The sequence below is a fragment of the Cinclus cinclus genome, chromosome 3, assembly GCF_963662255.1.
Source record: "Cinclus cinclus chromosome 3, bCinCin1.1, whole genome shotgun sequence".
Classification (NCBI taxonomy): domain Eukaryota; kingdom Metazoa; phylum Chordata; class Aves; order Passeriformes; family Cinclidae; genus Cinclus; species Cinclus cinclus.
In genome coordinates this window covers 34617882-34747406 of record NC_085048.1, presented here as the reverse complement: position 1 = coordinate 34747406, position 129525 = coordinate 34617882, and the positions used below count along the sequence as shown (strand labels likewise).

The 129525-nt window shown below is 39.8% G+C and overlaps 3 protein-coding genes across 9 annotated transcripts in view; 2 read left to right on the top strand and 1 right to left on the bottom strand.

The window, feature by feature from the left end:
* Positions 1-3219, top strand: part of SYNCRIP (synaptotagmin binding cytoplasmic RNA interacting protein) — a 24643-nt gene extending 21424 nt beyond the window's left edge. For 3 of the 4 annotated variants that reach the window (XM_062489860.1, XM_062489858.1, XM_062489854.1), the window contains exon 11: positions 157-3219. In XM_062489860.1, coding sequence (XP_062345844.1) covers positions 157-198 — 42 coding nt within the window. In that variant the 3' untranslated portion in view covers positions 199-3219. The remainder of the gene's footprint in view (positions 1-156) is intronic. The other variant, XM_062489859.1, reaches the window with a different exon arrangement.
* Positions 3220-17756: 14537 nt separating this feature from the next.
* On the top strand, positions 17757-62794 carry SNX14 (sorting nexin 14). Of its 4 annotated transcripts, none has more exons than XM_062489849.1 (29): positions 17757-17896; positions 17981-18101; positions 18922-18998; positions 19111-19189; positions 25821-25864; positions 30451-30538; positions 34052-34136; positions 36395-36551; positions 36831-36906; positions 37747-37791; positions 37878-37958; positions 38104-38218; positions 38597-38752; positions 39041-39165; positions 40221-40279; positions 43734-43760; positions 47470-47602; positions 48218-48419; positions 49334-49417; positions 49543-49643; positions 49918-50029; positions 51787-51827; positions 51994-52113; positions 56365-56488; positions 57004-57168; positions 58221-58316; positions 58921-59012; positions 59167-59223; positions 62587-62794. In XM_062489849.1, exons 1-29 carry the CDS (start codon positions 17757-17759, stop codon positions 62623-62625), a joined length of 2841 nt encoding a protein of 946 aa, XP_062345833.1. In that variant the 3' UTR covers positions 62626-62794. The 4 variants fall into 4 exon arrangements, with proteins under 4 accessions (XP_062345833.1, XP_062345835.1, XP_062345836.1 ...); XM_062489852.1 differs by having other exon boundaries at positions 17769-17896; positions 18925-18998; XM_062489851.1 differs by lacking the exon at positions 43734-43760.
* A 2361-nt stretch (positions 62795-65155) lies between these two features.
* On the bottom strand, positions 65156-89699 carry NT5E (5'-nucleotidase ecto). The gene is made up of 9 exons (XM_062488653.1): positions 89376-89699; positions 84713-84935; positions 79145-79333; positions 74496-74693; positions 72845-72996; positions 69624-69732; positions 68627-68776; positions 66928-67128; positions 65156-65344 (listed from the first exon to the last, which is right to left on the bottom strand). The coding sequence occupies exons 1-9, from the start codon at positions 89697-89699 to the stop codon at positions 65187-65189; spliced, it is 1704 nt and encodes a 567-aa protein (XP_062344637.1). The 3' UTR covers positions 65156-65186.
* Positions 89700-129525: the final 39826 nt, after the last annotated feature.

Below are 129525 nucleotides of genomic sequence, written 5' to 3'. Positions count from 1 at the left end.
CAAAATTTCAAAGTTAGTGGCCATCAGAAGGCAAAATGTTCTTGTCTAGTAGTTTTATTTAAAAATAATTCATTTTGCTAAGATTTTATGTTAACAAATGTACAGACCAGAGTTTAAAATGATTTATCTAATTGATTCCTTTTGTTACCTGGCTAGCAGGGAAAAGGGGTCGAGGCCGGTCCTGACCTGTTACAATGAAGACTGACTTGCTATGTGGGATTACACCAGAAGCTTGCAGTGGAGTAATGGTAAGGATATCAAGCAACCTTAAGTATCTCAGCTGTATAGGAGCATATTCTGTTGCAAAAGACCTTCCTGCGAAGATCATGGATTCAAATATGGGACATTTGAACTAATACTTGGACTTTGAAATGGATTTCTTTAACAGTTTTCTCTGCAGTGCAAGTTATTAAACTAAAGCTACTCTATTTCCCCAACGTGTTCAACAAAATCCTTAACGTCTAGCATGGTATCTTAATAAAGAATAAAGTTGTCCTTTAAAAAATCTGCTTTAAGTAGATTTTTCCCCCGAGTTTTCTTAGTTAAGGATTCCAAAAGTGGTATTCACAAATTCTTGCATTCAAATTTTTATTGCAGTGGTATAGATGAATACCATCATTGGTATCCTTAAATTTTATTTCTGCTCATGAAGGTTAATCATGATTGTCTATTTAGTAATCACTTATGAATTGTGTTCAGATACAGCAGTTTCAGGTGTAATCATCAGAGCTGGTTAGTCAGGCATTCCAGATAGTGGTTCTTTTCAGAACCTTTTTTAAAGGGTTGGTTAACTACCTCAGTAGCAGAGGATTGAACTATACCCTGTCTGTACTGTACATAGAAAATCTTTGTAGATAAAAGCAAGGCTTGTTTAATATGATATGAGGGTAAGATTATAATATACCAAATGTAACATTCTTAGTTGCCTTTAGTTCCAGAGGCTTTGTAAGACTTCCTCATGACCATCATAACAGGCCTTGCTTTTGTCGTATTTTGTGGCTGAAAAAGCAGCCTTGCTTCTTCAGATATTGTAGTTATTTGGATGTATAATAGTTTAGCAAGATGTTACTTTTGTAAGACATCAGATGTTCAAAAAAAGTGCATCAGCAACTTGTACTAAATACTGCAGTGTCCCTTTATAAAAGGTCAGACTAAAACTGACAACTGTACAGTGAAGCCTGACATTTGGATATTTTGAAGTTTTTCATAAATCATAGAATAGTATATGGCTGTAGTTTAGCTTTTTAGGTAAAAGGTATGTTTTCATTAGTGCATTTCTTATTGCTGATCACTGTAAAAACATGTGGATCAGCTTTCCATTTCTCTTATGCAGATCATGATAACCTGTAGAGTAGAGTAGAGTACAATCATTTGTGCTATGTTTTTAATTTTCTAAAGCACCTTGATGACAGTGAGTGTTCAGTGGTGAAGCATCCTCTATTGAACCACCCTTAAAAAAGACAAAATAAAAACAGAACCTTGCCAAGTCCAGTTTCATATAAGTAAAAGATAAAATTATGACTTACTTTGGACTTGGCAGAAAGAGTTCCCTTAACCCCCTTCACAAAGGGATACTGCAGTTATACTACATACCCATAGGCACCACAATGAAAATTGAAGCTTATACCTAATTAAGGTTTTATACACACCAGTTCCCCCAGTAAATGCAAATTTTAACAAAATTAGACATGTCATATGTTGAAAATGCTCATGGCAAACAATCATTTTGCATTCCTGCAAATAAAATTGTTTTATACTGTAAGCTGGAGGCGAGTGTAACTTATTTTTGTAATAAAGTTTTTATTTTTTTTATGTGTCATTAATATAAATGTGTGTTAGTACAGAGATCTTCTGGTTAAAAACTTAGAATCGCACACATTTCAGTATGTTTACTTGTATTTACATAATTTTTAGAATAGTGGTTGCCAATAGCCTGTATGTTTTCACATTAATTGATTTTTTTTTTTTTGTTATCTTAATAAACCATTTTAGTATGTTGTATGTCAATTACTGGGATAGCTGGGACATAAAGTGTAATTAAAAATTGTCAAGTATTCATTGGAATATGTAAATGTGCCTTGCCAGTTTTGAACTTTAAGACAAAGTAAGTGAACAATAGTGAAATGAGTACTCAATGCCTAAAAGACATTTGCCACTAGTTTCATATACTGCCCTTGCTAAAGAAAAGAATTTTCTTCCTCAGATTCAAGTGTAAAACTTAACAGTTGCATTAGCTTCTGAATTTTCAAATCTACTTAAAGAAATTAGGCTTATGGAAAGTGGGTTTTTTAATTGTAGCCTTAAGTATAATTTTGAATTTCAATGTAATCCTTGGTGCTGGCATTCCCAGTGCCAAGGAGTGTAAATGCTCCCTTCCAAGAGGTTGCCATGCCTACTGGCTCTTCTACTGTCATACGGTTTTATAAGGAACACTGTCAAGATGTGGAAACCAATTTTTAACTTGCTATGAAATGAAACACTGGGGGCTGTAGGAGAGGGAAAGTCCTCAGATTTCTTAATCTTGAAATCTCTCCATTGCTGAAAAACTTGAAACACTTGTTGGATCACAAGTGCTAGTGACTAGTTTTTAGTCTGGAAATGTGTTGCGGGGGTAATAGGTTTATGGAATTGTAACAGTGGATGGAAGTGCATAAAAACATTGCAACTAAGGAACTATGTGTGTTGAAATTGTGGATTAAATCCCTAATTTCAGCTCTGATAAAAGCATGGGGGATGACTATTTAAAGGGAAAAAAAAAGGCAAAATTGACAGGAAAGTTTTTAATGGAATGCAAGCAATGGTGAGTGAGCAAAATACCAAGATCCTGACAGTGTTCCCTCTAATTATGAACTCAAGCCATTATAACTTTTGCGATTAAATATGATTTGCACTGTTCTGATAGTGGTGCAGTTTTTTAGAAAAATTATCAGAAAGCTAAATTGCATGTGGTGATTAATATTGTGAAAAAAAAAACTAAAATCAAAAAAAGTTATTTTACAAAGCTTTAAATTTGATTGTTTAAAGAAAAACCATTAAGTGAAAATACTGGTGAGAATGGGCAAGAGCATATATACAACATCATTTTGGTTGCACTTGGGTGTTGGTAAACTTGAAATGTTCTACAGCAATAACGCATCTCTTAGGGGGTGCTTTGGTGACAGATGAACATATGACACAGTTCTTTTTGGCATGCTGAAGGCTAGTTTTGATTTAATATAGTGTGCTGCCTCTGTTTATTCTCGTAGGAGGCTTTCTTTACTGAAACACCTGCAAAGGTGCATAAGTAGTATAGTTCCACATTGGTTTGTAATGTGTTTCTAAATTCAAAGTCTAGTTGAATTTATTAAGAAACCGGAAACTGCTGCTGCTGCTTAACACTTCTGGTTTATAAACACTCCAATACACAGCTTTTTAAATTATAATCTTGTTTTAATACTCATTTTTGTTTGAAAGGTTTCCTATAGGACATGCAACTGTACTTTTTTTTTCTTTCCAGTTTTTAAAGAGGAGATACTGTTATGACCCAGAACTTAAGTTTGTGTTTTTACTGTTGGAGGAAGGCTGTTATTACAATAAGATACTAAGATCAGTTTCTGAATTTCTGCGTTGTGCAACTCTTATGTAAATACTGTCTTTAAAATCTAAAATAAGGAATATTAATTCTGTTCTTTTTGGGGGTGAGGGATATGACATAGTCTAAAATAAATGTAGTGTCCTCTAAAGGCAGGATTCCCAACTTAAGGATAGAAATGTTACATATGGCTGCAACTTTTTTATTCCCTTGTGCCTTTGATTATTCTTCAGAGGCTTAACTTTCCTGTTCAGCCTAACAATTATTTTAGTGCTTCCATATGCCAATGAGGGGAGGCATGTTTTTTTGTTTGGTTTTTTTTTTGGTTTGGTTTTTTGTTTGGTTTTTTTTTTTTTTTTGAGAAATAAAAGGCAACATGGATATAAACACACAGAACGTTTTCACAAAAGAGTGTGTTTAAATTGATACACTGCACAACACTAAGACTGTTATTCCCTCCCATTAGAGAGGTATTAGTGGAAAATATTGATTGTTTAAAATGGAGTAGCAAGTTTTGAAGTAGGCAATGAAGCGGTGAACTTGGTAAGACAATTTTCAGACAACTGAAAATGGGTAAAGTGCAAACTTGAGTCTATGTTCATGCCCTGAAGCTTATGATTCCTGACTTTATGACTATATGGACTTCATGGATGTAGAAGTCTGTCTTTATGGAGTGTCTTCCTGAATTAACTCCAGCACCAGCACATGACATCTCTTGTCTGGGCCTAGCTAGTTGAATTAGTTGGACATAGGAAACACCAGGTTGTACTTTGCCATTAACTCTGTCAGATGAATGGGATGTGGCAACAGGAGGGGAAGTTGAGGTGAAGATTCCTTGATCCTTAATACAGGTAGTGGAGGAAGGACTACGTTACTGTCACTTTACAGCCATTTATTACAAATAAACAATGCTTCCTAGAAGCTCTGATGTTAAATCTTTTCAGGAGCCTGATTTTCACAGTTACCTGGTCATAGTTTGCCAAGTGTATATTCACTTACATTAAAAAAAAAAAATCCATGGGATTAAAGAGTGACTGCTTTGATGCCCATTTGTCTTGATTGTTTCAAAAGAGAGATTTGTTGGAAAGTGCCACCAGGACTAACTTGTTAGTTGACTGGCAATTTGAGAGGGGTGATTGTCTCATGTAATTATACCTTTTTCTTGCCAGTATATAACTGGTTACTAATTTTTCCACAAAATACCTATTTTTAAATGGCCAACTCCTGAGCAGATGCTGCATAGCTGAGCTCATCTGGATACATTGGGCTGTGTGATTTACTTAAAGCTATCTTCACGAAAGCTTCTTTAGATGGTCAGACTTCCAGGTACCTGATAAAAGGTAGCATAACATAATAGGTACTTAAATGCAGATTGAATATTTAAAGTTTGAATCGTGAAATACAGTACATGAAGTTTGGTGTCCACTCTAAAGCCAACACTTTCATTCAGTCATTTAGGTAAAACTTGGAGTGTCTAAAAAAAATCTAATTCCCCATAGTATGAGAATTATACGTTTGGCTGATTATTGGTGGCAGTTCCCTGTAGACCGTTAGTGTGACAGTTTAGTTGCGTTGGTCACTAACATGTAGAGAAGACATGGAATCCTACTTCTTGTTTTTGCACTAAGGAACTTAAGAAATGCACTTAGTTAATGCTGCACAACCAGTAGAATACTCTGTGTCATTTGATTGCACAGAAGATAATGGTAAGTAAAAATAGACTTTCTAGTACTTAAAATGACTTGCAGCACCTAAAATCCAACTTTGGTTGACTGATTCCTTATCTGCAGTGATTAACCCAGGTTGTGCATTTTAACTCTTAGTGTGTCCATGTCAGTGCCAAGTTAATGTTGAGTGTAATCTAATACTGTTTAGTGTTAAAAACTTAAGATCTAAAAATGTCTTATATGCTTCACAGATAATTCAGTATCTATTTTTACACTAATGGTTAGTAATCATAGTAGTTTAAGTGATTGTACATGAACACAAGTCAGCTATTGAAAGCCAGGAATGGAATGTATCAGATACTGAGTTCCTGGTTCCAAGTGTTGTGCTTTCAGTGTTGTTCTGTTATCTAAAATAACAGTTTTCAGATTTTTTTTCTTTAGTAGGATAAGGAATATACGTAATTCTGTCACTCATAATGGTTATTTTAAAATAACTACTAACTTCTGTTATTAAATGTAATGAATTTGGGTTTAAAAAGCTTCCTCCTTGGGAATTTTGACAGAGATAAATTTATAGATGTCCCATTTGTAAGTCAGAGCTTTTCTTAAGTAGCAATGTCAGCATACTTTAGAATGAAGCTGTTTTACAAAACACTGGTGAGAGCTAGCATAAAATAATTATGAGTAATCTTTTCATTATGCAGATGTGCATTACAATTTAAAGGTGATTATAACATTACAGTATCTGAGATGACAGATAAAAATACGTAGTTCCTGCATCTGGAAAGCCAGAGTGGCTTTTAAAGGACTGTTCCTGTTTCAGATTGTGGTCAAAGGCTTCCTTTGGATATTGCAATTAAATGTTTTTTCTTCTAGTGCAAATAGTTGTGTTGATAAGCCAACCTGTTTCCAATCCACAATTTTCAACAGAATTTGAGGTTTGTATGTGTGCTTAAGTTGATTCTTCTAGCAGAAGACAAACATTCAGTGAAAATCACTGATGTGTCTTTTACCAGGAAGTGACCAGTGTGTAACTGCTTTAAACTAGGCTAGTGAAGATGTCCTGTATTTCTGTTATCTACAGTTACAGAAGTGTGAGCATTTACACTTGCTTTTGAATTAGTGAGATGCTTAAAAGCTGCTTTGAAGAAAACCGGTATAGATGTTGTTAAAATCTGTCAGAATTTGCAGATGAAGAAATTAGATGTGGGTTTCATGCTAACAAAAGGCTAGGCCTGCATATAAAGGGACAGGTGGTCATAACTTATCTCACTGGAAGACATGATGGCTTCAAGCATTAGCAGTGCCTTTCTCTACTAGTTTCTTGTAATATTAACACAACTCTCAGGAAAAAATCCCAACTCATTATGGGATTAACTCCAGTGAGATTGATCTTCCAGTTAAGAAGGATTTGTAAGATCTTAAATACATGGATTTTAGTATGGTGTTTGCAGTTTGGGTTTGCATAGAAGTGACCTTACAGTGGGAATGGTGTAATAAATGGCAGTTTGCATTTTTGCTTAGTGTTGGATTAACTTGATGTTTTTGTTTTAAACTATTCAGGTGGCCATGTTTCTATCCAAGAAAACGATCTTAATATTCATATATTCTGAACTGATCAGTAAGTCTTGGATCCTAGTACTTAATTTGAGCTAGCTGGTCATAGGTTTCTACTAGCAAGTAAAGAGTTTTGTTTTCTTAATGGCATTAAAAAAAACATTATATATATGTATTACCTATTATAAACATTCACTCTTTATTGCCTCAAGTGTAAGATTTCTAAATAGTACTGCTTTCATTGAGTAATGAGTGGAGTATACAGATGAATAGTGAAAAAACATTGCTAAATAAGCTTTTTGGCAAATGAAGCCTGCCAGTATGTAATGCAGTTTGAAAGGTGTACCTGCCATGCCAGTACAGATGGCATTGAGATATAACAAGTAGTGGTCATATTCCAACAAGATGTGCACAAACTACCTTCAGTGATGGCCTGTTCTAAAGCAGATTATGTGGTATTGAAGTGTGCTAAAATGCTTCTGTAGTTTTACTGTGGAGCTAGTAAAGAACAGCTATGATCATAACTAGTACAGCTGCAGGTAAATGATGATCAACTCCAGTTTTTGTAGTCTCAGGAAGAACAAGAGACAGTCATACTTACTGTGTATTGCAAGTTTCTAAATCCTTGTGAAGCAACCCTTTTCTTCTTTAACGCATGGAGATAAAAACATGCAAGATTCAAATTCCTAATGCAGTTAAATATAGAATAACTTAGCAGTTCTGGTTTTAAGTTGGGATGGCTGTAGTTAGAGCTCAGTAATCAAGGCATGTATTTTAGAATCAAGATAATTTTTTTACTCTGACTGAACCTGTTTAACAGCAGGGCCAATCTTACAATACCTGCAGTTAGCAAAAATGCATCTACTGATGTGGGGTGGGTTCCAACCAACCCACAGGAACAAAAACACAAACACCACCCCCCCCCCCCCCCCGCCCATACCCGTATCCTCTGACCCTGAAAGATGTTTAGGAAGAGGTCAATATTCACCGCTTTGTAAGGGCAGTGCAATCTAAATAGGTCATAGGTGTTGAATTCTTAGATATGGGGCAAGCGAGATTAATGTGATAATCTTGGAACTTCTGCCTTCCCACCACATGCTAAAAATAATGTCAGGAGACCTTAGGTTTCGCAAATACCTAAAATTGTGGTTAATGTTCACATTAAGAAAGAGCAGACATGTCTTGACTCAGACATCTGGAAGGGTTAAAAGGCGTCTGTGAAAATAAAAATTTGCGGCGTCTTTTGTAAATACCTCTGTTTCTTCTCAAGCAATGTTGGCAACCAGGGAGTTCTTGTTCCTCCTCAGAGGAATACCAAAGGATTTGTCTTGTATTTAACAGGTTGGTCTAGGACCGATCACATCACAAATACTCCCCATTTTGGAAAGCTCTTACCAAAGCATATTATTTGCTCCCTGGGAAAAGGGAAAAAAATGAAACAGTTTGAAAAAGAAGCCATCTCCCTGTGGGCAAAAGACAGCCATCAAATCTGCCTGAACTACACTGCTGGCAAGTTTCTAATCTAGGATTAAAAAAAAAAAAATTAGGGAAATAACTTGGCAAACCACAACATACAACATCTTCATTTAGCTATGTTTCAGCTTTATAGAATCTTCCCTGCCTCTAACCTGTCTGTCCTTTTCCTGTGAAAGGTAGGTGCACTCTTTAGCCAGGCATCATCTAGCAGCCACAGCATAATGAGAGGGGAATGTCAGGTGATGGATCTTAGCCAGATGGAAACACCAGGTCAAAAGCAGGCAGGGCCCTTGGATTATGTGTCAGAAGGTAAGAATATCCTGTCCTGGCTGTTACAATCATCAGGGCCACTTTATCTTGGTACATATTTCAGAAGAAAATTATATCTCTGTAAGGGAGGAGGTTTTAAACACAGCAAAATTAAAAATTTGTGGGGAAAAAAGCCTCTGTTTCTATGCCTAATGCTGCTGTTTCAGGTATCTTGTTCAGAGAAGTGAGTGATGGCCTAGAGCCGGTATTTGTAAAATTGCTGTTTGGAAGTGATGAACTAATGGTCTTGTCTAGAGGGAAGTAAGAGTGAGCCTTGAATATCTGATACACATATTCCAAAGGCAGGCCTTTTCTTTCTCCACGTAGGTAAGGAGTTCTTCCATCTCCTTTTTAATGGTGTATCATACTTGCCACTCACTGCTCTTAATAATCCCTTAGAGGCTAAAAGCAGAGTAGTTGTGAGAAACTTTTTATAAGGCCTGATGATGCCTCATAATTGTGTGATGCTTGAGGAAATGCCAAGTGCCTAGCAAAGTCTGCATTTAAAATCTTTATTGGAATGTCTCAATGCAGGGCACAAAGTGAGAACAGGTGTTAAACTTGTAAAGTGGGGGTGAATCAATGCCAATTCAGCAGCCTCTGTGAGTGTTCAAGCTCAGGATGGACCCAAAGAGCTCCTAAGTACACCAGTGGCTTGTACTGAATTGCATTTGTTCTTGAAAAGTGTGATACAAGGTCAGCATCCTGCGAGGGAGAAGTGGCTGATCATTTCTTGGGACTTTGAATTCATTAACGACCTGGTAGTGCAAGGAACCCAAGTAGGAGTATTCTACACTGAAGGTGGTTGCTGCTCAGAAATGAAAGTGCTTAAAATTAACAGCATGTGCTTGGAAGCATACCTCTGGCACCCCAAGAGATGAAGGCTCAAGAACCAGTATGAAAGTTGTTGAACTTGTTTGAAGATGTTCTGTTTCCTAGGCTACATGTCTTAGTTCAAGAAATTATGCTTCCTTAAGGAACAAAAGAAATTTTTTTCTAAAGCTAAGGCCTCTATCAGATCAGAAGGTAGGAGGAGGCTGAAGAAGGAATGTAGTAAGGTAGAATACGCTTGGAAGTTGTTTCCCAGCACAGTCTCTACTTCCCGAGTTAAAAGAGGATACATCTTTGTATGTTGTTCATTAGTGCTGAGAACATACAGGATTTGTTTTCACAGACAGCTTTTGGTCAGGAAAAGTCACTTCCTCTGGAGGCATGAGCATGGTGACTAGCATCTCTGAAGACGGGGGAAAGGGAAATGTACCTGAAGGTAGAAGTAGTGTGAAATGAGGAACTTACGGACATGGGTGCATAGTCTGAGTTCTTGGTGAAACTCAGGTGAGCAGCTTTGAACTAAGACACCTTGGGCTAAATGTACTAAATTCATGTCTTCTCACTATCAAGGCTGCCTTTGCAGATAATACTTTATTTTAGTTTGGTTGGTGCTTTCTGTGTTCTTTTTGCCCTTGGGCTTTGGGGAAGGAGAGCGAGTCATTACTGCATAGGTAGCTTGACTTCTCCAGACCTAATAGCTGAAGGGGAAAATGGAGAGGGGAGCACACAGCTGGGCAGTGGTCCAGGAACACACCAGATACATGGGCTTTCCAGAATCTGAGACTGGCTGACACTCCTAAGTTCCTTGACCATAATCTATCCCAGAAACACACTGGATGTAAGACAAAACATCACTCTATAGTTACAGCTTAGTAATGTACAGTTTACAGTTTAATGTACAGTTTCCCACATCTAAACTGAATTGGAGAATGGAGAATTTTCTACTCATCCTCAATATGTGGTCTGCTAGGAATGTGGATGATATTAGAGAATCCCTTATCTATTTTAATTATCATCTGAAACAAAACCTACTTCAGGAAAAAGAAACCTTCCATCTTGCATCTGAACTGCAGTGACCCTGAATTGAGGTTTATCTACAGCATCCAAGTTCTTTGTGTTGCATTAGGAGCTATGTTTAAACATCTGTTGAAATCCCAAAGACCTCAGTCTTCATTTGCAATTTCTGGAATGGTAGAGGTAAAAATACTACAAAATCGACCTACAGAGAACATCCAAACCTGAGATTGGACTGGAAGATTCACAGTGTCTTAAGGGGAAGAAAGTGTTAAGTATGTGTCTGTGAAAGAGGGAAAACCTACTGCCTGGTGTTTTAAGCTTCTTTTGTGATTCTTTTGTACAAAGATAAGCCAGGTAGCTTATATAGTAACAAGTAATTCAGTCACAAGTCAACTTAGTGAGTTTCAGAAAAATACTGAGTGGTAATAATTCCCTATGTAACAGCAGACCTTACTAGCTTTAATCCTTTCTTAGCTACAATGCTAGTTACTTAAATAAAACAGAAAATAAAAACAAAACAAAACTTCAGTGGAGTTTTGTAGTACTCACCAAAGTCTTCCAAATAGTCCTTGCTTGATTTCAGTTTGTACCTTTTCCTAGTCTGCTGGTAGACCCACAGAGGGACCATCTGCTTCTGCAGAAGCACTATTAATGCCAGTGCTAGAAGGGAAGTGCTGTGTAATAATACATTGCTTTCTTTTTTCTATCAGATATACCAGCAATTTGGATGGAAAATAAAGTTTGGGATACCTCCAGGAACTTGGGCACCTGGTTCAATAGATAGCATTGATCAGTTGTGAGCTGTAAGGGTCGATCAGTTATGAGTGTAAGGAAGCCCACTCTTGCAGAGAGCATGGTACTTGAGATCCACTTCTCAAACTCTCATTAAAACCATAATATTCCTCTTGCAGTGGAGCTCTGCCATGGAGCTATATGTTCCAGTTATACCACAAAATGTCTAAGACATGGGCAAGCTGCCCATGTGCTCCAAAAAGCTGTTTTCAAAAAGCCTTGAGACTCATCTGTACATATGAGGAGGAACAGCCCTCTGTCCAGGTGCTCTTGTAGTATCACCTTGTGCATTCTGCCAGTTTGCACAGAATCAGATTTTGATTTTTTTTTTTTTTTGCTTTTGTAATACATTCAATATTCTTGCTATGGAAATACACTATTTATGTTATGTTCTCTTTAACCATTCTGTAAATTCTTCAGTTTTTCCCGGACGTCATGTTAAAGGAAGAAAATGTCAGATTGATTCCATATATCCTCAGCCAACAAATGGTAAACAAAACAGTATCCTGGTTATACAACTGGTTCTGTAACAGTTCCTATGAAGTGTCTGATGAAAAATTCAAGCACAAATAACTTCTACAAGGTGACAATTAATGTTGTTTAACTTTTAACCTATGCTGCTTTTACATATTTCATGTTGTCAGAGAAACTGGTTGCTTGAACTAAAAATATCTCTCTGGAATTCTGACCTGACAGAAACACTCCAGGCATTTACTGCGGTGTCCCCAGAAGCTAAAAGCAATGGGCTTCAGGATACCAGTCACCAGTCACCAAAAGAAGCCTGATTTCGCAGATCTCATCACTGGGTCTGGGTTATATGGTCATGTTAAGTATCCACAGAAAGCTTTCTTGGATACAAGCTGCCTTACAACAGCAAGCTGTAGTTAGTCTTCTTTTCTACTTTTAACAACTTCGTCCTGTTGATTATAATTTTCTGAGTACATGAAGGCTTTAGGTTGGGATTTTTTTCCCACTGTTTTAAGGTGGAAAAAATGAATGCATCAGAAATGAGAGTTGTATCCAAATGAGGAAGAAGGATCATAAATCTTCATTGGCAAAAATGTTAAAATATTCTTGAGGCAGGGCAAAAATAATTCAATTATTTGAGAAGGCACTAGGTCTAATAAAAATAATTTTGAATGCTGTTTTGTTAACAGTTTTGTTCCTCATGTTGTAGACTGTCCCTACTCACTGCTACACAACAGAGGAGCTAATAAAATTGGAAAAGGAAAGGGAGAACAACAAAGGTGATAAAAGGCATAAAAGTGTTCTTATGTGTAAGACAGGTCACTGAAGCAGGAATCTTAATTTTGGAAAAGATGGTTTTCTCAGGTGACCAAAGAATTTGGTAAAATAATAAGTAACAATCGTGCTGAGTAGGGAATGATTTTTCACCATGTCTAGTAAACACATGAATGTTTGGAGAGCTTTCTTTTCACTCACACAAGCGCAAGTGGTGGAACTCCTTGCATGATTTTTATGGATGTTAAAGTTTCACATTCTTTAAAACCAACTTGAAACTTAGGGAAGAAATTCTTTCTCAGGATATCCCCAAGATTATGAATCAGAGTAAAAGAATGTTCCAGGAACTTATTATTGTATTCTTGCCATGCTTTTACAGCTTTTTCCTAGGTATGTATCTTGATGACCATCATCAACAGGATGCTCACCCAGCTGAACTTCTGCTGATCCAGCGCAATTGTTCCATGAGTCCCATGTGTATCCATGATGAAAAAACTTAACTAGCTCTAATTCTTCAGGTCTACCATAGTTCTGAGGCATAGGTGCTGCAACAGTTTGTAATGATTTAACAGAAACACGTAATCTAACAGGATTATCTTGACACTTTTTAATTCAGCTAAAAACAATGGATCCTGGCTCAAGTTCATCCTTGAACTCCCTACTTCAAAATTTTTCCCACTGACCAAGGCTGGTCAACAGAATTCCCTTCAGGACTTGACATAGTTATTTTCACAGTTTGTACCAGGGCAAGGCTTTCTTTATGCCCACAGTAAATCAACAGATTAATTTTGATATCCACCGAGTTCTTATATATGTGCTCTGGCATTGTTTTAACTGTTTGCATGAGTACAGCTTCTTAGTTCTTTCATAAGCTTTTTCTTACAAATTCTTAATGTCCATCTTGACATTCCCTCATTCCTCCCTGATCAACCTGTGTTTTTCAAAGGAATTAGGTTTTCCAGATCTTTCCTTTGCACATTCAACCAGTTGGCCAACCTCACTTAATACTTAGGGTACGCATCCAAAAACCTTGTTGTTTCTTGCTCAGGCGAATCAAGATAAAATTTCTATGGAGTACAGCTTTACCAAGTGTTTCCACAAATCATACTATTAATTTAACATTTTTTCCAGTGTCTCTTGTATACGTTTAAGTTCTCCTCTTGTTTTGTGCATATTCCTGCAGGCCTCTATTTCTCTACTGTGTTGTAGTCGACTTCTACACCTTACTGCTATACTTTCTTTTTTTTAATGCCCCGTAAATAGTAATTTATGAGCAAACAAATTATTTTCATCTCTAATATCTAAATTCTCTCCAGTGTCTTGTCTGTGAAAGATTTTCTTTAGAAAATTCCTTTTCATGTTAACAAGTTGAAGAAAAGCTCTGCACACCAATCTGTTTCTGAAACTTTTTACTTTCTCTTTGAGAGTTACAAGTTCTTCAAGGCAAAACTGACTCTGGTACATTGCCTGTTTTTTTTGTTTTGTTTTTTTTTTTTTTTTCCTTCCTCCCAAGTAGACCTAGTCCCAGTGAAATTCTAACACACTCTGTGCTCCTCAGCACCCCTCTGGTTTGCAGAGCATTGTTCCTGTTGGGAATACTAAACTGACCCTCTGGAAACTGCACTTGAAGTGGGTCCTTTTACTTGAAATTCTGTATTGGATCAGTCTCCTTGTCTTTTCTTTTTTGGCCTGCAAGTCTTTATTCTGCCTGGTATTTTTAGTCCTAAACACAGCCTAGTAGGTATTTTCAGGTTTTCTAACCGAACTGTATTTTACAGTCTCTTTTTAAAAAAAAGATGAGTTTTGAGTGGTGTGTTACAACACCGAATTGAAACTTCTTAGCCTTTCCCCTTTATTTCAATTGCTTTCTAAATCTGGTTCTAAACAAACAACACAACTTGCAAGTCTCTTGTCATTCCCTGCAAGTGTGGAGACCAGTGATCTTTTACAAAGTATTTCCCACATCTTTTCTTAAACCACTTCTCCCTCCCACCTGCCATTTCGCTCCGTACTGCAGCAGCTGAATTCTCCCATTGCGCTAGAAGAAAACTTGTGAGGGATTTTATCCAGGAACCCAAAGCCCTTGTTGCTATATTGAAGCAGGTGCTTCTGGGCCCAGGTTATTACTTTGTCATCCACTTTACTTTAATCTGGTCAGAGTGAGGGTCAGCATGTGATCCAGGAAGCAAATGCAAGACCCTACAACTACAGGCAGCACACATTTCCATACAGCTGGCAAGCGTGGCTTGGTGTGGGTAGTACAGGGATATGATTCCCAAATGCCATATATCTAGACTATGAACAGTTTATTAACTCATTTACAGACAAATTAATATAAATATTTATAACAATAAATTTTGCTTATCAAAGTGCTAATAATTATTCTACCCAAACCAGAAATGTGCAATAAATGGTCAGCCGTCACTCCCCTGTAGTTTCAGTGTTCCTCTAAAGGCCAAAAAGTACTACTAAAGCAGAGTTTTCACCTTACATTTGTTTCATACACCTGGATCATCAGGTGGAAACCAGTAGCTGTTGGTGGATGCCCTTTAAGTTTTGAATTTGAAAAAATGCAAAGAGCCTACTGATGCTTGCCTTTCTTGATATCTGACTGGCCAATTTCAGTTTCACTTCTTTATTTAGGCTTAGCTATTTGCTGAATATAAAAATCTCTAGAGTTCTCTGCTAAATGGCTTTAGTTAGAGATTAATATGAAACCTATCTAAGCTTCTTGGAAAGGGCCCACAAAATGAACAGGGACTTGTGAAGAATAATTATGAAGGAAAGTTAATTCCTTGTTGAGTAAATATGAAGGATTAGATGTTGTAAGTTAGCCTTGGCAATTCTAGCCTTGAAAGAGAGGACTGTGTAAGGCCTTGAAAAGAGCAAAAACAGACTTGCAGAGTAAATTAAATGCAATTAACTGGTGAGAATCTGTTTATTACAGTTTACTGTCTGGCTTATTTTAAAAAGGCATTTTTTAAGGTTAAAAAAGTGCACTTTGGTAAATACAATCTCAGCCTAATAACTGATGTTAGTTAGCCAAGAAATTGTAGTTTTATATTTCAAGTTGTTGAAATCTGCTCTAATATACTTCTTAGATGCTAGATTAGGCAAGCTTCTCCTGCCATCAGAAAAACAGGCTTAAACTCTAAACCAGGGAGAACTAGCTCCACAAGATGACTTGTACGATCAGTGAAAAATCCTTTTACGTTTTTAACTCTAAAATAAAAATCTATCTTTCCAGAATAACCCAGTCCTGGCCACATTACTTCAGAGGCCATCTTCAGATGCATGTTTTTCCCTGGTGCTTCTCCCTTCAGCTGACCACAGAATCTTCCTAAGAATTTATGTGAAGAAAGAAAAATTTGTTGTTTCCAGGGAATGGATATAAAGTTCTTATTTTTCAAAGAATTTTGAAAAAGCTTGATGTTGTCAGCAGTTCCCTTTTGTTCTTCTATGGTTTTGTTTTGTCGAAAAACAAATGTCTGCTGAGTCTTTCAGTGCACCACAACAATCTAGGGGCCGGGCCGCAAGTGACAGAGGGTGATGGGCAATGCCAACACTTCTGTCTCCAGCAGAGAGGGATGGGGTAAAGCAGTTTGTTGTGTCTGCTCAGCAGATGGACAGTCTGTGAACTGAAGGAAGCTGCACAGTTCATAAGATAATGAGGTACAATTAGTACCAGATGTGAATGTGGCAATTTTACAGTAAGCAAGCACAATCCTGATCAATAATGCAATATAAAGAAACTTTACCTGAAGGACACAATGCAAATGGAAGCAGAAGTTTGACTTAAGCTTCTGCTGGTTTCCGGTGTGAGTCACTTCCTGTGTTACAGACACATGATGCTGTGGCATCTTCATGAAATATTGTGAGAATTATAGATTTTTAGAAGTTATTCGTTATTAAAAGCATTGCAAGACAAGTGACCAAAAATCACTAATGGCAAAGCTGAGGATCAAGTAAGCTGATAGCAAAAAAAAAAAAATGCATCTTAGGAAAATTATTTCCTCTGAATATTCTGTATGGAGATTTGCTGTATGAACGCACCTTGGTTTTTTCTACTAGAAAATGTGGGCTGACACGAAATAATACTGTGCAGAGACTCTTGAAGAAATTTAAGCTGACCCTGGGCTTTTGCCAGGCGCTCTGAGAAAGGTCAACATACTGAAGTCGAACTGCAGCATTTCACCTACTCAAGATGTCAAGGGAAGTGTTGCATAAACCGACAAAGCATCTGAGCAAAGATTCTGAAAGCTGTTTTCTGATTTCAATCTCTAGATGCTGACTCGCCCTCCGAATACCAGTATTTTCTTAACAGTGTAGTTGTGAAGGATCTCGGTGAAGATTTGTAAACACGGCTCATCTGAACAGATGTATTTCAATATTTCACGTGCCCTCGTTTATTCAGTCTGCCGCGTGGGGCTCGTGCAAATGGACATACAAGGCAACAGCAACTTCTAAAAACAGCTAAAAGCAGGCATCGCTGCCTGAGCGGGTCTCCTCCATCCTTGCCATTCACAAGCCCCTTCGTGGGTACCGACTCCCAGCGGTTGTTTCATTTTGCCGATTGAACCGATACACCCACAACCAGCAGTGTCTTATTAAGAGAGCCTGGAGTTTTGTAAGACTTGAGTAACTACAGAGCAGCTGAAAGCAACTCCAGTGGTTTGAAAGCTTGTAGTTTACAGTGTAACTGAGGGTGTTACTGGTGTGGCTTTAAATTCTTCTCTCTAGCAATAAACTACATTCTAGAACTCCTCTCTTTTCAATGTCTTAGTCTTGTATACTTACTGATGTTAAGGTGGGGGTCTTGCTACATTTCCTACCCCGTTCCTTTTCTTTATGGCCAATTAGGAAGCTCTGAGTGGTGTTTATAGGGTTTTAGCGTCCCAGCCACTGAATGATTTAGTTCAGTCATCGTCCAAATATAGAGCATTTAATCAGACGTAGCACTTAATGACCGCTTGGCGCTGGGAACCCCTTGTTATCCGGAACCCAAGTATTTATAACTAGGTAAGCCCGCTGTCATCAGAGACCTTCTATTTACAGTGCTCGGCGCGCTACGTGACACAGCACAGCTGCAAAAGCGGCCGCAAGCCCGCACTTCCCGGCTCGGCCGGCAGCCGCTGCTCCTCCTGCTCCTCCTCCCGCGGCCCACCCGGCAGCCCCTCCTTCTACTCCTGCTCCTCCTCCTGCTCCTGACGCGGCCGTGGCGCTGCCGCCATCAGCGGGCGCCGGTAGCGGAAGCGGCGCCGCCTCCGGCCCGGCCGGCGCCGGCAGCGGCCGCCATGGGGGGGGTGCGGGCGGCCGGGCGGCGGCTGCTGCGGCGGCTGCGGGGCGCCGAGGGGCTGCGGGAGATCTGCCGGCAGTACCCGCTCTCCTGCTGCCTCCTCCTGGGGCTGGGCACCGCCACCCTCCTCCTCAACCGGTAACCGGGCGGGCGGGGGAGCCGGGCGCGGGCCGCGCTGCGCCTTCTCACGGAGCGGCTTTTCCTTCCCGTGTGTCTGTAAAGGTATCTTCATATCTTGATGATCTTCTGGTCGTTCGTGGCTGGGGTCGTCTCCTTCTACTGTTCTTTGGGACCGGACTCCCTCCTGCCCAATATTCTGTTCACAATAAAATATAAACCCAAGGTAAATATGCCTGTGGAGAGTCTCGTGCTTTCTTTAAATAGGATAAAAATTTATATGGAGTAGCAATTCTTGTCTAATCCTGGCCGTTTTCGGAAATACTGTGCGTCAGTACACTACTCCTACTGGCAGGTGTTTTGTGGCAAATAGGTGATGATTAAGACCGAATTCTTCGCGTTTTTCTGCACAGTCCCATCAAATCCAGGTATGGTTGCAAGGCCGGTTGTTGGAGTGTCCATGGGTGTTGTTTCCTGCCTCCCTCATTGCACATTTTGAACATTTTGAGTAGCGGGCAGTGGAGAAGCTATGTTGTTTGCTCCTTTAGTGGGGCTTTTTCTTTTCTAAAGATGCCCTCCTTTTGGCAGGCTAGTGGTGAGTCTTCTTTGCACACTGTAATCTCTAAGCAGTACTTGGCATTTCAAAGAGAAAAATATTCCCAAAGCAAATTGCTCTTTTCTAACTTAAAACTGTCCAGTGTAGAATTTCATAGGGCTGAAAATCAATAGTTGCAATAGTTCAAGGCTATGAGCAAGGCAGAGAAACCATCTAGTCTGTTACTAGACTGATTAATGTGTGGGGAGATGAGTGGAGATATGAAGGGGTATCTGTGTCCTCTGACTTTGTTTCAGCATAAGCAATTTTTCTTTTTTGGTTCAGTTGTTTTTCATACCATGCCTTGTTAATCTTGTTTTACTGCTGGAGGAACAAATTTGTCTTTATTCAGTTGTCTGTAAAAGGGTAGTCTGAAAGGAAATTCACAAATGTGCAGGTATATTAATAGAGTCATCATTTTGGAGAATATTAACTTGTCCAAATCTCTTAGCAGTTGGAATTGCCGGAGCTGTTTCCCCATGGTCACAGTTGTGATGTATGTGGCAAGGTCAAGTGCAAGAGGCACAGGTAAATTACATATGTGGCACCGGTACTCTTAGTAGTAATGCAATTTTACACATCACAGTAGGAAACTCTTAACTGCACATTGTTCCATAAACTTCTCCATGCTCTCCTACAGACCTGCTTTGCTTCTGGAAAACTATCAGCCATGGCTGGATCTAAAAGTGCCTTCCAAGGTTGATGCATCACTTTCAGAGGTAATTGGTGCATCGTTTCTTTAGTACGTTAAAATTATGTGGGTTTTTATTACCTGTCTTTGAAACTTCTTGCTTCTGGTTCAGTTGATGGTTCAGATGTACCTCACAGGTATTTTAACTTGTTCGAGTAAAAGTCAAAAGAGTGCTGGGAGCAGGGAGCAAAGGTGGCGTGCTTTTAAACATGGATTGCTTCTGTAGCAGTGCACCTAGAACACAGAAGAAATGTCTGTGTAAATTGGGAAGAATAGTGGAAAGAACAGTTACAGTTGTACATGTCTGAGTCTCAAAAAGTTAAGGATTTCAGCCTGCTTACTTTCTCCGAGTTGAGGGTAAAAGTTGATTTGCTCTAATTACAAAAGTTCTGTAATGGAGATGATAATTTGATGGTAGGGAGCCTACAGGAAGGATGGAAAGCGACTGTTACAAGAGCATGGGAGAAAACAAAGGGGAATGGATTCAAACTGGTAGAGTAGATTTAGTTTAGATATTAAGAAGAAATTATTTACTGTGAGTTTGGTGAGGTGCTGGAACCGGTTGCCTAGAGAACTTTTGGTTGCCTTAACCCTGAAAGTGTTTAAGGCCAGGTGGGATGGAGCAACCTGGCCAAGCGAAAGGTGTCACTGCCCATAGCAGGGGGTTGGAACTGGATGATCTTTAAGGTTCCTTCCAACCCAAACAATTGCATGAATCTGTTTAAAATCATCAGATAAAGCTGTATCAAAATCAGTCTAAAAAAAGAAATGGCTGAATTTACTCAAAGAAGAATAACATATATATCTTTCTTAGTAAGACTGTAAATCAGGTATTTTATTTTGTTCTAATCTCTTTAAAAAGAGCTGTTTGAAGGGCAATTTTTCTTTGGGCTTGTTTTTTTTTTTTTGTTTATTTCCTTGATTAGTAATTGATGAAATGTATTGGGAGCTAAACTGATAGGTAGATTAATATCCATTTATTTAGAATTCCAGCTTTGGAGTTCTGTGGTAAGAGGATGAACACCTGGCATGGCAGAAGTGAGAGGATTTTTGTATGTCAGTTCTTGCAGCTAACAGCATTGTGTATAAAGTCAGAGTCATATGTGTCTGTGGTATAAGCTAACACTTTAGTTCAGCTCTGTGAGGTATTGTCCCAGGCATGGCCCACTGCAGGAGTGGGAGGAGAATGAAAACTTTAAGAAGGCATGGACAGTTGAGGAATGTTTTTAAAAAAGAAGAGGTAGCAACTTGTTGACCTCCTCTAGCTGAATGAAGTGACTTCTGTTATTTCAGATGTAAACAATTATTCTTTTAAAGTTACTTAATCTGTTTTTTAAAATAAGTATATTAAAGTGACAATATTGCTGAATAGAATTTCAATAGACTCTTGTGTTAATAATATAATGTAAAATAAATGCTTCTATGCATTTAATATTTTTAGGATTTAGGGTACCAAATAGCTGTGGTAGTCTACGCAAGGGTGTTGTAAATGCTGGAGGACTGGACATTTTTTTGTTTGGCTTAAATGGGAATTTGATGCTGAAAAGGTCCTTTGTAGTACCTCTTTGTAAGCAATATGAGTAGATGCCATAGTTATCTTCTTGGCATTTTGTATGTGATTGCTGTAGTTCTGCATTTACCAAAAGAGTGGCCTTTTCTTTGCTGTTACTTCTCACTTCAGTGGCATGTCCCAGGCCCTGCTTTATTTAGCACTGTGGGTGTGGGTTTTGTGTATCCATGCCCATGCTTCTCATTCCTTTGCCTCCTTTGTGTACTTAAGTAGAGGGAAGAACCAGGCCTGAGCTATGGACCTTCCCAGGGCAGCTAGCCAGGGTCACCCTCCTCAGTGGACCCAAACAAGTAGTCTGAGCCACCTTTTTCACCTGTGTTGGACAGATACTGTTTGGGATGAGAAATCTCATTGCATGGCTTCTCATTGCAGCTGTTCTCTCTTCTGGTTAAAAGGGTAGCAAGGGGTTCTTTAACCACACCATATTCCTCTTGACCCTCTGCTCTGAGGATGCAGCATGTAATGCTGGCCTGGAATTGGATAGCCTGCTTCAGGTTGGAAGGAGAGACTGCTCTTACTTTGTTTTGTGGGTTGGTCATACATTAGAGAGAAGCTGACACAGTGTGAACTGAGTTAAGGTTAATTACAACCTAAAGGAGTGCAGAGTACAGCCTGTTTCTACAAAGCACTTTCTTCAAATACTTAGAATAATTTTGGATTTTTTTATTATGTTTTAATTTTTCTAGTTCTTTTTTTGCAGCTTGAAGAATTTTGGCAATATTCTCATTTCAAAATGTTTCTAATTTGAACCAGGTGTATAGCCTTTAACCTTGTGTTTTCAAGTGCTTTTCAGAATAATTTAATACACACTCAAATCAGAAGAAATCCAGGTTTTCCTTGCAAGCGTGGATTTTTCTTTCTTGGATTGCGATGATAGCTTGTGTCACTTTGCAAATTCTTAATCTTTTGCAGCCTTGCTTTAGTCTATTCAGCTGCTGTGCATGGTTTAAAAGAATAACAAAACCCGTGCCTGGACATTCCTCCCTGCATTTATGTTTGTTGTTATAGTTGAACACTAAACTGTCTCAACCATGCATCCATCAGTATTTTATAATTTGGGCTGTATCCTGCACAAAAATAAGGCAGTGACCTAGGTATAAATTTGCTTCCAGTTTCTAATCCATTTTGTATTATGCTTGTTTCTTCAATGTTTTCTTTCTTTTTGAATTAGGACGTGATATCGGTTGGTCAGGTTTACATTGTGTGTAATCCAGGTGCTACAGATTGTATAAAGGATGATTTAATTCTGTTGTTCTGTTAGTGAATTAATCTTTTTCTCTACAATTTCATTTTTGCTATGTGAGGGACTATTGCAAGTCAAATCTGGAAAACTGCTCAGCTACTCTTGAACAGCATTGTGAAAAAATTGTCTCACTGGATCAAGGTGCTGCTGTCTTTTAATCTCACTTTTTTCTCACTTTTAATCTCACTTTTAATCTCACTTTTAATCTCACTTTTAATCTCACTTTTAATCTCACTCTCAGGTTCTTGACAATGGGACTCAAATTTTTTTTGTTTTGTTTTCTAAAAGCCAAGAAATAGCAAATGCATAACAAGAAATCAGTTATTGCCTGAACGTACTCTTTGCAGGTCCTGAACTCTTATAGTAACACAGTGGATTGTATGCTTTCTTATTGGAATGGCTTTGTTCTGCTCCCAGGAAGTGGCCTCAGCTGTCAGGTTGTGCTGTCTTTTCAGGCTTTATATTTGTTATTGTGGTTTGTGTATCAAGTCCTTGCTCCTTTCTGTTCTAATTGGGCCTGGTAGTTCTGAACTGCTACTGACTCAGTCATTACTTGTCTCTGTAGTTTCTCCTCCTGACAATTGGTCAGTTGTGTGGCAGTCCCCAAAAAGCTTGTCTCAGCAGCAAAGACAGACTGACTTGCAGTGTTGCAGTGCATGCTAGAAAATAATTTCTCTCTCTTTTTTTTTAAATTTAACTGCTGCTTATATTGCTTCCTGCTGCATTTGGTTTTACACTTGTAATCTCTTTTCAATTCAAAGCTGCCCACACATAGTAAAACCAGTCATCTTGCAAAATGCTTGAAAAAAGAGGTAGGCTTGAAATGAAAATACTCATCATTTGTATTTAAAACTGGAGAATAATACTTTAAAGACAAGGAAATGGCTTATTACTAGCTGTCATTCTTTGAAGTGTCCCATCTACTTTATTGGCATGTGTGAAGTGTGAGCAATTGAGCCTGAGTAGTATTTTTGTTGTTGCTAAAATGGAAGTGGGTACACATGTCCTGCTTCCCCAGTGCTTCATGTAAGTGCAGTGAATGATGCGGCAGATTTTTTTCTGTCCAGCAGAATCACACTGACACAGTCTGGAGTGCTGATAGGGTTCAAGGGAAAACAGTGTGGACAGCATGCCTTGAAATCCAGTTAGTGGCAGTCAATGGCTTATTACTTCTTGAGTGCTGCTATTTTTGCAGTAGGGATGATTTCACACAATAGTTCTGCCTTCCTTTCTGTACAGCACCTCAGTGGAATGGAGCATCATACTTAACTGCCTCTGCCATGCCATGTGTTTAATTAGTTTGCAAGTAAGGGCTGCTTTCTGTGTCCACACATTTTTTATTAAGGCCTTTTAGATAATGTGAGTCCTAGTAGAACATGTCTTGCCTTCTGATATCTTGACCAGTGATAAGTGGATGCCAGTGAAAAGCGTATTTTGAGTTAGTTGTCTGTCTCTGTGCATGCTGTGTCTGTGTCGTTGTCTAGTGAGAGTATCTGCAGTGTTCTGTGGAAGCAGTGCCATAAAGCTTGCTCTTACAGTGTGGATGTTGAAGAGAAACACTGGCTAGTCTGTGAAATGATTCCACTTGTGCTCAGTTACTACAACATGGGATGAATCTGAAGGAGAATTCTTCTGAAAAGACTCAACACTTGAGTGGGAAGGGTCATCAGGTCTTGCACTTTTTTTTACTTTTCTTGCTTATTTAATAACCATGGGAAGATGAATCTCAGAACCATGTGTGTTCTGCTTAGGCAGCAGTAAGGATCAGATCTCTCACTGTTGGGAACAGTTCTTCTAGTGCTTTCAGAGCCCTCTGTATAGGACTGTAGAGGAAGAGAGGTCCAGTAAGTTATGTTAGCATCTGATGAACTGAATTTGTAGTGGCATGTTCATGGAAAGCTTGACAGACAGGCTCTCAGTTCAAAAGTAGTAGTCATAAATGAAGAAAACTGTTTCAAGAGGAGTTCATTGTATTCCCTTTGAATACACTGTCCTGTGCTTGAAGGCTGTGCAAGTGCACTTTCCAAACAGAAAGATGCTCTGCTGCTTTTGCTCCTGATGGGGAGGCACAGAGCCAGAGTGGAGGAAGAAAGAAAAGGGCTCCCTTAATAGTCAGATGGATTTTTTGCAAGCTTTCTGTAAAGCACTTTTTCTGAAGAGTGCACTTTGAGCCTTGAAAGAGGCTTATTTTGTTAGAAACTCCACACGAACAAAAATAATGTCACAATACCTGTGAGACTGAGATTTCTTTGGCGTAAATTGGTGGCTCGTGTAGTGGCAATGCTATGGAATGCATCAGGGAAATTGGTTTAAGTAGTCTAATATACTGCTCTTAAGGCCCACGGCCTGTGATTGCTGACTGGAGCTGGATGTGATCTCCTTTCTATTTTTCGAAGATTAACTTCCATAGAAGTTCTCTGGGATTTCTTAATCTCTTCTAGACTGGGAATTAAAGCATCTGTTGTCATTTTCCTCCCTTCCCACCCTGCTTACATATGGAAATATGAGACTGGGGGGTGGGGATGGCACAGGACAACATGATACAACATTCAGCTTACCCATCCATCATTAATACATGATGGTATTACAGTTTTGAGATCTATTACTGCTGTAGCACATAAGGGTAGGAGAAGAGATATTGATGGCTTTGTGTAGTCCATAACACAGACATCTAAAGTTATCCCAAGCTGCAAAACGTCTCTTCAGAGAGAAGGGAAGAAAATCACTGAAGTGGAACAACTGGAAAAGAGAAAGTATTTTATCAAATCTGAGAAGGCGATACTCTTACTAGCGAAGACAGAAAAAGTATTTGTGAGCTGCTCAGGTCTGAAGAAGTGAGAAACATTAAAAATGCCATGTGTTTTTTTTGAGTATGCTTTTGTAATCATGACAGGAGCAGAGGCATGTAGTGTCCTAAAGATAGTATAAATTTAGTAAGTCTTGAATTCTTGCAGTGCATACCATGTGAATGAGTGCAGCAGCAGATCTTTTGAGAAACACTTACTCTCATGAATGACACTTGTGTATCATCTGTTACATTCAGCTTTCCTTTCAAACAGACTCCACATTTTTCTGTGTACACAGTGGCTTTGAAAAACCTTTCCTTCTACAGAACCTCACATAGCAGCACATGTATTCTCTGTTACTTCCCTCATCAGCATTAATGCTGCTGGGGACAAACTGATCTCTAGAACACTGATTGAAATTAAGGGGCAGGTTGCAGTGGGAGAAGGTAGTATGGGTGATATCTTGGGGCTATAGTGAAGGAGGAGGAGTCTTAGGAGAACTTTATCCTTCTGTATCCTTCCTTGTTATGCATGGCTTTCATAGGAATTGCTTTTTATGACTTCTTTTGCTTTCTTTGAGAATGGTGAGCGTACAGGATTCACTGTCCCACCTTGAAGGTGGAGGTTTGGTTGAAAAAGGATGGAGGTGTGTGTAGGTGTAGTATGTAACTGTGCCTGTGGGACACTGTGCTATGTCAGAAAAGAAAGGGGACTCATCTGACAAATTAGGGATGGGCCGTTTAAGGTGAGATGACATTTTGTGTAGCATTTGCCTGACAGTGGCCACAGCAGTGTGCTTCATGTTACTGATAGTATGTGTGGCAGATGTTTCTTGAGGGTGTCTGATGAAACCATTGCTTTGCTGTTACTTGCCCCAAGTACTGATTACAATGCAAAATGGTTGATCTAGCAACAGGATCACAACTTCCAAATTTTTATGTTTCATGGTTTATGAATTATGTGCTGTGACTTTTGGAGGGCGTTTGTGATGTTGACTATTCTAACAGGATTTTGTAGTAAACTGTTTATTTTTTAATGTGGTTGTCTTTGTTCTGCACAGGTGCTTGAGTTGGTGCTGGAAAACTTTATTTATCCATGGTACAGGTATGAGCTTTACCTAAATGTTACTGATTTTAATAGCACAAATGTTTGTCAACCTGTTTAAGAAGTTGTCACCTGAAAATAAACATTTCTGTTTCCTTAGAGAAAGATAAAGCATACTTTTGAGTGCTACAAGTTATTGTCTCTTAGCAGAGTAGAACAGACTTTTTAATAGTTTAGTTATAATAGAGGTGGTTCTGAAATTTGGATTTCACCCTTAAAACACTTTTAAACTGTCTATTTTATGTGTTCATTTTGTGATAACTCCTGCTTGGAAGTACATACAGGTTGATGAAAATCTGTGTAAAAAGTGAACCTCTGAAATTTACTTCCAGATTAGAAGCGTACTGATCTGTCACATTGCTTAAAAAAAACCCCAAAACTTTGGGGGGTTTTAAAGAAAAGGTATTTTGAATACATATGGCCAATTTCTTGGAGATCGTCTCATAATTTTTTGACTTCTAAGACTGTCGGTGATTATGTTGCTCTGAATAGAATAGTACTGTGTAAATAACTTTGAACTAGTGAATAAAGAAAAGACTATGGCTGATTATTTTTTCTGGATTTTTTTTTTCTTTTGGGTTTTCTTCCTTGTACTTTTATATATTAGTTAGTGTTTTGAAGTACTTTGTAAGAAGATATTAAAATATTTATATCTGATAATGCTGGCAGTAATGTGTTTAAACAACATCTTGCCTTTATTCTGAATTTGTCTTCTTCATTGGAGGAAGGTGTTTGATTTGTCCTAAAAGAATGAATTCTTTCTTCTATTTTCTCTCTGTGCTGTTTGGATTTTTTTCTGTCTCTGGGATCTAAAATCTCCTGTTCAGACTTCTTTGCCTCTTGGGTTTCAGATTGTGGCCAATACCTGCATGTCTCACAAATAACTTTGTGTGTTGAATATGCTGAAGCGTAAAACTTCGCTGCTGAAGCGTAAAACTTCGCTGCTGAAGCGTAAAACTTCGCTGCTGATGCAAACAGCAGAGGGAGCTTTAGCACCACGTGTTGTGAATGCGAGCTGGAAACCTCAAGGTTTTAAACTTTCAAATACAGAAAACTAGAGCATGTTCTGTTGAGGTGTTGATAAAATAACAAATATAAGGCAACCATCTCTTGTATTGCATGGCTGGAAAAGACTTTTCCGTGGCTGGTGGAGGATGTCTTCAATGTCTTTGTTATGGACTGACAAGGAAACTTGGCTTCCACCAATTATTTACCTCTCTGACACCCATGGCAGTGGAAGTCTGGAGTACATCATCTTATGGGGATAACAATTCACTGTATATATGCAATATGCAGTTAGAAATGCAGTGTAAAAATATGCTTGGTATGAAGCCAACCAGCCTACATTCTGCTCCATCTTGCCCTCTGGTGAGCAGTATAGGTGTTCCTGCCCTGTCTTCAGTTCTGCATGGCTTCATCTCCAGGTTTTGAACTAGTTCCGTAAATTCACACCATGCTGGTCAAATCTAACAAGCTTTCAGTGAACCTGAAATACTGGGAGTTCAGTGACCTACAGTGAATGCAGGATGTCCAAGTAATTCTACAGGGAACAACTTGGTCCTGAAAAGCTTACTGGTTTCAGTTTAACAGTAGTGATGTCAGATCTGATCCTATTTAGTCTAGACATTTGGGTGTTTCCAGCAGGGGTTGTGCAGGGAGACCTGAACTGTGTCTGTGTGCCATATTTGAGAGCTGGCTTATAGGGCATGTTCTGACTTTTCCTACTCTACTCTGTTCTGCCTGCACTGTTGCAAAGCTCACATCACCTGGGAGAGAGGATTCTTGCATTCAGGGCATGTTTGTTTTCTGAGCAAGTGAACCTCACTCAGGTGAATTCTTCCCAGAGCTTTTGCATCCATGCTGTCCTTATTTGGCAGCGTGGCTGAGTAAGCACTAGCAGGCAATTCGTACTTGGCAGATAGTCTGGTAAAAGAATTGGCTACATTCCTTTGCAAAGAAAAGTTGGGCATAATTCCTTATGCTAGCTCCTCTGCTTTTCACATGAATAGATTTTGTGCAGAAGCTACCTTTTTTTTTGTGTGTGTGTGCTGTGCCAACTGATACCATCTTGGACATTAGTGTTACCAGGATGTGTCTCAGTCATAAGTCATGGAAGTGTAATGTTTACAGGGGTGTTGCAAGATAAAAATCACTGATTTTTTTGCTTAAGGAATAAAAGTCCTAAAAGCAGATAAAAACTGTTTTATGTTTGTTTCAATAATAAACTGTGTAAGAATTTCTAATATTTTATTAGCAGGTTAAAATCTTACAGGTCCTAAATTTGGACCATTTTAAGGGAATGAGGATTAGTGCTTAAAATCCAGTGAACTCTACTGAAATAGGTTGTTATACCTATGTGCATTTTTGGTTTTTATTTTTCAAAACTTATTTATTAGCATCTTTTTTTTTCAGTTGTGTGAGAAGAATAGAGCATATTTGTAAGTAATCCCAAGATTTTTAGAGCTACAAAACACAGGTCTGAGTCTATTGCTTATGCTGTGCAGCAAAACTATGTAATATCTTGCTTACACCTACCTCATTTTAAAGAGAGTTTAAAGTTTGAATGGGTCACACTGTGCTTACTAAATATTTTTAGTCATTAATGGTATTGCAACTCCAGTTCTCTCAGATTAGGACAGAAGTCAGTAATCACCACAATTTTGTAATACATAGCTATGAAAACATTTTTCGTTTACGGTGACTCAACACAAAGTTTTCACATATGGAGGTGCTTCTATTTTAAATACAAGTAATGCAAGAAAAGTTCAGAATTTTTGTTGAGTTAAAAACCATAGCTTTACATTTTTATTAGCTTGCGATTTATTTTCTACATCTTTTTGAAAGGAGTTAGCCAAGTTTTGTAAGAATAATTGATGCACAGAGGAAAAATACCACTTTGCTATTTGTATATGATTTTCATTTATCAGTGGATCCCATAAGACTTTGCATGCGATAGCAATTGGGCGTATCTCTTCTGATACATTAGACTCATAACTGTTTACAATTAATATTCCTAAAGTTCTGGGAAAACACAGGCAGCCTTTAAAATATTTCCAAGAGGGTTATTTGGACTTTCCCGTGTGTCACTGGAGATTTGATATTTTACAGGTTCATGATGTTTTTTCCACCAGTCTTCAGTCTGCTGGTGATTAAAAGAATGTCTTTGCAAATCTGTTGTGAGAGTATGTGGCATAGTCGTGTCCAAGTAGAGCTAGCCAAGATACTGGTTATCCAAGTGTCAATAAAATAACAACTTCTTGGTCCAAATTACTTCATGTGTCTTGTTGCCTATCAAATGATAGTAGTACCATAATACAGTTTGTTTGCTAATCCCTTGGCAATACTAATTCCTTTGACAGTGTGGGTATTTTCTAACCATATTACTTATAAAATGTCAGCCACTGATCTTAAACCAAACTTTCCCCTACAGTGTTCTGCTTATCTGCATGTGATTAGCTGTTGGAGGATGGCTGTGTTTCATGTGCCAGGCTGCTTTCTTTGAGGTGTTTTTTTCATGTAATTAGTTACATACTTTGACTCTCTGGTACTTCTTGTATCTGTACCTGATTGTTCATCATCAGCATGCCTTTGAATATTCTATAACCCAGGGCTAAAATTGCTTTAAAAGTTGGATGATGAATAATGTAAGTGTTTTATACATAATTTTTTAAACTATTTTGAAATGTTCTGTTCTTGCATGTGGTGTTCTTTTATAACGCAAATAATATTTCTACTTGCCACATTCATTTATCACCAAAAAGGGTGATAGCTCTTGCATATGACTGTTAGGTAAAACTGGATGCAGCCTCCTTTGTTTTGTCATTATTCAGTTGTTGCACATCAGTTTTACCAATATATTAGTAATGCTCTAAAGTTCATATTAATCATATTAATAATAATCTTGGTAGATTTTTGTTTTTCACTTGCATTTTGTGGAATGCTGGCATCATGATCTTTTTTCCATTCAGTTTAGTTGCAGTTTCTTCATCTAAGATGTAGTGTGTTTCTTGTTTTTGTTCAGTTTTCCAAGAAAGTCACAGAGTTAGGTATTTTTCTTCCTGAATCATGTTTAATGATTTTTACTGTGAGTTTTCACTGAACATATTTTATTGCAGCAGATGGAAGCTGTCAAGCCAGACTAAAAGTTTGGATAGTATTTCGACATAGCATTTTGGAAATCTGTTTAAGTTCTTCTTTGCTTCCAAGCAGAAGCCACCTTAAGTAATTTCAATTTCCTTTATACCATTGAGTTAGCATGTGTTTCCATATGTAGAAACGAGGTTAGATTTTACTCAGTCAAAATCATGCAGATAGTATAAGAGAGCAGGAATTGGTATATTATTGCAATTTCCTGACGTTTTCCTGAAGCCATTGTGTGGACAGCCATTGTGGGAATGCTGTGTATTTTCGTCAGACAGAAGACTGCTGACTCTCTGGTGGCTTTCACTTCAGTTCATTCCAGATGAAATATTATTGCTGAATGTTCTTATTCTTATGCTATTAATACTGCCAAATGTATTGTAGTTGGATTAATAGAAATGTGTTTTATTCTGCTTTCTCACATGCCATGCTTTGAAACACTGCAGAAATATTACTGATGATGAGTCCTCAGTGGATGAACTGAGAGGGACACTACGGTTTTTTGCATCTGTCTTAGTTCGGAGAATTCACAAGGTAAGGTGACTTAAAGGTATTAGTGTTGGTTTTCTCTCAGAAGGAATTGATATCCATCTCTAGTGAGTTCTTAATTTTTAAAAAAATTGTGACTCTAAAGACAGCCTTACAGTGTAGGTTGTTTCTAACCATCTAAGTTACTTGTTTGTGGTATCTACCCCATCTTTCTGGAGCTTGTCCCCTTCCTAGTAATAAACCATCTCTGAAGATTCATCATTGGAAGTGTTCAGGATCATGTTGGATGTGGCTTTGAGCACCGTGTTGTAGTGAAATATGTCTGCTGTGGCAGAGGATTGGAATAAGTGGTCTGTGAAGGTGCCTTGTGACTCAAACCTTTCCCCAGTTCTTGCAAATGGATATATTTTTTACACCAGTGATTAAAACGTTGTGATCTTCTAGCTGTCTTTTGGTGACTTAATCCAAGTGGAAACCATTTTGAGAATTACTGTAAAAGATTTATTTGAAAATGGTGAGCTGTGTTGTAGCTTCTGCTTGCTTGTCTTCTTAAAATGAAAACAAGGCCCTTACATTGTCTGTAAAGAATACACTGTCATTAGGTGACCAGGTTACCGTAATAATTAAAGCAAATGTGGTTCTTACGTTAATGCAGTTCTTCAGGAGCATTTTGAGTGCTAAAGATTAAAAGTGTTTATTTGCTGTGTTTGATCTATTAGCACATACTTTTTTCTATGTGCTCTCTTCTTAACAGCACTACTCTTTCCTGGTAAAGTGCTTCAGGCCTGTTTCATGGAACTGCTTCTAACTTTCTGGCAGTTCTAAGCAGAAGGGGTTGCTAACTCAATTTCCAGAATTAGTCAGCGCTGGCCTCTTTTGGAGCCACTTCCATAACTGTGTGTCTTTCCCCCTGCCCCCACCTTACTAACAGCAGTATTTTCTGAGCTACAAGTTGGACATGTATCCTGTCATGACTTATTAACAGCTTGATTCTTTCCTTCTTACTGTAAGATCTAGATGATTTTCTTGTTTGTTTTAAATGTCGCTTTTTAAAGTGAACATGGGGGAAGATTAGGAAATGTCCATGTAGCACAAACACTGTATGGAGGTGTGAAAGTGGAGTAAAGCTTCAAAGTGAAAATCTAGACCAAGGTCTTAAATTTTAATTTGGAGTTGTAATACATGCTGGTGTTAGTTGCATTGTTCATGGATGCATTGTTGACTCAGAATGACCATGTCTCCTGTATTGATCATGTAATAAGGCATTAATTGGGATATCTCAAGTGAGTTACAGCATCTTGAAGTAGAGTGTTAATTTACCATCTCTGCCTCTGACAGTGAGGATTTAAATGTGGTATCTTCAGTTCTCTGGGTAGGCAATATGTGCAACAAACACCCAAGACATGTGCCAGTATTAAGCACTGTCAGGGGACCTACAAAGTAAAGTTCATCACAGAAGTAAATGCATATGTTGAGGAGAAATTTATCATCATCAGTTGGAAAATAAAATAGTTGTATACCTTTGCCAAGCAGCTGTACTCTGTTTTGGATTTATTATTAAATGCTTGAAAGCTATAGTTCTAGCTAATAGAGATAAAATGTTTAAATTGAGGAAGAATTGTGTATTTTAAAATTTTTTTAGATTATATCTTTATGTATTTTTTGCCAAAGAATATTCTACTTTTGAATTGGGACTTAAAATTACAGATTGCTTTGATGAAAAGAATGCTTTTGTTTTCTGTTTAAAGCTGTGTAGGTCAAAGCATGGTTGTTGAATGAAGTTACAAGCTCTTCAGGCCAGTCAGCTCTTAAATGTACACTGAAATACTTCAAATCTGGATTTTCCTTGCTGTGGCCATTTCTGGATCAGTTATGGATTTTAAAGGGAAAGGGAGGGGTTATAGCACACCTTTGTACGGCGTGATACAGATAGCCTTGCACCTGACTGAAGTTTTTGACAAAAGTTGAGTGTCTGCTGCAGCATTGATAATTTCCTTGGCTGTGCTCCTTGGGAGGAAACACTGCCCTATCATTATATACCATAGGAAACTTAATTTTTAGAAATTGATGTTGGAATGTGAGGCACAAAAGACAGGGTTTTCTCATTGATAAGCAGAAGCTTGTCCTTTTGTGCTTGCAATTAGGAGCTGACCTTACCTTTAGGCAGCTCAAATCAATTGTACTGGCTTGTCAGGGCTTGGCAGGCCAGGTCAGGTCATAGCTATGCACCTCAAATGTTACAGGGGAGTGTGAAGGAATATGTGATATTCTCCTTGTACAACTGAATAAAAACCACCAACTTTTCTCTCAGATCTCTTTCCTTGTCTGGCACGATGCTGTATTGAGGAGGGATTCCTCCATCAGGAAAGAAACTTGTTCAGAATTCCTAGATTTTGAACATCTACAGATGTCTCTTATTTATAATTAAGTGTATGCAAAGTGTAAATCACATTCTAGATGTGTTTCTGTGAAACCTGCTGCAGTTCATATGGAATCCCTTGAAACTATACAGGCTGGGAACTAACTGGCTGCAGGGAGAAGCTCTGCTTACTGCAAGGGTCCTGGCCCCAGAGTAGACTGTGAGCTGAATATGAACCATCAGTGGCAGCTTAGAATACCAACAGCGTCCTGGGCTGTAGTGGCAGTAGCAGAGAAAACCAAGGAAAGTCATTATCTGCCTTCACTGGATCACTGGCATCTAAGATACTAATGCAGTTTTGGGCTCCTCTTTACATGAAAGTGGAGGAGGTTCAACCAAAGGGTTACCAAGATGATTGGGGCTGGAGGAGTTGACTGTGTTCAACTCCACAGGTTTTCAGCACCACCTTGGATATAGCCCTGAGTGCCATGATCAGAACCTGCTTGGAGCAGGGCTAAGACATCCCAAGGTTATTTGTGCCTGAACTGTTCTTCCATTTTTGTAGCCACCAAAGAAAATAGAAATGCAGGACCCTAATACAATCCTTAATTAAATCATGCATGTTTTTTGTGTGGCTTATGATCACATAACTTTGGCAATAATGGTCTTTTGACTCTGTGACTCAAATTCTCTTTTGGTTCTGCCATCACCTGAGGGGCGACATTTTTTCTACCTATGTGTAGGAAGGTTGCTCTTTGGTTTTAGTCCTTGTGGATGCAGTTGCAGAGTGTTAAGGCACACAGATATTAGATGCAGAGCATAGTTATCTTGATCCTTTTGTTGGTAGTCAAATTTTCCAGTAGAACTGGACTTCATATACTGTGACTCAGACGTCACACTGCCTTGCTCTATTTGTTGCAATGAAAAAAATCATAATGGGAAAGAGCTGACAGTAAATGTGTTAACTGTTTTTTCTGGCATTTAGTTCTACGTGTTCTCATATACCTTGGCAGAAGAATGAGGACACTGTCAGCTCACCTAGGGAATTTTGGATTGTTTATTAATGGTTCATTTTGTGTTTCAAACTGGAACATATAAGCAAATTACTATGTTTGACATGTTTGGTTGTCTGTAATAAATTTTGGTGGGGGAGGTGGGGAATACAACAGATTTGGTTTTATTTTGAAACTATTCTTCAGGTGGACATTCCAACAGTTATAACGAAGAAGATGCTCAAGGCAGCAATGAAACACATTGAAGTAATAGCCAAGGCCAGGCAAAAAGGTAACGTCAGGACTTAATACATTGTCAGTTTAAGGCCAAAGGCCGAATATGAATATTCTTTCATGCATGTTTGAAATTATATTGCTTTGCCTTTTTATTCTTATGGCCTCTTTTTTAAAAAAATTAGGTCCTTATACATTTTTTTTCTGATGGTTGAGAAGGCAAATAGGGACAAAGTTGCAGTACTTATTCGTATTCTCTGCTTTAATTTTTATTGCCGCATGATGAAAATACTTAATTTCTATCTCAGTACAGGGGTGAAGAGGAATATGAGTTTTGTCTATTCAGAGCAATCAAGATCATTTAGGAATGCTTCTTTAAGTTTTTCCTTTATATTTCAGATGAGTAGATATAAATGAAAGGATTTGTACATCTGTGCACAGTACCTCATTGCTCTTATAGATAGAATCATTTCAGATCTGTGTTAGTGAAGTTGTTATATGTTAAAAGTTAGGTTCATGTTTGTAAGCCATGGAGAGACTTTGAGCAGAAGCGTATTTATTATCCAAGGTAAGAGTATCTTCACAAGCCTAAAGTAAAAATTATATTTAAACTGCACATTGAAGAAATATTTGGAAACACTTGCTGTTTTTGTTTTTTCACTGGCTGTGTTCCACAGTGCTGTATCTACTAAATGTGGTTTCATTCAACTTTTAAGTGTAGATGTTTACTTTAACTGGAGTCGTGAACTTTTCTTCTTTCCCTCCAAATGTCTGCTTGATATCCATAAATACATGCCATTGGTCCTGTGAGTAGTGTTAATCATTAAGATGGATAATGAGACATAGTCTAATCACTTTGGACGTCTTTCATGGCACAACAGAAATTTCAAGATAGTAGATAATCTTGCAGTGCTGTTTATGCCAAATTTCATGTTTCGTTTGATTCCTGCCAAGGAGTTGGAAGCGCTTTTCTTTAGCAATAAAGAGCTGTATTTTAAATGTATGGCACTGAAAATATAGCCATTTTTTCCTCAGTGTTTTGAAGGAAAATACTTTGTTTCCTAATGGCAGATATGTGAAGTAGCAGCTGAAAATGACTTTTAGTAGTGCTTTCTAGTAAACATGGCTAAAGCAGCTACCACAATATGTGGTTCAGAGGCAGCTTTCAGACCTTGCTTTGGTGGCTGGTTGAGCCTAACCTTTTTGTCCTTATTTTCTAAATCCTTTTTCAAATGATTGCTTTTAGGGGGCATTTCCTTTTCTCTTACTCTTGTTACCCTTACTTCTCTTAGTAATCCTATTTGCACCTTCGCGATTCATTACCTGTCATTGCTAGAGGGTGCATTCCTTGTCTCTGCATTTAGTGACACGAGCTAGGCAGATTTATCAGGTGATACATATTCCTGCATCCCCTCTGTCAGCTGATACCACTCATGGGTCTTGGTTGTGAAGGCCAAGCCAGCAGGCTTCTCTCATATACTGGGAATAAGCTTTAACCTTGGAGGTAACTGGGGAATGTATTATGTACCTCACTATGCCCGGTGGTGGTGTAGGCACAAGGCTGTGCCACATTGCTAGTTCAGCTAGGTGTGATTTATAACAGCTCAGTTCTTGCCTTTGAAGTGATTTGGAGAAATGTAACATTGTTGCTTCCAATTAATGTCTGTAGTTTTTAATCTGATAAAGAGGTATTCTTTCAATTCCGCTGTAATTTAATAGGCAGTGCTTGTGCAGATCCTCCTGCAGGTTTTGGCTTGATTTACCCTGTGTTTAAAATGTATGTTCCTTCACGTTTGTTTTTAAGTATTCTAATCAGGAAACAGATTCTACAGGATTGAGTAAAAGTTTATGTTGATTTCAAATTGTGTTGTAGGCCAAAAAAATGGGAGATCATGAAGAAGGGGAGGAAAAAGGCAATTAGAGGCAGGCTTTGCATGATGCAGTTTTTTTGAGAGTCCAGATGCTCAGTTTTTATATTTAGTTTATATATATATTTAAAATTCAATATATAAATATAAGTTTATATTATTTTTATATATTTATATGTAATGATTAATGAGAAAGCATTCTGGATACCATGCAAACTGCAATTGTTTGGTGAAAGAATTCTTATTTCAGTGTGAGGTTTTCTTTTTACATAGCTGGGCTTCAAAGTCTAAGCCAAGGTTCTTTTGTAAAGTTTCAACATCTTATCCCTTTGGCAATTGTATGTGTACTAAAAATACTAACATTTTAGCTCAAACGAAAACCAATTGTGTTTTGTTTACCAGTAAGAAAAAGCTGAAGCAACTCTATAATGCTGTTTTTCACTTTCAGTAAAAAATGCAGAATTTTTGCAGCAAGCTGCTTTAGAAGAATATGGACCAGAACTGCATGTTGCTTTGAGAAGCCGAAGAGATGAACTTCACTACTTAAGAAAACTTACTGAACTTCTTTTTCCTTATATTTTGCCCCCAAAGTCAACAGAGTGCAGGTATATAAATAATTTAGAATTGTGGTTTTTTGAAGTGTTTCCATTGTATGTACCGCCATAATTTGGAAAGTGAAAGAATGACCTTCACAGTCATTTTCCTTCTTACCCCCTTTTTATAATTTTTTTTAAAATTTGTCTTTAAAATAGCATGCTTATGGTATTATTAAATCCTAAATTATTTCCCAGTAGTATATGACAGAATTGGAAACTTCACTTAGATATTCATGTGATCTAATATTGCTTTGGATTTTTATTTTCTTTCTTTTATTTTCTTTTCAGATCCCTGGCCCTTCTCATTAGAGAGATTCTCCCTGGTTCAGTTTTCCTGCCCTCAATGGATTTCTTGGCTGACCCTGTAAGACTTTGGAGCACAAGAATAATCTTAATTTATTCAATATTACTGTTGACCTACTAAGTATGTTGTGGTAAAACAAATTATACACAATGACTTACTTGCTGTGCATTTTGACTGGATAAAAGAAAAAGAAATCTTGTGGACAATTGTTTTGTTTGTTCATATGAATTAACTCATTGAACTGACTTACATAACAGTATTGGTGTGATCTCTTAAGAATGTACTTCTTAGTGAAGGATTACAGCTCCTGTCAATTGGGAGAATGCTGTGCTAGTGTAAACATCTGCAAGCTACTATGGCTACATTTAAAAAGAGCTTGGTTACTTGAACTCCAGCTCTGTGGATCTTTGTGGCAGTCTAAGTAACCAGCTTTTTTGCAGCTGTGTCAAAATCAATTTTTTTCCTGTAATTCTGCAAATCATGGGGCATTTATTTTTGAAGCTGCAATGCTGCCATCCTTGTTTTTATATATGCATGTTTTTTAGTAGGCAGAATTGCAGTGCTTATGCAGGCATTACCTGGCTGCAAGCAGAAAGTACTGTAATATGGAAGTATTAGTAGTTCATTAGATCTGCACATAGAGTAAAAATACTTGGGAGGGCTTTCTTCCACTGGGTAAAGAATGTTTCTGTGCAGATCTCTTCAGAAACTCCCTGACTTACAAAAACTTGAGGAGACCATTGAAGGTCAATTCTCAAACATGTTCCCAGGCTTTTCTTTTTTAAGAGGATTAATATACTCAAGTTTAAACTTGGGTATAATATAGTATTGAAATGATTTTAATATATTTTGTTGAGTTTCTTTAATAATAATTTTTTTGTTGTGTTGTGTTTCTTGCAGGATACTGTCAACCATTTACTGCTCATCTTCATTGATGATAGTCCAGTGAGTACTGACAAGGTTGAAACAGTGGCATTTTGATCAGCCATGAAAGAAACTTTCTTACCTAGTTGTCATTTTTTTTTCTGCAGCCTGAGATAGCAACTGAGCCTACTTCTTCCTTGGTTCCATTCCTTCAGAAATTTGCTGAGCCACGAAATAAAAAACCATCTGTAAGCAAAGGGCAACATTTACTTCCTTTCCTGTTTTGAATAAGTGTTTTACTTTACCTGCTGATTTCGTTTTACGACTCTTTGCATTATTTATGTACTCATTGAAAGTCTGAAAGTTGGCTGACTGCATTTTTAACCTACTCAGGTACTGAAACTGGAGCTAAAGGAGATCAGAGATCAACAAGACCTTTTATTTCGGTTTATGAACTTCCTGAAACAGGAAGGGGCTGTCCATGTGCTGCAGTTCTGCCTGGCTGTGGGTAAGATTACAAATGTGTGCTGATGTTACTTGGTGATACGGAAATCATTCTAATGGAAAACTACAATTTGCATTCGGGTAATTTATGAAGAAAAAATCATTCATATGCCAGGAACAACCTCATGGATTTCTCCCTACTGTGACAAGGAATAATTTCTTTTAATTGAAATATATTTTTAGTGATAACTTTATGAACAAATCTGCATTACAGTTAATAAGAAGACAGCTACCTCATTAGCTAGGATCTTGAGGAGTCTTATGTTTATTTAATTTTGAAGTTTTACAAATTACTTACCTACTGGAAAATTATATAGGGTGCTTCAAGATGTTATTTACCAAGTTGATCAAGTAGTGCTTTTTTCTTTCCTTTACTTCACAGAGGAGTTCAATGACCGAATTTTGAGACCAGAACTATCAGATACTGAAAAAATGTCTCTTCATGACGAAGTACAGAAAATTTACAAAACTTACTGTTTGGATGAAAGCATTGACAAGATCAGATTTGACCCTTTCATTGTGGAAGAGATTCAAAGAAGTAAGTTGAAATTCGAAAAGAATAATATACACTGGATTCTAAACAGTGTTCTGTAATAAAATGAAAACGAATTTTGCTGCATATCATAGAACTTTTTTTCCCAGTTTTAAAAATTATTCCCATGCTATATTGTGCTTAATCCTTGTTTTGTCAATTTATTTATATATTTTATTTGTACAACTTAGAAGAGCTTGCAAAATAATCACAAACTCTGACTAGAAGAAAACATGAACTTTATATGCCTGTATGTATATCTCTCTCTATTCATACTTAATTTTTTTTTAATAGTTGCTGAAGGTCCATATATGGATGTTGTGAAACTTCAGACTATGCGGTGTCTTTTTGAAGCTTATGAGCACGTCCTTTCTCTGCTTGAGAATGTTTTTACTCCTATGTTCTGTCACAGTGATGAGGTAAGTGTGAAAGATTTCAAGAGTGGTCTTGAAAGTGAGATTGTATTTTTTTAGGATACGCTATTTCCAACAGTCATGTGTATGTGGAACTGAAAAATATGGCTTCATTTTCCACTTCAGTTGATGTTCTAGAGCTGGACCATTCTCGGTAGGAAAATAAAATTCATTCTAGTTCAGCACATCATCACAGAATAAAAGAAAAGCTTCATTTTTTGATGTAACAATTTTTGTATATCACGGTTATTACAAAATCCTCTCTACCCCTTCTTTTATGATTGCAAATTTGGTGCCAAAGTGATCTGCCCGATAGATGTAGAACACAATCTCTTTATTTGCATTTAAAAATAGAGTGGTATTTAAAGATACAAAAGTTGTATTTAGGTTTTTTCAGCATTAGTTTTTTTCCATCAGCTAAAAGTCTGTTGTTTGTTTTCAAGAAGATTGGTCAAAGCAATTTAACAAGGTATTTAAGATTGTTGTGTGGGTTCTAAATGTCACCTTAAGAATTCCACACACTGGGTTGACTTTATCTAAGGTCTTCTAGTAGGACACAGTTTAATCACAAAGGTGAGTCTGAATTCATGTTCCTTTCTGAAGTTATGTGTGTAAATCAGGTTGTGTTAAGCTTCTTGCATTTATTTGAGGCAGAATATATTGATTTGTCCGGGGAGTGGGTACTTGCCTTTCTTGGCATTAGTAAAAATCATTTCTCAAAAATGGTTTTGATGGTCATCTCTCTCATGATAGCTATCATGCTTCAAATGCTTGATTTTTTTAACAAGGAGGAGACATGGATTTTGGTGCTTAATTTAATTTTTATTTCTACTTTATGGTTTTAATTTCATTATTATGTGAGATTAAGTAAGTAGTCCTAGTCTCATGTGTTGATTATTGTATGGTCTGTCCTTTTCCAGATTAAAATTCTAACTGCTAGGTTATGGTCAGTTTGGTTTTTCTTTCAGTTCTCCTTTCCTGAATTTTGCAGTGTTGTTGCATGGTAGCCTTTACCTCAGTTAATCCAGTGTTTTCTTTGATACCTTATTTGTCTGCTACAGTACTTCAGACACCTTTTAAAAGGAGCAGAGTCACCAACCCGCAATTCGAAATTTAACAGGTAGGTATGGTAGAACTTTTAAGTGGTTTTCTTTGGTTTTTAATTAAAAACATCAAAATATTAAACTGTAGGAATTTTGCTATTGCCTGATATTAATTTGACTAAATTTTTAGCTGTATATTTTTTGTTTTAAAATGAAAACATTGCATACTAAAGATGCAAGCAGTATTATATAAGACATCTCTTAAAAGTGTTTTAAAGAATTAAAAATGTGATTTGGACTTCAGCTTTTGAGAAGAGGGAAGGGAAAAGAAATTTGTGCAGTGAGAATAAGATGACGAGAAAATAAAGCAGTGATTTAATTGACTATATATATGTAATGCCATTTTAGTGGTACCACGCTGTGTCTTCTTGGATTTCAGATGTTGCAGGGATAGGTACAGTGTACCCTATGTCTAACCAACCTGATTATTCAATGGGAATTTTGTCTTACTGTGACAAGGAGGGTTTGCCACTACTCCTAGATCAGATGTTTCCTGTCTCCTAACTGCATTGCAGAAATGTAACATCAGAAGCCTTGTTTCTGGGCTTGGGCTGTATACTTATGGTCCAGTCCTCCTTCAGGCTCCTTACTTATGATTCACATCCAGACCCCCTTCAAGCTCCTTACAGCCTGTGGAGAAGAAGAGCCTCTCCTGTGGTGGGGATGGGTGATCTTCCACTGTGGGCTTGGGCTGTATTGATAAACCTTGAGGTCTCAAAATTTCTTGTGTGTCACTTGATGTTGGATGGCTCTGAGAGTCCTGGACTAGCCTGACTGAATTTCTGTTATGGTCTAGCCTAAAGAAGGAAAACGTCAGTGAAACAGTCTTCAGTTTGGATGGGCTTGCTTTCTTGGTATGAAATAAGATAGTGTGGACAATGCTAATGCTTGTCCTCGTCTAGAGAAGTAACACTGATTTATTTAACCTTTTTTTCTTTCATTAGACTTACACCTGACAGCAAACTCCTGTTTCACAGCTACTGTGAGATTTGTATTACTGGCACATACTTTTCTTCCCTGCTCCTGTTCTTCAAAAATGGCATGATTGTCTTCTTCATTATGTCTCCATTGGAGACATCTTTTATGTAGTATTTGAAGATTTTGTAGGTCCAGAACTGGAGCTTTGGTGTAATGCTGTCTCACAGTGGTGCTGGCAAGCTTCTGTTTCTTAACAAAGAGGCATGGAATGAAGGCAGCTAGCCCAAACTGCATTCCTTTCCTACATAGTGTTCCATGTAGGGTGACCTTAAACACACTTCAGCTTCTGTTGAAGATGACTACAGGGTTTCACCTAGACCTTTGAATCTGCATTTTGGTTTCTTTCCTCCAGTTATTCATGTAGGGGGTTGGAAGTATTCTGTCGTACACTTCTGACATCTAGATAAAATATGAAAACATGTAGGTCACCTCTTTGGTGCTTTGCTTTTGAAAACAGAAAGGAGGAAGTTGCAGGCCATTTCTGCCTGGAGTTTTTGAAATGCATCTCTGGCTACAAAATAAATAAATTTTGTTTGGGGGCTGTTGCAGCATATACTCGAAGAGCATCCATAGCATTATTGCAAATGTATCTGGTTTACATTTTGGAACAATTCAAATGCCCTCAGTATATATGCTGATTTACCATATGAGATATTGTGTGTTCCAGAAGTGGTGCCTCAGTCATTATTTCCATGAAACAGAGGTCCTATCTTGCAAGTAGTTTGCCTGTTGCTTTGGAATTTCCCTCTGCAGTATTGTATGTGTTTTTTATGTGCTTTGCTCTGGGTACTGTGTGTATAGTTTAGGTACTGCTGGTTAAAAAATCAGATTGAGAAGTAGGTATAAAATCCCAGTGGAGCATTCATGCAGGTAATGTGCTGAAATATTTCCCTTATTGCAAGACAAGAAAATTACAGTTTCTAGAAAATATAGGTAGAAAGGTAGGAAGAAGTGATATTTGTGTAATTTTTGGTTTGAATCAATTCTTTGTACAGAACAGTCATAGCTTTTTGCAGACAGATAGGACAAATAATATGCTATGAAAACTGCTAAGGCAATAGGTGGGCAATGTCGAGGGTTTCTGGAGTGTAAAGAAGTCACATTGAGGGGATTCTGACAGCTTGATAGCTAGCTGTGATTGTCATCAGTTTGAACTCTGTAACTGGTATTTTTTACCTAATGTTTAATGTGTGTGTCCTATGATAACTGATGTTTTGAGTTCCAGTTCTGTCAACTTAATTTAGATAGCATGGAAGAGACAACAAGAATTCTCTCTCCCTCTCTCCCATTTATATAGATTATAAATACATGACTATATTACTTAAATGTGGTCTGTGTTGGAAGTCTTAACGAAAAGAAAAACTGTTAGGTAGTAAAATATCCAGATTTCTGGATTGCTGTGTGTATCTCTTGTTTTTCTACGTACCCTAACTACAAATAGAAATAGACACATCCTGGTTTCTCATATTGGAATAACTGTGAAATTAAAGCATTTTTCAAGTTAAAGGACCGTGTAGAAAAGATACTAACAATTTCAGGGAGTGGTTGGGAATAAAATCCCTGGAATTAAGTCTGTGAAAAGTTCAATGCAATGTAATAGTCACCATCATTTCTTACCTGGTTAGGTTATATTTCCAGTTTCACTGTTAACACAGCCGAAGACAGTGTAGGATGTCTTACAATCAGGCCCTTCCATAAAACAAAATCTAGAATTTTAGTGTTTTTATCCTGTACCAGCTTGTCCAGAATTCAGTAGCTGCAATGAATTAAAATCCTGTGTGTGGTGACAGTGTTTGCAGTTAATTCATTTATACATCTTGATTGGAATTACTGGGTTGACGTCGAGGCATTGGTTGTCTGTGCCAGGTTGTGTAGAGTGTCAAAAATACATGACAATTCTTAAAATCTGTGAAATAAAAATTTTTAAGAGATAGTTTAATTTTGAATAGTGGCTCTTACTATGCCTGTTACAGATATTATACTGTATTATACGTGCATACACTGTACAAACACAGAGGGGGAGTGGGCATGTATTATTACATGAAGTGAGTCCACAGCCTTTTCATTGTATTGGCCAAAGTAACTAGATTCCTACATGACATCTGAACATAGGTAATAGGAAAAGTTAGCTGGCTCTTTGGCACTAAAGATCACTTTAACCATGAAGGTTGTTCTCCATTAATTGGTGGTTGCTTGTGCTGAATCCCCTGAAAGTTTCAATAACTGATGTTGTTAATTCAAAGGCTGGGCTTGTGGTGATGATATGTGAAGATACTGTTCACATTTCACTTTCTTAGGATACTAGGTCAGGTCATTCTAACTCCTAGTTGTACTACCTCTTTTCTTAACCCGTGGTGATGGTCAAAGCCTATTCAGTTTTGTTGGCAAAGGTCTGTCAAATTTGGTTTGGTTTGGGCTCTTTTGTTGTTTTGGTTTTGTTTTATTTTTATTTCCTGCTGGGCTCTGAGGTGATTTATTTGCCTGTTGTTGCAGAAGTAGCCTGAGTTTGGATGACTTACGGTAAGTCTAACACTCAATAAATGTTGTGTGTTAGTTGTGCTGCATCTCCCATGACTTCATCATACAGCCTTTATAACAGTAATTAACTGTTCATTTTATTTGTAAAATAGATGAATGTCTTCTCTGGACTGAGGTGCATTTCTCCTCACAAAAAGCTTTACTCCCCATGTCCTCTTCACAAGTGCTTAGAAATTGCTTAATTACTAATTCCACGTGTTTGCATTACATTAACACTGCTGTACAGTAACACTGTTTCTTGTGAATAGTCTGTCGTCATTTGATTTGAAATATATTTGCAGAGCTTGACACTTTTTTCCTTGTGACTGCTAGCTGCTCCAAAATTTCCATTACTCTGTGTCCTATTGCAATCCACTTATGTGCTTGTTTTAGCTGTCAAGCTGTATCTGGAGTGATCATTGTCTAATATTGCATGCAAATATAACCATTTTATGATTTTTAAGCACTCAAATCCAACAGTTGCCCAAATTAGTTCTCTCTGCAGCTTCTCTTGTGCCTGTCACGTTTGATGACAACATATGCTATTTTTTATAATTTGCTGTAGGTAGTATGTGGCCATTCATTAGTGCCTTAGTAGCTGTCCAGTTGTTTTCTCAGTATTCACGCCTCTTTAAATACATGATATCCAAACTCAGAAAACAATCTTTTCCTTACGAACTTTTCCTTAGAATTTATCAGAGCATCAGTATGACACAAATTACTCATTACTCATGAGGGGAAATTTTTCAACTTAATTTTTCAGGCTAAGAATCAAGGTAATCAGATGCTTTTATATTTTACGTGCCAGTTCAGCATGTTGAGCTGTAACTTGCTTGATGGCTGAACAATAAGGAGCTCTTGAGTTATAAATGCAGCTCATTGATTTTCAAGTGCAGCAGTATGTGCTCAGCATTTCTCTAAGTGTGTGTAGGGATTTTAGTCAGCCAAAAGAAGTTGTACTATGACTTCACATGTATGTCAATATATGGCTTGTCTGATGTATACAACTGGTCTGGTCCTTCTTGACCCACAGAGGCTCACAGCATCATTCTTCAGCTGCATAGTCCTGGCTCATCACCTGCCAAGATCTGTTCAGTGCACTGAATGAGGCAGGCATCCTGTGGGAAAATGATTTTGCAACCATCCATGATTAAAGAATGCCACAGTGCACAGTGACTACTGCAGTCTTCAGTCTGCAATTCCCTGTTATAGAGTAAACAATAATTGTAATTTTTTTAATGTTAGGTATGTGTTACTTTTGGAATGTTTGACAAAAAAAAAAAGAAGTGTTCCAAGCTCTTGTCACATCATTCTTCAGGAATGTGGGAGCCTGTAGACTCTGCACAATGGGCCCTCCTGAGAAAGCAACAGTAGAATGATGGTCTAATGATGCTGTTATATGGATTAGCACTAGAGGGAGTGGGAAATTTTTCCAACAAGTTCTGTGTGTGTGTATATATATATATATATATATATATTTGTTGACAGGTCTTAAAAAAATGTAGTCTCTGTTCTAAACTTGCTACCTACTGTCATCTTTGGTCCTTCATGTCTTGAAGGACCCTGTCCTTCAAGGGACCCTGCCCCTATCCTAGACCCATTTCTTTCCTTCTGCCTAGTCTCAAGGTCTTCTATTTCTGCTTAGCCAGTGAATCTGTTAGACTTTCATTGTGATCCCTTTTGTATATATTTTTATATTGCTCCATTTCTTTGTAATGTCAAGTCATCATGTTATCTGTCCATCCATCTTTGCTATATCCACAGATTTCTTTTCCATGCTCATCTAATGTGATTTCTGATCAAGGACTTTTGCCAAACCACTCCTGTGTTCTCTCTATATGTTGTAGATAGTGTCCGTGTACCCTCTCATTCACCAGTGTTTGTTCTGAATTTGTCTCTTCCTGTGAAGACACCCCCATCCTAGTTTGTCACTTTATACTTGTCCAGTTCAGTGATGGCTTTTTATTCATGTGGTGTTATCTTCATCTGGTGTTATCTGGGCTCTGCAATGGGACAGGAGGGGTCAGTTCCTAGCTGTCAGGTTGAGTTCTGGCTCCATATAGCTCACTACAGGCACAGCTGAATGCTGCCTACACCTGGAGCATGCTCAGTGTGGGAAGGAGCTGCTTTAAGACTGGAGTCCTCTTTCCAAATCACCAACCTTGTGCAAATCAATGTTCTTGCTCAAACTCTTGAGAACTGTGCTAGTTTTCAGAGGAACTCCCTTCAAGGTTAAGCCAGAGGTCTGAAATACCAGCCTTCCAGAAAAGCTAGTTTTGTCTGATTGAGGTTTGTGTTTTCTAGCCCAGTGTTGAAGCACTTGAATAAGATTCAGGTACGGTCCCATACGTGAAACAGCTCAATTCAGCACAGTAATGTGTAGTGGAAATTGTTCAATAATGGAGTAAAATTGTTCAAATATGGATTTAGACTGCAAGCAGCCAAGCAACCTTGTCTTTGCATAGAAGAGCTAATTAAGATAGATGGTGCCCGTATGCTTTGGAGCTGATGATTATATGAGACAAAAAGTAAAAGATTTGGAAAAACAGTGGGTTATTTGCACAACTTTAGTCATTTTATACAGTCTGTGTAAAATTATAAACAGGAAGGTTTTTAGTAACATGTGCGTGCATGCTTGGAGTCAGCAGTTGATGTCTGCATGGTTTTATGAATGATGAAAATGACCTGCTGATTGCTGCTGTTCTCTTTGTAATCCCTTCCAGCAGTCAATAGTTTCTTGTTTTAAAGGGAAAAAACCAGGTTTTTTTTGTCCTCCAAAGTGTACTAGTACATCTAATATCAGTCTATAAATTTGTTTTGAGCCTTTGGTTCTGAAGTTCACTGTATTGATTTTTAACTTATCTTTCAACTGTATATATTGAATCACCATAAGGAACCTTAGGCTGGTTCTGTATTCCATAGAAACATATTTTTTCCAAAATTGCTAACATTTCTATGCAAGAAATAATCTTCAGTGTCAGGACTTATGTGAGGGCATACAAATAATGAAAAATCTGTTCTCTCAGTGAGGAGTGTGCTTGCTGCCCAAGTATTTTTTGTATTCCCATACCTGGTTTGTTGGCTTTTGGATGCTTTGTCATAAGTGGCAAGACTTTAAAAACTCTTAATCTTTCAGTCAGACTGGCTCTTCAAGCCGAGACTTGTCAGTTGTGTCTGTTTTCTCTCATGTTCAGTCTTGCTCCTTGCACATTCCTTTTATCTGTCCCTACTGCTTAAAAACTGAGATCTATCTTCAATGATGTGTGCTTGTAAAATTCCATTAAAAGGACGCATCTACACTTGGCAGAAGGATAAATATTTAAATACAAGTGCAAGGAAAAGGACAAAGCTAATGACCTACTTGATGTGCATTCCTTTAGCAATACCAGAGTTTCTGCTGTCAAAACAAAGTTGTTTTACCTAGCTAATTGTTTATTCTGTGTCATGAATTACTAGGATACTAATGTAGGAGTTTGCTCATCGTTAAGCATATGGGAATCCCGTGTCTCTTAGAAAGTGTAATCAAGAAATTTTGCTGATTGATCAGAGAACAGATTTACCATAAGTGAATTTTACTTGAGTTGAAGTGTAAATATATTGGCTACCTGTTTATAGAGTTGTTTATCTTATTTGCAAATGGTGTGCAATGGCCTAATGAACAGCTGTGTAATAATATGCCTCGTGTGGTGAATGGTGGCTTCTGTAATCCTAGGACCACACAGAAGAGAGGAGAATCATTTGGAATCAGCAAAATAGGGAACAAAATAAAAGGTGTATTCAAGAGTTCTGCAATGGAAGGAGCTATGTTGCCTAACTATAACTTACATGAAGGTGAAGATGATTTTGTGAGTAAAGCCATTAAATTTTACTTGAAGTCTTTGAGCTTGTATTTTTTTTTCTCTTTTGCACTGCTTTCGTGTGCTGGCCTCTGATTAGGTTGCCTTATCCTCCCTGTATTCTTTCACAAGCCAAGATCACATCCTCAGTTTCTGTGCTTCTGAGCTTATTGTTTTCCTATGGAGAAGTACCAAAAGTAGCACTGTCAGATATTTTTGTAAGCAGTTATTTTTTCTCTAATTCTGGGTAGTAAAGCATGCATAGGACTGCATGCATGGCTCTTCATCTGCAGCCTGCCACAAGATCATAAAATGATAAATAACATAGTGTAGAAATTGCTGTTGAGTTGGTCTATGATGCAGCATTTTCTGTATCAGTCAGGAGCCAGTAGTCCTTTCTCATTTGTCATGTGTGTCTCCCTAAGTTAATGGTTTTCTTCCATGCTAAACAGCCATGAATAGAGCCAGTGGTAAAATTTACTGCATGGGACATTTGTTACCTGAAGTACATTTTGGGGGAGAAATGGAAAATTTGAAAAAGGGAGGAGGAGGGAATTGGTTTGAAGGAGAGGTAGACTGTACCAACTAAAATAGAGCTGGAGATCTCTGTTTGAATCCTTACAGATTGAGGAGGGTGTTATGGTGATGGAAGATGATTCTCCTGAGGAGGCTGTTACCACCCCAAATACACCCCGCAACCTTGCTGCATGGAAGATCAGCATCCCATATGTTGATTTTTTTGATGATCCCTCCTTGGAAAGAAAAGACAGAAAGGAGAGAATTCCTGTATTCTGCATTGATGTAGAGAGAAATGATAGAAAGGCAGGTATGCTGTGTTTGAAGATAAGTAAAGTGGCATTTGAAGGTGAACTCAGAATATTCTAGTGTGCTGTATTCTGATGGCCCTTGCAGTATGCTTTGTATATGTGTTCTTCTGATTTCAAAGTAATGTCTTGAAAGTTCAGAGGAAATGAGTTTGAGAGATAAATGATCACATTTAACATTTGCAAGTTGAGAACTGACTCCTCAGCATGAATCCATTCTATTTAGACTTCATGCCAAAATGTACTCTTTCCAAAAATACTTACCTTACAATTCATATTAAGAAACACCTGGCGTATTTTTTTCTCTCACTGTGAACTTTGGAATAATGAACAGCAAATTTTTATATAACCTTAAAATTACTTCTTAGGAAATGAAAATGTTTTGCTTATTAGGAACCATCATGGCGTGCAGTTAGTTCATCAGTATCTAGATTGCAATACATGCATATGGAGTGGGGCAAAACAGCATCATCCTAAGGGATGGGATTTGTGTTAGTGAGACTAATAGTTCCACAATAAGCAGTGATATCTTTTGAGATAAGATTAACAATGATCAGTGTTCAAGCTGGTGCTGCAGAGGGCTGTATTCAACAAGTACTATTTCTGTAAATCATTTGGTTAAACGTTGGGAAACAGATCTGATACAGTCAGCCATCATAAATGTTGAAGTTAGGCAGGACTCCACTGTTTAGATTGTGGGGATCCCATAAATGACAATTTCCTGGCTAGTACTGTATCTGTCCCCCAGTTATGCATTTTACTTGTAACATTAAAAGTACCTTGAAGTTTATGTTACTACAAGTGGGCTAATGTCATTGAGATTTTGCTTATGATGATCCAGCATATGTTTGCTGTTGCTAATTTGTCTCTCAGGTGCCATAAAACCTGACTCATTTTTAACTTTTTTTTTCTCCAGTTGGACATGAACCTGAACACTGGTCTGTCTACAGGAGGTATCTTGAATTTTACGTGCTTGAATCAAAGCTTACGGAATTTCATGGTATGTTCTCCATCATCTGGAAAGCCATTATGATTATCATTCATTACTTAGATGAAATTTAAAATAATAAAATGAGTGTTTACTGCATTACAAAAGTAATTTAATTTCCTTGATATGTTTGTTAGGTACATTTCCTGATGCTCAGCTTCCCTCAAAGAGAATCATTGGCCCCAAGAACTATGAGTTCTTAAAATCCAAGAGAGAGGAGTTTCAGGAATATCTGCAGGTATCAAACAAACATTTGGAGCAAAGAATATTCTAAAACTAATGATATAAAACTAATAAAAGAGTATCTGGGATTTGTTTGTTTGTTTGTTTGCAAGTAATTTTATAGTTGGAGACAGGATTCAAGTGGGCAATGTTAAAGTTTTGCATGACTGAAAACAGAAATCTTGTGCAAATGGCAGTAACTGTGGCAGTATTCTTCTTTTTGCTATACAAAAACTGATTTTTAAAGATTAGTTTTAAAGTACTTACACCCCCTTTGTTCTGTTTCAAAGAAACTTCTGCAACATCCAGAACTAAGTAACAGCCAGCTTTTAGCTGACTTCCTATCCCCTAATGGAGGAGAGACTCAGTTTCTTGATAAAATGTTGCCTGATGTGAATCTTGGTATGTAATATGCTACTTGTTTGTGCTGACAAATAGTAATGCTTGTGGATGCTGTTATTGAATTCTGTGATTGACAGTAGTAATGAATAGATAACTCTTGTGGGTGTACAAAATAAGGGCTCTGCTCCTTCACAGCCCTTAAAATTATAGCTCAGCAAGGAAGATTTGATGATACTTCTTCCCTGAGGAAAAAAGACATTTTGAAATTTTGGAAAAGTGTGTTTAAGTGGCTTTTGGGTTTTCATGTCAGCAAGCAAGATGATAAGATTTCTCTTAATAAATTGCATAGCTCAAGAAAACTTATGGTATTGTCACAAGTCAAATCTGCGTGTTTGTCATTGTTTGCAGATGAGATGGCATAAACATTAGAAAACTACCTTTGGATTTTAATTGATTAAACTCATTCTATTCTGAAAACTACAATATTTGATATTTCTAATATTAGCTCGTGTTAAGATCTTTTCTAACATGAGCTACTTAATAGATTTTGAGGCAGCAGTATGTGTGATACAGGCAGGTCAATTGGAAATTGAGAAGTTCTAATGTCGAATGACAGTAGTTCACAATTAATAAAAAAAGTCAGCTGTAGTGTGACTTGGCTGCAATGTCACTGACTCAGAATAGTGGGCTTGAGCTGGTCAGGTCAACCTCATGGCCATTCTGTCTTCATGTCTTGTACCACTTGTGGCTGTGGTCCCAGAGAGCCATATCTGAGCTGCGCCGCTGCATTTCTGCGGCTCCCGGTCACGGGGTTGTCCTGCTGGGGCAGCCCTTTTCTTAGTCTGCTTTGTGAATTGTTGAATGAGATTTCTGTTCTCAGCCTCCAGTCAAAAGGTTTTGTTTTGGTTTGAGGTCTACCTTATAGATCCAGCCATACATCCTTATGAAAGCTTATAAATTATGGTGTTTGCTGTAATGTGTTTCCTCTCTGAGACGGTGCTTCACTTCCATAAAGAGCATTATAACAAGTCTTAGCATTTTGGTAGGGCTTTTTGTGAAGATGAGAGTTTTTTATTGTTATCATTTGATCATTGTACATACTTGCCGATGTGAATTCCAAATTTAATGACATGTAGATCAGAAAAATATTATTGTAGCTGTAATGCTTAAAATAAAACTAGTCCTAGACACTTTCATTTTTCAGCATTCAAAATTACTGTGCCATATCCTGATATCCTTATCAGGACTCAAGAGCTGATTGCTAAGGCCACAGCTGTAACTTGTCCAATTTAGAAAATTCTACTCACCAGGGTTTTTGAGGCTGGGTCCCCCCAAGAATCTCTTCAGATTTGCTGATTTTTCCACAGAAAGAGGAGAATCTGAGTTACCTTGATTTCTTCTGTTATATTTATGATTCAATGACTAACTTAAATACAGGGGGTTTTGCCTTGTACTGGTGTTGTAGCAGTACTGTTGTTACAGTGCTAGAGCTATTTATGGTTAAGCTCTTGAAGAGTTAAAAGGTAGAACTACAGTACTTCATTGTGTGTTTTAAAAAAAGATTCAGAAAATAATCTGTATATTTCTAAGTACCTTTTCTTGAAGAGTAGTAACCGTTGTACCACAAGCTGTAACCTGTGTGCAAGACTATTTTCATACCATTTTGTGCCAAATAAAATAAAAAAGAAACAGATTTTTAAAAATTACTGTATTTAAAAATAACTACTAGACAATGAGTACAAAAAAATCTAGCAGAGCATAATGTCTTTCAAATTAGACAGTGATAACAGAAAGTGTTCGTTTGTTTCTAATTGTAGGTAAAATCATAAAATCTGTTCCAGGAAAGCTGATGAAAGAGGTGAGTCTTTCAGGTTGCTGGTATCTTAACCTCATTAGCTAATTTTACGAGATTACTAAATTAACAGACTAATTAAAAAATTTGTTTGAAAATTCATTTTCTTACTGTTTTTGTTTTCGCTTTCCTATAATTATGCAAGTGACAGGTTACTCATATATTTTTTCAGAAAGGTCAGCATTTGGAGCCATTCATCATGAATTTTTTCAACTCCTGTGAATCTCCCAAGCCTAAACCAAGCAGGCCTGAACTTACCATTTTGAGCCCCACTTCTGAAAATAACAAGAAGGTACAGTAAATCATGTTCCTTTCCCATTGTACAGAAGTGGGGAAAACTGACCATACATTTTCTCCCATTCTAGAGAGCTCTCTGTCTTAGAACTCATTGACTAAATTTACTTCAGAGGAAGCCAAGCTGGAAAAAGCTGTCTAGAAATGTAGACACTGAGGGTGTTCAGTCCAAAGGCCAGACGAAAGGCAGAGTGCAGTAACACACTTTGCCACTCTCAGATATGTGTGGCATAGACTTGAGCTGTTCAGTTCTGCACTTCGACTTTTATTGTGAGACATGACATCTTTGTGCAGGTGTGTAATCTCCCAGTTCCTGAGGGAAGCCTACAAGAACGATGGAGTGGGACTTTCACAAGAGTATTTAGTGACAGGACAAGGGGAAATGGAGCTGAAAGTAGGTTTAGATTAGGTATTAGTTATTAGATTAGGGGAAAATGTGTAACTGTGAGGGTGGTGAGGTGCTGGAACAGGTTGGCTCAGAGAGGTTGTGGATTCCTCATTCCTGGAAGCGTTTAATGCCAGATTGGCTGGAGCTCTGAGCAGCGTGGTCTAGTGGAAGGTGTTCCTGCCCATGGCAGAGGATTGGGACTAGGTGGGTGATCTTTGAGGTCCTTTCCAAGCCAGTCCATTCTGTGATTCTGTGTGGTAACTGCTGTGCAGTAGCAAGGCACCTCACTTCTGGTGAAGGAGGTGAATGCCAAATGTCTGTACCAGGACTGTGTGGGCTGCCTGTGTGGAATCAGTGTGGAAATCTGGCAGGCAGCCAAAGAGATGAAAGGTTAGTGCTTCCTAAGTGCCCCTCTGTGAGAAAAACACATTATCTGAGCAGGAGAGTTTTTCCATTACTGGTAGTAAATGGTAGTTGCTTTCCAGCTAATGCCTGTATTGCCACCATGTTCTCATGTGTCTTCTCTGACACAGATCTGTTTGTTTCAGTTTCAACATGTTGGACTGTGCTGAGATTACAGTGCACATTCCCCAGTGCTTGTGCTGCCATGAGTGGGGTACATGCAGGCTCCCTCTTCCTCAGCAAGGTGAATAAGAGGTGCCTGAGGGTCTGTCTGGGCAGGCCCAGTCAGAAATGTGCCTAATGCTCTGACAGATCTTCTGCATGCTCCTTCCTTTTGAATGTTCCTGGGGCCTGTGTATGTTTGTGTGTTTTAAATACTGGTGGAAAGACTTCTAGTTAAAAATGCATGATGAGTGTGTGTAGTCAACCCCAGTAAAACCAGAAGCAATTGGATTTCATTCTGTGTCAGATCCACTAGAGTAAGAGTTACCAACCCGCCCAGTTAAAAAAAACCAAAAAACCAAAAATATCTGCTTTCTCCTCCTAGGGGCACTGGCAGGATTTCTGGCTGTGTTTCTCTTCTGAAGGTCTGTAAGCAGCTTGATCATCTTCTGAGCATACTTTTGTCAGACTTGCTATAATAGGTCAGGACTTAGCTGATGCAGACTTTGCAAAGTATGCCAATAAAGGCACTGTTCTTCTGGCTTGTGATGGCCTGCCAACAGCAATAAAAGCTGCTTTTGGAACACCAGCAGTATAATACATGTTTTTGAATAGCTTCTCGAAGGAAGATGTGGTCACTTACACTTGACTACTGTGATTCAGATACTGCATACAGTCTTCTTACCGTTTTAGAATTTCTGTACTTTTTAAATGAGCAGGAAGAACTGGAGAGAGGTTTATGCCTCTGGCTGTAGATATTGTTCATAGTTATAGCATTGTTTTTGTACAGTTCACACCTGTGCTGGAATGTATGAGTGTATGTTTGCATATGCACTCACCATTGATTGAGGGCTTTTTTCTGTGAGCACTTTAAATGAGCATTCATGCTTCCTTTGCTTGCTTTCCTCAATAAGGTAAGATAGCCTATTGTGCAGGAGATTACTTTGGTCTTTTTCTTAATACAGGCCTTTTATCTTTCACGGACTTCAAGAGCTCCACTCCTATTACTAATCAATACTAATTCATGTAATTTCCTCATTGTAAACCTTTTAATAATATGTCATGGTTATAATTGTAACTGCTCTTTAATCTTAGATACAAATAATTATAGCATTGAGGTTTGTGTTGTTAGGCTCAAATATTAACATGCACAGAAACATCTAAAGCAAAATCCTTTGCAATCCAAAGCTTACCTGAATTGTGAGCATAATCTCAATTTCTGTGCTTTTCAGTTTTGTATTTTTCACTTGAATTTCTTCCAAGCAAAGATACTGAAAAATGTAAAACATGGAAGTAGAGGTCTAATGCCACTTTGTATCATGGCTGCTGCAGTGCATTGTAGATTGCATTCTGAAATGCTTTCAAAGTGTGTCTCTGATCAAAGAACCATTACTGTTTGGGGTGTAACACACATTATCTGTGTATGGAGGTACAGTCAGCATTCAGAAGGTGCTGCTTCTGGTTTGGGGTGAAAGTGGAAATAGCACTTGAAAATCAAAAAGCTTTGCCCTAAGATGGCCTTCATGTTAGATTTTTATTTTTTTTTACAGTTTACCTACTAGACTGCTGTTGATAATTGAGTTTGGCCTCCACTCACTGTTCTGAGCCTGTATCTACATTTCACAATGGGCTGCTTTGAGTTGGCTTAGTATGTATAACCTTTGTCAGGTCATGGGGTGTATCTAAAAGTTAAAGGAGGCTCTTGTTTAAATTACAATACTGCAGCTAAGGTTTTCCTGCTGTTCTGGTTTCAGTATTAAGGAGGATGTAGACTTCAGTTAATACAGAGTTTTTTAAACAACCTACCAGGGATGCATCTATAAAAGTAGGTATGGATAGTTATTTGTTCTTTTTAGGCTTGTTACATTCCTGGATAGCAGTCATCCACCAGTGCATTAGCCACATTTGCCCTTTTATGTAATTTATGTAATAAGTTGGTATTTAGTTCGAGTGAACCTTGTGAAGGTAATCCCAGCAGCTCAGCACTTAACAAAAGAGAGGACCTGAAGGAGTGCGGGTCAAAAACTTGACTCCTGGCAGATGTCCTGATGTAATTTTTCCTAGGAGTGCAAAGCATTCTGTTTAGAGGCTTGCATGATTCAGAGATCGTTAGGATTTGCATGTTTTAGGCTTTATTTATTTTGGGGAGAATTGCAGTACAGAAAGTGAACCACATATAAGCAAATTACTTCCTGTTCCTTGGAACTAATGTTATTTTGGGAGTGGTAAAAAAAATCATCTGTGAGTGACAATCACCTCAGCCTAGGTAATTCTATAATTATGTTGCATTTGCTTCTAGTTCTAGGATTTTTTTAGAGCCCTGGCATAAACTTTTGAGCTTTCTTCTCATAATACAGAGTATTTTTTATAAATCCTATTTTATATCTAGATTAATTGGTTTGGGGGTAAGTTAATTTAAAATAAACTCTTAGTGGGGATTGCTAGGTATTAAATATGGACAGCATCAGGATTTAGAGACTTTTTCCTTTCCCACTGCTGAGATTCACTGACTTGGGGGCAGGGGAGGCAAGGACTACTACCTAGGTGGCTTGGGACCCCTTTTGGTATGCAGGGAAGAGCCTCTTGGAGTTTTGCAAGACTTAGAGTATCTTTTCAGAAGGAATCAAAGGAAAGGAGATAGAGGGATCAGGGAAGAAGGTGATGATGTAGGAGAATAGAGGGCTAAGGGAATGTGATTGAGAAATGAGTTAAATGGAAAGAAACCCAAATGTTAGTTCATAAAGATTTTGCTATCAATAATTAAGCTAGCAGGGGTAAAAGGTGTTTCTCTATGTAAAAAAAAATTGTATATTTTGTCCAGAAACCATTGTATCTATTTCAAAGTGGAAACCAACAGGAACTTTTAGGAATACTTTGATGTTACAGGCTTCCCTTGTGATTTAAAGCAGACAAACTCTGTTTCCTCTTAGCCCCTCATTTTCGGAACAGGGTGCATCAAGGAAATCAGAGCCTGTGATTAAAGTTGAGATGCGTGCACTCATACAGTTGTTTAGGTTGGAAGAAGGTAGTGAGAACAGAAAGGCTCATGAGTTATTATCTCAGTGCTGATTTGTTCCAAGCCCAGGTATTTTGGTCTTTGTGTATCTTGGCAACATGTGGTGTGCTCTTTATTGGAAAGCGAAGGATTTGAAAAAGCAAAACCAGAAGCAGTGAAAACAAATCAATGCCCCTGATCAGTTCTTTGAAAGCTCTAAAAAGAAGCTCAAATCCAAAGAACTGGTGGCTATCCTTTTCCCTTTGAATGCAGTGATTTCAGTCTTATGTTTCTGTTTTTAGCTTTTTAATGATTTATTCAAGAACAATGCAAACCGATCTGAGAATATAGAAAGACGACAAAATCAGAACTACTTCATGGAAATGATGACTGTAGAAGGAGTCTATGACTACTTAATGTATATTGGTAAGAAGTGGTTTCTCTTAATTATTCATATACTTCATGACAAGTATGAAATTCAGTCTCTGGTAAGAAATGAAATTCTATTGTAGCAGTCATATATAACTCAGCACATTCAAGCTAATACGTAACTTGGTAATATGGTCATTCCTTAGAAGACTTTATTGTGATACTAAAATGTCATTTATCAATCACCTTTACTTAGTTGCTTTGTTATGTCTCCATCTTTCTGCATCTCAGTAGTAGGAGTTTGTGAGAGTCCCATCCCTTTTATCAGGTCTACCTAGGCTGCTGGTAGACTCTGGGAATTAGAATTGTTAAAATTGTTAAAAAAGGAAGTATTCGATAAGCGCTGTGGAGAATACCAGTATTTTCAGTGCTGCACTAAAAAGACTTAAATATTCTTTTCTTGCTTGCAATCTTTTTTTTTTCTTTCCTTTTGAATAAATGATTCTTTTATCATGCATATTAGGAGACCCTCATGTATGTTACTACTCACAGATGTTGCTGTGACTTTGCAGGTAGGGTAGTTTTCCGCATTCCTGACTGGCTGCATCATCTCTTAATGGGAGGAAGAATTCTCTTCAAAAATACGTTGGAACTCTACACAGACTATTACTTGCATAACAAGTTAGAACAGCTATTTGAGGAGCACCGGTTGGTTTCCCTGATAACACTGCTGAGAGGTCAGTAATAGTTACATCTTAGATGAAAAAATACTGCTTTAGTCTGGCATTTGAAATCCCTTCAGTGAAATTTCTGAGTGCTAAACTTTGCAGTGCTAACGCTGGTGGAGTATTAAAAATCAAGTGGACCTGGACTAACTTCAGAGCTTGTTGTGGAAAGCTGTTGAGTCACCTATGTTGTCTGTCAGTGATGATTACAGAAAAAAAAATACTACAAACAGTAATTTGCATAGGTGTGCAAAGAACAAGACAAACAGAATAAAGGTGGTTTAGTATATATCAACGCAAATGTTTCATGAAGTCAAGTTACTTCACTTGTGTACTACATCTTTTATTGTTAATTTTTTGGTTCCCTTTGTTGTGGTCAGCTCTTGAGAGAGCTTGAGTGTTCCTGACCTTCAAGTAAGAGAAGGGGAGAGTGACTAAAAAAATTCTTAAATTACCTCAGCACTGTAAAGTATTACTGAATTCTGATCCAAACAATGCATCTGGCCAAAACTCTGGAGTCAAGACAGCATTGTCCTTACCAAACCAGAAATGAAGCTTGTGGAAGACAAAAAAAGGAGTGCAGTAAGACTTTCAGAGCCTAAAATCAAAACTGAGCACCTGTTATTTCAGATGAGTAGCAATTCTTGCTTTCTCATTCACAGGTAAATTTGAAGTTTTTGACAGTTCCAGATAGTGTTTTAGCACAAGGTGTAAATACTGCTTATAGTTTTGAAAGCATAAGGAAAATTGTGAGTAAGGAGGTCATATCTAACCTAAAGTAGAAATGATCCAAACTTAGAGGAGAATGCTATAAACTTTGAAAAGAAGAGAAACAAACTATGAAAAGACAATTGTCCTTCAGACATGGGGAGGGAGGTATTCTGGATTTGATCGGGCTAATGTAAGCAAAAAGTATGATCTGACAAGACAAGAATTCCCCTCTAATCAACACAATACAGAGAAGAAGTTCAGTTTTGAAGCCGCAATCCAAAACATTTCTATGTCAGTGATGTTTAGCTGCCTAAAGATACATTTTTTTTTTTTTCAATGTGTGTTCCCTGCAGATGCTGTGTTCTGTGAGAACACTGAGCCTCGCTCTCTCCAGGATAAACAGAAACGAGCAAAGCAGACTTTTGAAGAGATGATGAGATACATTCCAGGTTCTGTATTCCGTGACTGCCTGTATGAGTGTGGTTAATTGGTCAAGCAGCTATTTAACCCAAATAACAGTCACACTACCTTTCCAATTCAAATAATACTTAGGCTGCTGAGATTTGAGTTGACTGGAATACCAGGTGTAAAAACCCAACAGTTCAGCTTTGTCATTTAAGTGTTGCTGACTAAGGTTGTAACATAGTGATTAATAAAGCCATGGTGATAGAAATCAAGAGCTTTACACATGTATTTAATACCATAATTTTTCATCTTCTGAATGTTTCCTGGACTAGGAAAGAGGGGCACATTTAATTGAAAGTAATTTAAAAAAATCAGCTTGTGGTTTATTAAACAGTGCATTTATAGATATTATAAAAAGTGTAGCAATTACTAAGGTGTGGAGCCCTGAAGGAAAGGGAGGAAAAAAGGATGAACCCAAAAGTGTGGGGTTTTTTCTGTTTACCATTAGAGACAGAAAAAAATTGAACTCTTTCTTTAAATTAAAAAGTTTTTATATTTGTTAATTACTGGAGTTCTATAACTGCATCATAAGGCTGCTTTGGAGTGCTTCCTCATGACTTGTGTGTGTGTTTTTGGAATTTGGTCTAGATCTGATAGGCAAGTGCATTGGGGAAGAGGCTAAATACGAAGGCATCAGGCTTCTGTTTGATGGACTGCAGCAACCAGTGCTTAACAAACAGGTAACTCATAACGTGTGACAAACTTGCCTTCTGGCACAGGATTTCCTGAAATGAGTGATTGATAGAGCAGAGGAGTGGGCTGTTACTCCGAATTAAGAATAAAAAGTAGTAGTTTTGCTTTGGAATGTCCTTAATTTTCTCTATTTTCTTTTAGTTAACTTATGTTCTGCTGGACATTGGGATTCAAGAACTCTTTCCAGAGCTGAGTAAGGTATGTGCTAGCTCCATTCAAGAACTGCAGAATTCTTCAAGCTGCTACTGAGTCTGGTCACTGGTGCATTTTTGCTGTTGCTCTTTATTACTAATATTAGTTCTAAGTTTTGGGGGAAATACTTATATTTTGGCTAATTAGCTCTTTCAAAATCAGCTCAGGCCCATTTGTTTAGCATGCAGCAAGCCTGAGTTGCCTTTCAGGAGACTTGGACAGATCAACAGCAGTTGGGATCTCTGTGCCTTTTTCTTTGATTGATTTGTCTCCACTCTGTTTTATGCATTTCCCAGTTTAGGAAGGGAATTCTGCATGCAAAGCTCTGGTCAAGCTGCAGCATTTTTCTTGAGAATATCTGTCAGGAGGATTTCTTACCTCTAATTTGGTCACTGCAATGTTTAACTTCAGCTGTCCAGATAAAGGAAAAAGAATTTGCACAACAGAAATTGCTGTATAAATGCATGTCATTAGGTTTGGGATCTGTCTGATATTTGTACTTACGTATATCAAACCTTGGCAGGTTTTTACATAGTAGTTTTACAGTTTGGTCTTCATGGCAAGCAGGAGGTACTTGCTAGTTGTCTAGTCAAAAAACAAAACCTCAAACAAATTTAAAAATCCCTCCCACTAACAATAAATGTTCGTTGCATGAACCCTGTGCCTGAGAAATGCAGAGTGCCAGCAATGATTTGTTTTGCATGACAAACAGAAACAAATGCAAGATACTGGAACAAGCCAGGACACTTACATTGTTTTCAGTGAAATGAAAAGCTCAGCAAGTCTGACCTACTTTGTGCTTCAGCTCTGTAGCTGCCCTCCTCAAGCCAGTGCTCAGACAGCAAAAAACAGGCAAAAAAAGACCCAGCTGACCAAAGGAACAAGGAAGTAGCCTGGGAACTTAAGTGCAGACAAAAATACCTGACTTAGCCCTGCTGTTTCACTCTGCTGAACTGGTTTTGTATCTAAGCAGCTAATTATATACATGTATTGGAACACTGGTCTTCAGATGATTATGGAAAAAAATGTGTGGCATTTAAATAGTCTTTAAAGCACTAGTCAGGCACAGAGGGTGGTGATCAATGGAATGAAGACTAGTTGGAGGCAGGCCAGTAACAAGGGAGTTATCCAAGGGGTCAGTTGTGGCTCCAGTCCCATTTACCATCTTCATTAATGAAGTGGATGATGGGACAGAGTGCAAAGCCTGATGATGACACAAAACTGGGAGCGCTGGCTGATACACCAGAGGGCCGTGCTGCCTTCCAAAGGGACCTAACCAGGCTGGAGAAATGGACTAGCAGGGCCCTCGTGACCTTCAAGAAAGGGAAGTACAAAGTCCTGTTTCTGGGGAAAAACAACCTCAGGTGCCAGGATGGGCTTGGGGCCAGCCAGCTGGAGAAACACAAAGCCGAACAAAAGGCTGATGGCATCCTGGGCTGCAGTGTTGCCAGCAGGTTGAGAGAGATGATGCTGCCCCTCTGCTCAGCACTGGTGGGGCCACACCTGGAATGCTGTGTCCAGGTTTGGCATCCCCAGTACAAGATAGGCATGGACATACTGGAATGAATCTGGTGGAGAGCCATGAGGATGATCAAGGAACTGGAGCATATCTCCTATGAGAAGAGGCTACAGAGTAGGGACTGTTCAGCCTGGAGAAGAGAAAGCTCACAGGGTCCTATGGATGTCTGTAAATACCCGAGGGGGTGGTGCAAAGAGGACAGAACCAGCAGTGCCCACTAACAGGACCAGTGGCAAGAGGCACAAACTGGAAACACCAGAGGTTTCCTTTGGACATCAAGAAACACTTCTTTACTGTGAGAGTGACCAGGCACTCTCACAGGTTGCCAGGGGTGCTGTGGAATGCTCATCCTTGGAGATACTTAAAAGCTGTCTGGACATGGTCCTGAGCATCTCTAGGTGGCTGTACTTGAGATTTAGACCAGGTGACCTCCAGAGGCACCTTCCAACCCTAACCATGCTGTGGTTTTTTGTAACTGTATTTAGTTAATGGCGAAAAATATTTTTTGTTAAAAAAACAAAAAGTCAAGATTATTCAAGGTAAATCGAGATTGTTTTCTACTTAATCTACCCTTTTTTCCTGTGACGTTGCCTGGCTGCTCTGCAGTGTTTCATAACCACCTGCTGAGGAGGGACCTCTAGTGCCACCTTTGCTCGGGTTGAAATGGCATAGGTGAGGGGTGGGCTCCCCTAGTCCCCTGTGACTGGAGCTGATGGGGTCAAAGCAAGGGAATCTCCAGCCCAGATTTCAGTAGAGGAAAGGAAGGAAAATACTTCAGCTGGGAACTTGAGCTATTTCCTTATTTCAGATATACTGAGAGCAATACAGAACAAAGTGCTGCTTCTGTGGTGTTTGGCAGTAGGACCTGGTTGTCGGTGTACCAGGACTGTGAGTGGAAGTACAAGGTGGAGAGGGTATGGCAGTGGTTTTCATCCAGAGCCCTAAAAACATTTTCCTGAAATCATTGTAACACTTGTACTGTGAAGCCACTTGAAAAGAGAATTGCTTCTTCCTCACAACTGCAGTGATGAAGTTTAAAAGAAATGACTGGTTCTTATTTAGCTATCCATTGTATAGAGGGGAATCAGTCCAATGCCTGTTCTCTCTGTTCAGCACAGACTGGTCCTTTTTGAGTTGTTTCATACCAAAATGTTTTTTGTAGTTACAGTGAAGAATGGGAAAATGTTTCCGGCCAGTCAGCTTTTAAAGGGGAAACTGAGCATCCCAGAAGTTTTGTTCTGAGCATTGCTCCTTTGGCAGGGAAAACAGTGATGGGGGAAATGGGAAGATTTTTCTTAGTGGGGATGTCTGTCTGCTTCCCACTCTGGAGATTGGTATCTTGAAGGCATTTCCTGCCTCACGTACCAGTGCGGATATACGCTGGATCACTTGATGTGTGCTGTGTTTGATGGCAGCATGTGTAAGTGAGCAAGCTCCAAGAGTTGAAAAACTCCTCTGAGACAGTGTACAGCCAGTCCCTTGGGAGTCTGTCAGACAGGATACAAGGAAAAGGGACAGCTGAAAGGGAAAAAGCATTCCAAGCAGAGTAAGGAAAGAAATCCAATCGGAAAAATATCTCTCCAGTGATATTTCCAGAGCAGAAAACTGCTGTGTTAGGAAAACTGTAGTTAGTAGTTAGGAGTGGGGGAGGTGAGAACCTCTAGAGAAGGAAGAAAACACCTATTTTGAGAAATACTATTAAAACCCAGTAGCCTTCCATTCTCTTAACTCTAGTTTCTAGAGGATGTTTTCAGATACCATTAATCATTGCAGCTCAATTCAGTCATTTCTGTGTAAATGCACATTTTCAAATTTAATAAATAAATTTCCCCCCTTTCCTGTTTAAACAGGGTCCAAAGGAAGCAAACTCTGTGTCAAGTTGGATGTGAGTGGACACCCAGTAGGATCTGCTGTGCACTGTTGTAATGGACATGTGGCGTTTTAACATTGCTTTGTATATTTCATTGTAAATAACATAAAATTTAAGTTCAAAAAATACCTTTATGCAATAAAGACATTAACATTTAATACCAATTGCAAGTAAATAAAATATCGATACTTTTTATTTAAAATTTGTTTTAGCTGTTACCAGTAAAAGTCTAATTAATTTCACCAAAATCTGAGAGTGTATGAAACTACAGGATGACATCAAAAAAGACAGCTGGGCAATCAGCCAACTTACACTTTTCTAAAAGAGCAATTACTGGGTGTCTTCCTGAAAGGATATGTAGAAAAATTGTTTGGAAGATGCTGTAGAATGCTCCCATTAAGTTATTTTAAAATGTCTTAACAATTTTTTTTTTCACAATAGAAGTATATGATTGAATCTATTGCATACAGATAATTAATCTCAGAACTGTCTTTAGCCTTCATATTGCTGTAAGCATGGAAAATCACATTTGTAATTTAGTCTTTTTAATACCTGACCTTCAAATCTAAAGCCCTCTTAAAATAATAACGGATGTGAAAAGTGTTTTGACTTTTAACTTAGCTTTTCTTTTTCTGGAGTTTCTTATCTGGCTTTGTGGATTTTTTCTGACATCCTCTTTACAGCCTTAGAAAAGAGGATGTGAATCTGTTCACAGCATTTTATGAAAATTCATTAATACAAAAACGTGTGGAAGGTTTTTCTCTGTAAATCTTAATTTGTTGGCCCAGCTTTCATAAAAGAGATTTTGAAAAGGACTCTTATGTGTGGATTTATAATAAGTTTAATTCACAGAACAATACAGAATACTTTAATGGGCATTCCTTAATTTTTCTTTTAAAACACCTATTTTCTCCTCTTTTACAAACAAACCAATCTAATGCACCGTTGGTGTTCTTAGTCAGTATAATTTGTCTGTATTACTGTTGCAAATCTCTCCCATTTGTTTGTCAAAGGAAGGTAAAAGTTTTATTTCTCTCCTATCTGGCTCTGCCAAAGCAGTTGTTGCAACTCTCAGAATTGGTGTGCAGGTAGAGCTCTGCCTGCCAGTGCCCTGTTACTGGTTTGATGTTGATGGGGGAAGAATATTCTGTAAATTAACAACTTAGGGAATAGTAGTGACAAATCATCAATGCCAGGGCATAACTTGTAGTGTGTCAAGGTCAGTTGTCATTTGTCTCCCTGTTGTACATCCCTTACCTAATGCAGCTGTGTAGTCCAGAGCCTTTCAGCCCTTGAACAGATGTGGAAATGAATGGGGTCTTTGAATTTCAGCATACTGAATGTTAATCTTAATGCACCTTCTCCTTGAAATCTACAGGTGCAGTAAATGGAATAGGCACATAGCTTCAGTGTTGAAAAAGAGTGTAATGAGCTTTCCAGGCAAACATAGCAGGTTTATTCAAAACGCAGTCAGTTTAAAACAGCATTAAACAACGCAAACATGGTGACGTCAAAATTCCCAGTAATCTTAGAAAAATAATAATAATTTTTTGCCCTCATTCAAAAGCAATCATTTCTTGATAAAACATCAGCAATGTACATTTAGCATTTAATCTGATTTCATACTCATTAGACTGTCTCTTATAACTAATTTTTTAAACACAGCTTTCCCACAGAGGAGGTATATGGGAAATTATCATAAAAGTAGGTTATGCTGTAAAAAGCCCTGTTACCTGACTATTTCCAAAGGATGCCAAAAGTACTGCAGGAGTCAAAGCCTGTATCTGACATTTTCTTGGAATGTTGCTAATACAGAGTAACAGGCAGCAGTCCTGTGCTTTGTTCTTTGGAAGAGGTATAAAATTGAACATATTTATATGAAATACAGTCACAGATCATGTTCTCACTCTAGATACAGTCCTCAGCTGGTCATATATTTAAGAGTGAAGAAGACTCAATTTGTTAAAATTGGTCAAAATCAAGGCAGCCTTTCCTTGCATTCTTTATTAATGGAAACTGTAAGTGTGATGTTTCTTTTTCAAAAGTAAAACAGATTTTTTAAAAATTGCCTATTAAACAGACCTCATGGTTTTAATGGCACTGGGTTTAATCCAGCTCTTTGAGGCATTCATGTAGGTATGATTAATATGACTGGAAGCAAAGCAGAGATACTAGATTGAATACCTTAACCCTGAGTGGAGATCAAAGAAAGGAATATACATCTATAATAAATCCTTTTCTAGAAGCCTGTTTAGATTGGGAATCAGGTTTGTAATTCACTGTCTAAAGCAGCTGTAAGAATTTGACAATTTATAATACTCCGTTTCAGTCTGTCCTTGTTTTATGATTGAGCAGTAAGTATTCACTGGAACTTGTTTCAGGTACCTGCTGATTCTGACCCAGAGAAGTCATGGATTCTGCCCCCTTGCCCTACACACAGTGCTCCAGTGGCAGCACCAGGTTAAACACAATGCAGGGGGCTGCTCACTGCTCATTCATTGTAAGGTGTCACAGAAGAGAACAGGTCTCTTAGGGCTTCATCAGTATCACCTCTCCTCCTGTATTCTTCTTAACAAAAAATCAAGTGTGCAAGAATGTTACCATGAACAATACAGAGATCAGGGTGAGACTTGCTTCAGTAAGACTTCCAGAAGAAAATTTTATTCGACCTTCAACTGCTGGGTAAACTCTCTTCATTCTCTGGAGATAGCGGGAAACAACCTCAATGTCAGGTTCACCTACAGAAACAAACAAAAAAACTGTTCTCTGCATCTGCCAACCTCTTGACCAAAATGTAAGAACTTGCCTAAATTCCAGTTTTAGCTCAGGAATCAAATTGTTTATTATGGTTTGCCATTCTGAATCAGCACACATCACCTGTGGTGGTTTGTAGACAGAATTTTTGGTAGCAGAAGTTGTATTTGTTTCTATTTTACAAACTAACAAATTATTTTTGTTTTGTCTGGCTTGTTTTGAATTTGTTAAAATGGTATTTTCTAGTCAGGTAGATTGAGATAGTCTCCCACTTGTTTGGGGTGTAGGGCTGTACACCTGGCAAAGCTATCGCTTATACTTTTTCAAATTTACTTTTTTAAGGAGAAGCTTCTAGTCTGGGCACTGCTTGTGTGCACACAAGGTTTTATGTGGGTTTTCTACAGTGGGAGACCCTTTTCAGTCACTGCTGCCAATCATACAGTAAGTCCCTTCTGAACCAAGCTCTTGCAAAGTGTAACCCTCCATCTTAAGAATAATTACAGTTTTACCCTTCTGTTGTACTGAAAGACTTTACCAGGACCTCACAGGTTCTTCCCTTTCTCTATTCCTAGTGATTTTTCTCAGTCTCATGGGTAGGACTTGAGTTCAGTGAAACCTGATTTAAAACAAGAGTCCTACCTGTGAGAATCAATTTTAAATTTAAACACCTATAGAAACAAAATATTGAAGTAAGAAAGGTCCAAAAGGAAAATTTTTTGAGGTAAAAGCATGCTTTCATCATGCACAACCAGAGCATACAAAATTGAAGTTCTGCAAAAATGTAGATGGGCTCCTAAAAGGTATTTTTTCTAAACACAGTACTATACCCCTTCTTTGTTTTCAGAAGTAATAGATTTTAATCTCAAATGTTTTTCAAGTTCCCCTTCATCCTAAAAAATAGATGTCAATTGTGCAAACACAGATTTTCTAACACTTTGCATGCAGCTTTAGGGGACCTTAAGCCAGCGTTATAGAACGCCTCTCTTCTGTGGTGTGGTGTCTGTAGCACCCTGCCTTCTCTTGCCTGCAGAACTCCCAGGGTCCCTGTTTTTGGCTGGGCAGGCTCATTCCCTTAGAGTAGGATGGCATCTTTCATCTCACCTTATGTTGTTTGCCTGAGCTGCACATCATTTAATAGTGGAGGTGATTATGCTCTCTTTCGAAATGCTTCTATTCAGTGTAAATTTTAAAGTCCATAGAAAATAGCACCTGTGTTTTTAATAGACTGTTCAGTAATGAGTACAAGTGCAAGGCAGTGTAAGAGGTACTCTCTGTGCTCTTTGCTGCTTTTCTGGTTTACCACAGTCTCAGAACTGCTCTCTGACCACTGCTGAATTGATAAAGATGTTTCTCTTTGAAACTTCTGTGGTTTAAACTGAAGAAGAATGGAATTGCTGCCTACAACCAAATCTAGCAATCCAGAGCTTTCAGAGTAGAAGCAAATTTAATCATTGAGTAAAGGCAAAAAGTCAGAGGTTTATACTGTAGAAAGATCTTTCAATTTTTGGGAATTGTTTGTCTGTTACACTGCTAGTGCCCATACTTACCTGGACTGTATCCCCCTTACCTTTACTATATCCCAAATTTTTGTCTTTCAGCATACTGTAGCCATCTCCTCCAAATAACATGTAGGATGGCAGAGTCACGTTGTAGATTTCATCCATCTGCAGTGGGACATAGGCTGGGACTCTGCAGGCTGTGCAAAGCACTTCTAAGCTAACAACTCTGCTTCCTGGGGCTCTGGAGAGATCATAGACCACGTGGATGCCTACAAAAATACACATTGGAATGCCACTTAGTGCAGTGTATGTTGAACACACAGGGCCAGAAGCAGCATTCTCCCTCTCTTCTTCTTTGCATTACTTTCTGTGACTGAGAGTTGTATCATTCTGAATTACACCAGTTAATGCCTTGCTCAACTTCTGAGCAACTTTCAAGAGAAACAAGAATTGCTGAAGCACTGTCCCACCTCATTTACTTATCTGAAGCCTGTTCTCATCACTACTCCACGAAAGGAAATTACTAGTCATGGGATTGGAATACTGCAAGATAAAAATACCTTCCCTTATTTCTGTAGTCACATGCTTTCTCATTTCCCTGGCCTGCTGGCCAAAATGACTTTTTTTAAGGCCAGCCAGCAAGCCTAACTTGGTAGCTATTCTGGATAATAGGCACTGTCCTGAAAAAGGAAAGCCAGACCAGGACTGTATGCTGCAGTGTCTCCTCACTCTAGGAGAAGACACATTTCTCACTGTGAGCCTTCCTTGATCAAGGCCAGGGGAGAACCAGGCCCCCAGGACAGCACTGCCAAGAATCTGCAGATGAGGAAAGCTACTAAAGGTCGTTCAAAGCACTGAGGCTCTTCCAACCCTGGCGCTCTTCCTGCTCTGGATCTTCCATCCCGAACCCTTTCCAGAGCTACTGGTTTTCTTCTTTTTCTGTGAAGAGGCAGTAACTAGAGCTTGTTCCTGGTTTACCTTAAAGGTACCTAAGAACATGGGAACTTACTGGTGAAAGTGTGAGACATGGGTTGTGTCTGTGGCATGTGAGAGATCACACTGTCAGGTTATATAGGATGAGAGGCATGGAGGGAGGGAATGCACCAGCCCCTGCCCTTGGAGTTTAGCTCTTCTGCTAACTAGACAATAAAATCTGCACTAAATCACAGAGAGAGACCAGGAATAAACATGACTGTAGCCTAATACACATCTGGATAAACATATAGGCAGCTACAATTAATGATATGAGTAGAATTTTTTTGTATTAACTGTTCATTTAGAAATTCCTGGAGCAATTCCATAGCCCAGTTGGACAAACTCTGAAACTGTCATCAGTCATTAGAGAACTGCACAACATTATTTTGATGAACTGAAATTCAGCACAGCTATCCAGTTTGGAGTTTCAGGTAGGCTGCCAGTTGAGATCTAAAAACTGGAGTTTGTCGTAGCTATTTCTGTATTACAGCTCTACTAAATTATATCTCCCTCTAGTTAATTGCAGTGTTAAACTGATGCCATTATGGGTTCAGGAATTTGGGAACACTGTCTGTGCTGAAGGGAATAGTAATGGCCTGTGTGCTACAGCAGCTCAAATTAAACATACAGGGTATAAACAGCATCTGCTCAGCCGGCCGCATGTGCAAGGCACAGGGCCAGGATGTATGGCCAGCTTGACATTCCATTCTTAAAAAAAGGCTTCCAGATGTAAGAAGGACAACAGGAGGGATAGCTGTTTTGGAAAACAGAAGAGGAAAGAATAAAATATACCTCCAACCTGCAGCAGCTCTCCACTTCCTTTTCCATATCTCCTCACACTGTGCTCAAAAGCTTCTTTCAGTGTGGAGCCTTTTAACATCACCATATCAAAACGACCTCCAAATGGCAAAACAGACAGCAAATCTTCCACAGTAATGCTACCTGGGGGAAAGAGACTTTGCTTCTTGTGGTTTTGTTTTTTTTTTGTTTTTTTTTTTTTTTTTTTTTTGTTTTTTTTTTGTTTGGTTTTTTTTGTTTGTTTTTTGTTTGTTTGTTTTTTGTTTACAGAATTATTTTCGGACTGTTTACCATGGGATTTTTGACAAGGGACATGACAAATACAGTTTAAGAAAATGAGGGCTGGTAGGGGTAAGAATCACATATATTGTCCCAAAGAACCTGCATCTTTTATTGTCTAGCAGGTATCAAGACCAATAAATCATAGTTTGGTGTAGCTGCATGTATTGCTATTAGAACAGAGCTACTAAAAGATATGGCAAACCAGCAACCTAAGATGAAGAAACACAGTTATTCATACTACATCATACTATTTCCAGCTGATTAAGATTTGCTCATATAGTCCTACAGAAAGACTTAGTTAAACTGAGAAAGCTGTTTGTTTTCAGGTTGCATTTATGTGGTTTCAGGAAAATAGAAACTAAAACCTTAGCATTCAGAAAAACCCAGGATTTACTTACTCTACAGCAGACTACAGAAGGCTCACAGCGACCATATCAGATGACCCTGTACAGCAGGAGACCTTTCTTTGTTCCAAGGCAGCAAGGAGAGAGGGAAATGACAAAAAGCATTGTGTACAAACAATGCTAGAGACTTCTGTCAACGTCAGCCTGAGTGCTGTTGTGCTCAAATGATGGACAACCATTTCAGAAAGTTTGAAGTCACTTCTAAACACTGTGCAAACCCCATCAAAACAAGCCCATACCTAAACAGGCTGGTATAATTTGATCCCTTCTTTCTGATAAAGAAATTAGCTGGTAATTTTACATACCATTAGTGCTCTGCTCATCAATGGGTGATCGTATCCCACCTCCATTCATGATGCACATTGAAACATGGTTCCACGTCTTTTTATCTGGATACCTGACATTCTCATAAAGCTACCAGGGGAAAACATTTAAACAGATTTTATCTTCACTTATTACAGGCTCTGGAAATTTACACCAAATACAGTCTGAGATTGAAAAGAGACAGAAAGGTGGGGGTTTTTTTGGTTTTGTTTGTTTTTTTTACATTATCTTCAGCCCCATTGTAAAATACTTAGTTATTAAAAAAAACCAACAAGTATTTTGCTTTTTAAAATTCTTAAAACATAAAATATATGCCTTTTACTGTAATGAACTCTTGGGCTCTGCCCTAGTCTGTGTGTCTATGGCATAGCCAAGGCAGGCCAACTGATCAGAGGAAAAGTGATTTTTTTTATTGGAATGACTGTGATAAAGACAGCTGATTTAAGCATATTTGGGGAACTGAGAAATGAAGAAGACCTTAAATACTGTTGTGCATTAAAATTGCAGGGAATTATGTTTTTTTTTAGCTTCTCTGTGGTTGATATTTAATATTTGGAATGGTCTTGGGTTACTAGAAAGATGTAGAACAGTGGAAGAACAGGAGATAGGCCTACTGGATCAGAAAGTCTACTCTGCACAGCAATGTGTCCACAGCAGTTCAGTGGTGAGGCTCTGACAAAATGCAAGGACAGGATAATACTTGCTTGTGACATCCTTCATAGTAAAGAAAATGGAGACCAGATAATTACTCAGTTGTATGAGGATGATAAGCCTCCAGTGTTAATCCTCAGAAATAACTGAGTGGAATGGGAAAAGGCTGGAATGACCTAAGAAAATGGGCTAAGAAAGTATGGACTGGTTTCTATACAGGAATAACTATGACTGTGAGACTCTTCAGTCTCACAGAGAGAAGTACAGGAAGCACATGACAGAAGCCTATAAAATGAAGAAGGGCATGTGAAGGTTGGGTAGGAATTTGTTTCTTTTCTCATTCAAGAATGATAAAAAGCCTAAAAGATTCAGAGAGGGTTGATGAAGATGGTCAAAGACACAGAAAAGCTTCTGAATGTAGAATGATGATGTAGACTTGGACTGTCTGACCTGGTAAAGAGATAATGGAAAGAAATACTCAAGAAAGCTATTAAATCATGGTGGATGGGGAGCAAGTGTTCCAGAGCAAGGACCACAAGTTATGCAGGCAGTGGGGAGCAGCAGGCTATGCACTGCCAGGACCAAGGGCTCTGCAGGATGTGCAGGTCCATGGTGGAATGCCCTCCCACCAGCTGCTGGGAAGGCTGGAGGCTGGCAAAGGGCCGTGGAGCCGCTCTGCAGGAGCTAATCCCTGCTGTCTCACTCCCCTTCTCCCTGTTGCTGTTTCCTGCCCTCCCTGCATGTTCCAGTTGAGCCAGTAAATATCAAGAGCCCACTTCTGCCTTTGGGGAATGCCTGAGCTGCAAACTGGTGGGAGACCTAGACTGATCTGAATACAGCAACTCCACAAGCTTGACCAGGAGTATGCTTGTCCCCTACCATCCCCACTCCGTCATTCTTGGAGACAAAACTTCTGGATGAATGATCCTGTCACCTGTTCCAGGTGGGTCACTTCTCTGCCGCACCCCTATGTGGAGTGTTTGTGACCTCTGACTTGCTGCTGTGTAAATGATTTTTGCCTCCAGCTTAGTTATCAAAGTTATGCCCTGAGGCTAGATCTATGCTTAGGTTTGTAACTCATAATCAAAGGATTGCAACTTCCCAGCCCTGAGCTGAGGCAGCTTGAAAGAGGAGTTCACACAGTACTGTTATCAATTTCACAGTTTTTTCACATCTGAGTCCCTTTAAAGTCCTTTGTAAATTGCCATCTAGGCCTATCAACCTTTTATTCTGAGATTATGGGCTACTGGTTGAGACACATCACTGAACTAAATGGACCTCTGTTTTGACCTAGCACAAACATTCAGTCTTCTGCAATTCTCAATCTCTCCATTTCTCAGGACAACTCTAAATATTAAAGCTCATGGAACAGGGAGATCTATTTTTTACCTTTATACCTCTGACCACATGTCAGCAGACAGGAAAGCAAGTATAGAACTGGTAAGGAAATGTGCAGAGAAATCTGTGTGTCTACTGATGGCTGCAGGTGGTTGTCTAGAGACATTCATTGATTGAAATAAAATAGAATTTTATCCCCTTAAGAAAGAATGTAAAGCAAGAAAATCTACAGACTTCTGAAAGATTACAGGTTTACTTTCTTGAAAGACAAAGAAGATGTTGCAATTCTAGAACTGTGCGCAGAATTCCCAAACATTAATCTGATTTGAAAATTAGCCCATGAACTAGAGAATTATTTTAAGGACTACAATAAGAGCAATACCATGGACTAGACAAATAGCTTTTGGGACATATCTAAGTGAAAACTCATGATTATTAATTGTCTCGCTCCCTTTATGGGAAACTTAATTTTCTGGAAAAAGTCACATTAGTGAATGTTTCTCCCTGAAACACTTAAATGAAATGGTGCTGCTGCAGGGCAGTAAAACTGTCAAACTCAGCAGGTTTAAAAACTGGAAATGACTTCTTGTAAAAAGACTTTTCTGGAGTTATGTGACTGTTAAAGCCCAGTAGTGCCTGTCAAAACACAGCAGGGGCTGGTGGCTCCTTCTGGGCTGGGGTGTTCTGTGCCCAGCTGGGTGCATAGCCTTTCCCACCCCCTCCTTGCTTCAGCTGGCACCTTTTACCCTCTTCAGGGGGACAGTTCCTGTCAGTAGCTTGACAGAAAATTACCCAGATTTGTTTTCTGTGCCAGTGCACTGAAGTGACAGCAAAGCCCAGTGAGTAATGAGAGGACAGAGGGTGAGTGCTGTGAGTAGGGGACAGTAGCAGGAGAGGGGCAGGGGAGCTGAGCTCTCCTCCTTGAGGGGCTCTTAGATCAGACTGCCATGTCCCTCCCTTAAAAGTGCAGCCTCAAAGCCACCTGTGAAAAAGCTGTTCTTTCTATGAGGCTATGCACAAAGAATAAACTACTGCTTACTCTCTATAGCAGCTTTCCTTATAGCCTCGCTTCTGCCAGGTCTTTCTAGGGACACAGTGGATATTCCACTGTTGAAAAGCAGGCACACAGCCCATGTGCTCATAGTTTGGATCTGGATAGCTCTGGAGTAACCCTTAGATGTAATTGCCAGCTCTAGTGGTGAAAGCATCTTACCACAGCATCACAAAGCAAATTTCCCATGTTACATTCTTGGAAACGGCATGCTTGGCTTGTGCCATTCAGGTAAACACTAGTTTTTCCAATCTCTTCAGAATAATTCCTTAGGTTTCCTCTCCATTTTTCCACTTCTTCCTTAATTTGCTCATCTGTAAAGTAATATAATAGTGTAAAATAAGCATCATACATATCTCATATTAATGACACTTAAGTGAATACAAACATTAGGAAAAGAAAAAGGTGTTCATGATTCTAAAAAGGTACACTTTTCCTAAAAGCTTCTCAAGCAACACGGCAGCTATATTCACTTCAAAAAACGTCTGTGAGAGGAGAAGGCAGGACAGGACAGTCAAAGGAATAAGCCAGTCCTGTGCCACAGCAAGGTTACCTCCTCTGTAGTTTTGCCCAGTCCAGTTCTAACCTTTTTTCCTGTTCTAACCTCTGACTGATGGACTTTCTAGTACCTACCTTGACAGGTGAAAGAATTTTCAAAATACAAGTGAGATTGGTCTTTGACATAGTTTTTTATTCTGTTTGTAATTTCCTCCCTTTAATGTTGTGCTAAAAGGAAAAATAGCTCAAATATCAATGTCAAGAAATAAACCCTTTATAGAAATTAATTCTCTATGCACATCTGTCTCTCAGGTGAAAATTTAATTATTTCAGAAAAAAAATGAAGATACCTGTATATGCAGACAGATGCTACAACTATTTTATATTAGCTACTAGTTTTAATCAATTTGCTCATATCTGTCAGCAAGAGCAACATTTATAAAATTATACCACCGACGTATCTGAATTTTTAGTTTTACTGACTTCAGAGGGAGAATGTAAAGTTTCATTACATCACCTCCCTACATTAATAGGTCACTGAGAATAACACATTAAATATCTCTGAACAAATAATTTTAAAGGATTTTTTTTTTTTTTACAAATACTCAGGTAGAACCTAGAAAGTCTGATAAAAGCTCAGAACTTCATACAGCAAACACTGGAGAAGAAACAGATTAGAAAACCAGCCCTGGGAAATTACAGAGGTGACAAAAAAAAAACAGTTAACAGAGCTCTGAGACTGTTACAAACAAAAAGTGACATAGAAACTCTTCTCCTCCCACTTCTTTAAATGTTGGAGAGTTAAAATGTTGAACACAGTTAGCACTGCATACAAGAGCTCAAGGGTTTGTATATTATATTTGCACGTAAGCAGAGTAGTTGGAAGGGTACTTCAAATTTTTCCTGGAACATTTCCACTTTCCTATATTGCTCTAAACTCTGTTCTGAAGAAATCAGCCTCTGGCAAAACTGTAAATTAGTCCTCATAATCTTTTAAATCACAATTACAGGACTAGCTAAAACAGGTTCTACAAAGTGGCAAGGTATTGTATCACCTGAATTCTTACAAAAGGACTTTCAGCGATTTTAAATAGATAAAAACACACTCCCAATGCATGCATATTCAACTGTAACACAGGCTGAACCCTACACAGAAGAGAATAGCAAGCTCAGAAAGCTGAATTCTTATTCAGACATTGTATTTAATATGACAAGCTCAGAAAGAAATCTGAATTCTTATTCAGACGTGTTTAACTTGTTTAACTAGAACTGTAGCAGAGTGCTGCAGGCAAACTCAAATGCCTAGTCCACATACCTTCAGGAATAGTGCTGTCCAGCAGAATGGGGTTTCCAACTGCTTCAACTACATTTCCTTTCTTGTCAAATGTAACATTTAAGTAACCAAGATATTTTCCATAAGCATAAGCTTGTACAACTGGCACCTTCCTCCCATCGTCTGAGTCAACCATGAATGGATAGGGGCCAGCTGGCAATTCAGTAGAGGGTGGGGTGCCTGCACAGAACAAGCATCAAAAGTGGGTCTTCAGCTCATGTGACCTTCAAGGAGTTACCAGAGTGACATTCCAAATGTTTCTCAGCCTTTAATAATCCAGACAGGATAGAAACAGCCATGACTGTATTGGACAACAAGCACAGATTCAATTGTTCAGTTATCTCATAAGAGATAATGTTGTTTTCAGGACATGAACTTAACTACCACAGTATTTAAGTTTTGACAGCACACTCTGCCATGACATTACCTCATAACAGAAACAAAGCAACTTTTCATTCCAATTACTGCAATCTAAACCCCTCACTAATGCAAACATACCAGCCACTGGATGAAAAGTTTATTGTTGAGCCTTCATACATTATTCTGCATCAGACAGAAAATAAGAATCCTAGTAAAACATTAATCAAACTTCTTGATCTGAAAAAGTCTAATGCAAAAGTCTACTGTTAATAAGCAGACAGAATACCTAAAAACAGTTCTGTGCATTTGTACATAAAGCAAGCTGATTTTTTTTGCTATACCACACAGCCTCCAAAATTTCAGACAGACTGCAAACCCTCTGCAAAAACAAACTTCGTTAGAATTAAAGCTGTGTGGTCATGGATTTAAAACTCCTATCAACCTGCAAAGCCTTGAAGGTGACTAGAGGTAGGACTTGGAAACAGATTAAGGCAAGGCACTGACAGAAAGAAAGAGATAGCTCAATTGGCCTAGGATACCACAGGATTTAGAAACCACCCTTTAGTAGAAAGTGGCAAAGAAAACTGGAACTGCACAGCACAACTCTCGCCTCAACGGTACCAGCCTTCTCTGTGCCTCCTTCACGTTATCTGAGTGGTGACAACATTATCTCAGTAGTATCTCTCCCTGATGTTATTCCTGTCATTTCTGCCCCACTGTCAGACCAAGGCTGCATAACTCTAAGAGCCATAATGTCCTGTGTGACAGAGCTCCCTCGGAGCCTGCTCCTTACTCCTGTCCCAAAGATGGTGGCAATTTCTCATTCATGTGTTGGTGAGCACAGGGCTGCTGGCAAGGCAGGGCCATGGGGGAGCAGGTGCAGAGCACCTGGATCCAGAGGAAAGCAGCCTTTTCACTTCCACTGCTCACAGAACGACTTGTTTCCTTCCATTTACAGTTGTTTATGTAATACTAAATCCTACGATAAAGAGCATGATAAATATTCCTACCAGAACTCCAATACGATGCATATTCCTCTCTAATCCCTCCTATTTCTCCAGGGAGAAGAGCTGCAACAAACTGCAAACTGAACCTAACTTACCACAGAACTATCTTTTCTACTTTCAGCCAGGCCAACAGAGTTGCTTTCTTGGAGTACTGCTTAACTACTAATTTATTTGGGGAAGAATTTAAGAAATCCTGTAGCTAATGAGGACTCTACAGGATTTATGCACACAAAAGTGGCTTTGGGGTTTTCTTAACTGAAGAAGGAATCCGTTTTTTTTCCCCTGTCCTTCTCTAGTCCTCAAATGAACAGAGCATTAGAAAGATAACATTATTCTTTATAGGCATTATTTTAGTTTATATCAGCTGTGTATAGTTTGTATACACAAGTGTATAGCTTGTCCAGAGTCTTACTCATTTCTTGCTTTCTAACAAAATAGTTTCTGATGCTGATACTTCCTTGCAGGATTAATTAGCACAATGACATCTTTCCCCTGTAAGATAGATGTGTTCCTTCTGAAATGCAAAGACTATTCAGTGCATCTTACCCCAAAGAATACAGCTCTAGAATTCAAGCTCAGTCTGGGCATGAGATGCTGTTTCATTACAAATGCACAAGCTCATACTGGGTGACTGATGAACATATAACACTTTCCTACTCCTTACCCTGTTTTAGCCAACACGCTACATTTTAAGAACATCGGTTCGGATGAAAACCAGGAAGTAAACTGCTCTAATCCCAAACTACCACTGCTGTTTGAATCAATTCTACAAATGAAATGCACACCTGAACAAGTCAAGACAATATTTGCATTACAACCTGTGGATAAACTGGAGATTGGCAAATATTTTAGAGACAGGTTGGACTAGTCCAAGATTAAACCCTTATACTAACATTTCTCTGTGGAAATGTCTTCATGGGCAGTATGTCTCCAAACCTCCATGACAGAACAGGCTAAACAGCTCATATGTCTCCACTGACACTGAGCTGAAACATTCTCCCAGATTCTGTTGCCAGTTTTTGATTACACCTCTTGATTTAAATGAGAGCTTGTAAGCTTAATGTATGCATTGAGACATGCAGAAAGATATTTCAAATCAGATGCTTTACTCTGCAGTGAAATCACCTCCACAGATGCAGCTGTTTCTCTGGGAATGTTGACTGATGGCTTTGACTCAGCAGGGCATGGGTCACAAATGCACTCATGATGCTCCTGAATGAGTGAGCATGTGCTTGGGATAAAAAATTATATACTCTGGCCACATTCTGTCAAAAAAAAATCATATTTTGACTAAATAAATAGATACTTTTGGTGTGTCTCCCCCAGACATTACTTCTTTATTTTTCTCACCTTGACAGCATTAATAAAACAAAAGTAAGACAGTTTTGTTTTATGAAAAGAGTTGAGCCCTTGGAAAAGGGACCAGAACTTGTTCTGAGCTGAGGTTTTTTAACCTGAAGGCTGCAGAGTCTCCTGCAGTGTGCTCTCTCTGGCCTTGTGAATCTTGGACAGCTTCAAATGGGGAGGGGTGGAACAGCTTGACGTAGTCTAGTCTGGGATGACTAGAGGTGTGCTTGCAAACACCTGCAGATCTAGACAGAATATTGAGATGTCTCAGCTCCTGCAGCACTTCACATCATGATTCCAAATTGCAACATGTGGTGCCTCTCTGGATCGCACCCACAATAGTATTCTGACTACTGGGGCCAGCACTATCAGGCACAAACTCTCTGCAGGCATTGGCCAACAAGACTGTACAAGAGAATAGGGATTCCACAGTGTAAATCCACAATGAATGCACACTTTGAATACAGAATCCATCCTTGTTTTTCCCATCTCAAAAATAATTCAACAAAATTGCAGTCTGCACCCCAAGACAAGACCAAGGTCTCTGTGAGTTGTGCAGGTCACTGTTGGAACACCCTGCTATGGGGTGTTGTGGAAGTTAAAGGTAGTCAAGAGGAGATGGAGTCAGTAAATGTCAAGACACCACTGCGGGTCTGGGGAGTCCCTGAGCTGCAAGTTGGTGGGAAACACGGACAGATTTGAGTAAAATGTCTCCACAGGCTCTTCCAGTCCCCTCAGCCAGTCCCCTTGGTCACTCTTAGACACATGGTATTGGGATGGTCCATCCTGTTGTTCATTCCGTTTGGCTACTTCTCTGCTGCACCCCTCTGAAGAGTGTTTGTGAGCTCTGACTTGTAGGTATGTGTGTAAATGCCTCCAGATTAGTCATCAAAGTTATTCCCTGAGGTCAAACTCAAGAGATATTCTGATCTGCTCAATGTATAACTGTGGCATGCAATCGTTTCTTTTTAACAAGTGAGATAACAAAAGGTGAGAGTCCAAATAAGACAGCAAAGGCATGAGAAACAGGGAAGAGATGAACAGGGAGAGGAGAGGGTGATGGACAGTGCAAACCTTTTAAGTGGTCAGGTTCCAAGGGTAGGGTACAGAATGTTATCCCTGTGACTAGGGCACATGGGAAAATTCTGAAAATTAAAGAAAGTTCCCATTATAGTCTCAACCAGTTATTACAGTTTCTGCTAAATTTAAAGAACTTAAAAAATTCAGTCAAACAGAACAACAAAACAGCCTCTCCTTTACTTCACACAGTGTCCTTACAATCTGGAGAAGGTAATAGCACTGGGGAAACTGCTGATGGTAGGTGTTGCCTAAAGTAGCATTACTGCAGGAGAAACCAGATCAGCAATGTTTATCTCTGGAATGACGTCTGCCTCTAGAGAAAAGAGGAACAAAGTCAGAGATTAAGAGATTGAAATAGACGAAACTTGGAGAAAGTGTTTTAATGGCATGCCAAATGGAGACTTATGAATATAGAATCAGATTACAGAGAAAATCAACACCAGCAGTTTTGAAGTCTTCTATAATTGATTTTTCTGGTTAAGTCACATACATGTTTAAAAGTAGACAACTAATTACTCTTTTATAGGTGTGAGCTTGAAAGAAATACAGTATGTTTAGTAGTAATTTACCAGTATTACTACCTTTGTTCTTCTTCCCCACTTTGTATAGGTCACCTTGAACTCCACAGCATTATGGAACCTCTCAGTGAGTTGTGGTACTTGGTGTGCAGAGGCTGTTTTGAGTTGGCTTCTTCCATGAAAGTTATGGACATGTACCAACTATGAACCTGGCTGAGTGCAGCCAGCAGTAAACTACATTGGTGAAAGTTCTCTGAGTTTAGAGACAAACAGTTTCAGGTTAGCTTTAGAAGCAACATTTTAGTAAGAAGTAAAATACCTGTGTAGAGAAATGTGTTTGTATGTCCTCCAATCACAACATCCACTCCTTTCACTTTTTGGGCAATATTTTTGTCCACAGTAAAACCAGAATGTCCTAGTGCAATTATTTTGTTAATTCCCATAGCAGTAAGTTTATTCACTTGCAGTTGCAATGCTTCAATTTCATCTTCAAAGGTGACATCATCCCCTTAAAAATAAAAATAAAAATTTACTTTAGAAGTACCTTAATTGCTAGTTAAAAATAAAGTAGCTGACATCAGATATATAATTGTATAATTAAAAGGACTTTGAATGGCAGTGCCTTTCAAATATCTTTAGCTGTTTCAAGTTCTTGACCTGAACTGATGTTCTTCAATCTCTATGGAGCACCTGTGTGCTTAGACTAATACAACATTTCTGCAACAAGCCATATATATACTTGCCTAGACTAAAGAAAGTTATAACTCCATAAAAAAATCAGTGACATCAATAGTAGGATCAGAAATGGAATGGCTTTTATTATTTAACTAGTGAAATGAAACTAAATGCATCAGGGTTTGCATATAGACACTTGTATTCTACTACAAAGTTTTTTTTTCTTCCCCAACTGTATTTCTTTGAGATCGTCTATCTTCTCCTAAGTTTAATCTCCCTTTTTACTGCACGCTCATCTTGTTCATTCCTTTATCCCCCCTCTCCCAAGGTTTTAAACAGCAGCTTCTTCAAAGTCCTCCATTAAACTCTGAATTGCCTTTTTATACAAATTATCTCACCTAAGGTGAACCACTCTTAGTAATACCAATACAGCACACATCTGAGACACCATCCTGAAACGACGGCGTAAGGAACAGAAAGTCTGGAAAGGAGAAACCTTTTCTGGACAAGGACGCTGGGAAACTGACAACCTTTAGAAACTGCCTTTCTGCAAGTTTTGTGTGCCTACTGAAATTACTCTAACACAACAAGCAGTTACATGAGCACTAGAATAACAGGCGTTTTTATCCTGGGCACAGTGGTTTGGGTTGTACAAAAGGACTTCCTATGTAAGAGAATAATTTCTCTGACAAAGTTTTAAGAATAGAGTTTATGGACAGATTCAACCAATTGTAAACTTAGACCTTCTGGTGAAGACAGCTGAGAGACTTTTCTACCAATTCCTCCTCTACCTAATTCCTCTCCTTCCTGCAGAGTTCTGTGATCAAATAATTTTGAAATATGCCTTTAAAATAAAAAGATTTATATTATTTCATAACAAAGGGAGGAGTGAAACGAATTCACAATCCACTGCAAAATGTTTCAGGAAATGAGGAGGAAGCTACTACAATGGAAGAGATAAAAGAGGGTTACATAAATTGGTTCAGCACCACACCCATTCAATAGTTCTGTTAGTGCCAGGGGGAATCTCTGTACTGCACATTGCAGAGTGAATTGTGCAGTGCATCCCCACATTTTCTTCCTGTGGACCTTTTCTCAGAATTAAAGAGTCTGAGTTAATTGAGCTTGGAAAAGACCTCCAGGAACCACGTAGTCCAAAACCCACTCAAAGCAGGATCTGAAAGCCAAATGAGGATGCTCAGGGTCTAGTCTGAGCTGGCTGAAATGCCAGTCTCTCTGGGCAACCTGTTTAATGGCTTAACCATGCTTACCATGACAAATTTTTTCCTTAACTCCCACCATAATTTCCTTTGTTACTAATTGAGTCCATTGTTTTTCATCCTTTCTCTTCCCCTCTGGGAAGTGTCTGTCCCTGTCTTCCCTATAAATTCTCAATCACCAGTAGAAGACTGCACTCTTAGCCTTCTTCTCCAGGCTGAAGAGAGCCACTGGTTTCAGCCGCTCTTTGCACGTCCTTGCATTCGACAGCAGCTGGGCCTGATGCAGAGCTGCCAGCAGAAAGGGAAGTGCAAGAATTGATCCCTGAACACAGGCTCTTCATGTACTCCTCATGTACCACAGTGGGCCAGCTGCACCCCAGTGGTGCAGGTACCAGTTCTGCAGAGAGCTGAGCTCTTGAAACAAAGAACAGGAACAAGCCACTAACGAGCTGTGCTTGTGGGCTAACGTCTCCCATGGCCAGTAGCCAGGTGGTGCATGACAACCAAACTCTCCTCATCAGCAGCAGCTCTGTTATCCCTCTACACCACTGCAGCCTACAAAGGTGCCTTACATTTTAATTGAAAACACATTATTATTAGTCTTCAACCACGGAATCATAGAATCCTCTAGGCTGGAAAATGCCTCTAAGATCATAGTCCAACCATTAACCCAGCACTGCCAAATCCACCACTAAACTGTGTCCCCAAGTGCCAGATCTACACCTCCAGAACTTGGTGTCTCCAGAACTTCCTTGGGCAGTCTGTTCCAGTGCTTGACAACCCTTTCCAAGAAGAATTTTTTCCAAAAATCCAATGTCAACCTCCCCTGGCAAAACTTTGAGGGCATCCCCTCTTGACCTGTCACTTGTTACTTAGGAGAGCGTCAGGTCCTTCTGTTCCACACCTTGCTACACCTTTTTTTCAGGTAGTTGTAGAGAAAAGGTATGAAAACAAACCAGCCCACTTTCATAATGAGGGGGGAAAGCAAGGCCCATCACATGCAGGTAAGCCCATCCCTCTCCCAGGACTGTTAGGTCAGGACAGGCAGACACCAGAGCTCGGGTGGGTCGTCCCACTGCCAATCCCCCCACCCACTGTTCTCCTGTAGCCTGCCTTGCTCTCAGAAAGGGTATTCTGCCTGGAGCTCCAGGAGCTTCTTCCACCTCTTCTCCATGGCACTGCACACAGCTTTGCATCCCAGTCATCTGAGTATTTGATGAAGCTGAGATGAAATGGGCCAGCAGGTTTGAAAGTTATACAGGGGGGAACTGCAAGAGCAATTACACAGTATTCAACTCTCTGAGAAACCAGGCCAAAAGCAAGATACTGCTTAGCACTCATCCGGTCATTTTTCAAAACAATCTGAATCAAAATGACTAACTTATTGCTCATGTCAATATTTCACTTCTCTTTCAAGGTATTAAGCTGATGCGGCATCCTCCTCTCTTTTTAGATAAGGTAGTTTCAGAAAAAACAGCCAAACAGCTACAACTGAACAAGGAAAAAGAACTGTCTGCCTGTTTAATATATTATGCAAGATTGCCATAATAAACTGGAATAAATGCAATTTAAAATTCCATTTTAGAAAACTCTGCCAAGTTGATGGTTTTAGTAAATATTTTGCTGCCTGTAGGGTTACAGAATAGGTGGGTTTGGGTTTACATCTTATACAAAAATAAATACACAAATAACTGTGTCTATGTGCCAAGTTATGAGTAACTCTTTCAGGACATGGAAAAGCCTGCAGGGCAGTCAGCTGAGACAGCTGTACCTAGCAAAACAGAGAACTTCAGAAAAACTGCCAATTGGCTGTAATCTATAAGTGTGCTCCCCATTCCTATGTTTTCCAAAAAGTGAAATTAACAGTACCTTCAGCAGAGATTAGTTGGTCCCTCCCAAAGGAAGCACTGAGATTTAAAGACTTTATACTCTGTTCAAGTCTTTTGATAACCTTTTTTTTCAGCAGACTATGAAAAGTACAAGTTGTAATTTCATAGCTGGGTGCAAGTTATTGAGATTTTACAATAAAAATACTTCCACAGAAGGCAGTAATGTAGGAATTCACTTTTCAGCATTCTCAAGCTTCCTGTTTGCCTTGAGAGTGCCCTAAGAATGTAGAGCATGCCAAAGCACACAGAGGCAGAGAAAACGGAACCATCTGGAAGAAATGTGTAGAAAGAAGCAAGGTGCTGAATTTAAAATTCACAAGGTCCCTTATTAATTGAATATAAGGAACTAGGTTGATAATTATTTAGCCACTGACCCATGTCTGTCATGATTTTACCAGCGTGAAGGATTGCTAGGTCATGGACAATATATAGTCACTGAGTTATATTAATGTGTCCTGAATTCATGTTTTCAAAGCTTCTAAATATTCCTCCACACACCGAGAAGACAAAGCAGAAAATGATAATAAATCTGATTGCTATAAACGTTGCTGTTAGAATTTTCTCTGCTTTTTGCTCAGTTACACTATGGGATATACTTCCTTAGGGATGCTTCAGCTCCATTTATGGAGCTAACAAGACTTCCCTTTTAACGTTGCTTTTTTATCTAGCTGTGGTCTCTTACAATATCTTGGCATACCGAGGGATTGGATATGATGTCTAAATGTTATTGGAAATGTATTCAAATGCTTCATAGAATCATCCTGGCACTATCTGGATTTTCACCTATTGTATTTATTTGCAAGAAAGTTACTTTGATGAGCTTGTTGCCCCAATACAGGTGTTTGGAAGAAGAGTGGCAGCAGATTTTATTAATCCCTAATGGAGAACAATATTGGCTGCCATTATTCAAACTTAGCATGACATCTGATGGTATCAACCCTCACACCCTCAGGCACAGGTAAAATTCTATTGCCTACACAAAATGCAGATCAATTTTCCTTTTTTTGCTGGGGGGAAAAAAAGACAGGAATCCCAAACCGCGTCACTGAAAAATAGAGGTGAGATCAATACATCTCTTCAGATGTCAGATGTCCATTTCTTGACAGATTAAACATGTAGCACTAGAATTAAAACCCACAGAAGGAATAGTTTTACATTCTAATACTTCCTCAAAATATTGAATATTCCTTTTGCCAGGAAACCAATGCACTGTTTCTCTATTACTGAGCAGTTCAAAGAGAAATAATAATATGAAGTCCCCTTTCAATATGAAAGTATTTTAAACCAGTGCTTAGAGCATCCCTGCAAGACCCAGGGAAGAAACTCTGTTTTTCTTACATGTTGGCTGAACTCTGAGCAGGCAGTGACTCATATCTCCTACAGCTGATTTAAATGTGTTTCTTATTCCACTAGACCATTTTATTTTACTAAAAAAACCAAACCCAAACAAAATCCTCATCAAACCAAACCCCCTGAAACGCTGGGAAAAATAGGCAGAAATTGAGAAGCCTTTTTCCTCATCAATTCTAATTTTACTCATGAATGAAGCAATTGTGGTAAAAGCTGAATGGGTGTTCCTTCTGTAGTCTAATTCCTGCAAATATTTTGAGAGGCTAAAAACATCTTGGGCAACTTTTGCTTCAAAAACAAGTATGAACCTCTCCTTGGTTTTGGGCATGGAAGAATCCAAGAACAAAATTTCGACACACAGAGAACTGTCACACATCACGCTACAGACAAGTTATAATCATGTCTTAATTTTCGTTTACAATGTATATATAACTTTAACAACAAATTTATAATGTAATACAACTTTAACAACTGAAGCAAGAATAAAAATCCCAATGACCCCATAGCTCTCCTGTAATCTCACTGACTTTCTGATATTCTCAGATATAGTCCAAGTCTGTGTGAAAGAGGGTTTTAATGCTAGCAAGCCTCTTGAAGTTTAAGAATCAGGCAAAGTTGAGTAATACAAGTAAATACTGATAAAACAGACTTCCCACTTTTCAGCTGACAACATTAATCGTTGGATTTAAAAATAGTAGGCAAATAACAAAATAGTAACAAAGGACATAAACTTACATACTAAAGAAAACATACCTGGCTGTGAAAGAAAAGAAGTTTCCTTCGTAGTGTAGCCAACAATTCCAACTGATTCTGAATCAAAATGAACTATTTTAAAGGGATGAACATATTTCATCATTTCATTTCCTAATGGAGTTTTCCCTTTAATATTTGCACTCAGGACAGTAAAATTCGCATTTTTTAGAAGAGGATCCAATAATCCACTCACACCTTCATCAAATTCATGGTTACCCAAAGCCTGCAAAAAGCAAGAAGAAAATATGATACCCTACCTCAAATATTCAGTGTAAACAGTCTCATAAGTTTTATACATGGTCTTTTTGAGAAAACAAAGTCTATGTTCTATGAAAGAAAACTTGTCTAAACCAACAGATTCCTGTTTTTCATGAGCACAGAAGTGGTTGGGTTAATTTTCTTTTTAGATGTAGGTTTTTGTTTTTCAGACTCTCTCACATGAATTCGGATGTGAAAGTCAAAATCCAAAACCTATTTGTTTGTACCACATCAAAACCCACTCATTGTACATCCTGTAGCTCTAAAAAAGAGGACTAAGGATAACCACAAAGGAAGACATAAATGTTGTGTATAGAAAATAAGTTGTTTAAATACTGAAGAAAACAAATATGGCCATTGATATTTAACATTTTCTTTAAATAAAAACTGCATTTTAAGAGTTTTGTGCTTGGACTACAGTTTTTAAAACATACTTACATTTCACTTAGCAAAAATTCTTCTGTGCTTTAACATGCAACAAGAAAATATAATTTTCTATCCATCATCAATATCATTACTTGTCTATGGAAGATCTAATGTTTATCAGTTAGGGAGAAACCCCAGAGACGATCCTTTTTGGGGGTGTGCACACACAGGTGGGTGTGCACCTAACACGGTGAAGCACCAAGACTGCCACACAAAATGAGCAGTCCTGTTTATTTATTAGCAAGGTAATACCACCAAGATGAGAATGTCTAGCTTTTTCCAGGCTGGTTAAGGACTTACCTCAAGGGAAATTTCTCCACTTGCCCCTTTTTCATGCTCAGCCTAAGTGGCCACATGCCTGTGCTTGCAAGTTTGGTGATAAATCAGCAAAACCTCCATAGATGCAGAAGCACAACACACGCAAGGACTTTGTAGCATATTTAGGTATTAGGCAAGGAAAAGACGTATCCACAGAAACACAGTAATTGTGTAACCTGGTACGTAATAAATTTGTATGAGGTTTCAGGTTGCAGCTCGAGCAAAGCACCTAAGAGGTATCAAAGCCAATGGGCCAACTCTTCTAGGCAAAAGTGTGCTCTTAATTTAATTCTGAGATTAAGTGGGGAAAGATGCATCCATCATCTCAGAAGGTTTATGTACCCTTCTGTCCCAGTTTTTATTCTCCAAATGGATATATTAACCCTGATCACGTTCCAAACCAGCCAGGACCTTGAAGCCACCACATGTCTGGGAGCTCAGTATTTCAATCGTTTGGCAGTGTCTTTCTTTTGGGACAGACTGACTCCTTTTGTCCTCACAGGCAGGTAATCAATGTCTCTGTGAAATTTCAGGATATCAGCACCAACTTGCACTGGAAACCAGCTGATCCTGCTGACACTGGAGAGAACACTACTCACACCCCTGGGAAGGAGCCAAATTGTTAGTGTGCTACTGCAGCACTTTCCAAAAGGACCAAGAACTATCTTTAAAAAAATCCTGACTTGGGAAGACACAATGCACTCCCACTATGTTCCATTTCTAACTATTCTAATTACAATCTAACCTCCTGTTAAAAAAAAAAAAAAGGGAAAAAAAAGGAGAAGACATCCATCTTGATGCCATCTGGATGTTCTGAAAAGATACCTATGGACTGGTAGAGTATATCAGAATGGCAAAAAGCTCTTTCCTTTTGGCTAGTGCACATGCCCTTTGTTCCTCCTAAATATGCAATTAAACCCCAACAAAAACGGTTGCAAATGAATTAAGAAATTGAGTGGGATATAACTGCCAACATTTTGTTGTGGGGGAAAAAACCCCAAAACCCTAACCCAACCAACCAGTTAGGAAAGACTGTTTATCTTGGCTTTGTGTCTTGCATTCAGATTATTTCATGTCCATTAGGACACTAGCTTTAATCAAAACTTTCCCCACGGTGTGGGTGGTTACAAAGTTGTTAATGAGAAATCACCGGTGGCTGGTAGTACAGTTTTACTTTTGATGCTACTCCTCTGAGGAGGAAAATGGGCATCATTGTGGGCACCTATATTCTACCTAACTGCCCTTACACCCAGAGCTCCTGAGACTCTGCACCTGTGCAATATCACTTCACCAAATCTGAATCTGTTGGCCAGTGTAACTGTAAGTCACAAGGGGGAATAAACAGAAATATTCATGCACACAGCATGTGATTATATAATCCTTTTTTTTCACAAGGAGCAAGTCTAAAAATATTTCAAAAATCAGAATACATATAAATTAAATTAACAGAAGGATGCAACTTAAAAATAAAGCTAGAAGACTTCTTTCACCTCTCCAATTACTGCCTTTGAGGAATTTAAATTGGATTTTAGTCTTAATTACACCAGAAAAAAAGACTAGTTCCATGAAAAATTTTGGAAGGTGAAGAAACAGGAGAAAACAGACTGGAGGTAATAACAGGTATAAATGAGGAAAAGGTAAACTTAAAAAAGGAAACCTCTCCCATTTGTGGAGAAAACCTCTAATGCTTCTAGGCTGCCCTAAATCCTCCTATGGCTCCTGCCCGCATCCTGTAACAACTTCAATGACTCATGCTCTCTCCTTCATCCTGTTTGTAATCCTAGTGCTGCAGCTCACTTCTAAACATTTCAGCAATCCCCACCCCTTCTGTCAGGGATGTGACTTCCCAAATTTTGCTTAAAGAAACTCTAGCTCACCCCTCTCAGAGCGGTTCCTACCTTGCTCCGTGTGCCCCCACCCAGCCACCATCCCCACTGCACGGCCCCCCGGCACGGTCCATAGACAAGCTGCAGCACTGCCTGGCCCTCGGCATCTGTTCCTCAGGCTCTTTGGGAGCAGAGAAAGACTGGGAACCTACAGAACGTTTAGCACCTATCCTGTCACCTTCTATTCAAATTATAACAAGCGGCACCTCAACAGAGAACAAGTGGTTGACTACTTCGCCTAAAGCATTCAGATCTGACACAAGCCTCTGGCTATCTGCTATGGGGTGGGTTTATTTTTAAAGCTTATTCTGATGAAAAAGCTCATGGTATCTCCAAAACCAGGTGCTTCCTACATAACTTGTTTCTAAAACTTTACAGTACTTCAACACTGCCTGAAAAAATGTCTTCTTGTGATAGGAACTGTACAGGCTCGCAGGCTTCCCATGAACCTGTTATACCAGCAAGCACAAGGCAGAAAAATGATGAACAGCAGAAAGCTTTATGAATAAAGGCAGGAAAAACCACCTCAAGCTAGTTCTGCACTGTAGAATCCCAGGGTGCTCCGCAGCTCTCAATGAGGATGAGACCTGAATTCACACCTTCCTCTCCATCACCATTGGGAGGAAAGACCCTGATAATGTCACTTTCACAATTAGAAAACCATTCACTAGGGCGTGCGAACGGGGAGCAGCATCCCTCACAGACCTGTCTGGTGCTTAGCCTAAGAAAGTGTACTTCGGGCATGACCTTTCCTTCCACAGCTGCCCTGAGGCAGTGGGAATACACAGGTGAAAGCACAGTCCTTTCCAAACAAAGCAAAAAAGATGAAGACCTGTGATATGCCCAGAAGATTTTCCCCTCAAGCTGACAACTGGAATGAAATAAATACCCAGTCACTCTCAGAACAGCAATCTTGCTCAAACATGACTTTAATCTCTCTCCTTTCCGGAGTTGTACACAAACAAAGTAAGCCATTGCCCTGAGATAAAAGAACATGGAGTGACATCCCCCAGTCTCAGCCACAAATTCTACCTTTCCTCTCAGCACTTGCACGACCAAAAGAGGCAGAATAAAGATGCACGATTAGCATAATCTCAGAGACCTTCCTCACTAAGGCGTTGCTGAAGTCTCTGTGTACAAACACAACCCTTATATACCTATCATGACCCCAGCTCTGACCATACGACACAACCAGAGTGGGATTGATGAAAACTAAAAGCCTCCACTCTTTGAAATAGCATTGCCAACATGTGCCACCTGTCCCCTCCCCCAGGACCGAAGCAGGACAAGCCGCGAGCCTCAAGCAGAGTTAGCTCCTCTGGCACAGACCAGACTCTTGGCCTGGCTTTTGCTGGGGTCATCTCCATGGCCTGCCAACCCCTCTCCAACAGAGCCCGTCCAGCCCCTTGCGTGCCCCCGGGCCCTGCATCTGCCAAGGAGAGCTCCACTGCATCACTCTGTGCAGCCTTGCCATCATGTCCCGGTTTCTGGCTGCCCGTGGGGTTGCCAGCTCAGGACCTAATTCGGCCGAGAGACCATTACCCAGCAAATCACTTCCCTTCTCCTCGTCTGCCTCCCAGCTACCTTTGGCCACGATCTTAGCGTTACCTACAGCCTTTTCTGATGCGACTACACACGGAAGGAGGCGGCAATGAGAAAAGCCGGCATCGGGCGAGGAAAGGCAGGAATAGACCCAGCACCCAAGGGGTGGGGGGAGAGAGAGAGAGAGGGGAAGACCCCCACCGCGCGTCTCGCCGTCCCCCGGCCCGCTTTACCATGGCATCGTAGCGCAGGAGGTTCATGAAGTGGACCGCCTCCCGGCCCTTGAAGCGGGAGAACCACACGGTGCCCTGGTACTGGTCCCCGGCGTCCAGCAGCAGCACGTTGCGGAGCGCGGCCCGCTCCGCCGCCACCCGCGCCGCTCTCCGCGCCACGCCGCCGAAGCATCCCGGCGCTCCGGCCGCGCAGCTCCGCGGGCCCGCGCCCTGCGCCTCCACCCGTCCGTGCACGTCGTTGGTGTGCAGCAGGGTCAGCCGCAGCTCCGCCGCCGCCGCCGCCGCGCACAGCCACAGCCACAGCCACAGGCAGAGCCCCGCCATCCCACGGGGTCAGCCGCCGCTCCGCCGCACCGCGCCGGGGGTGTCTGCGGCAGGGGAGGAGGGCTGGGGAGCGGCGCGGCGGGGCGGGGAGCGGGCGAACCTCCGGGGACACCGCGCAGCCTGCGCGCCGCCCCGGGCAGCCCCGGGCTGTGACCCGCCCGCCGCCAGGCACGGGCTGCCCGCCGGGCGCGCCGGCCGCAGGTGCTCCGCAACTGCCGGGCGTGTGCGAGGAGCGCTCGGGACGCCGCCCGGGCTGCCGGCTGCGTGATCGTCGCGCCTCGCTCGCCGCTCACTCGCTGTCCGCCGTCCTCGGGGCACTCCGAGCTCCAGGCAATGTCCTGAGCCCGCGCATGTCTCAGTCCCCGCTGTCCCACCGATGTCAGCTGCTGTCGGGTTGGACACGCGCTGTCAGCCGGCTGCCGGCGGTCAAACGGGATGAAAATCCAGCCAGCCGAGAAAGGACAAACTCCAATGCTCACAGGAAGCCTTGGTGAATGTTTAGTACGCTGAGTTTCCAAGCCTTCGCATGGAAATGTTTGCCTCTCTCCTCCTCTTTCTCCAACGATGCTTAAAATAAAGGCTGCTATTTCAACCATAAAAAGAGTTACGTTACTTTTAGAGTTGATTTAATTAAAGCTCTAGTGGTTTTAGTGTAGATTCATGAATTGCTTTCAAGATTTTCCTTCCGTGGCTAAATGCAAAGCTCTTAGTTGTGGTTTGGCAAATGCGTGGTGAGGGGAAAATCTGCCAATGCCTTGAATAAACAGCTTGTTAGGAGTATAGCATGGAGTGCCCATCTCTTGGGTAAATCACACTGACTGCGGGTCCCACCTGCTCCTTTAATTCATGCACTCAAAGTCTGAGTCTGCGCCTTCTTCCACTATTAAACAACAAAATTATTTGGAGAAAGGTATTTTTTCAAAGTTGAAGTGCTGTCACTTACATACACTTCCTTGGAACTTTTGGACAATCACACATTGTAAGTGGTGACTGACAGGTCACTTTTTCCCTTAAAAACATGAGCTCCCCCACTGTGCAGAGAAGTGGTGGTTTCTTACAGCATTACAGAAGCTGAACGAGCTGCTGTCTTCTTTCTGCTGGATGATGTCATGCTTCAGTTTCCTGGGTACCCGAAGTCCAAGGAATGGAATCTGAACTCATTTGGTTTAGTTGTTTCCTCAGATGGCTGGAAAGTGAATGAACCTGTATTTTCTTCCATGAAGGCTAAGCTCTGCTGTCCACATGCTCCCATACGTGACTTGAATTAAAACAGCCATGTGGTATCCTGTTATTTCTCTGGTGACTGCACTGTGCACTGCCCACCCCACCACAGGGCAATCCTTAGTGGCATGAGCTGCATGCTAGCAAAATCTGGAGTTGTGCTTCCTCCGTTCCTTTTCACATCCTCTTTGGCTATGCTTTCTTCCTCAGCTGGCCTGTGCTGGCAGTCTGCCTGGGATTCAGTTCAAAGCCAGGACACATTCAGGTGTCCACAAGGAGGTGACTAGATGTGCTCTAGTTCATTTAAACTTTCACTGTGGCCAATGAAAATCTGGCTGGGACAGTCATTGGCAGTTAGAGGGATCTGGTCACACTAAAGTAGACATACTAGCTGGGATTCATCACTCAAACAGAGTTTGCTGGTTTTGCTTGGAGATCTCCAGGTTTCCCTCTAGTAAGGAGGATCTTGTGTAGGTCTTGTGGCATACCTGCCAGCCTCATATGGCAGAGGTCTGGGTGTCTGGCTGGCTCTTTTTGGGCAGCTGAGTGTCTCAAGACTGATGGATTGCTCTTTGGGGTGCATTCCTTGTAGTGACTAGATCTCAGCTGACCTGGTAAGTTTGAATGGCTCACAATATGTTAAAAGTAAGCACCGGTCCTGAGTTTAGTCACATCTACTTCATCCTGATCCAATGGCCCTGCTCTAATGCGCTAGACAATTAGCAACACCATCATTACCAAGAGTCTCAAATCTGCTAGGAAGTCAGCTGTGTGAGAAACAAAGATAACTCTGGACAGTCGCTCTGCTTCTGGATGTTTGTGTGCACCAACACCATTTATCTCGATGGCATCTGTCTGGTCTTGTTTCCTTTCCTCATCAGCCCCTGTCCACAGCCACAACATTTCTAAACAGATGGTGATTCTGCCCACCACAGCTGTGTGCAAACAGAGACACAGCAAAACCCCAAAGGAAGCAAAAAAGGACTTGTATACACAATATTGTCTTTGGCTCGTACAGCACAGCCCTACCCCAAACGCCACAGAGCTCTCCATGCCTGGAACACACATGCTTTAGTCTGGTTGGGCAGAGTGTAGCAGAAAGAGACTGGGCTGTCCTGAAATGACCCTGCACCTCACAGAGGGGTGGGCAATGAATCACTCGTGGGGGGTCACCCTGCTACTTGTGTCTGCTGGCCTTTACCATTCACGACGACTCTCTTAGGAAGCTTCTCCTGATTCTGGGAAGATCTCATCTCACATGACATCCATTTATGAGGTGATCAGAAGCATAAATAGGCATCCTTTTGCTGTGGAAAGGGCTCTTTGACAAAGCTGGTTTTATCCTGGAAAATATCTTATTGGATATTAATACAGGCAATAATGGGGAAAAAAATGCAGGAATAGCTTTATGCTAAAATGGCCCAGAATCCTGTTGGGATGCTCAAAACAAGGCTATCTGAGCCAAGGGATCTGCTATTAAAACAAGATGTCACTGCATACCTAATCCATCTGCTCCTATCACTGCCTCTCCAGCCTTTCACTGTTGCCTTAAGGAAAAGAGTAACATATGAAAATGTACAGAAATAAACCTGAGACTGCTAGAACTGAAGTGAGATAAGACAACAGAGCATCAGACAGTCTAGCAAGTCTGTGAGAAAGAGAGGGCTAACGAGAGAGAAAAAAGGGCTTAATGTGTAATGTAGTTGACTCCTTCCTTTCTTCCCTTCTGCTCCTCTGAAAGAAGTCATTAAGACTTTCTCCAGGACATCAGTGGCACATCCCATGACAGTGGAGATCAGTCTTCATATTTACCACTGGCATATATCTCAAAAAAGCTCTTCTGAAGTATCTTTAACTGTCTCCAAACCTCTCACAAAGAACTAGGTCTAACATGGGCAAGTGACCACCACTGCCAGCCAGCAGTGCCTTGAGAGACCATGGGTATTATCTCTCCTTTGTTGTTTCCCTCTATGAAGTAGGTTGCTCTGTATTGTTCTTATACGTTACTCAGCAGAACCACATGAGAAACAAATTTTTGTCTGGAGGCCAGTGTGGAACAAAGGCTAATTTTTATGTCTTGACTTTAGGGTTCAAATGTTGCTAGAAGACATTTCTGGAGTGTCCACACAGGGCTTCCCAGTAAAAGGCTTGGTTTGTCACTGTATTCCTTCCTGGCATCTCTGTTGCAATGTCTAGCAGGTCACATCAGATATTACAAAATACTTGGTTTTCAAATGTTCTGGAATGGGCCAAGACAAGGTGACTCAGCTGCACTGGATGAGGAACTCAGAGCAGTGAGGCCAAGAGAGTCCTCTCCTCAGGGATTTGCTCCAAGATGACTAAGAGCTGTCACAGACCCTGCCAGCCAGATGGGTAAATGTCCCACATAGGTGGAATTTCTCATGCTGCACCACAAAGATTCCAAGGTGGTCTGGCTCAGCAATCTACTGAGCTGCAAGGACTGGTGATTCACAGCATTTCTTTCCGTGGACATATTACAGGAATAGCAGACTTCACTCTTCAGCCTTGACATGGTCTATCCTTCTAGCAGTGTGATGAAGGGAGTGTGAACTGAGTGAGAGCACAGAGCAATGAACTGTCTCAGCAGACTTCAGAAGGCTGTCAGGGACCTTGGAAAAAAATATCCTTGGCTTCTCATACAGCTCATCACCTCCATGCATGGCTTCATTTTGCCTTGGCTTACATAATCTGAGACATGCTGTCATTGCTTTTCCAGGGCTGAGCAAGAACATACCCTTCTTGGGCACACTCTCGTGCCTCTGATAACGGGCTCATAGGCATGTCTTATAAGACAAAGCAATCCCCCACACTGTTCTTTCCCTTAGTAAATCCTTTGGACATCATTCTCATTTCCATCCTGGTGGGGATCCTCATCTACTGTCTCTCTCTTCTGTGTCTTAGAAGTACGAATTTTCATTGCGATACTTAGTCCAAACAGACTCAGTCCCTTTTGATGCAGCTACATTTTTTTACTTTTCTTGATATCACAGAATCACAGAATGGGGCACATCAGAAGGAACCACAGTGGGTCACTTGGTTCAACTTCCCTTCCCATGCACAGGATTGGATCCAGATGGTTCTTGAATATCTCAGTGAGGGAGATTCCACACTCTCTCTGGGCAATCTGTTCCAGTGCTCAGTCACTTCCACAGTAAAGAAGCTGTTTGTCATATTCTTGGGGAAATTCCTGTGCATCAGTTTCTGCAAGTATCACTAATTGCTATTAGTCTTGTGGCATTAACTGATACAATATCTACTGCTTTATGTCTGGTATAGTGATTTTAATTTAATAAAATGAGAAGGTACTTTGCTTTCCTTGAGGATAATTCACTACTCTGTGCATATAATTGGGGAGATAGGGAAAGGAGAGTTTCTATCGCCTCCCGTTTTTTTGGGGGAGCTCTATAATGAAATTTCTCAGGCAGTAGGGCTTGTCAGAAATGTGCAAAAACACTCTAGAAAAATGCCCCTTCCTTTCCACAGTAGAGTAGAGCTGAGTGGGAAGGTGCCAGTGACTCATAGCATCCCTTTCAGCTGCTAGGGGACAGTCACTACTCCTTCACTGAGAATGGAACAACAACCACGTGTGGGTGGTTGAACCCTGTGCTGCTACTGAAAGCAGATTTAACTTCCTCAGTCTCTGTTTCCACTCCTGCATGGCACCTGCATGTAATGGTTCACTGTAGAGATTTCACCTGGATGAAAGGTCTCCTGGATGCAGTGCTGGATTCAGTCATGGATCCCTGACATATACTGCTTCAGTACTACCTGACTGAAAGCATTATGATCATGGAATTTTGAGTATTTATTACCTGTTCTATGGAAGTGCTTAGTTTCAAACCCAAGAGGTGTCTCAGATGTTAGGTTTTGCACAGACAGCACATAAAAAAGAGCCCCTAGGCCAGAGTTTACAGTCCAGATTAAGAGTACATGGAGCAGGCTGTTAAGGAACTGTCTAGGGAAAAGTATCAGTTAGAAAAAAGGGTCTGGAAAAGATAATGTAGGAATCTAAAATAAAACAAGTTTTGAGATCAAAGTTGGGTTTTGCTTATACCCTTATTGTTTGGTCAGAAAATAAATTTAGGAAATCAAATTCACCCGATAGCTGTGTCTTTTCTTGACTGAGCTGGTATACTTGTGTGTTTTGCATGTGCCATTAATAAAACACATTGGTTTTCACAAACAGTGTGAAATATCATAGTAATTTTTAGGCCATGAAGCAAAACACCTAGTTCTTAAATAAATTTTCCCTGAGAAAGCAGTTAGCAAGTAGATACAGAGAGACAAGTGCCATGCCTGTCACGGATGCCTACTTTGGAATAAAATCCCTACTTACTGGAGCAAGTCTAGATGACTAAAACTAGGCCAGATTAATCCCATGTTGGCCACACAATATTAATTTCAGTTCACTCTGTAGGTGTTATGATTGGGTTTTAATTAGAAGATAATAAAATAAGCTTTTAAATTTCACCTCTGATTCATGTGCAAGATGGACTATGGAATCCCTCACTGCTGTACCCTCAGTATTACCAAAATTTAATTTCTAGATTGCTTCTCTGGAGTAATGTAGTGACATCATCATCATCACAATTTTATAAATCAGGGATTTATGCTGCACAGAAATTAAAACTAGAACTGCCACCTTTCCCAGCTTCAGTCTCTTAATACCTGGCTTTCCAGAGTACACAGGTGGGTGTAGTCCTTGTCTCAAGCATGCTACTGCTTCAGTTGTAGCCTTCGGTAGTCCTACACACTGCACACTGCTGATCCTCAAGTCAAGCACCCTAAGACATTATTACCACTTAGGAAACAAAAGTGAAGGAAAAAAAGCAGAAGAAAACAAAAGCAACTAGCAAAGTTTCACTAAGTGAATTCCCAGATATTATGGCTTATCTAGGAAGGTACTAAGGCACTGAAGTAAAATGCTGTTATTCAGGGTTTGTCCAGCGGCTCTAACCATGTCATTGTCCTTCTCTATAAACTTCTCTCTACATGTCTTATGTCCTTTGTATTTCTGAAGCAAATGAGGTACAAAGGAAGGGAAGTCACCCTACTTCACTGTAGCACTCTGATCACCCCCAAAACAAGCTTTTTCCATACAGAAAATGAAACAGAATTCTAGTGGAAGAAGACCCAGGTGGCCATGTACTTCAAGGACCCATCACAATGTCTTTTCACAGAGGATTAGGTGAAATCCTCTGGCTGTCTCATTGCCTGACTTTTCTGGATTTTATTCTGCAAACTTAAGAAGGTTTTATAAAACAATTTTATCTGCAATGAACTAGGTATTTTTGAAAAAGAAAACAAAACTCTTTTACAAAAGAGAACAAAAAAATCATAAGTTCTATCACATGGCATCTTCTTATTATCTCCATTATAGTTGGCTTGAGACCTCTAAATCCAGAGTATTGACCTCTGCCTGGTGACTTTTTTGAAAAGGAGAGAGCAACAGCATGTTTTCATCCTTGATAGGACAATATTATATTGTGTCAGACATGGGGTTTCACAGAGACTTGCAGGAAGCAGAATAGTGCCACATATGCATCCCAAGGCCTCTGTAGAGAGATGGGCTTTACTGGTAAACTGAAAACCCTTTCTACTTATTCCTTCTTTCTTTGATCCCACCTGTCTCATTCCCTCCAGTATGTTTTTCTATTTCCTGTCTCTGGCTCCAGGTACTAATCCTGTTCTCTTTGCTGTACTTCCTCTCGTTTCAATCTCTGCAAGTCCCATGAGTTCATTTATTTCCAATGTCCTGCCCTATCACCAGGCTACCGGCCAACTCAGTATTTCTTTGGCTAACCCTCCACTCCTCCCCATGTGTCTGGCATGGATCTTCCTGGCTCCCACTTCAAATTCCAGTCCCAGATTCTTTCTCCTTCTTTCCATCACATTTATAGTACACAATCAATCATTTAAGAACAACTAATTATTATTCAAAAGTCAAAATTTGAAAGCTGTAATTATTTTTCTGGGAGATTTATTTGCAAACAGACACAAACTGTTTTATCTTTTATGGGTAGGCAAGCAGTTCTCAGCCTCCATGCTCATGCACAGCTCATCCAGGGTGATGCTGCACTCTGCTGGAAGTGTCTAGTTCTGCTACTTCCACTTTTTAATCTGCTCTCCCCTATTTTCCTGCAATTAGTTTGCACTTTTCAGTACATTTCTACTTTGCAGCATTAATTTTCATGAAAGCTGACTGACATCCCTCTTTCTGATTTGACTTCATTTATTCTCAAGTTCTAAAATCAGAGGAAGACAAAAAGACATCCAACCATCCAGGTGTTTCCTTTGCCAGTCCCCAGTTCTTCAAGTGCCATGTCCTGTGAGAATTCTCCATAGTCCAAGCCCCTTTGACCAAGCATCCCAACTATGATAGGCTCCAGGCATCTTTCTGTAGTTCTCTTCTTTAGAAGCACCGCTAAGGAAAAGTCTGCATGAAATTTGCAAACAATCAAGGACTCAACTGGTCTAATTAAAACAGAATGTACTAAGAATGTATAGGAAAACCAGAGTGGACTGAAAGGACTTGTCTGAGTGAGCAAGTAACTCAGTTTACTCAGTAACTGCCAGGCTATGGAGGTACATCTTGGATTCATTACAAAGGAAGCAATATCTTACTTGTCCTCCGCTCCTATCCTCGGGCAGCTGTCAGCAAGACAATCTCTTCCTTCCTCTCCTTTCTGATCCTCTTGACTACAGCCTCTCAGAGACACAGCCTCCAGTGTCCAACATTTCTTGCCCCTATTGCTCCCACAAACACCGTTCCTTTATAGCCTGTGACCACTTTTGATGTTCCAGTTGTGACAGATTTCATTACCTTATAACATGGGCTGGTCACAGTTGTATTTCAACAATGAAATGTCCGCACCATCTGGGATAAGAGTCTCTCTTCTCTCTACAGTGGTTAACACCTTCTAACATGACCTGCATCCCTGCCCCCTCCAGCTAACTCTGGAGTTATATTTCCCAATTTCCTTTCTCAGAACTTGGCATTTCAAAAGCCTCTTTGATCTTGCCATCACCTCAGCATGCCTGAAGGGTAAAGATGTATAGACCATGGTTTGCATGTCAGTCTCCCCTCATTCAAGGTGTTGGACTGGCTAGGTCAATTTGTCCATAAAGCAACAAGACTGGTACTTTCATATCATTTTATTATTGATACTTCTCCATAACACTGATGAATTATTGACAAATTAAAGTCCATCCATCCCAGTGACCAGGTAATTCACTGCCTTTTGGTCCACAGAGTTCTATTTCTAGACTGCTTTTAATTCTGCATTTTTCATACCTATTGTGTTTGATCCATGGTTGCCCTGAATTGTCAGCAAATCAAAAGAAGATTTCAGATGAGGGGAATGACAAGCAAAATGAAAAGTACAACACTGCACTTCTGACTCCTTATTTATGGCAGAAACAGGTATGCAGGATCTGAAAGGCCTCACCTATAAAGAGTAAGTTCAGTCAAACTTTGGAGAATAAATTTAAACCATGTGTTCACACAGGCATGGTGTCATACTGCTGAACTGATAATACCCCAATCGCTTAAGAGTATAAATAGCAGTATTTTTGCTTCTTTAGTGCTATGTAACAAAAACAGGCAGTATTTTATTCTACAGAAATCCAGGACAGCTTCAAACAATAAAGTTTTTACTGAAGGACAACCTCAAAAATCTGTAACTCTCCCTGGCTCCAGCTCAGGTACTTTCTTTCTGACATTGTTCATAATAAAAGCACTTCACCAATGGCCATGAACACAGGAAGGACCCAGTAGGCATCTATTTTACCATATTATTTTGCATACTCATAAGCCAGCAGCTGTTTCTGAGCTATTCCCATGGCTCATAGTTCCTCTTAGAAAACAAGTAGCCCAAATAGTTGCCCCTTAGCCCAAATTTTTACCACCCATCTCACATTTTGAAAACAGATTTTGTTTTGCAGATATTACTGTCGTAGCTGAAGAGTAACAGCAGGTATTGCACCCTGCTACATCTAGATACCAGAGACATTGGGATTTCAGAAGAGAACTGGGATCACTCAGTATTTGTAATACCAAATAGTGTTGGTGATGTTATAATGATGATTACTGTGATGACTATTATCCCAGTAGACAATGCTTATATTTGGAACAAAATGTCGGGGTCAGTTCCTATTAATCTCAATGGAAAATTGTTTTGAAGAGATGCTAAGAGCATTACCTGTTTCACCTTTTAAATTGAAACTTTTTTTTTAATTTAGAAGGGCACATCATTTTGAATTTTAACTAATTTATTCTTAAATTGGTGGAAAAGTGTTCAGGTTGAAATAAGACTCCTTTTCAATTTTTTAGTGGATCTGTTTTATTTTCTATTCAGATTATTTGATCATGAAAATATCTGAAGTGGTGCCCTTCGGCTAGTTTTAGAGCAAGACTCCCAGTTTTCTGCTACAAATCTTTCCTGTAGAGCTGTAATGTCAATTGCCTGGGGTGTGTATATGCAAGTCACCCACCAAGCTCACAGATCACAGCAGGCCTGTGGGTGACAGCAATAGAATCACAGAATCAGTTACATTGGGAAAGACCTTTGAGATCAAGTTCAACCTATGACTGAACACCACCTTGACAACTACATGGTGGCACTAAGTGCCCATATCTGGTCCTTCCTTTACCACCTCCAGGAACGGTGGTGACTTCACCACCTCACTGGGCAGCCCATTCCAACATCTAATCACATTTTCTGTGAAGAATTCTTCCTAACATCCAACCTAAACGTCCCCTGGTATAGTTTTAGACTACATCCTCTTGTTCTGCAGCTGGTTGCTGGGGAGAAGAGGCTGACACCCATCCTGTGGGAAGATAGGTTGTAAGGATAGTGCAGAAGGCAATTTTCCTCAATGAATTACATCTGTACTGATTGCAGAGAAATGGAGACAGCCTTGCCTGCCCAGTGAGGATGGGTGCTACAAAAAGAGTGGGTTAGCTAGTCAGGAATAAGTTGTAGTACTGTGGTCTGCTGCAGTTTGGGATAGAGTCTGCTGGTTGTGCTGTGAGGAGGTAAGGGACATGCAGTTGTGAAAGGGACAGATAAGGTAAGAAGATGCTGTGTGAGGGTCAGACAGGGTTAGGTGGCCAGGTTAATGGACAGCTTGGAGTTAGCCAGTCATGCAGAGGGAAGAAGGAAACTTGCAGAGGGGAGAAAAGCAAGCTAGTGAGGAAAGGAGGCAGTGCTGTGTGGAGCTGCATGTGAGAAAATGACTCAGAGTTGGCTGAAAGGCGGCATGAGAAGTTTTTAATAAAGGATTGATGATGATGTCAGTTCCAGTATGTCTTGATATAATTACTACACTGTTGAGCTATACCCTCCTACAACTCCCTAGTTGTAGAGAGTGATAAGGTCACCTCTGAGTTTCCTCTTGTCTGAGCTAAATGTTCACAGCTCCCTCAGCCACTCATTATAAGACTTGCGCTCTAGACCCTTCCCTAACCCCACACGGGAAAATGCAAGAAAGTACAAAAGTAATGTGGAAGGGTATTTGGGCAAGAAGGCTGGATCTGGACTCAGATGGACTTGGATCAAGCTCCATGAGGAGCCAAGGATGTGGCAAAGCACCGAGACTTGGCAAGGCACCTCAGCGTGTTCCAAAGGGCGGTGTGGGTGGAAGTGGTAGCGTGTGGGAAAGGCTTACAGCATAAAAATTAAAATCCTGCTCTAAAACCAGCCAAAAGGCACCACTTTAGACATGTTCATGAACTAGTAATCTGAATAGAAAATTAAAGGGGCTCCTGAAAAGACCTTAACACTCTTCCACCAATTCAGTATAAATCAGCTAAAATTCCGAGCGCCTTCTCAGGCCGTTTCCCTGCCTTTTCTAGGGTAGTCCAGGGCGCTCCGGGCCGCCGCTGCCCAGCATTTCAGAGGCGCAGGCGGTGGATGCGCGGCGGTGCCGGGGATGGCTGCTGGCCCGGCCCGGCCCGGTCCTTCCCGCTGCCTCTCTCGCTGCGCGCCCATCGCGGCGCCGTGCCTGGAAACCCAAGGCAGCAGCGGGGGATGCTGGCAGCGTGAAACCCTGTTAGACGGCGTGTGGCTGACTGGGGGCCGAGGGCAGCTGAGGGGACACACCTGCAGAAGGTTTTTCCCTAATCCCATGGCTAGCGGGGAAACTGCAGCGCTCTCCGTGCGGGGACGGTGCTGAGGCAGGAGAGGCCGGGGCAGAGCCTCTGTCCCGCACGGCCGGAGCAGGCCTGCTCCTCGCAGAGCATCTCCTCCGAGGTGTAGGAACCCCTCAGGGACAAGGGCTTGGGCAGTTTTCCCTCATGAGGCGGGTAGGAACCTTCTTCTGCGAGGCAGGGCCCTGAGGGGCCCGGAGACGCTGCCGGCAGCGCGCCCGCTCCTCCGGGACTTCCACGGGAGCGCCAGGGCTCTCTCCAGAAGGAGATACCTCATAATCCCTCCACGCCTGTGCCTGGATAATCCCAGCCTGAGTCTCAGGTGCCTGCAATTCCATGTGGAAAAGGGGCGCTACAATCATAGCGCACAAGTATTGCCTGTTTCAGAATATTTTGGGTTCTGTGGTGTATGTAAAACTCGAGTAAAGTCTCTCACAGAAGAACTTCCTTCCTTCCTCTTTCATTCGAAGCAGTTATCTCCTCCTGCTTTGCTCATCAGAGGGAAAATCTAAAAATAGCATTTGGTTTAGATCTTAAAAGTGACAATAAAATAAAGCAGCGGTGAGAGAGAGAGCAGAGCTTGTGTGGGTCTCTGCCAGGAGGGTGCAACATCCCTAGGGCAAAACAGCTGCTGCCTTTGTGCATCAGCAGCAGCCATGGAGAAATGTGGGGAAAACGCACACAGCTCCCTGTTCCCCAGCCGTGTCCCTTGGTGCCACCCATCATCCTCTGCCCATCTAAGGAGATGAGTTTTGCTCTGAAATTTGTGTTTGCATTTGTAACTTATAAAGCAATGTGCAACTCTTAGTATTTTGCTTTTTTAAAGCATCTTCAGGTGGTGTGCATTAGTATTAATTGCTGTTAGCCCTAAGGTGCAATTTGAGTATCATAAGGGCTTGGATGCTTCAAATTTGCATGTGCATTTTTTTGGTGTATAATAGAATAATTGTGTGTTTGAGACCAGTTTGGGAGGGATTTTCTCTCACCAAAGGCATTAGCTCCAGTCCTGCTATTCCAGTGGAAGGGAGAGATGGTACCAGGGCACAGTCGTCTTCCCCAAAAACTCGAAGTCTGTGACTCTTATCCAGCTCCCAAATCAGTTTGGAAAGGGCAGTTGATATCAGAGGTGATAAAATCTAAAATTATAAGCAGCCTGAAGTTGCTTAATACCTGACAGACAGGTAAAATAACAGGTGAGGGAGAAAAAAATATTCCTATTTTCTCACAGTTCTGTTGGGATTGTCTAAGGATGTAAATGAGGCAAAGTTTGCAGAGAGAGTTAACATGTTTTATTAGGTTAGCTTATAAAGCTAGAAAAATGCATACAAGCTCTCAGGCTCTTCTAGGCACATAAGCACTTCTTAAGAGTTTACCTGTGTCCCCAGTTATCTTTTTTTCTTACATTCAGCTGAATACTTGAATTTTCAGGTGTCTAAATTTGTCAGAGCTTTTCAAGGCCTTTCTCAGAGCTTGTTACACAAATTTTGTAGTTTGTCTTAAATTTCTTTCAGTTTATTTATTTTACAACTGGATGGATGCATATGCAGTGCCCTGATTTCATCCCTAATACTAATATAAATGATGGAAATGGGAAGAGAAATATGCAAGAGTTTGTCTCAAGAAAAAAATGTTGGCAATTATAGCAGTTAAGCATACAGAAGACTGTAAATGCATAGTGCAGGAAGTGAGACTATCTTGTATTGTGTAGACTATTTAGGATGTGCCACTTTCCAATCAACTCTTCCCAGTAGTAGCTGCTATCCATCAGAGGGCACTCCTGATCCTACAAAGAAATGATGTGGTTCGCTTGAACAATAGTGAACAGCCAGACTTTCCTAATCTGGAAACATGCTTTACATGATTTATGTCCCATTGGCATCTGGATTATGAGTCAACAGATGATAAAGTCAGATATTTATGACACCTGCATTTACCACCCTTTACAGCACAGTGCTAAATATCGTATAACTGATGCACTTGATTTAAAAGTCACTTGCATCATAGTAGTTCTAGTGATTTCTTCACATTTTAATATGGTGCTTAGCTCAGGCTGTGATGGAAGTTTGCTAAAAGCAATGATTAACAATAGGGCCTGTGTTTCTTTAGCAATGTCCTCAGTGTCCATGTAAGAGTGTTAGTCTGGGTCAAGATACCAAATCTGCAGTAGTGCAGTCTGTTCTTACTGACATTCACCTAGGAGTGGCTTGTCTGGTTGTGTGTGAGAAGAGTCAGACAGATTAGGTGTGTGATTAGCAGAAAAGTTTGGTAAGCTTTAATATCTCTTTTATTATGGTCTTAATACCCCTGTGAATTTTGCCTTATATGTCTTTTTGTATGAGTGTCCTTTCTTCCTTTTTGTTTTCCTGTGAGAAACAGTCCTAAAGTATGCCTTTTTATTTTTTTTTTAACCTCTAGCCTCAGCCCCACAGGGTATTAGGAGGTTTATTCCTTGAGACTATCCAGCTTCATGCAATTGGTTATACATGGTCTCCTTTGTACCTGTGTCCAGACTACATAGAGGGATATGGCAGAAGGAACAGCAGGCATTGCTCATATGGATGATCCACTGTTTTCAGCAGTGTTAAAATTGCTCCATGCTGCTGTGGTGGTACAAATTGAGCTGATATCCAGCTTGACTCAAAATCTCAAATCCCATCCCAGCTCAGTGTGTCTTCAGGAGAGTTCTGGAGAGAATTTGCTGGCTTTTGGTACTGCTGCTGTGCATCAGTTGATGGCTGGAAAGCAAGTATATGTAGGTATCTTCAGAGGTGGTTTTCAAGTTTCTTGGAGTGCAAAAGGGAAAGCTGTCTCCTTCATATTGTCATAATAGGCTTATTACTTCTCTAGAGCTAATTTGCATACTAAGGCATTGGGAAAATAACATAGCATTATTTAACGTTAAGGTCTGATTACTTATTAATCTGTATCTTACAGATGTCAGAAATAGCCAATATGAGAGTAAAGTTTGCTTTTTATGACTAAAATGATCTTGTTTCCTGTATGTAACTTGCTGTTGAGTTTTGGGGTTTTAGGAAGTGTTGCTGTTGAGTCAGCTCTGTTTCTGTTTATGGTGTAGACTCAGAAATACTTTTAACTGAGCAAATTCATCCAGAGCTTTTTTTATTTTTTTATTTTTTTATTTTTTTTTGTGGCATATTAAAATATCTTTACTGATAGCAAAGAATATGAAAACAAAGTGTGGGTTGGGAGTACATGCCAAAAGTATATTTCTCTTCAACTGGTCAAATATTTCCAAGCTGGGAACAAGAAACATTTTTAATGGCCTGGCACACTCACAGGGAACCGCCTGAGGAGCATGTCTGTGTGTGTATACGCTGCACTCCCAAAGGTTGACTGGAAGCTTGTAGGAATGGATGGCCCCTGGACTGGGTGGGATTTGGCCTGGATCAAGCATGCCTGATGGCTAAGGTGAGGAGAGCCAAGCAATTGTCACCTGCTGGTGGGATACTTGGACTCTTTGCCTCAGGCCATGGTCAGATAAACTAAATCCCACCTCATCCCCTCTTCCTAGCCTGTGGGAAGAGGCAGGCAGCTTTGATGGCTTCTGGAAAGCAGCCCAAAGACCATAAACAAGGCACTGAGCAGGGAGATACCTAAAATAATAGGGAAGTGTAGTTAGTTTTGCTCAGTAGGAAACATGAACAGAAAGTCCTGACATGCTGAAAACTGAGGTTTGGGTGGAATCACAGCTATCAGAATGTGGTTCTTCCATTCAGTAGTTGTTTCTCCCATCTTGAGGAGGGAAGTACAAGCTGAACTGCTGAAGAAGAGGCCAAAGTCAGTCACACAGTTCATGAGAGAGGTGGTATCCATGCTGTCAGGGGCCAAGAACTGATGTAGACCATAAGTTCTGTGTGATTAGAAAAACACAGACCTCCTGTTTTGACATAAGTTCCAACCTTCCCTTAGAAAGACAGATTTTCTGTGGTTCAGGCTTGCAGATTTCTACCTATTTGTTATTTATGTTTTTCCTCTATGGGAAATTATGACAGAGAGCTGTTGTAACTGCTTGGCTAGAAAATTACTTTAAACTGTCTGTTGTTCCTGTCTATTTTGAAAGTATTTCTCTTATCAGTGTCTCCTTTCCCCCCATATTTTCCTCACACTTTCACAAGATTTATTAAATGCTTGTCTGCTGGAAAGAGTTGTGCAGGGGATTTCTGCTCCTCTTAAATCAAGGGCAGTGGTCATAAGACGTAGACTGCATCTGATCAGAGAACTGTTTTTTGTATTTCCTTGAAATGACCCATTCATGGAGAAAAATAGTCAAGGAATAATGGCATTGTTTGAAATTCATAGGTGAAGTCCACCTGGAAATGATGTCCAAGGGATTTAGCAGCCATTACAGGCCTCATGACCTGCCACCCTGTGCTGTCCCCAGAGCAGAGTTAACAGAAGAGGGCTGTTGGGGCACAATTTTTTCTGCCATCTCTGATCTAGGAGTGGTCACCTCTGGAACTGGGAAAAGGCACAGCCTGGGCCACCAGTGTCGTATACTGCCTCAGATGGGCCTGTCAAAGTAATTTTGTCCCATAAATACCTGTACCATAAATCCCAAGCAGAACAAAGGGTTTGTTCAGTGACAATCTTCCAATCAACCCAGATGAAGCTGAGAGAATCCTTTTTGTCATAACTACAGAAGTGATGTATGAGGTTGGCTGAAACACTGGGAGAGTAAAGATGCTGGAGAGGGACAAGTGGAGGGCTGCCAAGGTGGCCAGAAGCCTGGAGGACGTGCCCTTTACAGAAAAGTGAAGGGTGCTGTGCTTGTAGAGCCTGACGAAGAAGTAGCTATGGGCAGTCTGGAACTGCTTGACGGCAAGCTATGGAGATGAAGATAAACCCTTCTTCAAGTAGCCCAGAAAGGAGTCACAACGTCAAATTGTGACTGTGGAAGGTAGAATGTAAGCCAGGAATAAGCTTTTTGCTTTGGAGGATTGGAGCAGGGTACCCAGAGAAGAGGCAGAATATCCATCCCTAAAGGTTTTCATGACTTGACTAAAGAAAACCATGGGTGTCTTGGTCTGATGCTGGTGATAGTCCTGCAGTCAGGCAGCTGAACTAGATGACCTCCAGAAGACCCCTCCAACATCAGCATTTTGGTGATTGTGTGAACAATGTAAATTTTTTTTCACAAAATCACAGGATCAATTTAGTTGGAAAAGACCTCTGATTAGGTTGGGAAGGATGTCATTGAGTCCAATATTTGGCTGAACCACCCCCCCTGTCAACTAGACCATGGAACTAAGTGCCATGTCCATCATTTTCTTAGATGCTTCCAGGAATGGGGACTCTACCACCTCCCTGGGCAGCCTGTTCCAATGCTTGACAATCCTTTCTGTGAAGAAATTAATCCTAATGAAATTCCTGTCCAACCTTTTTGCCCAATAGTGACTTAAAAAACCCCCATATTTGCAAGTTGCAACATATTGCAACTCTGAAGGGGTGATTTTTTAAAATAAAATTGATACCCAGAAATGTTCACAGAAAACTTGCAACACTGCTTCTCAGTGTTTTAAACAATGCCAGTGTAGCTATAGGCTTTGATTAGAATTATCTTAATTTTGAATAATCTTAAAAAATGAAGATCTGTCATTTAATTCACACAAAATAAAGAACTTTTCTTTTATAGCACTGAATAAGCGCTGTAGTTGATTAGGTATTTCTCCCTATGCAGTATGTATGAATAGCTGCTGCACATGCATGTGTATGCATACATAGGATATCTCTAGAAAGGATAAATGCAAACATTTTTTCACTCAGCAGACTGCTAGCTCTCAGTTGCCACCTCATAACTATAAATAATAGCTTTGGAGTTAGGTATATTTCAGACAGAGGCACAGAAAGAGCAAGCAAGTAGAGTTATTTTTTTTTTCTCTGTCATTGGCACACCATTGTTCCGCTGTGGTCAGTGGTAGGATGTACAAACAGTATTTCAGATTCCATAGGAACCTGTTTCCTATTTATACTAGGCTAGCATCATGTGTTACTTGACCGACTGGAGGGATGGGAATGATAACCAGCAGCTTTCTTGGGCAAGAAGGAAGAGGTGCTCTTCCCTAGTTAATAAAGAGGCAGAAACTTGAAACAAAATTGGACTAAGATATATGCTTTTAGAACTTGAATTTGCCTACATCAGCTAAGTTTTGTCATAGCAGAAGTGCAAAGAGGAATGCTTTCACCAGGTTGTCTTCATCTGGAATAGCAAAGCAAGAAAGCAGTCAAATGTTAACCAGAAATTGAACATTAGCCACTTCTGTGAGTCTTTAAACGTTAACATCTATGGAAGGAATACTATATTGCTGTGCCTTTTCCTCAGTGCATTTGCAGGAAATGCCAAATCATAATGCTCTCCAGTTAGACGTGAGTCCTCTGACAGAAGGAAAACACACATGTAAATAATAAAATTTTCTTCATAAATTTTATTGAAGTTATATTTGTTTGTTTAAGTCAGCTTTTTTTTTTTATAATTTCTGTGGCATCACTAGAGAAAAACAATGCAGTGCTTGCACACAGCAGTACTCTGGCAGTTTCCTGCCACTCAGATGCACCCCAGTTTGCTCCTGTTGCATTAAGGGTGTTTTAAAATGGGCCATCATTTACAGAATCCATCTAAAGTAGTTCTCAGTTGGCCTTGCAGTGCATCTTTATTACCATTTCCTCTGCCGCATATTTGTCCTTGGAGAGTTGCAAAATGCAAAGACCAAGTGGCTGTTCAGGTTCACTGAAATGCACAGGAAGGATTTTCACTGATAATTTCAAGTTCTGTACTAACTTCATGGAAAAAATATTTAATATCATTAGTAACCTGACCACATAATTCCCCGTGCTGCTTTATGGTGCATTTTCATGCAGTTTTAAAGAAGGACAAGCCATACTTGAGTCTGACATAACTTACCTAAAATTTTGGGAAATTATTTTCATGATGTTAACCTGCCATCTGAGATTCAGAGAATAACTGTTGTGGATTTCTAAATTTGCATCATGGCAGATTAATGCTTTGCAGTTTGCCTACATGAAGTAAAATTGCCAAAGAAAGTGACTATTCTGTTGTTACAGTGATGTCCAGTTAGCTCTGTGGTTGACAAGTGAGCTAATCAGGCACAGAAGGTCATAAGGAAATGCAAATCCATTGGCTGAACAAAAATTAAGAGCACCTTGTGCTCTTTCAATATAAAGTAAGTTTTCAGTTAAGATTCAGTTTTATCTTTAAACACATTCTCATGGAACTCTTACATCAGTACTGGAAAGACTAAATGACCTGCTCAAAAGTTACATTTCTGCTTTTTTTTATGCTTTCACTCTTACCATTAAGAGAATTCTTTGGACACATTGCAGTAGAAATTGCTGGTGTTTTATAAATATATCTGTACTTTCCTATTTATTTTGGTATTAATGGGCCAATGGCAGTTATGTACAGTAATGCAAGTTCTTAACGCTTAAGTCTAGTCCTGTGTGTATAATAAATGAGATCTACTCCGAAGAATTTGGAAAGCCAGGAGGTTGCAGGGTTAGCCTGCTATGGAATACCAGGGGACTGAGGCCCTGATCCCCAGTCCATTCTTATTTGTAAAAGCACTTCAGCACATATGTATCTCTAGGCATGTGTTTAAGACCCACTGACATCAATGAGACTTTAGCTGATGCTTAACCTCTGAGCATATGCTTAAGTTTCCTGCTAAATAAGGAGGGCCTTGAGCATATGCTTAAAAATACCCTGCTGAATTGCTGATCTCTCTCAGGCCTCTAGCCTGCCCCAAATACAAACCTTTGCTTGCTCCACTAGGTCACTTGTTTTGGCTTGGACTTCAGATTTTTTTCTTTTTTAGCATTTCCTTTTCACTCAGCTGGCCAGATCTATTTTCTACAGCCCCCATTATCACACACACATGGTGTTCATTATCACTCCACATTGCTCCACATTACAAAGTCGAGTACCCAGCTGGTTAATTTAATGCTTTCAGTGAAAGTGCTATTTATTTATAGTTTTCTGCAAATTTAAAATCATGTATGGAAAAAGCTGTTGTAAGTAAAACAAACATGTTGTTTATATTCAGGTGCTGCTGGGATACAAACCTTTCACTATAATCTTTCCACACTCTCATTGTACAACATTATTACTGCATTAGGTGGGATATTTAAAAGTTTCCAAAACTCTATTGTAGCTCTGTCAGCCTTTCGGATAAATTGTAATTACTCTTGGCCACAGTATTCAGTGCAGAAGATTTTCTTATCAAAAATACTGTTTTGTTAATGTTGAATTTTTTTATGGTGTTACTTTATTTCCACTGGAAATTTTCAATTTCCCAAGCAAATAGATCCAAATTTTTTTTTTCATACAAAATCATGTTTCATAAATAAATATTTCTGAATCATTTTAACTTATGCTATTGGAGCTTTTTGACAAAAACCCTTGATATTTTGAATCAAAGTGAAACTAAAGCACTCCTCTGAAATTCTCAAAAATTTCCTATGATGAAAACCTGCAACTTCAAAGGAAAAAGTTCAAAAAAGATTTGTTTTCATTTCCCATGTGAAATGGTGTCTTTTACTACTACCAAGAGAACCTTGTGAAAGAATAAGTTAAATATGCGCTGACTATTTTGAATTTTTATGCAGTAGTCATTGTGTTAGAGGACCAACTGTGCTGATCCAAGCCAAGGATATGAAACCTCACAAAATTCATGGGTCTTAACATAAGTGTTTCTTAGGTCTAGTAAAGGCTCTGAATGTGCCTGCAACTCATGACTTTCTGTTAGAACACAGAAAAATCTTAGCACACACCTTGGTGCACATGAAAAGATAAAACATATTCCAATACTAACAGTTGTCTTTGGAAATGAAAATGATTATTTACTCAACTGTCATTTTCATTATCTGATGTCCACTTTCAGATGTTTGCCATTGAACATTTATGACTACAATGGTTTCCACTGCACATACTGTTTGAATACATTTCTTGGACAAATCCAAAAAACCACCAATCAACAAACTGAAACTCAAGCTGCTACTCTACTTGTCAAGAGATTCTGGAGCCTCATGTTACATCAAAAAATAACAAACTGCTAAGACTATTTCATGCTTTGTTGGCTTCAAATAAACCAGAAGTACCCTGAAAAAGGTTTCCTCCAACTTTCATCTGCATCTGAATTTGCCAAAATTCAGATGTTTGGCACATTTTACTCCTGGCTCCAGTCAATGCAACTTACTACTAGGGTAGTGGATTTTGTTTTCCTTGTGAGTAAGGAAGACATTTTTTTTCCCCCCTCCCTTCCTTCCTTCCCCTACTGAAGCAGCATGGTTCAGGCTGTCATAAGGGGACATTTGTATCTTGCTCCCCACACAGGCCCACACCATTAGCCTGCAAGGTGTTGTCCCTGGCTGATGGAGTCTGAAGCCTCCATGCAGTGAGGGAATTTGCAGTATCGCTGCAGGCACATGGATCCTGTGCAAGTGCCAGGAACTGTCATGATCAGAGTGGGTATCTTCCAGGACAGATGGAATCCAACACATATTTTATAAGATTTGAGGACAGATTGGATTCTTAATTCAATGAAAAATTCCTTCTGCTGCTTTTTTTTTTTTTTTTTTTTTTCTGACTCAGCATATTGCTTGCAGCTGGACTGGAGTGGGAATGACTGTGTAGTTATATGACTTTCTGGAAAAACTAACTAGTATGGAACTAATTGCAGCCCACCCAAACCTAGCAGGAGCCTGGGTTTTCCTTTCAATTAAAAGCATTCTGCTAGAAGGCAGCACACAAGAACTGATGTGTGTGTTCCGATGAACGCTTAGTAAGAGCTTTCACGGGCTTTGAAAAAAAATAAAAGGTCTTTGGGAATGAAGGCAAATAGGCCACGGAATTCAAAGAAAAACATTAACTAGGGGGTGCAGTTCCAAACCAGAAGCTAAGAATTTCTTTCTTGAAAAGAATTTCTCATCTACTAGACAGAACTGAAATGAAAATTAAAAAGGCCATTATTAATTGGACTCTTCTCATTTATTAGCAAGCTGGCACTGCTGATCTTCTCAATCCCTCTTGTTAGCTAAATTTCTGGTTCCTGCAACTCTCTTTCTTATTTGGAGTCAGGTAAAAGACATCGACTCCATTCTGGTTGTAAGACAGATGGAGTTGGGAGAGCAATTATCTCTTAAAACACAGGGAGCTGTGATTTAGGATAGGAATTTCACTGAGGAAAGCTCAGGAACAGCTTGGCTCAGTTAGCAATCATGTTTGTGCTCTTATTACTCAAATTACTGACAAAACCAACTCATCCTCACAAGGCTAAAGGATTTGGATTAAATATGGTGGAGGGGAACTCTTCAAAGCATGCTGTCTTGTATTCCAGATGGTAAAAATGAGGTTTGAAGCTGCCTGCTATACAAAAGAAATTGTGAGCAGGGAAGACAGGAATAGAAATGAAGCTGTGGAACAGTAGGGGGAGATGATCTGATCTCTCATAAAAGATAGGCTGGAATTGGAGATGACTGAATGATTTACTCTCATCAAGTGGGATAGGGATCTTTCACAAAGGGCTGGTAGACAGGGAAAGGTAAGAATGGCTGAGGGAGTCTGTGTAGAGCTGGCTTCTGATGGGAAAGGGCCTGAAGAATGCCCACAGTGCTGTGAGGCACTGGCAAGGAAGAGCACAATGTGCATGTGAAATGTGCTGGGCAGACTGAAAACTGGTGTATGAGAAGCCTCCAAGTCAGGGGGCTGTAGGAGTCCGCATACAGGGAAAGGACAGCTGGAGCCTGGTGGGATAAAGGTAAGGACCACAGTGCTATTGCTGCTCTGGCACAGCTGTGGGCAGGAGGAGCCAGGAGACCTACTGGAATTTTTATGGTGTCAGTGAAAGCTGGGCTACTCTACCTTCATACACAGCCATTCTCACCCTCCTGTGCTGCTCATTATTTGGGGTATTGCATGGAGAACCTTTCCTCCTCCTCTTTTAGAAATGTAACCAGTATTTAAAAAACTACTTTTTCATGTTTTTTAAGTGAAAAGGCCCTGCTATTTGCCGAGAACCTCTGGCTGTCTTTGAAGAATAGAGTTTAAATAAGGATTATTTTCCATCCAGTAATAAGGGAGAAAGATGTAATCTTAGTATTGTGGTGCAAGTTGCAAAAATAATTTCTGCTTGCTTGGTAACTTCATCTTTTGAAGTATCCAGATTCTCTCAGGGGTGTATGTGACCTCACCTTCTAGTTACCAAACTTTTCCAAATGTCGGATTACACTCAACACCAGATTAGGAATGTGCTTGACATTTCTTTATAAGGTGCAGGAAAATATCTGGGTGGAGATGAAAGCAGATACAAGTGTAACTGGGATACTGGAATAAATTATATATTGCTACTATTACACTTCTCTTCCTGTGTTTCAGCCTACCTTTGTGCTGGATCTTTGTCTAACATTCAGTTGTCTGCATACTTGCCGAGAATTCATAAGAAATTTGTTCATTATAAGTCTGAATTACCTGAGAAAAGGGACTGCAATCCTTTACTCTTTATCATTCATATTCAGGAGAGCTGACAGTCTATTTTCACAGCCTTGACTATTTACATATACAGCTTAAATTACAGCTGGTGCCGTACAGCTGCCAGTTTGATGACTACGGACTACTGGAAATGCCAGTAGAGTGTTTGAATCTGCTGCTATTTGTATCCAAAATTTATGTGTGGAAAACTGTAAAGTAATGCCTAAAAATGCTTCAAATAAATTTTGTTTTAAAATCATAAATATGATGAATATTTTTCAGAGTAGTCAATGACCTATCCTGCATGTCACCAAGACCTATCTTCTGTCCTTCACTGATAAACCTTTTTAAAACCTCAAGACAAAACTTCACCATTTGGAACAGGAAAGAAACAGGAGTTTGCTGGAAGCTATGTGGGGCTACTCTGTAGGAGTGCTGAGCTCTGGTTATAACACAAATAATAGAGGCATCATCAAGATAATAATCTCCAGGCATTCAACATTTCTTATTCATTCTTATTCAATAGCATTCCTATGGTGCATTCAGTATTCAGTTGGCATGGCTTATGTTAATACATTGTTGCTTTTCTTAGGCAGAATGGGTCTTAATATTTATCATAAACTTGTTAAAGTGAGTTCAATTCAATGAGCTGAAAAATAAATCAAGTGTGTCTGTAGAATGATATTTGCTGGTTTGTTTATTTTTCTTAGTAAGATCAGTACCTATTTAGGCTTGCATTCTTTTCCTGAACAGTCTCCCTTTTCCAGCTTGGGGGTGTGGCTAAAGGGTCTATTTAATTAATCTCTAGCATCTTGACTGCTTCCTTATTTGAGCCTTAATTCTGGCACTTACAGAAATGGCCATTTCCTGTACCTTCTCACCTTCTCAAAGTGCTGCTCTGGTTTCTTCCCTTAACAAGTTCCTTCTCTCTGGCCACTGCCTGGTTACTTTAAACAAACTATCACTTGTGTCTCTCATTCTGGTTTTTACAGAGACCAATGCATGTGGTCTCTGCCATTTTCAGGCTTTTCCCCACTTACAACGTAAGGGAAATAATCCCCAATCGGATTATCCCATTGTCAACAGATACGTGAGTTTACCTTTACATGGTATCAAATCCAGATTCAATGTTCCTGTATGAATGAGTTTGTAGCTGCTCATTCGCTACTCCCTTCCTAGTTCTTGAATAGCTTAGTTCCTCTGCCAAGCCCCAAGTCTCTCCTGCCAACAACACTTCAGCCCAGTGGTTATGTGCCTTTGGCCTCATACTGCTTAGTATCTCCCAAGGAACAATCTCTGACCTGTGGACCTTTTTGACAGTGTAAGCATCATTTTTGCTTCCTTCCAAGCCATTAGATTGGACATCAGGATGAATTTCTTCACGGAAAGTGTTGTCACACCCAATGCACTGGCTGCCCAGGGAAGTGGTGGAGTCACCATCCCTGGAAGTGCTCAAGAAACAACTGAATGTGGCAGGTAGTGCTGTGGTTTAGTTGACAAGGTGGTGTTCAACCTAAGGTTGGACTTGATGATCTCTGAGGTATTTTCCAACCCTAATGATTCTTTAGCTCTATTGTTACAGCCCCCAGTAGTTATCTACAGCTCTTCTTGTCCTGCAGCAGGCTAGTGGTAGTGTAAGGGTAAATTAGGTGAGTTCAGTGCTCAGGCTATGCTGCCTGTGTCAATACCAGGCTGTGGCCTTGTGTTACCACATCTTCTGCTGTCGCTCACCCAGGGACTCCCAGCAGAGTAGCTCACAAGACAGAAGAAAGTGATAGAGAGGATCTGCAGCTGAATAACACTGGGGTTAGCAGATCATAACATTAAAGGCTGAGCAGTATTTGAGATTTAAGTGTTTACTTAAACAATAGTTTTCTATCAATCTATTCAGTCTTCTAATAATTTTGAAACCTGTATGTGTCTGGATTACCTTGCATTATGCTTTGTCTCCTGAGGCTTTAGATATAATCTTGATTTCTGAACTGAAGTTGTTTGAACAAGGAGTCCCCAGGTGTTTCCTGAGAAGCAAAAGCAATTCATAAAATGATCAGGTGGCTACAATGTTTTTTATTTTTTTTCCTTATTCCTAGGAGAAGCAGAGTAGAGTGGGGCAGGGGGGTGGGGGGGTGGTTTGCATGTGTGCATCTGAGATTCAGGGAGTGCCTGTGGTCTCACCCTGGATGATTAGTGTCACTTGTCAGTTAGTCCTGCCCATGCAATGCAGACTGAAGTATCTGCACAGGACAGGACTGGGTAAAGCACTCTGCAGCTGGCCAGTCCTGAGGAAAGTGGGTGGCTCAAGGGTATGTTCTGTGGTCACTGAACCTGCATAACCTGTACAGTGGAAGTTGAACCCTATCCCTGGCAGAAACTTGAGAGTGACTGTGAACCTGTTGTTGCTGTTGACCTCTGTTGGTCAGGGATTATGTTTTTGTTTTGTTTTCACTATTGGGCAATATGCCCTACTAAATGATAATTAATTTTTAAGGCTCTATGAGGTTTTTTGAAAGGCAAAGAGGCCACCTGTTTTGTCATGCAAGTATTTAAGAATGATTGCTGACTTGTGACTTCAAACCTGAGGGAATATTCCAGAGAGCACCAATATGTGCTGATTAGTTAGTGTTGATTAAAAAAATCGAAGACAAAGGACACTTGTGATATTGTAATTGCACTTCCTGAAAAACAGACCTTACTGTAACTCAGGCTGAGGCATTCTTCATACACAACCCTGTCAGTCTGATCTGTTTTGTAAGAGTTCTTGATAAATTATGCTTCTTCAAAACTGAGAAATAAGGTACAAGGATAACAGTGAAAAGGAATTGGAATCTTTTAGGGTTTCACAGGCTGAGGTCTAGTATTTGAAAAGATCAGGAAGAGAACATCGTAAGTGGATTGAAAGGAGCGCAAAATTATTTGTGATAGTAGTGGAGGCAGGGAACCAGGATGGATGTAGTTAGCTTTGGGGGATATTTGGGCTATTCCTGTTAGGCCAGTGGGGAGAGTACTGTGCTGTATCTGCATCTATAGGAGCTGTTCTCGACTAACTATGTAGAGAGCCAAGAGGAATTATAATCTCTAGGCTAAAATTAGCCTTACTGGAGTCTGCTTTAGGAAATGACTGAGCTCATCTACCCCACCACTTACTCCAAGGCAATTATCTACATTTATTGCAGGCACTGATGAAAGTTGTTCATAAAACTCTGTTAATAGATTGGGACTGTTGAATTTCCACTGCACAACCTCACTAGTCTTGCTAGAGAAAGAAGTCTCTAATGTCGACCTAAACCTCTTTTGCTGTAAATTCAGAGAAGTTTTGACCAATGCAAAATCAGACATGTTCATGCTAACTGGTTAATCTCCTTATTGGACTACTCTATTTTTAAAGTATTATCGCAATTTTGTAAATCAGTCTGTGTTTTTTCCCTAGACATAAATATTCTGAGCTCCTTCAGCAATTCCCAATTTTCCTCATATTTCTAGACATCTTCAGACTCTCCACAAGAGGCTGGCATCTTTTTTGAAATGCTGTGCTGCCATCTGACAACGAGACATGGCTTTGAAGAATTACTGCTTTTTGACAATGCCCTCATTACAACTTCTTTAAAGAACTGGACTCTTTTTTTCTTTCTAACCTATTAAAATGGCATTTCTTGATAGCTGAATTTTCCTAAATTCCACTGTCCTTTTTGGTCTTTGCTACTTTGTCTTCTAAAAATCCACAGTCACAGACCCGCTTCCACCTTATTTACCCCATCCCTCCCTGTTTCTTAAGTGGAGTCCAGGCAAGTGCTGTCCTTTTTGCTCCAGGACAGACACTTTTCAAGGACTTGCTGGGAAGGAGTCAGCTCATGTATCCTACACATCTAGACACTGGTTATCTAGACCAGATGTCCAGGCTGTCTCTCCAGTCAGTGAGCAGGAGCATTCCCAAGAGTGTTTGTCTCCATTTAGAATATCAGCCTAGGATTAATAGCTCTTGTCAAAGATTTATCTCTGTTCACTGATTATAAAAGTGTTTGACTATTTGGCCAACTTGAACAGGCCTGGTAATATTCCTTTTTTTTCTGCTAAAGGTTGGGAAATTCAAAGCAGGTCATTTTTGTTGCAGCCATCACAAGCTTTGCCATGTGCATTTCCCAATGTGATATTATGATGTGCTCTAATCCAAGACAGTCCCAATAGTCTTCTAGTCCTTTTAATATTGTCCAAAAATCTTAAAGCAGCAAGTCTCTGTCTGGACTTCAGAGAAAGCATATGCATGCTTAGTATGTCAGATTTTTCCTTTCTGCTGAACAAACTAACCTTCTCTAAATATGCCAGTTCTATATATCATCTAATGCTAATTAAATATTTTGATAAGACCCTGGGCTCAATGCTCTTTTCCCCTTAATTGGCTGATGGAAAGGAGGTGGTTCATTGCCCACCATTGTCCTTTAGCCTCTATAATTTTCGTGCAAATTATTTTAAGCCCCTTCTGTGGCTGCCCTCATTTAACTATTCCCTGAGAACTTCAAATTCAAGCAGTTCTGGTTTAAAACTATGCGCATTATGTTAGCAAGCCAGTGTGTAAATATATTGTTCTTTGTTAACAGGAAGCTTAGGATCTGAGTGGAGATAGTGGAATGGTGGGTAACTGAGGAAAAAAAACCTGCAGAAGAGGTCAAAACACAAGCCTAAATCCATTTGACTTTAAATGTATTAACAGAAATTTGAAAAACAGAATTAAAAACCAATTTTCTATCCGAAGTTTTGAAGTTCTGGTAAAACCTCTTCACCAAACGAAAGTAAAATGCTACTTTTTTTAATGCTACTTAGTCATCTCACATGAAAAGAAAAATCAGGTTTATTTTAGAAAGACGGGTTTCCTTGTGGTTTGTTTCCAGTCTCTTTCACAGTGTGCTGATGCTAACAGAACATGACAGTGTAGTGGAGAAGGACTTGAAAGTGCATGTGAAATATAAAAGACGACAGTAGAAGTTTGTTACTGGAACTTTTGTACTACAGGGTAGTTTGAAGCAAAGTTTTTCATTATTCTGAAATTAGTTTGAGTCTGAGAGATCTTGTAAGAACAAACCTGCATGCCTGGCAGTGATCTGTGTGATTTCCATCCTGCTCCAGTGTGAAATGTTGAATTCTAAGCAGGCAATGAAATTCTCTAATGCTCTAACTTTTTCCGTTGGCCTTAGGAAAATGTCAAACCTGGTTGTAATTGTACTTCATTAAATAAAATAGCTGTTAAACAGTGTTTCATAGACTCACAGAACGGCTTGGACTGGAAGAGACCATAGTTTCAATGAATTTCAGTTCATATCCAGTTACTAGAGAACTGGCCCCACCTAAAGCATCCCATCAGACTTAAAACAGCTTAACAGTTTTAACATTCTGCATTGATTTCAGTATTTCAGATGGTTGTTTGAGTACCAGATTTGCAAGCAAGATATGGATTATATTGGCCCCTCCTTGCAGAGAGGCAAAGATGTTTGCAGTTTCAGCCTATGTGTCACATCAAGCTCTTTGGAACTTTTTCTGTTGCACCCAAATCTGGTCTAAGCTCATTTGTGAGTCCTTCTGCTCAAGACTGCTGATGGATTCATGGCTGCTTCCTTTTGATGGTGGAGGAGTCTGTTGTATCCTCTTTTTTTTTTTGTACCACTGATGGCCCTAGAAATCTAGACCTTCTATGTGCTTGAGAGATGGCTGGATAAATGATGTCAATGATTTAGTAGACTGCCAAAATAACGTGTGTCTGTATGTTACTGATGGAAGTCATGCAAGTGATGGAGTTGCTTAACAAATGAGCTCATAAGAACTTGAATACAGGAATGCAAATAACTGCTTCAGAAAGTATTGTAAAAGTTCACACATTGTTTTACTTGCTTTAGGTGTTAATATTTCTTCTTTGTAATCTTTGGATATCGGATTCATCTGAAGCCTAATTGTAGATCTAGGAAATAAGCCTTTTAGAGGATGTCTCCTACAGAACTTAGTCCTTAATTTTGTGAAATTAGAGAGTTTAAGTATCTAAATACTTATAAATACAGATAGTCTGTAGATCTGTTCCCTAATCAGAAGCTAGAAAAAATGGAGAATTTTTTTGTGACTTGAGAAAGTTTAAAGTTATGAAGAGCCAGCTTTTATTTATAAATAGGACTCTGAATAAAGCTCATATTTGTAGTTTACTGTAAGACCACGAAGACCAGACCATCAGTAAATTTGAATCCTCAGTAAATTACCATGGCTTCACTGAATTCAGAGAAGCTGCATCCATTTATACCAGTTGAGGATGACAAATTCCCAAGGCCTGGAAGTGGGTGGAGGCATGAAATTACTTCAGTATTATTACTTCAGCAGGGCCTTCTACACATGTTCCTACCATGGGACCACCAGGGAGCATTTGTCTGAGGAGCAGTTTTGTCACATCAAACTAAATGAGTTTCTGTTGCGGCTCTCAGCACTCAGCCCCATCAAGGCCCCTCACATGGCTGCTCCAGCACAAGAATGAACTCAGGAAGGAGCTGTGATCAAAGCTCTGCTGAAGCTGGGAGTCTGGACAGAGGACCGGAGCAGTTCCGCAGAACTGCACACCCGGGGTGTGTGCTCATGGGGGGAGGAGGAGGTGAGCTGGCTGCAGCTGGTGGGCGTGGATTTGTTCTTCTCCAAGTTACATGTCTTCACTTATGTTTCCTTCAATGTGAAATTATGTTTATATGTATATAATTCACTTTAATGATTTGCTCTAATTTGTCTGTCTTTATTAGACTTCATAGAAAAAAATCCAAACTCTATCAAAGGAAAAGCCAAGTCAACTGAACAAACTTGCCTGATGTAGGTTTTTCAAGAGTCAGTGATTTACACTAGCTGCAGTCTTGGCATTGCTTAGTTTTTCAGATTTTGCTGAGGGTAGGGATAGATATTGGGTAGTTTCCTGCTTGCAAGTGGCAGCAGATGACATAGAGCTCCTCTCTCCCCAGAAATGAACCCTCTGAACATGAACTGGAAACTGAACAACCAGTTTAATGAGCCAAAATTGCTGTCAAAGTGGTCTCATTCATACTTCCTGTCTGCATGTGCAACCACATACCTAGGGCTGGCTGTGGGACCGGGACCCTCTGGGAGCTGATTCAACTCACTGTAGTAGCAGAAGACAAGCCCAGCAAAGAAGTGGATGATTTTCTGCTGTGTTGTGAGCTAAATTGCCTCAGCAAGGGTCTTGTGAGCATCACGGTGCAACAGAAGCCATGGCTTGGTGTGGCTGGGAGTGAGTGGGAACAGGAGTGAGATACCCTCCCTAACTCCTTTTGGGAGTGTTCCCAGGTGGCCTTGATGAGCTTGGAGCTCTGAATTAGTTGCCTGTAGAGTTTTCAGGCAGAGGATGAAAGTGCCTAATTTATTTGAGTGCCTTAAAGGTTAGACAGTTCTCAAAAGAAGGCAGAATGGATCACTGTTGGTTTACATGGATTTTGAGAGTCTGAAGTTTCATCTTTGGCAGGATTTGAGCAAGCCAGATCCCACCCTAGAAGATCTGCTTATAAAACAAACAAACAAAAGAGTTATTCTGTGTTTTTCACTGGAACGCCACTAACTGTGTTAATGACAATGGGGACCACCAATAGTGTGAACTCCCTGTTCTAATGCAATACTTCCAGGCTTCTTTATAAGAGGCATCAAAGGCAAAAAAATTCTGCATTAGCTCTATGGGAGCTGTGTGCATACATCAGAGGGCAAATTTGGCCCCCAGTATTCTCCCTGCAGTGAAGTTGAGTCTCTGATAGCATCAGTGCAAGAAGAATAGAGCAGTAGCTTAGGAGGCATGTGGCATTTCCTGGCTGGGTGCAATGGATTCCCCAGCTGAAACCAATAAAAATCAGTTCAGGAAGAATTTTTCAGAAAATCGGTGGTGAAAATGACAGTCTTGAAATGCTCACACAATTCTTGCAGCTGTGGAGTCCTTAAAGTCAATGAGTTCCAGGAAAAATGACAATAGTTCTGGAAACTTTCCCATGACTGCCTCTGGGCAGGCATTCAGAATAGCTCGTTTACTTCAACGATGCTAATTCATTAATCATTAGAATACTTTTGTTCAGTTCCCTTTGAAGTTGGCCACAACTTTTCTTTTCTCCTAAGATGAAATGTGGTCAATTATATCCATACATGGATATAACACGGGGCAGGTTCTTCTCTTTGACAAATTATTTACTTGCTTTGTCAACCCAGTCTTCTCACTCTGATGTTTCTCAATTGTATATGCTAACCAGAATATGTTGCATGTGGTCCAGTTTTGCTGTGTTAGATTGGCTTTTATTTCAGCTCAGTCCTTTATGTCCTCAGTTGCTGTGGTAAACTTTGTTGTGATTGGTCCTTAATTTTCTTATTAGAGGACACATAATTTTCTGTGCTCACAGCCAACTATAGCACTACCCTTTCAAAGGCACAACTAGTCCAGCAGTACCCCTGCTTCAGGGACTGATAGGCTTTGACAAACTCTCTTGCTCTTCCTTCCTTTTCTTCCATTTTGGAGCTGATGGGTGACCAAATTTCAAGCCAGAGGGTGTCACAGCTCTCCTCTAAGAAGACTTAGTCTTACATAGCCCCAATTTTCTAGCAGCTTGGGCCCTCCAGCATTGAAGCTGGCCGAGAAAGATCTCTCCCTATCTCTCCCAGTCCTCTTCAGAGTACCTGACCTCTCCAACATGCTTTATCCTCTCCATGGGTAAGGCTTCATGAGGAAGCTGATTCAGCCCACGAATTTGCTGCTGGTGAAAGGAGCAGGCTAGTTCCTGGACACACACTCCATTTGTCTCCCTTCTGTCATCTCTGGGATGTGTCTGATCCATTAGCTCACTAAAGTGGTGAAAAGTATTCACTTTTTCTTGATTTGTTTTGTTTTGTTGGGTTAGATTTCTGCCAGTTTAGTGAGCTAAATTTGCTTTCTAAGGGGTCAAATTAATGCAAGAGCTGGTGAAAGGGAAGGGTAAGTCGCCATAGCTGGCAGCAAGAGCAGGAGCAAATCCAGTGTTGGTTAAACTGAGCTGTTTTGGAAAAGTATGGTAGTTGCTGCTGCCTTTTGCATGTTCCTTCAGGCACTTGCTAGATTGAGTGTCTCAGGAGAGACTGACAGAGAGTGTCTGGTTTGTGGATCTGAAGAAGGTTCAGGCCTCAGGTAGATGGTGAGCTGCTCAGGCAGTTCATCCTGTGGTGTTTCCCAGTGGTTGTCCAGAAATGAATTTTGAAGGGCTTCAGGGGAGATGTAATTTGGGAACATCAAGAAGCAGAACATTCTGCAGTTTTGGAGATTAGTGTCTAAATTCTTTTGAATGTGATATTTGTTTGTGGGTACTTCTTCCTTCTGTTTAGCAAAGAAGTTGTGGTGGTGAGGATGATCTTGTAGGATATCATACTGGTGCTCATAGGCTCTATTTGGACTTGCAGTTTTAGCATGTAGTTCTGAAAATGATCTACAAGAGAGGCTCAGCAAATGATATATTTCCAATGATATTCTGAGATATGGTGGAGTAGAAGGACAAACTTCTGTCTCACTGTAATGTTAGAGACCTCAGCTACTCACTGTTCTGGGGACAGCAGGATTAGCACTAAAAAATAACTGTGACCTGCAAGGAAATCTGCTGCTGGGTGGAATCCTAAGCCCTGAAGATGTTTACATCTTATTTTGAAGTTGTTTTGGATTCCTGCATCTCAACTAATTACTCAAAATCAAGACAAGTAGAGAACTAAGGGTACGAGAATCATTCCCTATTTTAGTTGTTCATCCTACAAGATCTGTGTTGCTAAACTGGAGAATCATGATTTTATGGATGAACCACTCAGTGGATAAGGAATTGGCTGGATGGTCATGCTAAAAGAGTGATGAGGGACATTACTCAAGGGCTGGTGTTGGGATGGGTGCTGTTTAACATCTTTGTCAGTGACATGGACAGTGGCACTGAGCACACCCTCAGGACAGTTGCTGATGACACCAAGCTACAAGGAGCAGTCAACACACTGCAGGGAAGGGATGTAATCCAGAGGGACCTGGACAGGCTTGAGATGTGGGTCTGTGTGAACATCACAGAGTTCAACAAGGCTGAGTGAAAGGTCCTGGCCCTGGGTCAGGGCAATCCCAAGCACAAACACAGACTGGGTGGGGAATGAGTTGAGAGCAGCCCTGAGGAGAAGGGTTCGGGAGTGATGTGAAAGGCAGCCATGTCCTGGGCTGAATCAAAGGGACTGTGACAGCAGATTCTGGCTCTCTATTCTGCTTTTGTGAGACCCCACCCAGAGTACTGCATCCAGCTCTGGGGCCCCAGCATCAGAAGGATGTGACCTGCTGGAGCAAGTCCAGAGGAGGACCATGAAGATGATCAGAGGGCTGGAGAACCTCTCCTATGAAAGACCCGCTGAGAGAACTGGGGTTGTTCTCCCTGGAGAAGAGAAGCACTGGGGAGACATAATAGCTCCTTCAGGTACCTAAAAGGGAGTAACAACAAAGCTGGAGAGGGACTTTCTACAAGGGCTTGTAGTGACAAGGGGCAATGGTTTTAAGCTGAAAGAGGGTAGGTTTAGATTAGATATTAGGAAGAAATTCTTTTACCATGAGAATGGTGAGGCACTGGAATAGATTGCCCAGAAAAGTTGTGGATGCCCCATCCCTGACAGTGTGCAAGATCAGGCTGGATGGGGATTTGTGCAACCTGTCTAGAGGAAGGTGCTCCTGCACAAGACAGGAACTAGATGATTTTTATTGTCCCTTCTTACCCAAACTGTTCTATGGTTCTGTGATTTGATCATCATCATTGGGGGCAGTATTGTCATCTGTGTGATTCATGCTGGCGAGACAAAGACAAGTTCACCAACACTGTTATCTTTTTTATAGGGGCTATTTGTGTAAATGGGACACTTTCCTGGGGAGGAAACACAGAGATCTGAAATTCCCATTGTAGATTAAAAAAAAAAAAGATTCCCCTAGTTTCAGTAATCTCCTCCTGAAAAAAACAGACAAATTTATTGATATTAAACACTTTGGCTGAGCAGTTGAAATTCTGAACCTTAGTCTCCTAAAATTGCACCTTCAGGATGGAATAGTTAATTCTGACTGATTTTTTCTTGTGATATGTTGAGGCTAAATAATTTTTGCAGGACATTAACATACATGGGAATTAGCTATGCAAAAAGAGACATACAGTAAGTCCTTAGATCTATTTTCTTTCTTGACTGTGTTTTGCCAAATAAATTGAGCTCCTGGCTTGCACATGTAGAATATTTCACATTTCTTACATACTGTCATCAGGTATACTTCTCTATTTGCATACTTTTTACTGTATGGGAGAAAGGGAGATTAATTCCTATTATAACCTGAGGTGAATTGATTATACATTAAGTGGAATTGCATTCCTTTTTCTCTCTGGTGTCCTAGGCTGTTCTTTTCCAGCACATGGAAGTTTTTTTTTTTCTTATCTATTTTTCTTAGTGTCTTAATACAGCAAGAACTGCTGAATAAACTGAATTGGTGACTGTTTTGTCTTCTGGATATATGATTATTAATTATCAGAATACATAAGTCTCTCAGGATTGCATACAAATAACAATAATGGTGTTAAATATTTCCCCCTCCTTCATACAGTACAGACACCTAACACCATCTCATTTGTTCCGGTGTTAAATGACCTCTGTCAAAATATTGGCTAAATACAGTGTGGGCAAATGTAGATTTGCTGAATATCTCTCATGTTTTTGGTGTGGCACGTCAGATAGGTTAAGCTTGTCTTGAAAGGAGAAACAGCCCTGTTGGAAATTTTGACACAAAAAGTGACATACACATTTGCTGGCGGGTAGAGGGGAGGAAAAAGTAAGCAAGAAGTACCACTCAGAGAGTGAAAGAGAAAGCAGACCTCCCATTTATCTAATTTGGTGTTGTGGGATACTTTGGCCTCTCAGGAGCCATATTCATGCACCTGATGCAATCAACCACTCCTATCAGTGACTTCAAGCCTGAGAGTTACACCCATCTGCATTAGGGAATGGAAATATTCCTCAAAGAATACTTAACTCTTTTGGACTTTAAGTTACTCTATAATCTATTTTCTGACCAAGCCCATTGCTGTGATTTAATTCCAGCTGCTGCAAAACTTGGCTTATAGTGTACTGAACCAGGCAGGCAATGCAGAGCTAACTTTGTGAATCTAATTATTCAAGGAAACAACTATTTTAGTTACAAAGTAGAGCTGGTTTTGCTCCAAAAATTAATTCTGACCCTCTTCTGTTATTTTTTACTAGACTAACTGATAAAATAACACAGACAAGATTTCAGGCATACAAGCCTCTTTCAGATATGAAGCAGAAACAGCAAATGTCAAGGGCATAATTTATTGCATGTGTCCATGCCCCCATTCCATGAACACTCATTCTTCATGCCAGTCTCTATCTGCTGACTCCTGTGTTATGCTGACAGAACCATTTGCAACAGCTCCTACTGAATTTGGTCAGAAAATTGATGCAGATGAGGAATGGCTGTGTTTTCCTTCTTATTTCTCATCCAGGTGAGCTCTTTAGTTCATTGCTGCCTGAGTGCTTGTGCTGGCACAAGAGAGAAAAGAACCGAGTGTAAAGCAAAATAAGTTGACACCAAGCAAAGGGCAGGGTCTGGAGGCATCATCTCTAGCAGTACCTGTATACAACACAAAGCTAGGCTTTAGGAGTATGATGTAGTACTTGCACCTAGGAGTACTGATTTCAGCTTGTATTGCAAAGAAATATATGCTTTAAAACTATAATTTATCTCACCTTTCTTTTCAGCTCAATTTATTTGTCCTGGAAATTTCAGTTTTTTGTTGTGACCCATCCCATGTTTTCCTGCTGTCCTGTCTAGTCTTTATGTTTTTATGTGATATCACCATACTGAGAACTAGGAAATGTAGGTGTCTCACCATTCTTTCCTTTCTTTTGCTCTTGAACATTTCTTGTTTCTTTTGCATATTATCCCCTTTTCCACTTGCACCTCTTTTCCATTCCCTGCACAAGTTTCTCCCTGAGTTATTCTTCTGCAGATTTGTTTTGTAATATCTGCCTGTTTCTCTAAGCTCTCATTGATTCCAGGAGGATCTGAGGTTTTTCTGAAAATGACATGATATTGTACTTGTAAATGTATCTTGTGAACTGAAGGTAAGAAAAACCTACTGGAACTCCTTTAGTGTCCAGCTCATCCTAAATGATCCAGGGGGGAACAGTGGTCACCCTTTCCCCTCTGACATCTTGTCACAAATGCTATTGCATTGTCATGCTGTTGCATAAAGGATGAGAGCTGTGCTGCAATGGATTTTATCTGTTTGCAGTATTTCTCTGTTTAATTGTGTCCCTACTTCTGAAACTAGGAACAGTACATTCCTGGGAATTATGTTTCTGAGAAACAACGGCAGCACAAAATGGCATGCTGCACTGCTGGGAGTGACCCTTTGAAATAAAATGAATGTTCTTTGACATTCTTTCTCTCTTCATTGTAGCTTAACTGGCATCAATACAAAGGTTTACATCTGTATTAAAGATGTTGGTGATTGCTGAATGCATGATACATGAATGGCCATTATCATCTGCAGAGAGTTAGTGTACTATGCATATAATCAATCAGATTCTGTTCATGTCAGGAGCTGGCCAGCTCATTACAGCCCGTATCATATTAACCCTTGCAGAGGAATGATAAAAAGCAGAAATATTCTGGAACAGGCCAAGTGGTCATCCAATCTACCTACTTTTTTGCATGACAACCCCATAAGAAAGCAGATATATTAGTCACCAACCCAGACAGCCTGAACACTTTCATTTAGTCACTCATGGCTAGTCTTGCATCTATTTCTCTTTCATTCAAGAGAGGAGTTTATTTTCCACATAGCATGGTCCTGATATTCAATTTCTAGGCATTCTGATACTGTATCTGGTCAGGGAAACAGCTTTCCTCATCTGACATGTTGCCATCTTCCTTTTGCATGATGAGCTACTGCTAAAAACAACCAGTTGGGAAGTAGGAGGTAGAGAGCAGGAGGCAGAAGACAACCTGATAGGCTCTAGTCCTTCATTCTGCTTGGGCCAAGGGCAGAACTTGGATTTCAGATCATGTTACCAGAGCTCTGTTGTTTTATCCAATGAGAAATCATTGAATGAATGTAAAAAGAAAATATAGAGCATGGCCTGGAAGGCCAGCTTCCTAATGTGCACACACTCAAGCAATCGGCAAAGTGAGCCAGTAAAATAATAGAGGAAATTATGCATTTTCTGGAAGAGCTAAACACCACTGATAAAGCTACTTCAGCTGTGAGATATATAGATTTGAGGAATTTTATCTGTCGCAAAGGATAATCTATCTGGCATCATAATCTATGAAAGGCCTTGATCCCTGGGTTTTCTGATCTACTAATGCTTCACAGCCACAGTGCTGGCTTAACTGGCCACATCCAGCATGGGAGGAGACACAGCTTCAGCAACAGCTGGAGAAAAATTATCTGATCTGTAAATCTGTCATTTTGCCATGACCTTTTCGAGGAATATGAAAAAACAAAGAACCTCATGTTTCAACCAGAGTTAGTTTAGCATGACTGTGGGTTTTGGTGCTCAATTCATTGCTAATTTCCATGATAACTGTCAGACTCTATAGGATACTGAACATGCACTGAGGGAAAGTCCAATGCTTGTCTGAGAAGCCTAGAGATGTCCTCAGACATGTGCTCCCACCTCTTGAGTTGACTGTGCTGAGAGCTGAATCCCTATAAACAGCTGAGGAACCTCTTAAAATAGCCTTAATTTTTACAGCAAGATGATGACATCTTTGAAACTCTAGTCAGGCTTTGAAGATGACAGTAGCAAAGCTGAAGCTTCTGGAACTGCAGTCCCAGACCAGCACAAGATGCCTGCTCTTCACCCTGCATTTGGTTTATAACTGTTGGTATAATTTTTGAGTTATTAGAATTTCATGAATAAGAAATTCTTCTAATCTAAACAAGTAAAATGGCACTATAAATAACATTTAATCTTCATTGTGACTAAATTAAGTGAAGCAAGACATTATTAAACACATTTCAATTTGTTGCCATAGCTTCTCTTAAATTTTATGTGAAGCAGGAAGCTGCAGTTGAAAGCAGGGAAAGACAAAAGTTTCTGACTGAGCCAAGGATGTGGCACAGCTGGGAAAAAAAGTAAATATAAATCTCAGGCAGAATATTGCTAGCAGAAGCATTAAACAAAAGAGGAGTTTTTCTGTGTGGTACCAATATGACCTTAGCTGAATTCTTATGCAAATTTATCTGCCTGTGTTAAAAAAGAGAAAAAATATTCAAATTGAAACAGGTGCAGAGAAGGGTGGAAGAAGAAGCCTGCTCCAGGAGGGCAGACTAAAAATAATTGATATTTAGCCTGATTGATGAAGGCTGATAAGGGATGCAAATAATTCATAGATGTATTTTGTGGATTAGGGCAGTAAAGACATTTGGGGACTACTCAGTCTTACTTAAACCTGGAAGGAAGGCATGGGGCTGCAAAATTATATAGAATAATTCAGACTGAAAGTTAGAAGAGCATCTGTAACCACTAGATTGTGGTTATTTTGCGCTTTTCCTTTTAGGACTGATGTTCAGTCCTAAGCAAGTCTACCAATTGGGATGCGACCAAAAAGAAGGAAACAGAGGAATTAAGCCAGGAAGAGAACTGTTGAAAGCTGAAATGGCATGGCATGAAGGTTGGGAAAGAGATTGCTAAGGGATGGGGTGAGGGACACTGAGTGCTCAGTACTTCCTGGTGTTCTGGGTTCTACTCAAAAATTTGGGCTAAAGAGGGAATTCACATCCCTCCCCCCACCCCACCCAAATTTCCTGTGAGCCTTGCTGTCATTTGTCTTCCCCCTGCAGACCTGAGGTGCCTGCTTGGCCAGGGCCAGGAGGTGACTGGAGGAGACTTGATGAAGTTGCCTTGCTGTGGGGCTCTCAAATGAAAAAAAAATGTTACATTCAAGTTGGGACTTCTCTGCAGAGGAAAAAACTGTATGCTTTAGTTCCATGTACAACAAGGTGAAGCCAATCTATAGGAAGAGTCCATATGGTTTTCTACACTTACTGTCTAAAAAAAAATCCCCTCAAAACATAATTCTTTCCCTAGTCAACAGTATAACTGATGTCTGAAGGTTTGTTTAGTCTGATTAATTACTGATAAGGCTCATTAAAAATCTGCTAACTAGCAGCACTTTGATTTACAGCTTTGGGAAACATGTCAAGTTTTTGGCTGTTTTGTCATTTTTTTTTTGTCTTTTTCTTTTCCTGAGTGGTATGACAAAAGGCTTTAAGTTTCATATCAAGCTCTGATCACAGTAAAAAAAGCTGGGCAGAGCCAGTTATAATGACAACTGCCTGTGTGAGATTGACATACAGCAGGGTTTTATTGTGATGTTCTTTTAACCTAAAAGTGCAGAAGTGCTTCTTGGATTAATATTTTTATAAGTCAGTATTTCACTCATTGCATGGGAATGGGTGAGAGACTAGAGAGCCTTGACAATGTTGTGTTCTGGAAACTGTCTTGTGAAGGCATCTTTCAAGCATTTGGCATTGTTAGCTTTCCAATGCCTCTAAGAATTAGATAAGAATGGAGAGAAAACTCATGACATTGGAGCTAGAGCTAAGTGCAAATTTCTGGAGCTATTTTGATAATGAGTGGCAAAGAAAAAGATTTCCAATTGTCTGGAAGAAACCTCATTAGAGTTCATACCAGACTCAAATTGGAAGCATAATTCCATCAATGTTGCTGTCAGATTCTTTTAAATGACCCTTTTATCTTTCCTTCCAGCTCTACAGCTAGTTCTGGTCCCCATGAATTTGTTGGAAGAATGGATGCCACTAGAGCTTCACTGGATGACATGTCCTGAGAATCTCGTTTCCTTGCCTAAATCTCTTTGGATTCATTTTGGT

Excerpts from the sequence above, each read along its gene's own strand:
- SNX14 (XM_062489849.1), top strand. The coding sequence starts at position 17,757 with ATGGGGGGGGTGCGGGCGGCCGGGCGGCGGCTGCTGCGGCGGCTGCGG. Across the intron at positions 38,753-39,040 it reads TGTGGAAGAGATTCAAAGAA|TTGCTGAAGGTCCATATATG; the intron begins GTAAGTTGAAAT and ends TTTTTTTAATAG. Across the intron at positions 50,030-51,786 it reads GTTGCCTGATGTGAATCTTG|GTAAAATCATAAAATCTGTT; the intron begins GTATGTAATATG and ends TTCTAATTGTAG.
- NT5E (XM_062488653.1), bottom strand. The coding sequence starts at position 89,699 with ATGGCGGGGCTCTGCCTGTGGCTGTGGCTGTGGCTGTGCGCGGCGGCG. Across the intron at positions 72,997-74,495 it reads GGACAGCACTATTCCTGAAG|ATGAGCAAATTAAGGAAGAA; the intron begins GTATGTGGACTA and ends ATTACTTTACAG. Across the intron at positions 68,777-69,623 it reads TGATGAGCAGAGCACTAATG|GTAGCATTACTGTGGAAGAT; the intron begins GTATGTAAAATT and ends TCTTTCCCCCAG.